At 52.0% G+C, this 133,042-nt stretch overlaps 12 protein-coding genes and 2 long non-coding RNA genes across 29 annotated transcripts in view; 6 read left to right on the top strand and 8 right to left on the bottom strand.

Annotated features, from left to right (window-relative positions):
• Nucleotides 1-26,002, top strand: part of LOC111928732 (fibronectin type-III domain-containing protein 3a-like) — a 38,891-nt gene extending 12,889 nt beyond the window's left edge. For both annotated transcript variants that reach the window (XM_086850400.1, XM_086850401.1), the window contains exons 3-27: nt 3,062-3,197; nt 6,326-6,401; nt 7,264-7,340; nt 8,850-9,087; nt 9,982-10,254; nt 11,151-11,206; nt 12,302-12,456; nt 12,717-12,776; nt 13,856-13,994; nt 14,806-14,859; nt 15,537-15,658; nt 15,748-15,922; nt 16,363-16,449; nt 16,778-16,916; nt 17,418-17,486; nt 17,782-17,900; nt 18,003-18,108; nt 18,674-18,849; nt 19,321-19,434; nt 19,957-20,106; nt 20,428-20,708; nt 21,184-21,396; nt 21,913-22,079; nt 22,777-22,898; nt 23,520-26,002. In XM_086850400.1, coding sequence (XP_086706526.1) covers nt 3,102-3,197; nt 6,326-6,401; nt 7,264-7,340; nt 8,850-9,087; nt 9,982-10,254; nt 11,151-11,206; nt 12,302-12,456; nt 12,717-12,776; nt 13,856-13,994; nt 14,806-14,859; nt 15,537-15,658; nt 15,748-15,922; nt 16,363-16,449; nt 16,778-16,916; nt 17,418-17,486; nt 17,782-17,900; nt 18,003-18,108; nt 18,674-18,849; nt 19,321-19,434; nt 19,957-20,106; nt 20,428-20,708; nt 21,184-21,396; nt 21,913-22,079; nt 22,777-22,898; nt 23,520-23,837 — 3,582 coding nt within the window. In that variant the 5' untranslated portion in view covers nt 3,062-3,101 and the 3' untranslated portion in view covers nt 23,838-26,002. The remainder of the gene's footprint in view (nt 1-3,061; nt 3,198-6,325; nt 6,402-7,263; nt 7,341-8,849; nt 9,088-9,981; nt 10,255-11,150; nt 11,207-12,301; nt 12,457-12,716; nt 12,777-13,855; nt 13,995-14,805; nt 14,860-15,536; nt 15,659-15,747; nt 15,923-16,362; nt 16,450-16,777; nt 16,917-17,417; nt 17,487-17,781; nt 17,901-18,002; nt 18,109-18,673; nt 18,850-19,320; nt 19,435-19,956; nt 20,107-20,427; nt 20,709-21,183; nt 21,397-21,912; nt 22,080-22,776; nt 22,899-23,519) is intronic.
• On the bottom strand, nt 25,362-29,147 carry LOC147650586 (uncharacterized). Its single transcript, XR_015276398.1, has 2 exons — nt 28,530-29,147; nt 25,362-28,091 (listed from the first exon to the last, which is right to left on the bottom strand). It is a non-coding gene; the product is annotated as an uncharacterized LOC147650586 (long non-coding RNA).
• TAF9B (TATA-box binding protein associated factor 9b) lies at nt 28,239-33,064 on the top strand. Of its 2 annotated transcripts, XR_015276391.1 has the most exons (8): nt 28,239-29,171; nt 29,259-29,340; nt 29,862-29,998; nt 30,536-30,670; nt 31,307-31,388; nt 31,962-32,075; nt 32,541-32,801; nt 32,872-33,064. XR_015276391.1 is itself a non-coding variant. In XM_023925945.2 (7 exons), exons 1-7 carry the CDS (start codon nt 29,121-29,123, stop codon nt 32,699-32,701), a joined length of 762 nt encoding a protein of 253 aa, XP_023781713.1. In that variant the 5' UTR covers nt 28,239-29,120; the 3' UTR covers nt 32,702-33,064. The 2 variants fall into 2 exon arrangements, 1 of the variants encoding a protein (XP_023781713.1); XM_023925945.2 differs by having other exon boundaries at nt 32,541-33,064.
• Nucleotides 33,065-37,517: 4,453 nt separating this feature from the next.
• Nucleotides 37,518-55,178, bottom strand: KIF4A (kinesin family member 4A). 4 transcript variants are annotated; one of them, XR_015276388.1, is made up of 31 exons: nt 54,953-55,178; nt 54,554-54,683; nt 54,363-54,477; nt 53,489-53,679; nt 53,161-53,250; nt 52,403-52,569; nt 52,131-52,225; nt 51,827-51,946; nt 50,621-50,796; nt 50,090-50,151; nt 49,291-49,426; nt 48,779-48,837; nt 48,505-48,610; nt 47,803-47,868; nt 47,333-47,518; nt 46,853-46,956; nt 46,476-46,620; nt 45,913-46,023; nt 45,392-45,475; nt 44,586-44,699; nt 44,233-44,388; nt 43,575-43,669; nt 43,023-43,152; nt 42,115-42,285; nt 41,666-41,773; nt 41,414-41,491; nt 41,229-41,330; nt 40,408-40,557; nt 39,541-39,657; nt 38,759-39,350; nt 37,518-38,244 (listed from the first exon to the last, which is right to left on the bottom strand). XR_015276388.1 is itself a non-coding variant. In XM_023925946.2 (31 exons), the coding sequence occupies exons 2-31, from the start codon at nt 54,674-54,676 to the stop codon at nt 38,059-38,061; spliced, it is 3,666 nt and encodes a 1,221-aa protein (XP_023781714.2). In that variant the 5' UTR covers nt 54,677-54,683; nt 54,953-55,178; the 3' UTR covers nt 37,518-38,058. The 4 variants fall into 4 exon arrangements, 2 of the variants coding, with proteins under 2 accessions (XP_023781714.2, XP_086706525.1); XM_023925946.2 differs by having other exon boundaries at nt 38,759-38,881; XR_015276389.1 differs by lacking the exon at nt 54,953-55,178 and having other exon boundaries at nt 54,554-54,949.
• On the top strand, nt 55,158-57,921 carry PDZD11 (PDZ domain containing 11). Of its 2 annotated transcripts, XM_086850435.1 has the most exons (6): nt 55,158-55,386; nt 55,500-55,583; nt 55,993-56,049; nt 56,289-56,387; nt 56,473-56,533; nt 57,176-57,921. In XM_086850435.1, exons 1-6 carry the CDS (start codon nt 55,300-55,302, stop codon nt 57,208-57,210), a joined length of 423 nt encoding a protein of 140 aa, XP_086706561.1. In that variant the 5' UTR covers nt 55,158-55,299; the 3' UTR covers nt 57,211-57,921. The 2 variants fall into 2 exon arrangements, with proteins under 2 accessions (XP_086706561.1, XP_086706562.1); XM_086850436.1 differs by lacking the exon at nt 55,500-55,583 and having other exon boundaries at nt 55,234-55,386.
• A 1,651-nt stretch (nt 57,922-59,572) lies between these two features.
• Nucleotides 59,573-76,808, bottom strand: LOC111928591 (ras-related protein Rab-6A). Of its 2 annotated transcripts, XM_086850434.1 has the most exons (9): nt 76,375-76,808; nt 74,884-74,942; nt 73,186-73,239; nt 70,978-71,077; nt 68,069-68,174; nt 67,682-67,793; nt 64,818-64,911; nt 62,400-62,466; nt 59,573-61,597 (listed from the first exon to the last, which is right to left on the bottom strand). In XM_086850434.1, exons 2-9 carry the CDS (start codon nt 74,907-74,909, stop codon nt 61,533-61,535), a joined length of 624 nt encoding a protein of 207 aa, XP_086706560.1. In that variant the 5' UTR covers nt 74,910-74,942; nt 76,375-76,808; the 3' UTR covers nt 59,573-61,532. The 2 variants fall into 2 exon arrangements, with proteins under 2 accessions (XP_086706560.1, XP_086706559.1); XM_086850433.1 differs by lacking the exon at nt 70,978-71,077 and having other exon boundaries at nt 76,375-76,661.
• Nucleotides 76,809-76,948: 140 nt separating this feature from the next.
• Nucleotides 76,949-77,810, top strand: LOC111928593 (uncharacterized). Its single transcript, XR_002864205.2, has 2 exons — nt 76,949-77,023; nt 77,390-77,810. It is a non-coding gene; the product is annotated as an uncharacterized LOC111928593 (long non-coding RNA).
• ARR3 (arrestin 3) lies at nt 77,012-87,247 on the bottom strand. 8 transcript variants are annotated; one of them, XM_086850409.1, is made up of 16 exons: nt 84,654-84,739; nt 83,381-83,430; nt 82,944-82,974; nt 82,578-82,638; nt 82,187-82,231; nt 81,705-81,904; nt 81,536-81,595; nt 81,222-81,289; nt 80,795-80,930; nt 80,633-80,717; nt 80,453-80,525; nt 79,839-79,976; nt 79,344-79,427; nt 79,059-79,082; nt 78,922-78,981; nt 77,193-77,469 (listed from the first exon to the last, which is right to left on the bottom strand). In XM_086850409.1, exons 2-16 carry the CDS (start codon nt 83,395-83,397, stop codon nt 77,370-77,372), a joined length of 1,182 nt encoding a protein of 393 aa, XP_086706535.1. In that variant the 5' UTR covers nt 83,398-83,430; nt 84,654-84,739; the 3' UTR covers nt 77,193-77,369. The 8 variants fall into 8 exon arrangements, with proteins under 8 accessions (XP_086706532.1, XP_086706534.1, XP_086706533.1 ...); XM_086850406.1 differs by lacking the exon at nt 79,059-79,082 and having other exon boundaries at nt 77,012-77,469; nt 78,929-79,011; nt 84,654-87,247; XM_086850408.1 differs by lacking the exon at nt 79,059-79,082 and having other exon boundaries at nt 77,012-77,469; nt 78,922-79,011.
• Nucleotides 87,248-88,308: 1,061 nt separating this feature from the next.
• LOC111928734 (phosphatidylinositol 3,4,5-trisphosphate 5-phosphatase 2-like) lies at nt 88,309-97,047 on the top strand. Its single transcript, XM_086850403.1, has 26 exons — nt 88,309-88,604; nt 88,759-89,168; nt 90,142-90,205; nt 90,790-90,922; nt 91,001-91,118; nt 91,195-91,332; nt 91,466-91,553; nt 91,675-91,761; nt 91,885-91,992; nt 92,081-92,195; nt 92,369-92,475; nt 92,670-92,772; nt 93,171-93,367; nt 93,629-93,746; nt 93,855-93,951; nt 94,114-94,252; nt 94,330-94,429; nt 94,710-94,798; nt 94,881-94,962; nt 95,052-95,141; nt 95,224-95,340; nt 95,415-95,503; nt 95,662-95,749; nt 95,939-96,094; nt 96,203-96,284; nt 96,363-97,047. The coding sequence occupies exons 2-26, from the start codon at nt 89,032-89,034 to the stop codon at nt 96,892-96,894; spliced, it is 3,174 nt and encodes a 1,057-aa protein (XP_086706529.1). The 5' UTR covers nt 88,309-88,604; nt 88,759-89,031; the 3' UTR covers nt 96,895-97,047.
• An 874-nt stretch (nt 97,048-97,921) lies between these two features.
• P2RY4 (pyrimidinergic receptor P2Y4) lies at nt 97,922-102,709 on the top strand. Its single transcript, XM_023925955.2, has 2 exons — nt 97,922-98,025; nt 101,467-102,709. The coding sequence occupies exon 2, from the start codon at nt 101,483-101,485 to the stop codon at nt 102,608-102,610; it is 1,128 nt and encodes a 375-aa protein (XP_023781723.2). The 5' UTR covers nt 97,922-98,025; nt 101,467-101,482; the 3' UTR covers nt 102,611-102,709.
• Nucleotides 102,710-104,277: 1,568 nt separating this feature from the next.
• On the bottom strand, nt 104,278-109,218 carry LOC111928595 (diacylglycerol O-acyltransferase 2-like). The gene is made up of 8 exons (XM_023925956.2): nt 109,111-109,218; nt 107,127-107,255; nt 106,946-107,053; nt 106,630-106,700; nt 106,346-106,550; nt 104,962-105,136; nt 104,671-104,870; nt 104,278-104,561 (listed from the first exon to the last, which is right to left on the bottom strand). The coding sequence occupies exons 1-8, from the start codon at nt 109,148-109,150 to the stop codon at nt 104,407-104,409; spliced, it is 1,083 nt and encodes a 360-aa protein (XP_023781724.1). The 5' UTR covers nt 109,151-109,218; the 3' UTR covers nt 104,278-104,406.
• Nucleotides 109,219-110,469: 1,251 nt separating this feature from the next.
• On the bottom strand, nt 110,470-115,444 carry IGBP1 (immunoglobulin binding protein 1). 2 transcript variants are annotated; one of them, XM_023925958.2, is made up of 6 exons: nt 115,162-115,444; nt 114,339-114,638; nt 112,997-113,192; nt 112,052-112,137; nt 111,315-111,418; nt 110,470-110,984 (listed from the first exon to the last, which is right to left on the bottom strand). In XM_023925958.2, exons 1-6 carry the CDS (start codon nt 115,350-115,352, stop codon nt 110,836-110,838), a joined length of 1,026 nt encoding a protein of 341 aa, XP_023781726.2. In that variant the 5' UTR covers nt 115,353-115,444; the 3' UTR covers nt 110,470-110,835. The 2 variants fall into 2 exon arrangements, with proteins under 2 accessions (XP_023781726.2, XP_086706551.1); XM_086850425.1 differs by having other exon boundaries at nt 110,470-110,981; nt 115,162-115,370.
• A 3,790-nt stretch (nt 115,445-119,234) lies between these two features.
• Nucleotides 119,235-123,135, bottom strand: LOC111928735 (protein Wnt-11b-like). Its single transcript, XM_086850421.1, has 5 exons — nt 123,000-123,135; nt 122,691-122,911; nt 122,029-122,306; nt 121,018-121,310; nt 119,235-120,304 (listed from the first exon to the last, which is right to left on the bottom strand). Exons 1-5 carry the CDS (start codon nt 123,068-123,070, stop codon nt 120,130-120,132), a joined length of 1,038 nt encoding a protein of 345 aa, XP_086706547.1. The 5' UTR covers nt 123,071-123,135; the 3' UTR covers nt 119,235-120,129.
• Nucleotides 123,136-129,731: 6,596 nt separating this feature from the next.
• On the bottom strand, nt 129,732-132,788 carry LOC111928597 (transforming growth factor beta activator LRRC32-like). Its single transcript, XM_023925960.2, has 2 exons — nt 132,266-132,788; nt 129,732-131,754 (listed from the first exon to the last, which is right to left on the bottom strand). The coding sequence occupies exons 1-2, from the start codon at nt 132,368-132,370 to the stop codon at nt 129,808-129,810; spliced, it is 2,052 nt and encodes a 683-aa protein (XP_023781728.2). The 5' UTR covers nt 132,371-132,788; the 3' UTR covers nt 129,732-129,807.
• Nucleotides 132,789-133,042: the final 254 nt, after the last annotated feature.

The following is a 133,042-nucleotide window of genomic DNA, read 5'->3' as shown; positions in this document are numbered from 1 at the left end:
AGGGACAGGATGAGAGGAATGGCTTCCCACTGACAGGATGAGATGGGATATTGGGAAGGAATTCCTGTCTGTGAGGGTGGCAGGGCCCTGGCACAGTGTGCCCAGAGAAGTTGTGTCAGCCCCTGGATCCCTGGAAGTGTCCAGGGCTGGGTTGAATGGGATAGGGGCTAGGGGAGGGTGTCTCTGCCCATGGCAGCGGGTGGCACTGGATGGGCTTTAAGGTCCCTTTTAACCCAAGCCATGCTGGATTCCCTGGTGCCTGTGTGTAGGAGTGTGGGTGGAGGTGGGTTCAGAATCCCAGAATCTCCTCTCTGCACCATCCTCCACCTTTCCCTCAGGAGCAGCCTTGCCCTGCAGGGAGGGCCGAGCAGGACTGGATTCCCTGCTCCAGCCCCACCGTGGGAGGGTGTTGGGAAATGGCTTTTCAAGATAGAGCTCTGTCTTTGTTTTGTTTTGCAGGAAATTGTGCTGAGTATGTAATAACTTTTTAGGAATTCTCTTTTTATTTACCCAGGTACCACCTACTTCCTCAAGTGGAATGGAGACTTTGGGGAGGTGAATCTGTGGATATATTTCCCTGGAAAACTTTTACCTGTTGAAGTGGGGAGGGGTTGAGTCCCACATTCATTGACCGTGTTCCCTTGGAGGGCAGGGTGTTTTTGTTGCTCTTATCAGTGTTTTCAAGGAATGAAACAGTGCTCAAAACCCAAAATAACTTGTTTTTTTCCAATTTGTCAGGACGTCCCTCTTTATCATCAGTATTCTGCCACTTGCAGCCACCCCAGCCCAGCTGCACAGGGAAATCTCAACATTCTGATCCAGATGAAACTGCCCCAAACCTCTTCAGATGTTTTTGTTCCTGTCAATACTTCTGTTTTCTCTGACCATATGGCCATTGCTTCTAAGGCACAAAATTGGCTATTTTTGGAGTTTTATCATTAACAGTTTAAACTAAATTATTTCCTGATACTCCAAATATTAAATTCTTCCTCATAGAAATGAAATTACAACACTAAGCAAGCAGAAAATGTGTGGAGGTGTCCATGTAAATTAAATCCTCTGTTTAATTAGAAGATGAAGGGTTCTAAAAACCCTGGGGATGTTTGGGCTCTGCTCTATATTTTGTCTTAAAGAGAGAATTAAATTCAGCCAAGGCAGGGGATGAGCAGAGAAACTCTGAAAGTTTATTTAAAGTTGCAGAAGATGAGCAGAAAAACTCTGAAGCTTTATTTGAAGTTGCAGAGGATAATCGGAGAAACTCTGAACCTTTATTTAAAGTTGCAGGTGCCTTTGGGCCCTGTTTCAGAACATGTTTTTCTGCAGCTGCTTGTGAATTTCAATACAGATGGAGTTGCCTTTTGGTAAAGGGGTTTCCCCTTTATTTTAAGTACTAATTTCTGTTTTCTTTGAGATTCAAGAATTCCATATGCATATATAAAATAAAGAATTTTCGTATTTCCTATGTACAGTGAATTCCTGTTATAGTTCTTAAGGCTTAGATCCAACCTCAAAAAATGGGAGAGGTGTAGAGGAAGAAACCTTTTTCTGAATTTTACTGTTCCAGGCAGGGGTTTTTAAGTGGAAGAATTAAAATTTGCGTCCTTGGCAGATTCTTGGCAAATTCCAAACCTGACAAAAAGGAGATTATTTTATTCAGGAAATAAATACCATACTAAGGCAGTTCAGTGTATTTATTAAGTGTTTTTTAGGCCAAACCTGATGCAAATTTGATCTTTGAGGTCCTGTCCAGCCCTTGCACCTTGCAGTGATGTTTGGCTTCTTAAAATTGTTACTGGAGCAGCCCTGGAAAAGAATTTCCTTGTGAAAGGAGCTGGGTTTTGGCAAGTCCTGAGGAGTTTGTTGTGCTGCATTTTGTGGCTGTGTGATTGTATCTCTGATTTTGAGATGCTTTTGCAAAGGAGGAATGGGGGTTTTATCAGTGGATTCCACCAGCTCCTTTGCCTTGTCTTGATAACAAAGGAAAATCTCTGAAATCTCAGCTTTCTTACAGATTTTTCTGTTCAAAACAAGTTAAACCCAGAATAAATTATATTAATTATATGATATTTCTCCTACTCTTGCTAATCTGCTGGAAATGCAGTCCCACAGGTACAGAATTAATCAGTTTTCATCTTCTTTTCTTCCCCAAATATTACCCTTTCTGTGCTGCTTGTGGAGAACTGAGGAAGGATCTGACACTTTCAAGCAGTCTGACTTGGTTCATGCACAAATTTAGGGGGCTGTTTTGTGGTTTGCTTTTTATTTTTAAGGAATTGAACCCTCCTAACCACATTTTGCCGTCTGGTTTATGGGAGGCAATGGGAAAGGAGAAGGAAGTGTCAGCATTTCCTGTATCCTGTTATCTTGTGCTTTTTATGGATGTTGGATTAACTATACACTGAAAATTCCCTACCACAGGGAGCTTGCTGCTTGACTCGCTCTAATAACTATAATTAATTTGCATCATGTGTATTTTGACTGGCTCTAATTACAGATTATTCCTTGGAAGCCCCCGACTCTGCAACACTTTTCCATTCACATTTCCCCGTGGTTCTCAAGTCAAAAATTTTGGGACAAGGAGGGATTTTGTGTTGTCTTAAGCTTTGTTTGCAACCTGGCAGATTTTGTACTGGAGAAATTGCACTGTTTGGGGTTTTTTTTGGTCATCACTGAAATCTAAATGTGGTATGTGCATTATTTAGCCTGAAGCTTGGGGTCTGGACTGGAAGCAGTGTAGGAATTTGAAGTGCAAGTTTAGGAATAAATTGCTGTATAAATGTATAAATTCCTCTACTGTGTAATTGCTGCACTGAGGTACCAATTCTAGCACTCGTGGCTGAATATTCCTGATAATTAAAGCGGAGAATTTTGGGGAAAGGACATTTATTTCTTACATAAAAGGAGTTAAAAGTGAAAAACAGGATAATACTGGACTGTTTGGGTGCACTGGGAATATTCTGAGTTGACAGGGCCCCACAAGCTGAGTTTGTCAAACAAACAGAGAATGATTTTAGGAAGGGGGAGCTGGATCTGACCTCATCCCTGTTTTTTCTTGGAGCAGGTGGTTGAGGTGAGCAGGTGTCCATGAATGATCCCAAGAAATGATGGCTGACCAGCCGCCCCCTCTGGAAGCCACACCTCTGCTGAATGAAGTGCCACTTCTACCTCACATGGTCAACGGGGACAGCATCCAGCAGGCAAGTCAGCCCTGAACTGGGAGCACTGGGAACCACTGGGATGCTGGCTCCTCAAAAACCCTGCAGCTCTGCCACTGTTCTGCAGAACTGGGGGAGGATGTGGTTGTGAGCACTGACGTCAGGAGTTAAACAGAAGTGCAAATGGAAAGAGGAAAAAATCATTCAGCTCCTGGCCAGGGGACAGGTGTCAAAAAAGGGCTTTAAAATGGAGTTGCAGACTCCAAAAATCATAGGAAAAATTAGGGGGTTAATAAAGGTTTAGGAACTCCTGTGAAGTAATAAATAAAGATTAGCAAGGGATTGCAGAGGAAATCTATTACAGGAAAATGAAAGGAAAGACCTTGGCTTCCTGGTTTTAAGTGTCTTCATTAATAATTACAGTGCAGTGGTGAAACCTGAGTGTATTTAGTTGAAACTTTAGAGCTTTATTGGACACAACCTTTCAGAAGTGCCTGGTAGGATTAGAAATACAGGTAAAAGTGACAGCAGAATAATTCTGAAGCCCAAGTGTGAGTAAATTGTCAGTAAATGGGAATGTAGTGTTCAGCAGAAAGAGCTGAGTGCATTATACTACAAATACTGTGAGCTCTTCCCATCCTTTGAGGTCTGGTGGGTCATAAATGCTGAAAGTTTAGATGAAATCACCTTTAATTTGTCATTGTTGCAGATAAGAAGGAGAATCTTCTGTTGAAGATTGAGAATCAACTGTTGTCTCAGTTGTCTGCTTGGAAAAATGAGCTGTATTAAAGAAAAAGTCTTTTTCCCCTTTCTGCCTCAGACCCTGGAGGTGGAAGTACAGTGAGTGTGTCTGGAAATGAGCAAAGTCTCCAAGATATTTTTGAAGTTGTGACAGTAGAAGGTGAAATTTCAGCCCTGCCCAGCTGAGAGGTGGTTCAGGTTTCATGAGGAAAAGAGATCAAGTAGATTTAATTGGCCCCTTTCCCCAGAGCTGTGTGTGTGGGACATGGAGGTGACAGTCACTGACATTTTTGAGACCTAGAGGAGACTGTGCAATCAGGTGAGATTAAAGAAAAAAGGGGAAATAATAGAGTTGTATTGTGGAGATGCATTTGAAGAGCAGATTTGAAGTTAAAATAGAATATTTTAGAGAGAGGCTCAACTTAGAATCTTTATTAATGCAGAGGAATTTTATTTGTTTCCAGCAATCAAACCTGTGTGTTTGGCCAATTCCAGTTAATCCATTAGTTCCATTTCACTCAAAGCAAAAGTTGGAAATTTTCTGAAAGGCTTTCTGGATCCAAAAGTGTGTGAAAGAGGGATAAAACCAGAGCTGTGGCTGAGCAGTTTTGGCTGTGCTGGTGCCACCAGCCCTGGAGAGGCGCTCAGGACACCTGGAGGCATTGGCAGCTCCTGGGCTCAGCAGTCCCCATATCTCACTTGGCTCAACAATACTCCAGCTTCCTGGAAATTTTTCTTGTTGGAAGGTGGCTGGGACTGCATTTGCTTCATTAATTCCAGTGAGTCACTGCTCTAAGACATGGCCTGTGCATTCCTGGAATTCCAGGCTCCCAACTGCTGCTGCAGCCCTGTGATTGCAGCACTCGGATCCTTCCCTCAGTTTTCCTGAGCTGGTTCTGAGAGCTGCAGTTCATGGAAGCCTGTTCTGAAGTTGTGCCACCCTCAGAAGCTCTGAATCTCTCAAAACCATCCCTTTCTTGCCTCTGAGTTTCGCCCTCCAAGATGAGCCTTTTCCTGAGGTCAATCCCTGCCTCTGGAGTCCTGGATCCACAGCAAATCTTTTTCCTGTTTCTTGTGCACTGGTAAATCCCCAGCCCATTATTGTCAGTTTTTGTTAAACAATTAACACCACTTCTCTCCCTTTACCCCAAGAAATTTATTAGCATTGAAGTCATACATTCACTTGCATTCTGAAGGACAAATCTGCATAAATTTCATTATTAATGCAAATTATGCCACTTCTAAAGGCATTCTCTGCCATCTCTCCCTCTCCTAGTAATAAATATTACTGAGTGCCTAAATGGCCTTTTCAGAGATTTTGGTGCTTCACTTTTATCCAGAAACAAGCCATCCACCCAAAGTAATATTCTCCTGTACAAGGAGCATCAATTCTCCCCTACAAGGGAGGTCATGAAAAATAAAATCAAAGATTAATACACCAATATGCAGAAGCTGCAAAACCAGTGTTAAAATAGCATTTATCATTTATCCTTGGAGTCTGTAGTGATGAGAGCAGTGAAACTGGTGCCTGGGGTGTTCAGGGAGTTCCAGCACTGGAAATGTAACAGCTCAGAAAAATTCAATCATTAATGTCATGTGTAGCTCATTTTACCAGGAATTAAATGACCAGGTGATTCCTTCTGGTCCCATCTACCTGCTACAAATGTCACTCCATGAACAGTGCAAAAATACTTTATAAAAATGGAATGGAAGATAATGATACTGATTTTCACAGCTGCTTTAACAAATACATTTTATTTCAATTTTTACATCAGCACCAGCTGTCACTAGGGTGGAATTTTAATTGTGCACCTGCAGTTCTTACCTGGCCAAACCCCACTTTTATTAAAGGATTAGCTGTAGAATATCATAGATGTTGCAGTAAAGTGAAGCTGCCAAAATTCCCCTGAGGCTGGGGCAGGATGAGGGGATGGTTTGGGATCCCAGCAGTGCCTGGGGAGTGATCCTGGCCCAGCTCCACTTGGATTTGTGTGCAGGAGGACATGGCCACGTCCTAAGGGACCTGCAGTGTGTCACTTGTCACTGGGGCTTGGATTCCTTCACAGGGAAAACACACCTGGGCTCTCAGAAGCTGCAGGGAAAAGCCTGGAATGCAATGTGAATCTCAGGTCGTTATTGCCTCAGTAAAAGCAGAAGAAGCAGTGTGAAATTTGAAATTAAAAGCTTATTTCCTGTGTATCAGGTGATGCACTTTTGGGAGTAACCATATTAAAAATACAAGGATTTTATGTCAAAGTAGGAAGAAATGTTTTCATTCTACCTATCATTCTAACCATTTTCCTTTATGCCTCCAAGGTTGCCAAAGCTCTGTTGTTGTTTGTCTCTAAAGAAAAGGGGTTTTTCCCCCAGAAAATTTCTAAAATTTAAAAAGCCCCCAACCTCTCTCTTTTGTGTTTTGTTTCCTGCAGGTGATTCTTGTCCAGGTAAACCCAGGTGAAACATTTACAATTACAACTGAAGATGGACACATTCAGTGCATTCAAGGTAAAAAGAAAGCTCAAGTCCTGAATCCAAATAGTTTTGTTCTAGGGTTATTCCACTGGGTTTTTTCTGGGATATCAGATGCATTTCCTGCACTGGAATAAATCAGATTTTTCAGTTTGTATCCAAGCACAAGTGAGGCAGCACTGGGAAGCTGCCAGGATTCCCTGCATCCTGCAGAATTTAATTTCCAAAAGATGTGTTTGCAGTGATCCTTGACTAAGTGCCTTCCCAGGATCTTTACACATCATTTCTATGGCATTTAATCCATAATAATTTAAAGAACTTTAACAGGCACTGGGACCTCCCTGTGCTGTGAGGTGGGGGAATCATTGCTCCACTCTGTGCCTGCAAATTCCTTTTTTCCTTCTGGGTAAGTGACAGAAAATCCAAGCCAGGGCAAAATATCTCCTGTAAGTCAAGTTGAATTTATCAGTATTTCCATTTTTGGAGTATTTGTTACCATTTTACATGTTAATTATATAAAATATGTCCATTCTGATTCCATTTCATCAAATGCCCTACAGGAATAATTCCTTTGAGCTTAACATAAAAAAATAATGTATTTAAAATTTTATTTAAAGTTCCTACATCAGCTTTATCCCAACACCTGCATTTGCCATCATGAATATAGACTTTTAGCTGTCACAAATTAAGAGCTAAAATTTTTTATACATATTTTTGTGCAATTGAAAAGACACTGTTGGCCCAAGCGTGGTGTTTGGGATAAAGCTAATAATCAAACAGAGAATGGGATGCAATTCCTGATGTTTCAGGCTCCAGGGTGAGTTCCCACCTTTGGAAAAAGTTGTCTCCAGATGGGAAAAGCCTTGGTTGTTAAAAAGTGGCCCCTTGTCCTCGCCAGGTCCAGCACACGTCCCTATGATGTCACCAAACGGTTCCATGCCGCCGATTTTTGTGCCTCCCGGTTACGTATCTCAGGTACATTTATTTCTCCTCCTCTTGCAGTGTGGTTTTTTGGGGAAAAACTAATAATATTTTTATTATTTATTGGTGATTTTAGCCGTGAAAAAACCTAATTTTTCCATTGAACTTACCAACTGTTTCACTTTATTGTGGTTTCTGTCCTCTCTCAGTAATGTCTGATCCTGTTTCCAGGATTTTTTTAATCCTACTCCCAGCAGTTAAAGATACTTTTAATCACAAGGGCAGCTCTGAATTGACTGTCTGAGCTCCATGAACAGGATCCACATGTTTATTTTTCATCAGTCCTGTTTGCAGGGTGAAGCTGGGTCATGTGAACAGTCCCAACTGGCTGCAGGTTTTCTATTTTAATACAAAAAATTATCTGAGTTTTCAGTGCCCCTGTCTTTACCAGCCCTGATCTCCTGAAATTCCAGCACTGCTGGAGCAGAGTGTGCAGAGTGTGGTGGTGATGCAAACACCGATTCCAGTGATTGTTTGGGAAATGAGCAGGGCTCTGGGCTTTTCCAGCTTTGCTTTCCAACTCCCATGGATTTTCCACTCCTGGGTGTTGTTCAGGTCAGACCTGCGTGTTGTTACCAGAGATACTCCCAGTTCCCAGTTTGATTTATTTCTAAATTAATGCGTTTTAAAATGAAATAATTAAAACCAAATGTGGGAACGGAGCTCGTGTTGTAGTAATGTTGAAAATCAGGAGTGTTGTGAGTAGGTTTGAAACCTGTGAGTTCTTGGGTTCTCCAGGCAGTTACTTTTTGCACACAGCTGCATTTTGGGCTTCTTCTGCTCTTCAGCCCTGCAGACCTTGAGGAAAGATTCCCCCAGATAATTTCTGATCCCTGTGAAATGGATCCCTCAGTGCAAACAGTGGGCAAAGCCCTGGCAGCGCTGAGCTGCTCAGCCTGAAAACCACATTTATTTGTTCTGTGTTTGCTGTCACCTGAAACCAGCAGGGTTGGGTTGTTTTCCCTTGGTTGTTGTGACAGGGATTGACAAGTTGGAAAGCAGCTCTAAATCAGAGCTTGAGTTACCTGGACTGTTCTTGTTAGATGAGGTGATAACTTTGTGTTCCCAGTGTCTGGAGCAGCCCAGGGCTGGTTCTCTTGGATTCTGCCAAAGTGGAGTGAAATAATTCAGGAGTGAATAGGTTGTGGACTCCCGTCCCTGGAAGTGTTCCAGGACAGGCTTGGATGGGGCCTGGAGCAGCCTGTTCTGTGGAAGGTGTTCCTGCCTATGGCAGGGCTGGGATGAGATGAAGTTTAAGATCTTTTCCTACCTAAACCGTCCTGGGATTTTGTGATTGTTCAGCACTTTGGTGTGACTGACTGCCTCAAACTCCCCTTTATCCCAGCAGTACCTTCCTGGTTTCCTTGGAATCCAGCCTGGTGTACAAACCCCTGCCTGTCAGATGCTGGGTGTGACCCAGAGCAGGGAAATTCCTTGTTAAATGTACAATATTTGATGGGATTGTCTCTGGACTCACGGTTGTTTTCTCCCGTTTCCCGGCAGGTGGTGGAAGAGAACGGGGTTCGGCGAGTGGTGGTGGTGCCCCACTCGGGGGAATTCCATCCTTCCATGCATCCCCCTCCTCCTCCCCCTCCTCCCCATGTACCCCATTACATGCACCACCCCCATGCCCTGCTGCCACCCCCCCCTCACCCCGTGTTCCCCGCCGTGCCCGGCACAGGAGAGCTCCCACCTCAGTTCATGCACCAGCCCCCGCCACCACACGTGTTCCAGGAGCAAGGTGAGAGCCTGGGAATGCCCCAGATCCCGGCAGGGACAGCTGGCCCTGCCTCCCCACTCATTCCCAGGGGTTCTGCTGTTAACTTAGAGCACCCCTGTGGGTCAGGTACTCACCATGTGCAAAGTTTGATTGTGTATCCTCTGAATTTTCTGTTGGAATTCTCTGTTTTCGAGGAATTATGCAAATTTTTACCTAAGAAATGTTGTATTTCCCTTTCATCCCTGTTGGGTTTTTAACTCCTTTCCCTAAAACTCTGCCCACTGAGTTTTGTCACAGCCTTGACATGAGGATTATTGAAAATGAACTTAATTTGATACATGATTTTTTTATTTTTTTTTTTTAGTCCAAATATGACTAAAAAGTGAAAAAATCCCCTAAAAAATGTCATTATCTATAGTGGAGGGTGACATGCAGACCCACTCTAAAAACTGGATGAAGCAATAAATCAGTGAAGGACAAGGGTTATGTTGAATTAAACCAAGATCAAATCCTTATTTTATAATCAAGACTTAAAATAGAAGTTATACTTAATAAAACCATTCATTGTCTCTCAAGAATAAATTGGTAATTACATATTTTGGCTCACTCTAGGGTAAAACAGCATTCAGGCTGTGTTGGAAAAATTCAGTTTGGGTTCTAAATTTGCTTAATTTTTTTAAAATGTGCCTATAGCAGGGAAGAAAGGCAGCTGTAAAGCAGGATCTGGGGCAGCTGAGAGGAGAAAGAAATTCAGTTTAAAAAGACCCCAAAACTCCAATATCCCTGCACTCCCAGACTGACAGAGCACATGGAAGTTCCAGGTTTTAGCTAGGTTTTAGTGATTTTTCCAGCTTGTAGATTCAGGTGTCAAATGAATTATTCAGAATAATGAAATCACTTCTCCCTTCTTTGCAGAACCTCGTTCCCATGGAAGGACAAACTTCATCCAGAGGGACGAGAGGAGTCTCAAAATGCAGGAACACCTCAAGAAGAGGCTAAAGGACAGACAAGCCAGTGGTCACACCAACAATAAACTGAACAGCCCTCCCTCATCACCACATAAAGTCCTTAATTCTTCCAATGCCACAATTCCCAATGGGAATGGCAAGGGCCAGCAAGGGGCAGTTGGAGCACTAAAGCAGAAGCAGATAGGAAAAACAAAGGGCACTCCAGAGGCTGAGATGGGAGGTAGGTGGCATGGACTGGGGAAATCTCAATTATTTTCTTATTTTCTATAAATTCATTGCAAAACAGGTTCTGAAAAAGCTGAATTTATAAATTTGTTTGGCTGTTCAGGATTAGAGGAAGCCTGAAGTCCATTATGGTTAGATTTTTTTTTTTCTCTAGGAATCATTGGAATATCAAGTTTTTTCATTTGGTATTTATCAAAGAAGGTCTTCAGGAAGATTTAATCTTAAACCTTTTTACTTCCCTGCCATTTCTAACCCAGGAAAGATCAATATTCTGATCTTGAATATCTGAGGGTGACCCATAGTTACTTCTAGAACTTCTGGTGTCAGTGTTTGTGGTACTTTTTAGTTAGCCAGGAGTCACTTAAACCTTCAAGAAATATGAAAACTTGAGCAGTTGTAGAAGCTGTTGTTTAATTAGTTGAAATTTCAGCTTTTTAATACCTCATGATTACTAAAAACCTTGTGCAGTGTCATTGTCATTGCATTGCTTTGAGACAGTGTCAGGCTTCTTCCAAACTTGGGAATGTTTTGCCATAGAAATTCCTGGAAAACACATAAGGCAAAGATAAGATCTTATTGTCATTTTTTTTAACACCTCTCATTTTTGGAGGACTGTTTTTATGTTGTCAAAGAAAACCTATTTCTGCTCCATTAGGAAAAGATCCCCTTTGTGCAGGATGTACTAAAAGGGTTTTTGTACCACTGTTGGTTTTGGATAGTTGGTGTTTCTGCCCCTCACGCAGCCAAAACAAACAGGGGAAATGAACTTTGCACAATAAGAACTATTGTTCAAGTCCTGTTGAGGCCAACTCCATCTCGTGGTGGCCTTTTGGTAACAGCCTGGGTTTGCTCCCAGGCTTTGGGATAATCTGGTTTGTGTTTAAATTGCAGAATCTGACACAGAATCCAGGAAATGTGATACTCACTTGAGCATTGGCAAGCCAGTCGTAAGTATTAGCCTTAAAATCCCATTATTTTCTGGGCCTGTGCTTCCTATAAAATAACGTGTGTTTTATCAATCCCTTTTTCTTCGTTCTTAATGGTTTGGTTTTTTTAATAGAGAAGGTAAATACAGTTTAGTTGTCAGAGTTTATAGCTGGGAAAGGGCAACCATGCTGGAAATTCACTATTTCTGAGTGTGCCAGCCCGTAATCCCAGAATATTCCACTGTTGCAGTTTTCCAGGGTATGTGAGGGCTTTACCTTGCAAACCAGGGGCCTGCTAAACTCTTGGAAGTTTGTCTACTCTTGGAACCATTCTCTACTCAGCAGAGAGGATTTAGGAGTGTTGAGGATAAAATTTACACCAACAGATCCTCTTCTGATGTTCTATTGAGAAACTGGAGCAAATATTTGAGTATTTAGAGACTTGCTTAGGAAGGTGGAGTCTGGTGAGGGTAATTAAAATGTCTGTGTTTGATCTTGAGCAAGTTTAATGAGCTCTTCTCTGCATTATCCACACAGCAAACAGGGGTTGTGTTCCTTTGCACCGGCTTTTGAGGGGTTTTTTGGTCCTTTAGTACTTTTTCCCTGCTGCTTCTGACATCTGTGCTTTGAGCTACCACAGGGCTGTGTTGCCTTGGGCAGAGAGAATTTGGAGTGTGGGAATTAAGCAGCAAAAAAAAAAATCAGACAAGAAATTTTGAGTTTTGCAGACAAAGCCTGTGCTGTCCTTAGGATCAGTGGTTGAATATTGTGTGAGGGAGCTGTCAGAAAATGAGATGTCTGTGCCTAATCTGATCCGGGGTCCTGCCCAAGACTCCCCACTTAAACATTTGCTCCAAATGAGTGATGGAAACATTGATGCAGGAATTTTCTCTTCCTGCCCCATTGTGGTGTTGGTTTGGTGTTGGAATGGAAAGACTTTAGAAATGAAAAGAGGAAGTCGTTGCAATCCAAAGAATGCCTCTGTATTCCCACTCCAAAGGGAAACAATTCCTCCAGTGAGGAGCTTCCTAGGCCAATTAGCGACGCCATGTTATTGACTAATTAACCTTTTCTTGCAGAAAGCAAACTTACTTGCATTATTTATGCTTTTAATAGGTTTCTGATATACAAGCAAGATCAGCCGTTCTGTCCTGGAATCTCCCAGTTAGTTCACAGAATGGAGAGAGCCATAGTCATAGTCCAGCAGCATTTACATTTGAAGTAGCAATATCCAACAGTGGTAAAAATGGAAAATTTAAATCTGTCTATGTGTAAGTTTAGTTTCTTCCTTTAAGCACAATGTTTAAACCATTAACCAATCAGCAATCTCTCTATCAGGAGCTGTTTGTTGACTTGCAGACCTTCCTACTTCACATGAAATAAATTTTAAGTAATGTCACTAAAGAGTTATACATGGACAGTGGGAAACTTAAATGTGCACTACGTGGTTTTGCTTTTCAATGAGCTTTGAGCCCTGAGGTTTAAGGAAGAGCTGTAACTCTGCTTTCTGTTTGTTTTTGCCTTTTCACAGTGGGGAAGAATTAACAATTACACTTCCTGATCTCAGACCAGCCACTGATTATCATGCCAGGTATGCTGCTGGGAAGGAAATAATGCTTTGGGGAATGTGGGAATTCCAGGATTCTTGTGGCTTCATGGAAAAGGGGTGATACAAATAATTAAGGAATACTCTGAAAAAACACCATGCTGTGGACATTGGGTTTGCTATCTAAATTCCCACTTCTCTTCTAATTTCATTAAAATACCACCTCATTTTCTTCCCTACCACCTTCTCTGTCTCATATTTCTCAGTTACAAACTTTAAATGATTCTCTGCTGGTATTTTTTTAGAACAGCACTCTGTAGATTGTTGTAGGCTGAAGTCAGTGGTAAATGAGATAATTTAGTTTTTGAATTGGATCTGAAAGTCTGAGTTGTCAGCTTGATTTCCAGAGATGCTTGTCTGACCTGCAGCAGTGCAAACAGGGAAGTGGGAATGGGCTGGAATGGGCAGTGGGATGGGATGATCAGGAGTAAAGGATCCTGACTGGAGGTGTTGGGCTGGCCAGGAAGAGAGCAGCTGGTGAAGCAATCCAGGGGAGCACTGGGAAGAGCCATACTCAGTGCTGGGGCACTGGAGCAGATGAGACCAAGGATTTCCCTGGAGCAAAGTCCTGCTTTGAAGCTGTGGAGGAGTTCTGAGTGTGGGAAATGCTGGGCCCAGCTCCACCTGCACAGTGGGTTATGTTTTCCACAGAAAGAGGCAGGGCTGCTGAAAACATGAAACAATTCCTGTGAAAATTGTGATTTTTATGATTTAGCCTGTTTAGTGCCCATCCCCCTGCACAAGTGTCGGCTGTGTTTGAATTTTAAGGTGTTTCTAGCAAAAGGCTCATTTCCAGTCAGGTATCCTGTTCATCTGAGAGCACCTGCCATAGTTTTCATCCCCTATCCCACAGGTATTTCAGCACTAAATATCTCCACTGTGACAGAGAGTAATGGCAGAGTAAATGAAGGGTGAGAAATGGGGGTGTGGGGTCAGCAGGTGAACCTCTCTGACCCCCCACCCTGCAGCCACTGCTTGGGATGAAATCCCTGAAGCTGCCAGCTCTTCCTTTCAGTTTGCAGGTGCCAGTGCAACAGCCACATCATTAATTACCCTTTGTTTAGAGTTTCAGCTACCAGCAGTTCCATCAAAGAAACCATTTCAGAACTGGTGAGCTTCACTACAGAGAGTTGTGAGCCAGACTGTCCAGCTGCCCCAAAACTGATTAACAGAACCAAAAACAGCCTGAGCTTGCAGTGGAAGGTAAGAACCAAACCTGGGGCTGAGTGAAGGGGAGCAGAGCGCTCTGCTGGATTCCTGTGTTTAAATTAGCTTTTTCAACATGTGCTCTAAGTGTTGCCTTTTAAGTTGCTCAGTGAAGATTGATAATAAAATAATAATTTCCTTTCTCTTCTTTTTCAATGTTTGCTGAGTTTCTTACCTGCAGCTTTGGTGTGACAGAGTTGGTGGCAGGGCTCTTCTCTTCTGAACTGGCAGAGAGGAAAAAAGGAATTTTGATTTATATAATCTTGCCTTGAGTTCTGGATGATAGATAAGACTTAATGTTTTATTCTGACCCATTCAGACTAAATTTCTTTGGATGGTTGTACAGATTCTCATTTTTAATCTGATTTGTGAATATAACCAGTATCTGTGAAGGTTTATTGGTAGCTCTGTTTGCTTGGTTTTTGGTGTTTTTCTTAGGACCATGTTGAAAAATGGTTCCAGCTAAATGACTTTAGTGAAATTTTTTTGTAGAATCTGTGCTTATAAGATGAAGAAGTTCCCATTTCATGTGTCAGATGTTGCTTGTGTGAACTTTTTGATTGCACAGGCAGGTGGTGAGCACACAGTATAAGGCACAAGGAAAAGAGCTCTAAGAATATAATTTGCTTCATTTATAAAATAAAACTGTTTTTAAGTTCTTACTCTAAACTATCAGACCTAAAAGAAGCAGCACAGCAGCCTTGTATTAAAAGGCAGTTGGAGTTTAATATTCAATGTGTAATATTTATAAAACACATTTACAACCACTTGATTTTAACTCTTTTTTTCATTGTTTCTTTATTTTCAGTCCTCAAATGACAATGGTTCCAAAATAACTAATTTTCTTTTAGAATGGGATGAGGTAAGAGCTTTTCTAGTACCAAAAAAAAACCCATAATGACATCTGTAGAGCAATTACACTTAAAAATACCCTTTGCTTAGGTACAGCTGCTATTTTGGTACAACTGTCCTGACAATTTTAAAGGAACAAATGATCAGTGGGAGGGGACAGTGTAAAACTGCCTCATTTGTCATCCAGAGCATCAGTAATTCCTGTGTTCTCATGGAAATGCATGAGCATTTGGCATCTTTGGGTCATGTTACAAATGTCCCTCAGCTCTTGAGCTCATCTTGCTGAGATGTAATGCAAAGGGATAAAAAACTTCCAGAATGTGTTTTGTTTTCAGCTCAGTGGTTTATCACCATTTTGTCTAATCCACAGTACCAAAAGTAATCAGATATCTCAATCCTAATGTGATTTATTACTGAGACTTCCCAGAGTGACCATCAGCAGACTCAGGATGACCATGATGCATTAAATTCTGCATTCTTGAGGCTCACCAATTTCTTTTTTAATTACTGTTAAATGAGTGAAATGACATTTCTCGTGGAAGGTGTCCCTGCCAGTGGAACGAGATGAGCTTTAATGTCTCTCCCAACCCAAAACAGTCTGAGATTCTGGGATTTAGGAAGATGTAGAGTGAGGAGGGTGACCTTGGCAGGAATCAGGGTGTGACTCTGGATCTCCCTGTGTTCCAGGGGAAGAATGGCCCCTTCAAGGAATGTTACTACGGACACCTGAAGCAGTACAAGCTCACCAAGCTCGCTCCCTCCACAAGATACTCCCTCAGACTGGCTGCTAAAAATGACATTGGAATGAGGTAAGCAGGAGCCCAGGGACACCAAAGGATGGATTTCCCCCTGGATTCCATCAGCTGCTGCTCACCCTTCTTCAAAATCTCCTCCCCAGTGGGTTCAGTGAGACGGTGACGTTCGGCACAGCCGGGGTGGTGCCGCCAGCCCCGGCACCGCCCGCGCTGCTGGAAGCAGGAGTGACCTGGATGGCCCTGGGATGGAGCCCTCCTGCAGGAGGGGCCTTGGATGACTCCCTCACCTACAGCCTGGACATGGAAGAAGAAGGTTCTGTAAGTGTTGGGCTTTGTGTGGCAACTTCCTTTTATAGTGCTGAAATAAAAATGAACTTTTTTTTTACCTTCCGATAAATGGTTGGCAAGTATTGCATGGAGCTCATGTCAGAGAGAGAAAGTATTGCATGGAACTCATGTCAGAGAGAGAAAACATTGCATGGAATTCATGCCACAGAGTATTGCATGGAACTCATGTCAGAGAGAGGAAACTTGGCGTGGAATTCATGCCACAAGGTATTGCATGGAATTCATGGCACAGGGATCAAATATTGCATGGAGCTCATGATACAGTTGAAGTATTGTGTGTAATTCATGGCAGAGATAAAGTATTGTGTGTGATTCATGGCACAGCAGTGAAGTTTGAGATTACAAAAATGTGATTTACTCACCTTAAAAGTCAGTGACTCTGCTCATCCTTATTTTCCCCTCCTTGCCAGGGCTATGGATTCCAGCCCCAGTACAATGGAGATGAGCTCTCATGCACTTTAAGAAACCTGAGGAGGAGTACATCCTATAAGTTCAGGGTTTGTACCATAGTTTGTTCCTAATTTCATGTGCTTTCCTGGCTTTGGCATTTTCCAGCAAATTTTTCAGCTTTGTATGGAGACAGCAGGAATTCACCTGTTGTCCCAACAATTATCTGTTGTTAGAGCAGGTTTGGTGAAATAATAATACAAATCAGATTTTTTGTACCAGCTAATTTTGGTGTAAATGGTTGTCTTTATTTTGGTTGGGTTTTTAATAGAAGGGTTTTTTTTAATCATCAGCATGTTTAATCCTCATGTATTATCAACATATTTTACTGTCATTAAATAAACCATATATCTTCTATTCTGTTCCCTCCTCCAACAGCTCTTTGCCTACAACAGTGAAGGAAAAAGCAGTCCCAGTGAGGTGGTGGAGCACAGCACCAAGCCTGACAGACCTGGAGCTCCGAGTAAACCTGTTGTAAAGGGCAAGATCCATCCCCACAGTGTGAGAGTCACGTGGGGTAGGTGCCTTGGGGTGTTCCAGTGCTGCTGGGGTGTGGACAGCCTCTCTCTGATTAAATGAGGGGGAACTCAGGCTGATTATTTATCTGCAGGTATTGTTGTTGCAGGAGAAACACTCAACATTACCCAAAAATGGTTTATTCTGGGGCTGTGGTACCACATTGGTGTTGTTCATTCATTTTTCAGAAGCAGTGACTGCTGTCATAATACCCTCTGGGTTTACTCTGATGTTTAAATAATTCTTCTGTTCACTTAAAAAATAAGAGCTGATACCTGAAATTGGGAGTGTTTTCCCAGTTACTCTTCCTGACACAATCATGATTAATAATAGGAGGAAAATTGCTCTGAAAAACATATTATGAATAATTAAGTGCACTGGTTTCTCTTGCTAGTTGACTTTTCTGTTTGAATGAATATGAATATGTTCACTGGAAAAGCTGATAACAAAATAATGCCTTGATAATAAATCTTCTGTAACTTAAGGTGTTAATTTCTTTCAGAACCCCCCAAGGATAATGGAGGATCAGACATTTATAAATACTTCTTGGAAATCTCTGAGGCATCAGTTGGTAAGGAATCACCTTTGTGTACCAATACAGTACTCAGTCTCCATCCCTGGAGGTATTTAATTCACATTTAGATGTGGAACATGGTTTAGACTTGGATTTTGGAGATGTTTTCCAACTTAAATAATGCTTTACTCCAGCAGTCACTTCTGATTTCACACGTGTGTGTTGTGTTGTACATGTTCTCTGTATAATTAATAATTTCAAATTTATTCTCTGGTTTGACTGCCTTAATAATTGTGTGAGAGAATTTTCAGGTGAGAATTTTGAAAGGGTAAAGTGCTTTTCCTTTCCTCAGGAGCGAGGTGGGAGCCCATTTACAGCGGAGCCCAGCGGGAACACGTCTGTGACCACCTCAGGCCTGGCACCTCCTACAGACTCCGGGTGTCCTGTGCCAGTAAAGGTGGGGAGAGCCAGGTGAGCAGCAGGAGGGGAAAGGTGCTTCTGGAAACCATTTCTCTTCATGTTTTAGCAAAATGCTTTGTGTCTGTGCTCTGCAATGATCTGTGTCCCTGGCAGGCCTCTGATGTCACGACTGTCACGACGGCGGCCGTTCCCCCTGGGCCCTGTCCTGCCCCAGCCCTGGTGGGCAAAGCCAAGCCCAAGGAAATCACTTTGCAGTGGGGTAAGCACCTGAGTTGCAGTAAAACACTGCTCTGATGTCAATCATCCAAATCAAAAATCTAGAGAACTCTTCGGGTGAAAAAAAAGTAAAAATAAAAATACAGAGATGCTGCCCATGACCTTAGGGTTTTTCTTAAAACCCTAAACTTGGGCTGGGGTTTTCGGTTTGTTTTGTGGGAGTTTTTTTAAGAAGATCAGAGCTTTTTCCCACCTCTGGTAGGGTGATACAGCGAGATTTAAGCAGACATAAATATTTTCCAGTAAGAAAGCTTCCTGTCTGCCCATGACTGACACCTGCTTGGCAATTTAAAAATCAACTCTTGTTTTCTTGCTGTTATCAGCAAAGGAGATAAGCAAAAATTGATGAAGATAACACTGTTTTGTGAAGAAAACAGAAAAAATACATGAAAAAACCCTGATGAAGGCCATCTTAAAGTAATTATCAGTACCTGGGGGGGAAAAGCAAGCTTCATGAAGTGTTTCTGCTCATATACATGACAAGAGCCTGCCCTAACTTGGGGAATTTAGAAATTAATAGGAAAATCCAATCTCTTTTTGTTTGCCAGGCCCCCCAGCTGTGGATGGAGGCTCTGAGATCACAGAGTATCTCCTGGAGATGGCCAGCTCGGAGCAGGAGGAGCGCAGGGTGGTTTATCAGGGCCCAGCAGCTGAGTTTGGAGTGACCAACCTGCTCCCAGGGAGAACCTACAGCTTCTGGCTCCGGGCAGGGAACAAAGTCGGGGTAACCACTGCACTCACCACATCTCACTGATTCACACAAGGGACAGCAGAGATGGTGCTGAGGGGATTTTGTAGCCTGTGTGGTGTGAACCTGTTGTTTGTGCCTTTGGAGATGCTGGGTGGGTTACCCCGAGCTCAGGCTCTACAGATGTTGTGTGGAGAGGGGCCTGTGCCAGCTGTGCCAGCTTGGGAAAAGTGTGGGATAAGCGTTGGTGGCATAAAAGTCTTTGTGAAACAGTCCCCAGCTGCTGCTGGAAGGCAGAGCCTGCCTGGGGGAGAGAGGAGTTACAAAACCCTGGGAGGAGCTGAGGTGTGGGAACAGGGGCCAAGTACCTGCAAGGAATCTGAAACTGAGCCCTGAACTCTGCTGTTTACTTCCCTGTCAAGTTAAAAATTGTTTGTTTGCTTCACTTGCTCATCACTTCTTGCCCTGGTGCTGTTGCTGTGTTCATACTGGGTTGTTTTCCTGCAGTTTGGCCCCCACTCTGAGAAGGCAGAGCTTTGCACTGCTCCAGGACCCCCTGAGCAGTGCTGCAAACCCCTGATAACCTGCAAAAGTGCAACTTGTGCTGTGATTTCGTGGGAGGTAGGTGTTGATGGCTTCCAGTACCACCCAAATTAGTGTTTGGCTTTTAAAATTGTAGTGACACATTTATGATATGGAGAAATTAGAGAAATAGGATGTGTAGAGGTGGAATATTTTAATATTTTATGCCCATTTCTTTATATATATCTGTGTTGGATTTGTAAACTTTGGGAGTTATTAATTACAGTTTTAACTGGACAAATTGGGTGGCATTTAATCCTCCTCATGGTGTGGTAATTAATATATAGTGAACTGAGTGGTAAGAGATTGTGGGTCAGTCAAAATTCTGGTGTGAACTGTGGTAGTGTTACAGCCACATGTCACCTTTTAACTTAAAATTCCTTGGAAGAGACCTAAGGTTTCAACCCCAGTCCTTCCAAAGGTTGGATTTGGTGATCTTGGAGGTGTTTTCCAACCTTTTCTGTGACTCTCACCCAGTGTCTCAGTGTAACAGAGCTCCCCCCTGGGTTCTGGGGGTGTGTAAGTGCAAGAGCTGAGCAGAATTTCTCCCTCACCTCACAGAGCCCGGTGTGCAACGGAGCAGAAATCACCGAGTACAGGCTGGACTGGGGCCAGGTGGAGGGGTCCATGCACATCATCTACACTGGCCCCTGCCAGAGCTATGAGGTCAAGGGGCTCATACCTGCAACCACCTATTACTGCAGAGTCCAGGTAGGAAAAGCCTTTTGGTGCCACTGAGCACTTGCAGTTTGGGGAGAAACTCCAGCTAGAGAGGAATAAAGTCATGTGCTGTCACCTGCTCATGCAGTAGAGAAGGTAATTGGGAAAAACACTTCCCTTATCCCCCAGTCCCTCCTCATTCCCTGAATCTGGAAAAGTTTAAATGCAGTGTGCTGTGAAATGCCAGATGCTTTGCCCTGTTGACAAATTATTCAGGTGATTTTCCACTCTCTCCCATGTTGCTTTTAAGAACACTCAGGAGGCTGTGAGAGCCGTGAACAGAGTTGGTAACTCCTGTGTGGTGTCTTTCAGGCTGTGAACGTGGCTGGGGCGGGGCTGTTTGGGGACACGGGCATGGTGACCACGCCTCCATCAGTGCCCGCAGCCGTGGCCGTGCTCCACTTACTTGAAGAGGATCAGATGGAAATTTCCCCTCCTTTCTCCACGTGCCTTGCAATCCAGTGGGAAGAGCCCTGCTGCCACGGGGCAGAGATCACAGGGTACAACATCGAGTATGGGGAGAAGCAGCTGGTCACTGTGGGGAGAAACACGACCCATGTCCTTGAGAATCTGCTGCCTGACACCCTGTACAGGTAAGAATTATTCTGAAATCACATTTGTAGGATTTAAAAGTCCTTTGAGGGTAGTGCTTTAAATTTTTAGAGCAATTTTTCATGCAGCTTACAGACTGGCTAATTCACTCTGCAGCTCCAAAAAGACACTCCTAAAATTGTCGTATCCAGACTAAGCATGATGTTGGCAGGAGTGAGGTCGTGGTTGGTGTTAAGGTTCATATTCTGTCTCAAAGCCAAGACTTTAAGGTTCCTGGGTTTAGAATTTTTCTCTGGGATGCTCAGGTGTGTGGCCAGAAGAAGATGGACAGGTAAGAGCAGAGCAGAGGTTCCTGTTACCTCAGTCTTGGTTAAGCTTGGAAAGCTGAGTTCAGATTTAATTTCTAACTGTATCTTAATTGTTTTACTGTTTGGAGTTATACTCTGTACCCCTTTTAACTCTTGCTTTGTTACCCAGCACTTTCCTGACCATGTGGCTGTTGTCTCCCATTCCCAGGATCAGGATACAGGCCATCAACAGCTTTGGAGTTGGTCCTTTCAGTCATTCCATGAAAGCCAAAACCAAACCACTACCTCCTGACCCTCCCCACCTGGAATGTGTGGTCTTCAGCTACCAGAGCCTTAAACTGAAATGGGGAGAAGGGCCCAGCAGAGCTTTAATTCCCAACCCTACTCAGTTCAATCTGCAGATGGAGGACAGGTTTGGCAGGTGAGACCATTAAGGATCTTGTGGTTTTACATGTCAAGTTTTTTAAGGTGTTTTATGTTATTCTCTGTTCTGTTTGCACCACTGAGTCATTTGGGCATCCCAGAGTTTGCCCTTTGGAAGTTTTGCATCTCATCTTTCAACCAGAAATGCTGTCAAAGACTTGCACTTGTGCTGCTTGTAAACAGTACATACAATTTAAAGAATAAATACCTTAGCACTGTCCTGTGCTGGCAGGGTTATTTCTGGACATTCAAAACAAAGTCTGGTCTGCATATAAGAAACAGGGGTTGGCCAGCTGTTCTTTAAATGGAAATTTCAATTTATTTTGGATATTCAAGGGTTGTTCTCTTGATTCAGAGGAGTTGGGCCCTGCAGCCTCAGTGGGAAGAGGCCTGGGACACCCGGAATGCAGCATCACTTCTTTGTCCTTAACTCAAATCCGAGTGTTTCAGGTCTGACACTGCCCTACACGTTGGTGATTGCTGGGTAACCCTGTGTGTGTTCTGTGTCCCCCAGGTTTGTGACAGTCTATAATGGTCCCTGTCACACCTACAAGGTGCAGAGGCTCAGCGAATCCACCACGTACCATTTCCGCATCCAGGCGTACAACGATGCTGGGGAAGGAGCCTTCTCGGAGGTTTGTGCTTTCACCACCACCAAGTCTCCACCTGCACCTCTCAAAGGTGAGCAGGCACTGCCCTGGCAACTGCTGCAAGCCACTGATGGGTAGGATTGAATCCTACAACTGACCCTTAGCCAGTCTTTGCAGGGACAGAGACACAAACTCGCTCTGAGGGGCTTTGTCTGGGTGTGAAAAAGGCTCTTTTTGTTGTCATCACCTCCTGCACTGCAGCTCTTCCATCCCTGAACTGAGCATTACCACCTTGGCTCAGCTGGAAAGGCATTTTGCAGGGTTATCTATCGAAGTTACAGCAGAGTGTAGGCGAGTGAGGGCACAGTTAATTCCTCTGACCTTCACTTTTTAACATGGGTGTGAAAGGTCATCTTTGAAGTCACTGTGAAGGTCAGAGTGCTGAGTGCCTGAAGCAAAATTAATTAACTGAACCATAGTTGGAACATCATTTCAGCTCTGCACATAGACAGAAATGCTGGGTTCTGTAGTGACTTGAAAGTGCTGCTCCTCTTTACAAACATGGGCTCATCCTGGCAGCTCAAAAAGACCAACAAGTGTAACCTACACCTGACAATGATCATTTTTTAAGCTCATGTCATCAAAGAGAATAAAAAGAAAGAAACAAATCTGAATTGCTTTAATTGCTGAATTGCATTGGAATGAGTTGCCTCTAGGCATGACAGCTGTACATTTGTAGAGACCATTGTTCTTTTTCTAAAACACCAACAAATCACTCTATTTTCCAGCACCCAAAGTGATTCAGCTGGAAGAAAACACTTTGGAAATCACATGGGAGCCTCTACAGCCGATGAAAGGAGATTCCATTGTTTACATCCTTCAACTTGCTGCTGGCAGAGAGTTTGATCAGGTACCTTTAATGCAGCACTGGGAATGTGAGGGATTTTTACTGGGAAAAATTATTACCAAAAAAAAGATGTGGATATTTCTTGTGGAAAGGTATCCCTGCCCAAGGCAGAGGGTGGAATGAGATGGGCTTTAAGGTCCCTTCTGACCCAAACTATGCTGTGATTCTATGATTTGAAGGCTAAATTTTGTTTGGGGAGGTGACAGGTGACTGACGTCTCATTTCAGAAAGTGTGGAGTGGGTGGGCACTGGTTTGTCCTGTTCCCCCAACAATTCCTTTGGCTCTTGATTCTTAATCCTGATGGTCTGTGGTGCCACTGCCTCAGCTAATCAGAGAGTCTGCTTTGGTGGAGGAGCTTTAAGGAAGAAAATGCAGGATGATTTTTTTTTTTCTCCTTTCTGAGCCTCCCAGCCCAGGTGAGGCCTCAGTGTGGGGTGTGGCAGGAAATTCAATGAATCGTGAATTATCCAGAGATCTAAGCTGGGATTTTATGAAACTGGGGAGAGGAGGGCAGCTCCAGGCTGTGCCCAGCACTGCACACACCCCTGGAGCAGGACAGGCACTTGCAGGTGCTGCTGCTGAGCGAGGTGCTCCTGACTGAAGTGGCTCCTGTCTCCTGCCAGGTGTACAAGGGCCCCGAGCCGTGCTTCCGGCTGCCGGCCGCGCAGACGAACTGTGAGTACCGCGCGCGCGTCTGCGCCGGCCGCCAGTGCCACGACCTGCCGGGCTGCCCGGAGCTCTACGGCCCCTACAGCCCCAGCAGCGTGTTCTGCTGCCAGCGCCGGGAGCCGGGCCCTGCCGCAGCCCCGGCCGGCGCCGAGCTGGCGCAGAGCGGCAAGCGGCTGCACGAGGAGCGCGTCATCGCCGTCGTGCTGCTCTGCGGCTTCGCCGTGGTCGCCATCCTCTTCGCCGTGGTCATCCAGTACTTCGTCATCAAGTAGGGCAGAGCTGGCCCCGCTCAGCTGTCTGTACAGAGCTCTCTGGGGTATTTATGGGTAGTTCAATGAAATCCTAGCTGGGAACCCCTCGCTCCGTGCGTTCCCGCTCCTGCTGCTGGGGCTGGCTCGGCAGATCCTTACCAAATGCTGGACACTGATTTCCTGTAGAAAGGGTGATCCTGGGGCCTCTGCAATCAGGGTGAGCTGTTAGAGAACAGCAATCAGCTGCCTTACGGTGCACACTGGGGGGGTGTGCACGCTCCTCCTCTCTCCCCATCCCAGCCAGTTGGAGAGGGAAGGCATTGCTAGAACAGTCCTTTCCCAGCACCACCAGAGCAGCGGGAGGCGATGGCTGTTCCATCAGGTTTTGCTGTAGTTTGATATCCATGAAATCCAGCAGCACAAGTGCTTGAGCTTAGAGCAGAACTGCAGAGCCTACTAGAGCATACCACATTTACTAGACTGTAGAAGGAAAGCAGAATATTGACTTAGTGATATTACTACTTTACAGTTATTTTAATACTTGGGATTCAGTAATAATCATTTCAAGTGTTGGAGTAGAGGGTGCCAGGGTTTTTTAGGGTTTTAATCCAAACCAATGCCAGCAGGACGCGGCGCTCGGCCGGGATGCCCAGGAAAGGCTCTGCCCGGAATGTTCCTGCTGTCCTGAGCAGCTTTGGCCCAATCCACATTTCACTCTCAGTGCCTGAGAGAAAAGTAATTCCCTGTGCAGCGTGCTCAGAACAGCACAGGAGTTGTCTTTAAGGAGAAAGAGTGCATTTATGATAAATGTTACACTATTTGGCTCAAACTGAGCAAATGTTTTTGTACTATTATTAACCTAAAAAATAAAAGTTCAGCCTGCTTTGGGTGCCCTTCTAACTTAACCCCAACGAGCAAATTGTACGTGAGAGAACTCTTTTTAGCTAACGTTTATACAATGTTTTAAACTTGCTATCCCAGTGGTAGCAGCTTCACATTCCATGGTTTTCCTGTTAGGAATGTTCAGCCTGCTATGAACTTGTCTGAAACTCGTCCTGGTCGGCTGGGGGATATTTTTGTGGACACTGTGCACTACATTTGACTGTTGTGTTCCATCTGCTTGTGAATCCCTGAGGAGGAGCCTGACAGCTCCTGGCTCCATTAGATCAAAGCTTTTGAAAGCTGGAATTCACAAATTTCCAAGGTTTCAGGATGGGTCTTGCCAACAGCATTTGGAACATGCCACAGAATAGTAGATTTAGGGTATTTTGCAAAGTCTGTGGCTCCACTTTGGCCATCTGAGCGATGCACTTGTGGGTGGGAGGGTGGATGTGACAGAGCTACAGGCGATGTGTTTCCAGTAATTAATTAATCACTTTTAAGGGTCTTTCTCCTACAGCAGTTGAGGAATAACGTTGTGTTAGAGTTTGAGGCATTGTGTTGTATTTCAGATGTGGAAAACCTAAATTATGACCTAGTATCACTTAATCCTCTTCACAGTAGATTGATGGTGCAATCTGAAATTAATCTTTTCAAAACATACTCTTCATTTTTGTACTCTATTTATTTTGATTAAAAGTCCTGGAAAGAAACAAAAATGTATGTTTGAATGTATTGTTCTACTTGTAGCAGAACTTTAAGTTAATCATTTATTATATCATAGAAATCTCTCCCTGCAGTGTCAGAGTTTTATACAGATATTAGTCTCTAGTTTGCAGAAGAGTTTACAATCTGTCTTTATTTTCCTCATAGTCTCCCTTTAGCAGATAAACTGCCTGCAGCAAATCTCCGTTGCCAAAGGGTTCTTTCTTAACTCCTTAGAACCAGCTTGTAGAGGTTTATTTGGCAATAATAATCCTGAAACTAGGATGGCAGAGTAAATACTAACAGGTCACCACTGCTAAAAAATGAAATCGAATCCTTTTGTAGTTGCCACAAAATGCTCATATTTCCAGAAAATATCCAGGATTTATACTGCAATACAGATTTTCCATCAGCTGTTGTCCATTCCAGAAGGATGTACCCTCGTGGCATTAATGTATTTTAGGCATCTTCAGTTTTCTTGTGTTGTCATTTTTGAGGTATCTCAAACGTATGTTAAAGCTGCCATGCATTGTATTACTAAATTGTAACTATCAAATAGATAATATATTTAATACAGCCAATAAATAATACAGATGTATTCAGATTTGACTCTGAGCTCCTGTGCTTCTGTGGGATTTGGTCTCACTTGTGTCATGTGTAATTTAAGGGAAGGGAACGCGCTCAGTTGTCATCAAGAGCTGAATTTACTCGGGACCCTTGGAATGTCACTTCCATTTCTCCTCACTCTGCAGGAAGATCCTGCAGTTCCCAGGTGAGGTAAAGCAGTTCTTTGATACTGAAAATTGAATCATTTGGGGCTGATTACAAATTTTCCATCATTTTGTGTTGACTCACGGCCTTTCCCCCTTGAGCTCTTCCCCAGCATTTGCTGCTGAGTGTGGAATTTCTCCTGACGGTGCCCTAATGATCTGATGAAGGTAAGATGGGAAAGGCTTTCTTTGACCTTCATTCCCAAAGAGACAGCTGGACATGTAGCCTGGATAAACGTAGCACTTCAGGGATGAGGAGCTGGAAGACCCTGGGGTGGAGGAGGCAAGGGGAGTAGGGGCCAGTGAGGGAATCCTAAAGGAACGCTCTGGGAAGCTGGAAGCACAGGGCCAAAGGGAGCAGGGACGCCCAGAAGCAGGATGTGTCCTGCCAGTCCTCAGAATTCCTCCAGAACCTGGGAATGGGGCTCTAGCAGAAGTGAGACAGGTATCATCTATAAAACAAACCTCCTCCCCCTCCTTGGAGCTCTGTGCAGTTCTGCTCCCAAGGACTACTCAAAAGCCAGAGTTCTGTGGAGCCAAATAGTGTGGGATTGGTGCTGGAAAGGTCAGAGCTGAGCACAGGCACTGCATTGTCCAGAAAATCCCAGATCTGACGTTAGGGAGATTCCTGCTGCCCTTTCCAAGAGGCAGAAACTCTGGCTGGGGTTGTTCTTGCAGATTTGGACACCTCCCAACAAGAAAGGCTGTCCTTGTGCCAGGGCTCTGCATGGCTGCGCCCTGAACACTTCAACAATTCCTGTCTGGGAAGGAATTCCCAGTGAAATTTCATAGAATCGTGGAATGGGTTGGTTCGAGACAGACCTTAAAGCTCATCTTGTTCTCTGTCAGACAGGAACACCTTCCCCTATCCCAGGCTGCACCAAATCCCATCCATCCTGGCCTTGAACACTTCCAGGGATTTAAAATTTATGGCATTTAAATCCTGCACCCTGAGCAGAGCCGCGTGCCCAGGCTCTGCTCCTGATTTCTCCAACAGATGATTCCCAGCTGGCCAGCAGCTGCCTGGGATGAATGACCCACGGCAGACGGAGGAGTCGGCGCTGGGCCAGGACATGCCATGACCCCATTTCCTGTTTTCTGACGCTGAAAACAGCCCCAGTGTCTGAGCAGAGGGGAAGGGTGGCTGCTCTTCCATTGGGTCAGCGCGTGGTGCCCATGGAATGTGTCTTTCTGCATTTATCCTGGAGAAAAGGAGGCTCAGGAGGGATCTTCTGGCTCTGCACAAGTCCCTGACAGGACGGGACAGCCGGGGGGGATCAGGCTCTGCTCCCAGGGAACAGGGACAGGAGGAGAGGGAACGGCCTCAAGCTGTGCCAGGGTGGGTCAGGTTGGACATCAGCAGGAATTTCTCCATGGAAAAGGTTCTTAAACATCGGAACTGCCCAGAGAGATGTTGGAGTCCCCATCCCTGGAGGTGTCCAGGGAAGGACTGGATGTGGCTCTCAGTGACAAGGTGGACATCAGGCACACCTTGGACTCGATGGCCTTGGAGGGCTTTTCCAACCTCATTGATCCCGTGATTCCCAGCACGGCTGTGCCCCACAGGACTGTGTGTGGGGAGAAGCATCCATGGCCAAGAAGGCTTTTATGGCTCTGGGGACAGGTGGCTGTCCTGTGGGATTTGGCTCTGCCTGTCTTCTGCTGCTCTCCTCGCAGAAATCCTGCAGGTAGCTCCTGGTTGTGCTTCCCAGTGTGGAAAGTCACCTGTGGGCAGGTGGAGAAGGTGGCACGGGGGGCAGAAGAGTCATGCACTGGGTTTAGGGATAAATCCTGAGTCCCATGGAAGTGCAAACCATCGTTTTCTTTCCTGCCTCGGGAATAAATTGTGTGACAGCCCACAGCTCCATGTGCCAAGTTCCAGCCCAATCCCAGCCTGTGGAGGAGCTCCTCTTCCTGTTTCCTAAAGCAAGGAGAAAGAAAAGTAGATTTTGTTTCTTGTCTAAGGTCAGTGTCTGGAATCCCTCCTCCCTCCTCCTCCCAGGATGTTTTTGTGTGACACCCTCTGACTCATAGAAGTCAAATGACTTGGCCTCAGAGCTGCCTCAGTACAGGATTCTGGCACAGGAATCCTTGTGCTGGCTGAGGGCTTTCCAGCTGCTCCAGGCGCTGCTGGAGCCGTGGGCTGCTCCTGTTCCCCAGGCTGATCCCAGGGCAGGGTTGGGATGTGTTTCCATCCAGGTTGGCTGATCCAGGTGCTGAATGCCTCCCTGGCTGTGGATGGGGAGCTCCAGAGCTGCTGCTGGAATGTTCCACAGGGCGGATCAGAGGGAGCAGCTCTGGTTTCTCCATGTCTGAGGAACTGGGATGGGAATCCCTGGCACATCCTCTTCCTTCACACCTGGCTGCACCGGGCCATCCCGGGTTATAACAGCACATTGCAACAGCTTCAGGAACGGTGCTGATCGCCTGCCTGACAAAATCACAACAAAACTTTATTTTTAGTTCTGTTTTGCCTCAGAAAGTGAGAAACTGACAAAACGCATATGGAATGTGCTCTAAATGTCTTCCAAATCCAGTCAGCTGCCATGAAAACAAGCTTTAGAAAGCTTTTAAATTTGCTTCCAAAGTGGAACCTTTTATTTTCAGAACAGTGGGAGCACACTGTCATTTTTAGTTAATCCTGGGATTGCTGGCAATTTAAAAAGTGGCTTCAGAGCTGTTAATGCAATAACAAAACATCCCCTCCTGCATCACCACAGGGCAGATGGGGAGCACTGAGCTGTCTACAGCAGGGGGAGTGGGAAAACAGTCACTTGAATCCAGCATATTTGGTCTGTGCATCCGTTGGCCTATATGAATATTTATAGTAAAATGAATTTCTGTCTGCCAGGCCGCGTCTCCATGGCAACCCCGTTAGGCCGCGTCTCCATGGCAACACCGCCCTCCCGGCCGCCGTAGCCGCGCCCCTTGTGTCACATGACCGGAAACTATGGAGGCGGCCAAGATGGCGTCTCCCAAGAGCGCCCCTAAAGACGCGCAGGTACCGCGGGGTCCGGGGGGATCCGGGCGGGACCGGGGACTGCCGAGGGGCTCCGGGGACTGAGCGATGCCTGTGTCCCCCCCGCAGGTGATGGCGCAGATCCTCAAAGACATGGGAATCACGGAGTACGAGCCGCGTGTCATCAACCAGATGCTGGAGTTCGCCTACAGTAAGCGGGGCCGGGCGGGAAGAGCTCAGGGAAGTCCCGGGTGGAGCAGGGAAGTGTTGTGTGGAGCAGGGAAGCGTTGTGTGGAGCAGGGAAGTGTTGTCTGGAGCAGGGAAGTGTTGTCTGGAGCAGGGAAGCACTCTCTGAATCCGTGCTTCCGCGGAGGCTCCTCTGTCAGACTCGGCGACTGTGGAGATCTTTTCCAGCTGTAATTCTGTGATTCTTTAAAAGTAATCACAGAATCAGAAATCCCAGGATGGTTTGGGCAGGGACACCTTCCACTCTCCCAGGTTGCTCCAAGCCCTGTCCAGCCTGGCCTGGGGCACTTCCAGGGATCCAGGGACAGCCACAGCTTCCCTGGGCACCCTGTGCCAGGGCCCGACAGGGAGGAATTCCTTCCCATTGTCCCATCCCTCTGGCAGTTTGAGCCGTATCTGGAGGCCACAGAATTTTCAGTGCCACCTGGGTGAGATCAGGGAGCATTTCACTTAGCCCAGCCTCAGCCCAGAGCCTGTTTCCCCCAGGATACGTGACCACCATCCTGGAGGACGCCAAGATCTACTCGAGCCACGCCAAGAAGTCGAGCGTGGACGCAGACGACGTGCGCCTGGCAATCCAGTGCCGCACTGACCAGTCCTTCACATCGCCCCCGCCCCGCGACGTGAGTACAGCCATGGGGCTGGGACACGGGGGTGGGGCTGGGACACAGGGATGGGGCTGGGACGCCGGGGTGGCCCTGGGACATGGGGGTGAGGCTGGGACATGGGGATGGCACCAGGACACGGGGATATCAGCAGGACAGACGGATGTCTACAGGACACAGGGATGTCTGCAGGGTACAGGGCTGTCCCGAGGATACAGGGATATCACCAGGATGTCCCCAGGACACGGGGATGTCCCCAGGACACAGGGCTGTCCCCAGGACACAGGGCTGTCCCTAGGACACAGGGCTGTCCCCAGGACGCAGGGCTGTCCCCAGGACACAGGGATGTGGCAGGGACGTGGAGATGTCCCCAGGGCACAGGGCTGTCCCCAGGATGTGGGGCTGTCCCCAGGACACGGGGCTGTCCCCAGGACACAGGGATGTGGCAGGGACGTGGGGCTGTCCCCAGGACGTGGGGCTGTCCCCAGGACACGGGGCTGTCCCCAGGGCACAGGGATGTGGCAGGGACACAGGGATGTGGCCGTGTCTCTGCAGTTCCTGCTGGACATCGCCCGGCAGAAGAACCAGACTCCGCTGCCGCTGATCAAGCCGTACTCGGGCCCGCGGCTGCCGCCCGACAGGTACTGCCTGACCGCCCCCAACTACCGCCTCAAATCCCTGCAGAAGAAGGTAAGGATTGCTCAGGGATTGGGGATTCACCCCTGGGGGGTTGGGAGCGGTGTTAAATTGCATTTTTCCACACCTCTGAAAGGTGTGTGGGAATTTTGGCGTCTGTGTCAGCTCGGAGATCTCCAGGCTGGATTTGCCAGTTGTTGTTGGTCGATTTTAAATGGAAATTTTAAAATATGGGAAAATTTAAAGTGTGGGAGTATTGCAGTGTTAAAGAAATACTGCAAAATCCCAGAACCACTGAAGCTGGAAAAGCCCTCCTGGATCATCAAATCCAACCTGTGCCTGATCCCCAGCAGAGCACTGAGTGCCATGTCCAGTCATTCCCTGGACACCTCCAGGGATGGGGACTCAAACGCCTCCCTGGGCAGCCCCTTCCAATGCCTGACCACCCTTTTCCAGGAAGAAATTCCTCCTGCTGTCCAGGGGGAACTGTCAGGTTTAATGTCAGGTTGTCAGAAGCACAAGTCAGGCTTTGGTGTAGATGTTAAAGAGTATTTTTTACTTCCACCTCAGTTGTTTCTGCTTTAGAGGGAAAATATTTCCTTTGCTAGGAAGCCCTGGATGCTTCAGCAGTGGGGGGACTTTCCTGTTTATTCCAGGCCATTCCCTGATTCCCTGCTTCTCTCCCCACAGGTCTCATCCACAGCAGGGAGAATCACAGTCCCTCGCCTGAGCGTGGGCGCCGTGAGCAGCAGGCCCAGCACTCCCACTTTGGGTAGGAAACAGCTCCACAGGGGATTCCCACCTTTATTTTAGGAAGGAAAAATAAAGAAGAATAATTTTAAACACTTTTCAGTCCCTGAGGGAATGTCAGGGACTGCTTGACCTTATATTGACAGCATCAGAAAGTTAATTTAAGAAATTAATCTTTATTATTACAATAACATTTAGATGTAAATGCATTACAGATGTTCTGAATTTGTGATAAATTCTTTATGTAAGGGACTATTTAAGGACTTTACTTAAATTTAAGGTTGTTTTCCTCAATGTCAGTATGATGCTGAATTAAATAGCACTGGGAAAGATCCATTTTTAAAAGGATTTTAAAATTTAGAGCTGTGCCCTAAAAATTAGTGTGTTAATAGTCTGGAATTCTGTGGGGCTGGGGTAAATGTGGGAAAATGAGCAAATGTGCCGCTCTGCCTGGAAATCTGACTCCTTATATCTGCTGTCCTTGTGTTCCTGTGCATTCCCACTGTGTCTAAGGACAGGTTCCGCTTGGGAGGGAGTTTTAGGAGTGTTTCTGGATTTATTTTGATGTATTTTGATGGGGTTGTGTTGAATCCAGGCACCCCCTCAGCCCAGACCGTGTCGGTGTCGGCCAAGGTGGGAGCGCCGGTGTCGCTGGCGGGGCAGCGCTTCACTGTCCAGATCCCGTCCTCACAGCCCGCTGGGAAGTCAGGTATTCCTGGGATTCCTGGGATGGGAACAGGGATAACCACACAGCCACAGGGTGCTTGGGTTGGGAGGGAAAAGCTCATCCAGTCCCACCCCCTGCTGTGGATAGAGGCACGTTCCATGCTGCTCCAAGCTGGCCTGGAACACTTGCGGGGATGGGGCAGCCACAGCTGCTCTGGCCAAGATGATGTGGGAATTTCTTCCCCTCCCCTCATTCCAGGAATTTCCAGTGTTAATTCCCATTCCCAGCACAGCAGTGACAGCCAGAACATCACCATCCTGGGGAGCTCCCTCCCACCCTGGCTCCTGTTTCCCTCTCCCCTTTGTGTCCTCAGCCCCCCCAGCATTTCCCCATCCTCCTCTCGGGATGATCCCCCCAGAACGTTCTGGCAGCACGGCGCTTTACGAGCCCGGAATAACGCGGGGATTGCTCCAAGCTTTCAGTGAACCTTTTCCATGATTCCCACAGCCACTCCCACCACTCCCACGGTGCAGAACGTCCTGATCAACCCATCCCTCATCGGCCCCAAGAACATCCTGATCACCACCAACATGGTCCCGCCCGGCGCCGCCGACCCCAACCCGCTCAAGAGGAAGCACGAGGACGACGACGACTACGACGCCTTGTGAGGGCCCCAGCCCTTCCCATGGGATCCATGGAGCCATTCCCGTGGGATTCATGGAGCCATTCCCACGGGATTCATGGAGCCATTCCCACGGGATTCATGGAGCCATTCCCACGGGATCCATGGAGCCATTCCCACGGGATCCATGGAGCCATTCCCGCGGGATTCATGGAGCCATTCCCGTGGGATCCATGGAGCCATTCCTGTGGGATCCATGGAGCCATTCCCGTGGGATCCATGGAGCCATTCCCATGGGATTCATGGAGCCATTCCTGTGGGATTCACACGGACTCCGGAGGGTGGGAATGGGTGGGAAGGCCCCGTTTGGGCCTCGGGAGTGTGGAAATAAAGAGGAGAGTGTTTGTAACCCGGCCTTGGTGTCTTGTGCACACACCTGGGGGAGGGGGCAGGGGCTTTTCTATATAATTTCAATATTTTTAATTTATATTTTTATAATTTTTATATTCACTTATATATAATTTTATATACAAACACATATATATATGGTATACATATATTGTTTTTATATATGTGTGTTTCATATCTATATATATGTGTTATATATTTATCACACACACACAGATGTCATTGCCTTGCACCCTCAAAACTCCCACTTTTTTAATCTATATCCATTTATCTATACACATACATAGATATTTATATATTTACATATTCACATGCACACATTTATAAAATATATAGAATATAGTGTACAGAGTAGATAATTATGCATGCACAGAAACATTTCATATATAAATTCTATTTTATATTATGTACATATTCTAAAATACACATACATATAATGCTATATAATATAAAGCACGTAATTATATAATATATATAAATATCTTTTGCATGTAACATCTATATCATATACAAACAAAATATGTAGAGTATAGTGTAAGTATATGGAGAATATACACTAGTTAGGCATGCACAGAACTTTATTTTATATATATTGTATATATTATTTATTATATTATTATATAATATATATTATATTATACTATATTATATGGTATGTCATAATGTGTTCATTATGTAGTACACAATCATGTAAAGCATATACATATATTTTAAATAATATAATTAATTGACATATTTTTGCAAAATATATATTGCAATACAAAATATAAAATACATAGAATATGGATTAAGTATATAGAGAATATACAGCAGTTAATTATGCATGCAAACACTTCATATATATTATATATGTTGTATATATGTATCAATCATGTACAGTTATATAATAATACACTGTATAAGGTAAAGCATATAATTAATGTATTTTATATCCAAACATATATCAATATATTATAAAGATAAATATATGAAACACGTAGAAATATATATCCATATATAATAAATATATATATAAATATATATAACACACAGAAATATATATAGTAATACATATAAGTAGATATATAATAATACATGTAATATATATCAATAACTTTTATATATAATACATAATACCATCATATAAACACCTTTTATATATAATATCCCTGTGCACTTGTATTATACACCCACCTGTGTGTGATTTCCTACATTTTCTATTTCTATAGGTCCCTGTGTTTACAGTCTCAGCCTCTCTCCCACAACGATGTTTAATATACTAGAAATATAGAAATATATTATTGACCCACATAATTATAATAATTATTATTATAATTATTATATCATATATTATGTATGGTTATATATAATGATATATTATTATTCTATATAATAATAGAATATATAATATATAATTAAATATATAATAATGTTATATAATGAATATATTGCATATTACAAATTAATATAGAATAGAATAGAATAGAATAGAATAGAATAGAATAGAATAGAATAGAATAGAATAGAATAGAATAGAATAGAATAGAATAGAATAGAATAGAATATATATTATTATAATTATTTGCCCTACAAACAATGTGGGAGTTTTTATTTGCCCACCCCCACGCTCTCACATCCCCAGTTCTCACAAACACTCTTCATATTTATTTATTTCTTTATAAGCAGAACTCTATGATGCCTCTCCTGTTAAACATCTAAAATATTTTATATTTCTGTCTATAAGCGGCCACATGACTCATTTCCATTTATAACAACACTTCCCTGTCTGTAATTGGTGCTTTATTTTTAATTTTTAATTTTAAATTTTATTTTTATATTTTTATTTTTATTTTTAATTTTATTTTTTTATATTTATTTTTTTATTTTTATTTATTGGTACCAGCACCATTCCCAAGCTGCTTTGGGACATTAATTTAATTAATTTAATTAATTGTTCCATATAGAACCAACCCTCCCAGTCTGGTTTCTGCACAGCCCAGGCTCACACCTTGTGCTGATCTTCCAGAGGATAAAATACATAAATGGATCTTTCTGTGTAATATAATATATAATATATAATATATAATATATAATATATAATATATAATATATAATATATAATATATAATATATAATATATAATATATAATATATAGTATATAGTATATAATATATATATATTATGTATAATACAGAAATACAATAAATATATAAATATAAATAAATTAAAAATATTTTCTATTATTTAATTATAAAATATATAAATCAATGTAGATATAATAAATACAAATATAAATAAATATAATAATATATAAATATAATACGTATATAAATATAATAAATATATATTAATAAGTATAAATAGGTTTTATATTGTTAATAATGATATAATTATATAAATAATTATAATGACTATAAACGTATAATAAATCTAATAAAGCTATAAATATATATGTTTTATACTAGGTATTGTATACTCTATAATATAGACATGAAAGAATTTATAATATACAATATTATAATATAATATAATATAATATAATATAATATAATATAATATAATATAATATAATATATATACATAAATATATATATTTTTATACCTATAACATACATAATTATAGATATATATATGGATATAACATATAACTAGGTACCATATATATTTAATTTTTATTATATGGATATGACTCACATAATATTTATATACATAAGTATAGAAATATATATTACAATATTTATTTAAATAGAGTGTTAAAATATTAACATAATACTAAATCTGACATTAAATATATTATACAGAAATATATTTAGATATAGAAATATAATAGGTACATAAACATTTTTTATACACATGTAGAGAATATAGTTAATTATGCATACAGATAAACACTTTTTCTTACATATATACTTTTCAAATATGAATTTATATAATATAAATTTATATTTTACCAATATATATAAATATTTAATATAAATATTTGCATATTTTTTTACAATTTAATATTTATAATATTAAGTATTAAAATATATACACATAAAACTGTTGGATGCTCTCTCACACATCCACAGTTTAAAAATAATAATATATAGAAATACATTTTTACACACATTTGTGTTACTGCCTACTGCTGGCAGGTACAAATGTACATATATGGGTTATAATGTAATATATATAATATATTTTATATATTTATATATACATACAATATATATTTTATATATATGTTTTATATGATATTATAAAATTAATAGAATAAGATAAAGGAATTTAAAACAATAGATATAAGACAGAATTATAGAATATTGTTTAGAATTAGGTATTATTTTCTGTGTATTTTATTCCAGGCTGGAGTTGTTGGGGTGTCCTGTGCAGGGCCAGGAGCTGCATCCAAGGTCCTGGTGGGTCCTGTCAGGAGATTCCCTGGCTCTGCTCCAGGTCCTGGAAGTGTCCCAGTGCCAGCAGCCCCTGGGGCAGAGCTGGGGCCAGGGCAGCCCTGCTGTCCCCTCTGTCCTGTCTCTGCTGCCACTTCTGTCCTGCCCCTGGTGCCACCTCTCTCCTGTTCCTGCTGTCCCCTCTGTCCTGTCCCTGCTGTCCCCTCTGTCCTGTCCCAGTCCCAGGGGCTGCTCCCTCCTCCCGCAGGACAATCTCCCCTCAGCCCCTGGCATTGTCCCCAAGCCTTTGTGCTGTGTCTGTTCTTCAGCACCAAACTCCTGACTCAGGGTTGAGCCTGAAGGATGGGCTGTGGGATGGGATGGGTTGGGATGTGGGATGGGCTGTGGGATGGCATTTGGGATGGGGTGGCATTTGGGATGGGACAATCTTCTATTAGGGCACAAATCCTCAGAATTTCCAAGCTTGTTTGAATCACTTGGAAATATTTTATAGCTCTCAGGGCCTTTATTGACCTGGAAAGCAGGGAGAGGACTGAAGTCCAGGGTGAGGGGGGATTTTGGGAAGGAATTCTTCCCTGTGAGGATGGCCAGGCCCTGGCACAGAGAAGCTGTGTCTGCCCCATTCCTGGAACAGGCCTGCTTAGATGGGGTTTGGAGCAACCTGGGACAGTGGAAGTGGATGATCCTTATGACCCAACACAAAAACATTCCTGGGATTCCCTAAATTGGCAAAGCCCTCAGGCAACACGTAAATAAAGAGGATTCTCAGGTCAGGGATACTACAGCCCCAATCCCACATCCCTGTGCAGATCCCCAGGGAAGGGCTGGGTCAACACCATTGGCAGTAGAAGAAAAATAAATTGAACAAAAATTCCATTTATCACCTTTCCTTCCTGCTGAGACTCAACTTAGGGCTGAGGGCAAGGAAAAGCAGCAGGAGCTTGTCTGGGGTGCCTGGACACAAAGACCTGAGCAGGTCCCAGTAGCAGCAACTCCTGGATTGGTTTTAAGACCAAGTTTAAGCCCAGGGGAGGCTGGGGGGGGTGTGTTGTGCAAAATAATTCCAGCTCCAAGCCAGGTTTCTTTAGTAATTCCTTTATTAAAACTGCAAACCAGAGTTAAAATTCCTACATTATTCACATAGGTCAAGGTTCTAGTTCATTGACTAAGGACAGTCCAGCGGCCAAAGGGGCCAGGAAGCCTGACCACTTCAGAGCTGCTGATTTAAGACTTCAGCCAGGCCCTTTTCACTCCATGGATCTCCCAGGGCAGCTGGAAAAGTTCCTTCAGGCTCCGTGGGAAAAAGCAGGAGCAGATCTCCGGTGCAAAGGCGAAGTTCTTTCAAGATTACAGGTGAAACTGTACCCAGCGTTCACAGCTCAGCAGGAGGGAGGGAGCTGGGAACACCCACCTGGAAAATCACCTCCATTCACACCAGGAATTCCAGAGGAAAGATTCTTACCCTTCCCCTAGCCCAACACACAAATATTTACAGACACAACCAGCAAGAAGCAGAGTTTGACTCCCTTGCTGAGGGCAGGAGCTGCTGCTCCAGCAGGAGAATCCAACTCCCTCTAACATCACCAGGAATGTGGCCTAAAGGGATGGGAAAGCTCCAGGTCAGTTAAACTCCTCCTTGATGGGGGTGCAGCCTGAGAAGAAGCTGATGTTGCTGCTCAACATCCTTTTCTTCTTCTTCCCAAAGGGGTTCTGGTTCTCCCGGGACTCCTCATCCCTCCCAAGCAGGGAGGTGGCAGTGCTGGGAATCTTCAGGAGCACCTCCTGCTCTGTGAGGTCCTGCAGGACCTGTGGGAAAGCAAGGGACAGTCTTTGGCTTAGTCACTGCTGGAGTGACCCACCAGAGGCAGCAGGACACTGAGAGCCAGCCCAACCTCAAGAGTTGCTTTTTTTACTCAAGTTTGGAAAAAGACAATTTTTTTGACAAAATACCAAGAGGCAGCAGGAAGAGGCAGCAGTTGGAATAGTGGGTTCCCATGGGAAAAGGGAATTTGTTCAGCTGAGGTGAAGTGAGATGTGCCAGGTCAGAGAGCACAACAGCTCTCCCAGTTTGAACACAGACAGATGTGATTTTACCCTGCAAGCTCCTCACTTCCCCCCTCTCCTTGCTGACGGTGCTGCAGGAAAACATGGCAAGCCTGTGGCATCATTCCAGTGTGTGGAAACTTAGGAATTCAGCACACTGTGAACTTCCACACAAGCTGCCTGGAGCTCTGCAGCGTTTTCCAGCAGCAGCTTCTCCTCTGGGGTGATTTCCCTCCAAGATTCCTCATCCAGCAGCTCTGCTCTCCCCTGGGAATACCTTAGTGGTTGGGGTGACACACACGGGCTGGAAGAAGCTCTCTGCTGCTTTCACCTCCGTGGGATCTTCCAGCTTCAAGGACCCTTCCAAGTCCCTTTTGTGCTCCTCACATGTTGTGGTTTCCTGAGGGGCAGCAGAGGGTGAAGCTCTTGCAGAAATCCATCCCTTCCCTTCCCACCACAGCCCCCTGCTCTCCAGCTGGGAAGCTTCCCACAGCACAGGATGCTGCAGCTCAGGCTAGGCCTCCATAAAATAGACAATAATTAAAGTACTATGGGATGTCCCTGCTCCACATCTCTGAGAGCCAAGAGCAAAATTCCCACTAGGAACATCTTCCTCAATGAAGATCAGTTTCTCAGGGATCTTCCTGCTGCTACAACCCCCTCCCCAAACCGTCCCTTCCATTCTTAAAAAGAAATCCGGGAATGAGTCAAGGTTTTGTGTTGTCTGAAGCCAAAGATACAGCTTTAATTTACTGAGTCCAAAAGGCAAATTGAAATTATTTGTCCTCAGATTTGTGGATGAGAAGTGGGAACATGAAAATCTCTGCTGTGAATCTCCAAATGTCTGTGCCGAAAGGCAGAGCCTGGTCCTGCAGTGGAAAATTGTCCTCAGTTACCAGAGAGGCACTAATTAGTGACATTCCCAGAGTTTCAGCAAAATGCACGTGCTCTGCCTGGACAAACTATGCTTGTGGGGGAATTATCCCTTCATCCAGCTTTGCTCCTGCCCAAATCCAGGCCCTGCAGCCCCTGTGGCCCCCCAGAGCCAGCAGCACTCACCAGGCCCCGGTCCCTGTTCCTGCAGGTGGCCGGGGAGCAGCTGCAGCCATCGGTGCATCCCAGCTTCTGCTTCCTGCAGCCACACTGCCTGTTCCCACAGCGGCCCTTGCACGAGCACTGAGGAGGGAAGAGGGATCCAATGGCCAGGATGCTCCTGGAATGCTCCAGGTCCTGCCAAGCTGTGCCATCTCAAGGACAGGGACATCCCCAAGCTGCCCCTTGTCACGTTTTGCTGCCAGTCCTACATCCCAGAATCATTTTCTTCCTAATATCCAGAATAAAATCCTTCCACCTACAGATCATCTACAGGATAAATACCTTCAGTTATTCAGTGCCTGAACTGAGGTTATGCCAAAGGATCTCAGTTTCTGTGCCTGCTTCCACAGAGTCCCCACCCCAAAAGCCTCAGAATTTTCTGAGCCAGAGGCTGAAGCTCCAGACTGACACAGCTGGAAGCTGAGGCTCTGTCAGGACTGGAAGCTGCAGATTCCCAAAACAGGGATCCACAACAGGCCATCCCTTTTTTCGGTTTTAGTGGGTTTTTTTTTCCCTAAAATTGACTCCCTGGATGGATCTGGCTGCTGCTGGGCTGTTCCTGAAGCAGATGCCAGCTCAGGCATGGGCAGGAGGACAAAACATGGGAGAAGGTGACTGGGACAGGGAAAACCTATCCAGGAAGGTGTTGGTGACTGCAGACAACCTTTGCTGTGTCTGTGGGAAGGTCCCAAATATCCCCAGGAACCCAAAGAACCAATTGCTGCCCCTTTGAGAACAGTGAGACACCACACCTCACAGCTGCATACCCAATCCCTGGACACAGCAAGTGATTCCCCAACAGACCCTGGATCAAAGGCAGCTGGATCTTACCCCTGTGAGGGTTTTCCTTGTTCCTCTGCCTGCTTTCCCAGGAAGCCAGTCAGAATCCTCCCCTTCCCCAGAGTCAGAGAGCAGCTCCTCCACATCCACCTCGGGGCTGCGTGCTCGGGGCTTGGCCGTCGTCTGCCGGCGGTTCTTGGGCTGCAACACAGGAGCACGGGGGGTTAGGCCACAAAAAAATCACACAGATTGTATTTTATTAATGGTTATTATAATTTAACAAGGTTTTATTATGTTTTATTAAGATTTTCAGGGTACTTCACAGCCAAGAAGGTTGTGGGGTGAGGGAGGGGAAAGAAAAGAACCAATTGGCAGGATTAAAAATCCAATCAACTTAAGCAATTACTGACAAATCCTCAGAAGTCTGAGTTGTTGTCAAATCACATGACGAAAAACAAGCGTCACACTCCTGTCCCAAGAGTTTTAAATAAATCTCCTCCTCCCAGCACTAAGATTTGGCTCTTTGCAAAGCAGCAAAGTTTGCTGTGACACACGTGCCTTGCTCCATAATTTTACAGACTGGGAATGCTCCAGAAAAACAATCTGGATTGTGAAGGAGGATACAGAGTCAGAACTACAATGAGGAAATAGGTTTGGGGATTTGTTTGCCTATTTTTTTTAATCAAAAAACTAATGGAAGTTATTTTAGTCTTCTAGAAAGGACTGAAGGGGTCACTTCAATGAGAACTTCAATGAGTAGAACAAGTGCCTGCTAAAAGCAGCTCAGGAGAAAGGAAAAATTCACATTATCAAGAGTCAAGGTTAACTTTGGCAAAGAATTCAGGTGCAACACAAAGAGTGCAGCCTCTTACTTTAGGTGGAACATAATCAAAAGAAGAGTCTGGAGACTCAGGTGGCCTTTGCTGGATGTGCCGGAGCTTCTGGCCACTGGCAATTTGGAGGAGCAGCAGTTTCTGTCAAAAGGGACAAGAATTAGAGCTGCAAAATCCCTTAAACCCAACTGCCACGAGGCTCTGGTGTCTGCACAAGGCTCTACCTGTTTCAGAGTGTCATTTTCCCGGAGGAGCTCCTGGTTCTTCTCACAGATCTCCCTCATTTTTTCCAGCTCTTCCTCCTGTTTGCAGAACAAGAGGAAATTTGTTTTGTTGGAGATAAATAAGAGAAAATCCCCCAGGGTTATTGCAGCCTGCACAGCCACCACTCTGTGCAGGTTTCTGCAGAGGGAACACACAATCCTTCTCTTGATTCCAGGTATCCCAAAGGATCCCACCCTCCCCAGCCCCTGCACCTGGAACCGGAGTCGCTCCTGCAGTTGTTTCTCCTGCTCGTTCAGGGAATCTTCCAATCTCTTCTCTGCTGCTTCTTTCTGCTGGAATTGGCTGAGCAGGTACAGAACCTAAAACCAAGTTGTAATAAATAAGGGTGAATTCCTGAAAAGAGCATTTGACATCGAAGTCCAGGCTCTGGGAAATTTCCTGCCACTTCCAGCACAATTCCACCCTGATCTACTTGAAAAGTGATCTTGTGCTCAGGTGTAACCTCCTCATTTAGAGCAGGAGGAAAGTTACTGAATAAATCAATTTGCATAGGATAAATACAGAGATCTCTTCGGCTTTTAATGAACTGTCTGCACAAATCCAACAAAATTTGAGTTGATATTCAGCACCAGCTTCATTTCGGCACATCCCCTTTTGCCTTTCTGATCAGACTCCAAGATTTCCATGAGCTGTGATTCACCTTTTCCTGGTGTTGCTGTTCCTGCACCAAAATCTGATTTTGGAACTCTGCCTCCAGCTCTGCTGTGTGGTTTCTCTCTTCCATCAGCATCTTCTGCACGTCAGAGCAGCTGGCCTGGCTCTGCTCCAGGTTGCTCTGCAGTTTGCTCTCCTGCACTTTGGAGGAGACCAGCTGGAAAACAAGAGCAAGTGATGGCTTGGGACAGGGATTCCCTGCTGGGACAGGGATTCCCTGCTGGGACAGGGATTCCCTGCTGGGACAGGGACTGCAGTGTGGAGGGGAAGCATCCCTGTAAATTCCAACCACCCCAGGAACTGAACCAGCCCACAAGCACCAAGGAAACCAGGAGAGATTCAGAGCCAGACACTTTGGAGGTGCAAACCAGGGAGTTGAGGGTCTTGTTCACAGTTCTGAATTCACCTCCCTTCAGGCAACACCGAGAGTATTTTCCTTTTCACCCTTTTCCTTTGATTTCCAAGCACCAGGGAGCAACAGGTAATTGTGTCCTTCAGTTGCTCTTTCCCTGATCCCACAATATCCCAATTTCTCTTTTTCCTATCTCAACACCAACTCCACGGCTTCCCCTGACCTCAGCCAGCACTGTCCTTGTTCCCCTGCTTGTTCAGGAAGTATTTTAGATACTTTTTCTTCTCTTCCACTCTTGAAATTTGTCTTTTCCCTTTCCCATGCAAGCATTTAGCTGGTCTCATCTATTCCACTTCCCTGTTTTTCAGATTTCACTCCCCAGTACAGATTACTTTAATCCAAACTTGAGAAGGGAATAAATAAACCTCATCCACTACAGGAGGGCTCCACTCAAAATTCCTTTGGTCACTTCCTTTTATTTGTGGCTAAGCAGATTTAGAGCCTTTATTTTCAGGGATAAAAGAGGAAAATCCAGGGTTTACCTCTCCCAGGAGATACTTCAGAGCACATTTGGCCTCCAGGATTGTGGCAATGCTGTCCCAGCGCTGCTTGGCCCGATCTCCATTGTCTGCATCCAGGAGTTTCTGCTGCAGATCTGCTATCTGAGCACTCCTGGGGAAGAATCCACGGGTTTGGGGTTACAGCACAGGAGAAAACCAAGGCTGGCTTCTGGGCTAATGTTACTGTTCCCAGAATATTAAGTAAAATAGTATAAATTGAGATTTTTGCTGCCCAGTAGAGCACCTGGAGCCTGCACTGCTCCCCTGGGGAGTTTTGCCTCCACTCCACATTCCCAAATAGAAATGGAGGTTTTTACCCCCAGAGGTGCTCACTAACAGCTAAAAAAACCCACTCTGAGTATTTTTCCCACATTTCAGAAAAATTCCAGCCAGGAAAACCCAGACCTTTCCCTCACCATTGCTAGTGTCATTCTGTGTGTTTCACATCCTCTTCCACCTCCCAGAGAGTTGGGATGGAAATGAGGGAAAAGGCAGAGGTGAGGCTGTGTGAGGAGCTCTGTGGCAGTGCCTTACCTGAGCTCCATCTCTGTCTGCAGGCTCTCAATCTGCTTGGAGACCGAGAGATCCGTGTAGGGAGCCTGCAGGTCAGCCAGGCAGTACGTGCGCCTCTGCAGTCACAGCACACGGATCCAGGGCAGGAACAGGGCAGAAAATCACACAGTTAGAGATATTCCAGCTAGAAAAGCCTCCAGGCATCTCCCCACAGCTCCAGTTCCATTGTTCCTTCCCCAAAGCCTTTGCTAAGGGGAGTGAGCCACTCGCATCCCTCAGAATCCCTGAGGGTGGAAAAGATCTCCCAGAGCATCGAGTCCAATCATTCCCCCAACACTGATGGGTCCCCCATGACCCCAGATGCCACATCCACACGTTTTTTGGACACTTCCAGGGATGGTTGATTCCACCATTTCCCTGAGCAGCCCCTTCCAAAGCCTCATTTGCCCTTTCAGGGTAAAAACTTTCCCAAATTCCATTAAGAAACAAAACAAGCTCCTTCAGCACTTCTTGTCCCTGACATGTCAGAGGATAAAAATACTAATCCTTTCTCCCAGAAAGGATGGGATCCATCCCCATCTTCTGAGGGAACAGCTCAAGCAGGAGTGAGAATTAATGAAATCCAGTATTGCTGAACAGACAGAGGAGTGGGGTGTGAGAAGGGGAATTTCCCTCTTACCCGGAGCTTTGGAGGGGGATTTTCCCCAGCATCTTTCTTCTCTTTCAGCTGAAGGAGCTCCTTTGCCAGGATTTTCCTGTCCTCCAGCAGGTCTGCCAGGTGTCTTCGAGCTTCCTCAGTGCTGACAAGTACCTCAACTTCATTTGCAAGCCAGCTCTGGGAAAATAACCCCCAAAACCCAGTGGTTGAGCTCAGCTCCAGGACTGAACCCTCTGTGAGGGCATTTCAGAGAAACTGAATAATCCCATTGCAATTCCCTGCTCCTCCTGCTGTGCTCCAGACAGCAAGGCCAGCAGCACCCACCCCAAATCCCAGTTTGCCCAGTGCTGGGATGCAGAAATGCTGTTACCCACTTTGACTCGAGCAGCAATTCCTTCCATGCCCCGATTTTGGGTCTCCTTCCGTTTATCCGCCACCTCCTTCTGCTTCTGCAGGGCATCCTTGAGGCGTTTGTTGGCAGCTGCTGCCTGGAAAAGATTCCACAAGGAGCTGAACAGGGACTGGAAATCACCTGCTACAGCTGGAAACATCAGGGATTCCCAGCCCAGGGCAAACACTGGGGCAGTGACAGCACAAGGTTAATAAATCTCAAGTTTTTCTGGTTTAACTCAAAAAAAAACCCTGCCCTTGTTTTATTTCTTTTGCTGCCATTCCTCCTTTAAAGAGAAGCTCCTTTTAGGCCTGAAGGTAAACGAAAACACCCAAAATGAGGTGTTGAAGATGCATTTCTTCTACAAAGCTGTCCTGAAAGGATTTTGAACTGCAACCTTGTAGATCTACCACCCAAACTCACTTCCCACTTCCTGCCTTGGGCATCTGCATGGATTTGCCACAGGGACCTGGGACTCGGAGTCATTTGGCCTTTAAGGAGCAAATTTAACTGGAATTCCTCAAAGGCTACAAGGCAAAAAGGGGGATTTCTCTGCAGAGAGAAAAGCTTTTCTTTCCAGTCTCTGAATTTCCTTTAAGGAACAAATTTAACTAGGATCCCTCAAGGGCCCCAAGGCAGAAATGGGGATTTCTCTGCAGAGGAAAAAGCTTTTCTTTCCAGCCTCTAAACTTCCTTTCAGTTTATCTGTGTATCCTGTTCCTTCCTCCAGCCCCACTTGGCAGACTTTAGGGATTGGTTGGCAATTTCCAGGGGATTGTGGCTCCTCACCTCCTCTGTTTTGCGCCGGAGGACATTGGCCTGCTTCTGGAAATCCCTCTCCAGCTTGAGGAGCTCGTACTGTCTCTTACGGTCCTGTGAGGAAAAACAGCTGGAAAAGTCACATTTTCCATGACAAAGGAAAGGCTGCAGCCCCAAAATTCCAGCCTGAGCATCCCAAGGCAGGAATTGCTGTGAGACCAAACTCCAGGTGTTTGCTGGCCATTGCACAAGCAGCTGGATTTTATTGATCTGCAGATCCAACATTCCTTTGGAAGTTTAAAAACCTCCTATGCTGAGGCCAAACCCTAAAATCATTCAAATACTGACAATTCTTGCTTTCTGCTTTAGAGCAGAGTCACAGCCGTGGCAAGAGCTTGAAGATCCCCAGCCACAAACAAGTCCAAGTGGTGAAAAGTGGCAGCCACATGAGCCAAGCTTCTCTTCAAAGCATTCCCAGACATTTCCGAGTTAGAGAAACCTTGCAGCAGCCCTTTGGAGGTAGGAACAGTGTGAGGGGCTTGTTTGCTCACCTTTTCCTTCAGCTGGATCACTTCCTTGTCCTTCTGCTGCTTCCACTGCCTGAATTTCTCAGTGTCTTCCTTCATCTGACGCATCAGCTGCACCCTTTGCTGCTTCATTTCCTGAAAAACACCAGTGGCTGGAAGAATTATCCAGGATTTACATCCCAGTGAGCTTCAACCTCCATTCCCCCCCCTGTGCCTGCCAGGTGTGGGGAGTGGCAGGTGGGAAATCTTAATGTGCTCCCACTCAGGACTCTCTCAAAGTGCTAAAAAAACAGGGACTTTTTTTTTTTAGGCACAAAGGGAAGACCAGCCCAGGTACAATTTAGGGAAATCAAAGAGGAATCAAATTATTTGACTGAGGCAATATATTAGAAGTACCAGAAGATACTTTGGATTTATTTTCCTCCCAAATCTCAGTAGTCATCTGCCTGTTGTGGTCATGTAGCCAAAGGAATCTTGCCTAAATCTGCTATTTTCAGTCTGACTAAACAGAAACAGATTCCTGTTTGGGATTTCTGGGATTCCTGCTTTGCCCACCCTGGCTCAGGTCAGAGGTGCCTGTTGGTTACCCTGATCTCCTGGTTCAGTTTGGACACCGTGCGCTCCGTGGATTCCTTCAGCTTCAAGAGCTTGGATTGCTCATTCAGCTTCTTCTTGAGCTCAGTCATTTGTGCTTCCAGCTCCTGGAGCCTTTTCCTGCGCCGCTCGCTCAGCCTGGAGAGAAACAACAACAAATCCTCTCCAGCTTCAGAGACACCTCATGAGAAATGTCACCTCTGTCACCTTTGCTGCTGCTGAAAGCCCACAGGAAGCTTCTCTGCAGCTCCTGGCACATTAAAGTGATATTTTTGCATCAAAAAAGAGCTTTTACAGATCATGGAAGTGCAAGACATTGGATTTTGAGACACATTAACCACCCCCAGAGCTGCAGGCAGAGCTCTCTTACTTGGCCTGGTTGATGTCCTTCTTTGCCATGTGCAGAGCAAGGACCAATTCCTCCTTTTCCTTTTGCAAATTGCTGACCTCCAATTCCAGATCCTTGATGTTGGTCTAGAAAGGACAAGAAGAATAAACCTCCAAATAAAAACCTTGGGAAGACACCCTGAGGCAAAGCTTTAAGAGAGAGAAACCTTGAAAAACCCCATTCCTTCGCAGCAGGCTGCTCAACCACCTCACCTCAGAGCAGTGTGGGGTCACAGGGCTGGCCCAGCACACTCTGGAGCTTTGGTGGGCACAGAGTCACTGGGGCCACGTCCTGACTGGATCATCCCAGAGATGGGAGATCCCAGCACAAGAGGGAAAATTGCCCAAGGGAGCAGGGACCCAGCTTAAGGAATAGACCCACAACAGGATCCTGAGAACAGAATCTTCCTTCCCCAGCAGGAATTGGGGAAAACAAACTGACCAAGGAGGATTTCAGCTTTACCTGGTACTGGGACTGGATGGGCCCCAGCTGGGTATCATTTTCAGACATTTTTTTGGCCAGGGCCTCTTTCAGAGTCAGGGCTTTGTTGAGCTCCAGCAGCTCCCTGGAGAGCTGTGCCTGGCGCAGGGCGTGCTGGGTGCTGAAGTCGTTGGAGGCTCTCTTGGATTCCTGGCCCACTTCTGCTTCCTGCAGGAGACACAGCCATGAGGAGAGGCCATTCCAGAGCTCCTGAATTACATGATCTCTGTTTCTACAGAGCACTTCAAATTAATTTTTACTTAAAAAAAACAGATATGCAGAAATGAGAACAGGTTCTTGACTTTGAGCACATTGAGTTTAAATCAGCACAGACAAAAGTGACGATTTATCAAGTATTTGGGTTAAAAAATTAGCAGGAGGGAGCAGACAAAAGTGATGAGGAGGTAGAAGCATGCTCCAGTGAGGTGTGCACTGCTGAGCCCCTCACTTACCCCTGGGGAATCCTGTTCAGAGTTTGACAGCTCTGCAGAAGCTTCTGAGGTGGCAGCATTTTCACTCTGGTGGACAGAGAGAAGAAAATGGGGGTGAAAAGGGAAATAGGAAATAAAATAAAGGAAGTAACGGTCTGTTGGCACATTATGGCAAAGCACAACGTGATTCTCCTCTGGAACCTCTCTGGAAAGAGGAGACCATCATCCCTCCTCCTCAAGGAATGTGAGGAAACTCCTCCTTGTCTAGTTGGAAAAGTTATTCCTTGAAATCTTCCCTGAACTCCAGCACCGGAGAGAAGAGGGAAGAAGAGAACAGAGGAATGTCCAGTGAAGGAGAACTGAAATTCCTCCATTAGATAAAAGTCTGGAAGATTCTATTTAACTATTTGAGGTCCCTGCAATTTATATTGTCCATAAAAAATCACCAAGTATAGAACACTCCATCCAATTTAGGGACTGTAAATCCATGCCAAGCTCCAGTATCAGGTTTTTTCATGTAGATTCCTCCTTTGACCCCACCCCCAGGAGCAGCACAAGTGGCCTTTCTGCAGCATTAAAGCACAACAGGACAGTTTTGAAGTGGATCTCAAGAGTCATTACACACTTTTAATTCCTGGGCTCCTTGAGGGAAGTTGTTGGAGTGGAATCCCAGATTTCCTCAATAAATTGACACAACCCACCCCTCCCTGGGCTCAGCCTTACCTGCAGCTCAGCCAGCACCTGCTGCAGGTTCCGGATCACCTCCACATTTTCCTTTAATTCCTCATCTTCCACAGTCTCCACCAGCTTCTGCAGATCCAACTTGCACCTGGAAACACAGGAACAAGTCCATGGCAAGTGAAGAACAACTTTCCCCACTCAACCTCTGAATTAATTCTGGATGAACAAACCCCAGCTGATGGGATCCAGTTTATCCCACTGCAAACACTGAATTCCCAAGGACATTATCCCAGGAGAAGGGTGTGGGGACACTTACACAGCGTGGTGCTGGAGCTGCTCTAGTTTTGCATTCATCTTCTCATTTTCTTGCTCTGTCTAAAAGAAATTAGAATTATATTCAATTGCAGAGGAATCCAGGAATCAGCTGATTAATTTGCAGCAAAAAATTGGCAGCGTGAAAATCAAAGATTTCACTGAAAGGTCCTTCATGGTCAGGGGCACCAGTCTGGATTTCACAGCATTTTTTCATGGAGGGACACTGCAGCAAGCAAGGAAAAAAGCAGAGTGGGGAAGGCAACACAAGTGTGCAAGTTCTATTTAAAATATTAAAATAAAATATTTGAAGTATGAAAAAGCTGAAAGATTCAAGTCTCCCGTTTCCAAAAAGAAACTAAAGGCCGACAGATTCTGGCAGGTTTTTGGTTCTGACTGATTTGGAATCGATGTGAACGGAACATTTAAGAGAGATTCTAAGTATGTCATAAATAAAAGAGCTGCTGTTGAGTCATTCCCAGCAATTTAGAGCTCTCCTGGGATAACTGAACATACCAGGATGATCCTCTCCAGCATCTGTGCTGTTTGCCCAGCAGCCTCACTCAGCCCCTGGCTCAGCTTCTGGTTCTCCTCCTGCAGGGATTGGTTCTTCTCCATCAGGGATTGGAGGCTCTCTGAGGGGGCCAAGCCACTGCAACAGCAAGGGGCAGGTGGGTGTGAGTTTGGACTTTGGGACAGCAATGAAGTCACCTCCAAAATTATTATTGTTCCCTAAATAATTTACAATAAATAGCCCAGAATGGTTTGGGAGGGAAGGATCTTAAAGCTCATCCAACCCCTCCCCTGCCATGGGCAGGGACACCTTCCACAGACCAGGCTGCTCCAGGTTTTCTCCAAGCCTTGGACAATTCCAGAATGCAGGAAAAACCTCCAAACAGAGGTTGTGAACTCATGTACTTGGTTTTGAAACATCCCCAGAACACACCACCTGCACAATCCAACTCTGTCCCAGCTTTTGTGCTTGTAAGGATAATGGAGGTGGAGCTGCCCCACATTCAGGGGTAGAGGGGTGAGGAGAACAGGGATGGATGGGACACAGTGACAGCAATTTATTCAGGAGGTGTTTCTTGGTTCCTTTTTTACTTCCAGCAACAGATTTTTGCATTCACAAGGTGTTTGCTACAAAACTAAATATCCCAGGGAACCCCAGTAAGGATAACAAAAAAAGAGAGGGGAAAAAGCAACCAATTTGTTCTCCCCTCACTCCACAGCACTGCCCAGAGCTAAGGAGATCAGACACTTCTCTGGAGTGTGATAAATACACACCCATAGGACATTAAATAACAGATCTTACTTGAGAGCCACTGGCAGGGTCCCTCCATGGGCCTGGAGCAGCAACACCTGGAGCTGCTGGACCTACAAAGACAAATAATTATTGTTTGTTAAGGTAGCAGCTCCATGGATCCTTGGTCTTCCTGCCTCCCCTGCTCCATAATTCCCCTTTTACCACTGCCTGTGGAAAGGAGTGGTGTTGTTAGAGTATTTCAAGCCATTTACTCCTCAAATAAAAGGTTCTTCATTTCCCTCTGGGATCACCCCAGGGAAAACTCTTCCCTTCCCACCAAGCTGGGCACAGATTGATGTCAGGAAGGCACCAAACCATCTCTGCATTTCTAATTGTGCTTCTAGCTCGCCAGGCAAGGATTTGTTGGGTGGAAGGGAAATTGAAACCACACCAAGAATTCCAAGAAATTCCCACATACCCCCTTTCCCAGCCACCTCCAGAGGTGGATCAACACACATTAAGGATGTTTTGCAATTTTTGTGAGGTTGTGCCTTCCCTTGGGGTTTGCTGAGCTCAGAACCTGAGGGGATCCCCCAGTACCTGCTGCTTCAGCTGGTGCAGCTCAGCTGCCTGGGGGTCCACGTTGACAATGGGTTTGTTTTTGATCTTCCTGGCCCTGTCAGCATAACGCAGAGTGTTCAGGGTCTCCTCCAGGTTGGAATCTGCTGGGCTCACACAGGCGATCATCAGCGTGTGGCTGTTCCCACCCAGGGAGTCTGGGAAGGAAAACAAACAATGTCAAAGCTGTCAGAGCAAGGATGACAGTGAAATGTCATCATTCAAGGGATCTAACCCCATGAGCACATCCCCAAAATGCAGATTAAACAGCTGGATTTTGGTTCCACTCGTTACTTTCTCTTCTGCCCACTCAGTTTTGTATTAAAATGGATTTTTGAAAGCCAAAGTCAAGCTTTTAAACCAAAGATTTCAGCCCAGAAGCCCCAGTTGTTGCCTTAATAAATTATTTCTTTATGCCATTTCTGGCTTGGTTCTTTCAGGTTTGCCCCTCCCTTCTCAATAACAAGACCTCCATGAATATCCACAATTTTCTCCACTTTAAGGAATTATTGGCTAAGAACAGATCACAAAGCTGCATGGAACTTCATCCTTTGATTTCATTCAAATTAGCTCCTTAAAGCTACTGAACAGAAAAAGAAAAGGGCCCCAAATCCAGCCCAATCCAGGTTTTAATGAGGAACTTTCAGACATGGAAAATACTGAAGAGCTTTTGCACCAAATTATGTAATTACCATAAAAATGCCAGTAATTTCATTACTAAAGCTGTGCCCAAATTAAAGGGTAGCTTAAATAAAACACATTAAAAGACAAATCCCAGCTATTGAAAAATAAAGACCAGATATTCAGACTAAGAAAACAAATCCCAGGGAAGGCACAGACAGCTGGAGCTTCGTTCTGGCTGTGACATCACCCAGGGAGTTGCTATAATTAAGGTACAATAATAGATCTCTTCCCCCAGATTTCTCTTCTTCCTTCTCTCCACCAAAAATATGCCCTGAATTTGTCTTGTTTCTTCCTGCCACACAAAATGCAGGAGAGCAGGACTCGTTTTGAGTTCATCTCACTGCATTTACAACCCAAAATAAGAGTGCAGGAGAGGCCTGGCTTCAGTGAGGAATTAAACAAATGAATCCCTTTGCAGCAGCAGCTCTGAGCTGTGGGGTTTTCTCCTGCTTTGTTATTTAAAAAGCACCTGTAAGTTTAGGCTTTGTCATCATCTTCTCTCACCTTGCAGCAGCCTGGTCAGCTTAGAGTCTCTGTAAGGGACGAATCCTCCCTTTTTATTGTCATCTCCCAGAGCACTGATGACATTCCCCAGGCACAGGAGGCCTCTGTTGATGCTGATTCCTGCAGACAAAGCTCCCAGTGAGCACAGCCACCTCAACAGCTCCAAACTCCTCATTTCCCACCCTTAATAAAACTTTAACATGGTTAAAAAAGCAGGTTAAAGGATTAAAGAAGTGCTTTGCTCTTTTATTAATTCCCAAGTGAGAAGAAAAAACCCAAACTCCACCAGTCCCAGCCCACAGACCTTCTCTGAGTCTGTCTCCCTCAGCTTTGGTCTTCTTTTGTCTCTCAGAGCCAGCAAGATCCACCAGGTGTAGCTTGCAATGAAAACTGCAATTCCTAGGGCAGAAAGAAACTGCTTTACTCTCCCAGGTAAACTTCCAGGTGGAAAAGGAGCAGCCAAGGAGCTGAAAATGCAGAGAGCCAAAACCTGAACTGCTTTGAGAAGCACAGCTCAGGACCAGGATGAGGAAATTTTGGGAAAGTAACTCTCATCAGCTGCACAACGACACTCACTTGTCATTTTTCTTCTTCTGTTCAATGCAGATGGTGAAGATGGCATGGGATCTGGAAGACTGGGAATTCATGGCCGTGGATCCCACAGTTCTGGAGTTGTTCCCCTGCTCCAGGCAGGACACGGTCTCTTGGGCACAGGTGACATTTCTTTCTGTCAACCCCACAATCTGTAGCCAGGAAGGAAACACTGTTTATCCTCTTGCTTCCTCTTAGTCCCACCTGGGATCAGGAAAATCCCCCTGCACCTCAGACTGTGCCAGCCCCATTCCCAAGAATCAGTGTCACCTCCAGCCAGGGGCCTGGAATAGAAACTCCCAGAAAAAAATGGTTCTGAATTTCACTTCAGGAATGTGGAATCACATCACCTGTTCCTAAACACCCTCCAAGTTCCTCTGCCTGCTCCAGGGCCAGCTGGGCTCCGGGATGGAGATGGAGCTCCTCAGGGCAACAGGGACAAACCCATGGATATCCCAGGCCAAGCTGGGAGCTGATAGCTGTGCCAGTCACAGGAAGGGGCTGAGGGGGAGGGGATTCGTGTGAATAAAGTATTGGAGAGGCACAAACCAGAGAGGGGATGAGCAGGAAGGACTGGATGTGCTCCTTGGCAAGCTGTGCATTCCCTGAGCTCCCATCCACCCAGATCTCTCTGTGCTGCTCCCAACACATGGATGAGCCCCATCCCACTGCTTTAGGGATGACTGAAAATTCCACTTAAACCCCTTCAGTGCCCAGCCCTGCCCACACCCAGCAGGGCAGACCTTGATGCCTTCCTTGGGATCCTCCCGGATGCTGATCTGGGAACGTTCTCGGGAGGGACACAGCAGGTCCAGGATGTCCTCGTTGTAAACCTGGAAGCGGCAGAGGAGCAGCTCAAAGTTACCAGCCAAAGAAAGGGGCTGAAATTAGGGCTAATTTTACATCACATTTTACTCATTTCACCTTCAGAGAAAGACATCTTGGACCACAAAGGACTGGCAAAACCTCCTGGAGTCTTATGGGTTGACGTTAGCAATATCTATTACCTGAAGGAGGTGATCTCAAAGCTCCCTTTATTCCTAACTTGATATAAAAACACCAAACCTTTACCTCCAGATAAGAAACTTTGAGGACGAAGTCCCAATCCTGCCTTTGCTGTTTTTCCTCAAAGAGCAGCTTGATGACCCTGGGGATGACCCCCACGCTGGGCTCATGCTCCTGGGTGGCAGTGTAGGTGCCTCCCATGGAATAGGTTTTCCCTGACCCCGTCTGTCCGTAGGCCAAGACGGTGGCATTGTATCCTGAGGGAACAAAGGGCACCAGGGTGAGTCACGTGGGGACAGAAAGCTGCATTTTTCAAAGTCATCCTCCCAGAAAATCATGAGTTTACACCAGCTTTAGGCATAGATCACAGTCAGAAACATTGAAAAAGAAAAAAAGAAAGGGCAATGAAAACACCACAAAGCACAAAATAAAATTATTATTTCTTTTTAAAGACTGGACGTTTTATTAGAGCTAAATAGAAACACAGCAGAAATTCTCTGCCATCCCAGCTCCACTGCAGCATCCTAGAACAGGATGTTTATGAATTCATTGTGTTATTCTTAAAGAGGAGGGGACTTTTTATAAGGGCCTGGAGTGACAGGACAAGGAGGGGATGGCTTCCCATTGCCAGAGGAATATTGGGAAGGAATTGTTCCCTGTGAAGGTGGGCAGGCCCTGGCACAGGGTGCCCAGAGCAGCTGTGGCTGCCCCTGGATCCCTGGAAGTGTCCAAGGCCAGGCTGGACAGGGCTTGGAGCAGCCTGGGATAGGGGAAGGCGTCCCTGCCCATGGCAGGGGTGGCACTGGATGGGCTTTAATGTCCCTTTTAACCCAAACTCTTCTGGTGTTCCACGAAAACTGCCTGACACAGCAGCCTCAGAGAACACACCCCGCTCGTTCTGTGGAGAGCAGGCTCCGAAGGGACAAGATCTGCGACAAACCTTTGAAGATGCCTCGGACCAGAGGCGACACCGCTGTGTTGAAAACCTCCTCCTGCTCCACGGACGGGTCGAACACGTAGTCGTAGGTGAAGGCCTTGTCATTGCCCACCACGACCTGCGGAGGAGAGGCACGGGACAGCGCTGGTAACCGCGCCCGGGCCGCGGGACCCCCGGAGCCCCCCGCGCCTCACCTGCGGCTCCCCGGGCACGAAGGACAGGCACATACGGCAGCCCTCGCTGGTCTCCTTGGGCACCAGCGGCCGGCAGCGCAGCGCCACACGCACCGGGATGCCCTTCTCGTCCTCCCGCACCATAGCCGGCCTGCGGACACGAGCGCCGTGAGGCGAGCCGGGACACGGGAGCGGGGATGAGCGGGAGCCGCTGCGGCCCTGCCCGGGACGGGAGTGCAAGGCGGGGTGGAGCGGGGGTGAAGCGGCCTTAGTGGGGCTCTGGGATGGAGCGGGGGTGAAGCGGCCCTGCCGGGGCTCTGGGATGGAGCGGAAGCCCCGGGCTGGGTGTGGGGTCGGAGCGGGGGCGGAGCGGGCCCGGCCTGGCCCTGCCCGGTGTCTCTGGGCGGCCGCGGGACTGACCTGGAACCGCCGCTGCTCGTTCCAATGGCGGCGCCGCAACGGTCACGATTCAAACCGGGCCGCGCGCGGCCGCGGCCAATCACCGAGCGGTACGTCAGGCGGGGCAGGGTCAAGACCAATCGCAGGGCCGGCCGTCACCGGGAGGCGGAGTTGCAGCCAATCGCAGAGCGGTGCGTCGGGTGGGGGCGGAGTCAACCGTGGGTGGGGGTGGGACAGCGCGAGGGGTGGGGAGGAACCAATCGCGTGCGGGTGCGTCAGGCGGGGGGCGGGGCGAGGGGCGGGGCGCGGCCAATCACAGCGCGGTGCGTCGCGCGCGGGGCGCGTCCCGGCGGCGGCGGAGCGGCAGCATGGAGGGCCGGGTTCCCTACGACGACTTCCCGGTGGTTTTCCTGCCGCCCTACGAGAGCCCGCCCGCCTGGGTCCCGCCGCACGAGGTCAGCCCGGGATGGGGGGAGCGGGGGGACGGCCCGGGGGCGGCGGCCGCGGGGCCTCGCCGGGCGGGGGAGCCCGGCCCGGGCCCGGCTGAGCCGCCGCGCGTCCCCCGCAGCGCGTTTATCACCCCGACTACAACAACGAGCTCACGCAGTTCCTGCCCCGAACCATCGTCCTCAAGAAGCCGCCCGGGGCGCAGGTGAGGCGGGCGGCGCTGCCTGGGCGCGGTGTCGCGTTCCCAGAGCGTTTCCTGGCCAGAAAGGCGCTGGCATTGCGAGATTCCCGACTGGCAGCGTCCTGGCACAGGGAACTGCGGTGACAGGCGTGGGGCGGGCAGGGTGGCCGATCCCGGGGCGGTGGGTAAGGGCAGGGGTTGTTCCCCATGTGGTATTTTGGGATGTGGAGCTGCTGGAGGGTGGGAGCGGGGTATTCCCGGTGGCAGGAATTTGGAGAGAGGGCCTTGGATTCTCCGGGAGACAGAGCAGGGAGGAGGGTCCTGGGGAAGTGGAAGGAACCTGGACAGGGTGAAGAGTCCTGGGGAATGGAAAGAGAACTGGGCCAAGGGAAGAGTCCTGGTGACTGCATCTCCATGCTGGTTTTTCCAACAGCTGGGCTTCAACATCCGGGGAGGAAAAGCCTCGCAGCTGGGAATCTTCATCTCCAAGGTGTGTCCGTCCCTGTGCCATTCCCTGTGCCGGTGGGAGCAGCTGAGCCGGCTGGGTGTGCAGGGAGGCTCTGGCTGCCTCACACCCCCTGAGCTCGGGGCTGGGATCTGCCACAAAGTCCTCAGAACATGCTGCACCACTCCCTGATCTCTTCCCAGCCCCTGGAATTGCTCTCTGGGGCAGTGTGGGAGGGGAGCTGTGGGAGATCCGCTGCTGCCATCCCTGCTCTCCCTTCCCAGGTGATTCCCGACTCGGATGCTCACAGGGCCGGGCTGCAGGAGGGAGACCAGGTGCTCTCAGTGAACGATGTGGATTTCCAGGACATTGAGCACAGCAAGGTGAGCGCTGGGGTGGGGAATCCACCTCCTTCCAGCCTCCCAGCTCAGCATAGAACCCGTGGAATGCTCTTCCCTTGTTTTCCAGGCAGTGGAGATCCTGAAGACAGCGCGGGAGATCACCATGCGCGTCCGGTACTTCCCCTACAGTAAGTGCCCAGTCCTGGAACGCTCCTTGGGAAGCAAACTTCCATAAATCCCTGCCTGTTCCACCCGAGTTTAGCTGCCCAAGGTCACTGACTGTTGATTTGGGATCAGGCACCACGTCAGGATAATGAGGCTTCATCTGCCCTTGTAGGAAAACTCAGAGAGCAAGAAGGTGGTGGAATAGTTGGGGAATGGAAAACTTAATTTAGAGCTCATAAATTTCAGCTAATTATCCTTGAATAACATAGGAACATGATCTGGCACAAGTAGATATCCTACCACTGGTGGATATCCCTCCCTAAGGATGTTTGAATTGCGAGTGAAGGACTGGGTTAACTCCCAGTTTCTGCTTCTGCACCCATAAAGTTCCAAGATTTAAGGGATAAAAAAAGGAGGAAGTCGAGCCAAACAAGGATTCTTCATAAAATAGAAAGTGGCCATTAAGAAGAAAAGAAAAAAAAGGAGTAGGGAAGGAGGGGATTTAAAACAAATAATTTTGGCCTAAAATCACTTGAAATGACTGGTGGGGGGTGCACTTTTAAAGCCAGAGGGTCTCAAACAGTGCCTCCACTTGGAAATGTGTGTTTTCCTGAATATTTTGGGCAATTCTCCCTGGCCATCCTCTCTTTGTCCCTCCCTCCCAGATTACCAGCGGCAGAAGGAGCGGACAGTTCACTAACGGGGAGCTTCATCCTGCCAAAACCTCTCCACTCCTTTTTCCCCAATGTCTGAGATGACTCCTCACGTTTCAGCTTTCACTGGAGGCACTGCTGTCCTGCACAGCTCTTTCCCACGTGGAGAGATGCCAAAGGGCTCATTTGGCTGGAAGATGGATGGGGATTGAGGCTGTGCTCCTGGGAATGGGTGTTGGGAAAAGCTGGTGTGAAGTGGATTCTGGGGGGCAGCCGCTCCAGCAGGATCCAAATTTTAGCAAGACTTAAATTAGGTGAGTTCTGGGTTGGTTCTGGATCCCTTGATCCTGGATCCCTGGTTGTTGAGCATTCCTGAGCAGAGCATGGAATTGTCCTCCAGGAAATCCACCTGTTCCACTCTCTTGTGCCATGGAATTCTTTCCTTCTCCTCTGTCCCACCTCTGCTCTGCATTGCTGGGTTTGCTGGGAACTCCAGGAGGAAAATCCAGCCCCAGTCTGTGCACAGATGTGGCTGCTTGTGGCTCTTTGCTGATAAAACCCCACATTATAGGGCTGGGATGTTTGGAAATGTTAATTACCAAGGAAACATGTTAATTATCAGCAAATCCAGGGGCAAATGCCTGGTGAGATCATGTTGTAATGGCTTCAGGACAGCCCTGGCTCTGGCCTTCTCTTCCTTGTGGTGTTTTCCACTTTTTCTGTAAAAACAATCAATAAATCAAGTACAGCAGCCTGAATTCAGCTTATTCCCACTCAGGAAGTCTGTGTGGAGGTTGGGATGTACCCACCACGAGCACCATTCCAACAAAATGCTGGGACAAGGCTCAGCTCCAGTCACCCTTGCAGCCTACATGAGAAAATTTGGGATCTGCAGCTGTTTCAGGGGCTTTTTCCACTGGCTCTCCTGGAAACCAGCTCCTGGTTAACCTGGAGTATTCCAGCACTGCCAGGAAGGAGCAAGGCAGGATTTTGGCTGTGGTGGCGCCAGCACAACTCCAGGAGCAGGGCAGGACACTGAGCCAGGAAAAGACACTGGAAAAGAGATTTTCATTCAGAATTTAAAATTAGCTTTTCCACCTGGGGAATGAACATTCTGGAAGCCCCTGCAACACCGTGGGAAGGGGAAGGAGACCTCTTTTATCACTTCTCTGGTCTCACACTGGTTTCCCAGAATCTCTGTGTTCCACAGGGAAAGAGGAGCTCTCTCCACAGGGAGCTGCAGGTACAATTCCATTTGAATTTGTCCCTCCTGCTTCAGAGCATTCCCTGGCAGGAGCTCCAGGAAGGTCTCACCTGCCCTGGGCAGTTCCTCCCAGGGAATGACTCAGGTGTTTTCCTGCTGACCTGGCTGACAGGAAAGAGTGCATTCTTTCCCAAGGCACGTTCACGTCTTGGGTATGTTAATTAGCGAAGAATTAAGGCCACCAGAGTCCATTTCATCTCCAGAACTTGAGCAGTTACTGATTCCTGGTGGGAAAACAACAGCTCCAGCAACACTGGATTTTTTTAGTGACTGACAAAACTGAGCTGAAAGGCACCAATTTATAAAACCATGGAATGGTTTGGGTGGGAAGGACCTTAAGGATCATCCAAGGGCAGGGACACCTCTCACTATCCCAGGTTTCTCCAAGCCCTGTCCAAGCTGGCCTTGGACACTTGCAGGGATGGAGGGAGCACTGCCAGGGGTTCAGGCTGCAGGGAAGCAGCACTGGCAGAGGTCCTGCAGGTCCTTCTGGAGCAGCAGGATCAGTCCCAGGTGTGTTGCAGGGAAGGGCTCACCTGAGGGCTCCTGGAGCTGTGTGCTCCTGGCTCCATTCAGAGTCATGATTGGATCCACAGGGTCCTGTTGTTATCCCAAAATAGGGATTGTCCCTCCCAAGGTTTGGTAACATCCTCCAGGGCTGAAATCATTGACGCATGTCCAGCTCTAACCCTCAGTGAGGCAATTCCACCCACAAATCACCTGGACATCACTTCCAGCTCATTGGCTGCTCAGTTTTCTGGATTAAATCTCTTTTTTTGCTGATTAGGCTTGAAAGTAACAAAGATCAAACATCAAAGACTTCTTGAGAAAATTGTTACATAGTCCACATATTGCAACAATGTCAGCAAAGTCCTTTCTCCTCCTCTGTCCTTCCCTCTCCTCCCTCTTTCTCTTCTGTCCCTCCTGCTCCATTCTTCCTCCTTCCTCTGTCCTTCCCTTCTCTATTCCTCCACCTCTACTCTTCCTCCTGTCCTTCCTCATTCATCCTTCCTCCTTCTCCGTCCCTCATACTCCTCCTCCATCATTCCTCTGTTCCTCCTTTCCTCCTCCCTCCCTACTCAGGGCAGGAATGTCACGCCTCGGAGCAAACCCCCCCAGCCCGGTGTGGCAGCAGGAGAGCGCAGTGTTGGTGAAATAACTTTATTTATTTAGTGATACACTGTGGCTGTGTCACACAGTCCTTACTCAGAGTTACAGTCACACTTACTCGCTACAGCTACAAGACAGCAGGGCCGGACACACGGCAGGAACACATCCAGAAAAACAGTGGGAAGGGAACTATTGGATTCCACTAATTACCCCCCGCCCCGTAATTGGGGTCTCCCCCCTCCCGCCCCGGTCCGTGACTCGAACAACACGAAGGGACAGCAGAGCTGCCTGTGAAGAGGGACAGCAACACCTGTTCTACAGACACGGACACCGACACCAGCAATTCCCACAAAGGGCTATGTACAGGGAATGGGAGCAGCTTCCCGAGGGGCGGGCAGTGGGGAGTCACATCCCAGCTTCCTCCTGCAGCCAGCTCGCCTGGAGGGGAAGGGACTCTGGGGACCTCGGTGACCTGCTGCCAGGCCAGGGCTGTCCCCTCCTGCCCTCAGGTGCACACACGGTGGCAGGGACTGAGGGACACCCTGCCAGGGGAGGGGAGGGAGTGTCACTGACCCCCCCACCGTGGTCACACTGTGTCCTACCACAGCACCCTCCGTGTCACACTGGCCCAGGTGGGGAAAGGATAGTGGAATTCTCCTCTCTGCCAACTGACAGACCAACTTTTTTGGACCCAAAACCCCAGGAAATCTCTGAAAAGCTCTGAATTAATTCAAAACCAGGGGGAAAGGAGGCAGTTCCCAACCTCCAAGGTTGGCCAGTGACACCAGAATTCCCTTCAGCAGTGTTCAATCCTCCAATCCTCCACCCACTGGGACAGGAATTCCCTGCCACTGCTCCCCTCAGCTTTGGCAAAGGTTAAAATTCCCCCAGGAGTTAAATTGCTGCTGGTCCCACCCCAGAGCTCTGATCCAAGGGCAGAGGCAATGGGAATGATTCCATCAAGCAGCAACCTGGGAATGAGAGTGGAATGTTGCCCTTCCCTCTGCTGTGGCTCTCCTACTCCGCATGAAGCAGCTGCTGTGATGAGGAACAGGAGAATGGAGATCAGGGAAAGAGCCTGAGGAGCATCCATGACTCCCAGGACAGGTATTGTCCCTGCAGTGATGGATTCCAGGTCACTGTTTCCTTCCAGAATCCCTGAGGATCTCTCCCCACCCAGCCTTGGGCTGCAAAGTCTCTGTTCCCTCCTCCTCCCCCACGTCTGCAGCCAACACTCACCAACATCCTCTGGATGGGAAGAGATTCCAGCTGAGGGGAGCAGGCTCTGGGATGTCCCTGCCACACAAACAGGAGCAACAAGGCCAAAGCTCTCAGAGTTTGGGGCTTTCCAGGGCCCTGTGCGACACAAAGGGCAAAACTGGGAAGTTGTGAGCAAGAGTTAGCCAGGATCATCCACAGAAAGGAGAAACCAGGGAGCTCGTGGGGTGTGTGCCCTGTGGGAAGCAAAGCCTGGGAACAGGGAACCTGCAGAGTCCAAAAAGGCAAGTCCAAGTGACTGGTTTAAGTTTAAGGAGCAGCCTTTTACCAGAGGAAGTGGGGATGCAGGACTGGAGAGGGCAGGGGGAGGATGCAAGGCAGGAGGGAAGGTGGAGAACCCACCCCCCAAAGCTTCATTTTTGTCTTCCCTAACTCGGCAGCTTTTCCATGGCATTCACAAGATACATCTGAGCAGGGAGGCTCGAGGTGGGAACAGGGGGAGAAAGGGAGGAAGAGAGAGAGAAAGAGAGAGGGAGAGAGTGTGAAGGGCACCGCGGTGCCAAAGTGCAACAACATAAAAAAATAAACTCAAAAGACAGGACACTCATTCTGCACTCAGGGCTCAAACCATGCAGTGAGAGGGGCGGCCGGGGCTGCTCCCCACCAGTACACAGGGATTCGCTCGCTTAGGAATGGTTTTCCAGCCCCAGAGGGGTGGTGATGAGCGGGATGTTCTCCGGGAGCCCGGCCGGGCGGGGGTGCTGCTGGCAGGGGCTGTTAGCAGGAGCACCCGCTCTCCGTGACTGGCTGCTCGGGAGGCTTCTCTAGTTTGATGTCAATCACTGCAGGGACAGTCAAGGAATCACCTAAAACAGGAGCTGGAAGAGCTGTTTGGTGTCTCTCCGTGGCCTGCCTGCACAGGGTAACTGCAAAGCCAGGGACATGGTGAGACCTGTCAGAGATTGATAAATAAAGTAACAAGTGCTGGTGTTTTAAAGCTGTGGAAATTCCGGCCTCAGTTTGAGTGGAGAAGCAAAACTTGTGCTGGCCATGAGTTGTGTACATTTATATCTGGCCCACAAACAGAGTCATACAATCCCAGCATGGCTTGGGTTGGAGGGGACCTTAAAGACCACCCCCTGCCATGGCAGGAACACCTTCCACTATCCCAGGTTGCTCCAAGCCCTGTACAACCCGGCCTTGGGCACTTCCAGGGATCCAGGGGCAGCCCCAGCTTCTCTGGGCACCCTGTGCCAGGGCCTCCCCACCCTCACAGGGAAGGATTCCCTCCCAGCATCCCATCTAACCCTGCCCTCTGGCAGTGGGGAGCCATTCCCCCTTGTCTTGTCACTCCAAGAATTTATAAATATTCACATTTTTTTCAAGCTTCTTCAGGTCCTGGAGGCCCAAATTATGTTATCCCAAAGCTTCTCTTCTCCAGCTTGAACAATCCCAATTCTCCCAACCTTTCCTCATTGCATTGCTGCTCCATCCCCCAGCTCACACTCCAACACCTCCCTGCCCTGTTCCAGCCACATCCCTGCAAAAGCCCAGTAAGGCCCCTCCCCACAATGTGCCGAAGAAAGTCAGCAAGCCCAACTTAACACCAGATAATTGCCCAATTCCATGGGAAAACAAGGATACTGTCTTCTTTGCTCTTCTCTGGTGTGCTGTCCATCCCAGGTAAGGCAGCAGCCACACGGCGGAAAAGCTGGAAAGCAGCGAGAGAGAAGCTCAAGGCTTTCAGAAAAAAGTTCCTGTTAAAAACATTGTTTTACAGCAGGACTCGGAGTCTGAGTTGTACAAACTCAGCTAAGTGGTATTTTAGCAGGTATTTTAGCAGGCAGAGCAATGATCAAAAATGCCATGAGAATTTCATGTAAGAAATTTAACAGGTTTTAAAGAACTTTTATGAAAGAACTTACTCTATGCCTACAAAAATACCAGTTTTATTTTACCTGTTCCTTCTTGAAGAGAACATGGAATTAACTAGTAACTTGTTCCAGGGATTCATGGAACTCCCTCCTGCACTCACTAAACAACATTTACTACATCCAGCCTCTGCTTGTGCACACAGGGTGCACATCTGGGGATTTCTGATCACTCAGCTGGCACTGAATACTCCTCTGTGGAATAAATGAGCTTTCAGAGCCCAGCCTGAAACTTTTCCTGTTTTTTTGATTCTGCTGCATTTCTTCTGCACTTCTTTTCACTCCTGGATTTCTCAGCTTCTCTGAGCTGAGCTCTTTCAGAATACTCCTTCATGGGGAGTTCCATTTATCTCAGTTCTCTGGGTCAGGAAGAAAACTCTAAAGTTTGTTAGAATTTTGTTTCTCGTGTTTATTAGGATGTTATCACAAAACTTGGCAGGTCTTTTCAGACTTTCCTGCACAAGTTCAAATTACTACAACTTGGCACACTTTGGGTTTTGGTGGCACAAAATGGCTTTGAACCACGCCACCGTCTCATCTTTATATTTGTTTTTATATTATTAACTATAGACATGGGTATTGTTTTTATATATTAACAAATAAGTTTTCTATATCTACTTATGTAACTAAAACTGCAATTAACTTTCAACCAATTCCTCTTTGTGCTCCTAAAAACTGCAGAATCATGGAGAAGGAAGAAGGAAAGCTAAAAACAACACTTTTTTTACTTCCATCTTTTTACTCCATGTATTAAACACTCTAAAATCTGTATTTTTCACTTCAGTGACATATTAAACATTCCACTACTTTCTACTTATTTTTTTGTAAATCCTGGTTTACCCAGGGATATTTGGAAGCCTTTCTGTCAGTGACAAATAGGATTAATACTTTTTTGGAGAATAGGACAAACAGAGAAATGTCTCCCCATTTCTGGATTCCTACACAGCCCTTCAGGTCAGTCCTGCTGCCAAACAGCCATTCCTCAGCAGAAGTGCTGGCTCCAGGGAGCTGCAGTTACACTGGGAAGGATGTGATGGAGCTGGGAAGGGCACTGATATCCCCAGAAAACCCAGAAAATGGATTTGCATCATTCCTCAGTCAGTGTTTGGAGCTCACCCTGCTGCCCTCCCACAGTGCAGACACTGCCAGGCTGCTCAGCTCTGCTGCATCAAACACCAGAGCTCATTTCCCTCCCAGCAGCTCCTCAGCCACCCCTCCAAAGGGTGCTCCTTGTGAAAACAAGGTCCCAGTGAGGTGCTGGAGTTTGCAGCCTTCAAATTCCAGCTCTTCCCAGCTCTCTGGGCAAAGAAGGCAACACCAGTCAAAATCAAACATTAAATTAGTGAGTTCAATCCAGAACTGCCACAAAAACCGAGCCCAAAGCTTCCTAATCTCCCTGTGAAGTTGTACCCAGCTGCTGGTGTGCAGCAAACTCCTGAGGATGTTTCCCAATTTCCTCCAGAGCTCACAGCTCCCTATTCCAAGCCCTGTCACATCCAGAACGATCCCTGAACCTGTGAAAAGGGGAATCACAAGCAAAAGGCCAAGGGCACAAGCAGAAATCTGAGAAATTCTGCATAAAACAAAAATTTAAAGGTTATTTTGCTGTTTGGTTGAGCAAACACTGGCACCTGGACAGCCCCCATCCTTTGAGATACTTCAAACTCCTGCTCTGAGCAGGAGGGTTGGAAGGGCTGACTTCCAGAGATCCCTTCCAACCTCAATTCCCCTAAAATATTTCAAGATTCTCTGGCTGGCAAACAGAAAGAGGAGCTTCTACTCCAGTGCATCAGCAGAAACAATTCTCCCCACTGATGTCAGCAGTGATTTCAGCAAACAGTGCACTGACTGTGAAGCAAACCAAACCAAATTCCAGCTGACTGGCTGCACAAAACAATGATTTTTTTTCCCTTTCCCATCCCTCAGCACATTCTGGAGTGAGTTCTCCTTTGTTTCGAGGTTTAGCTTTGACAGGGAATCATTGACTCAACAGGAAAGAAGCTTGTACTACATAAACCAAGAAACATCTCAGGGGCTGGCATTAAACATGAGGAAATTCCTGCAGGATCATAAACGCAGCCTGGAGCAGACCCAGAACAGATTCCTGGCTGAGAACACAACCTGGATGTACCTGTTTCACATTGTAGCCAGTCTTTGCACTGGTCTCAATGAACATCACATTCAGCTCTTTGGCTCTCTGTTCCCCTTCCTCTGTGGTGATTTGCCTGCACAAAGGTGGAAAAGAAACACAAGGAACAGAAGGAAGAGTTAGGGATGGCTGGGAGAGAGTTGCTGCTCCCTTTCCTGAGCTCACCTCAGGACCCTCGAGGTTTCACCACCCCCAGGTCTTTCAGCTTGGAGTGAAACCACCTCAGGGGAGCTCCCCAAGGAACACCTGGAGTTGTGGCAGATAAGCAGCACAGGATGAAGCTTTTGCAGAACATCTGAGCTTCATCCACAGCATTCCAGGAAGGAAAAACCCCCACACCCAGACAGGGAGTTTCCCAAATCTAACAGAGGGCATGATGTGAGATGACACAGAGACTCCAGAAAAGCTCCAGCAGCAGGGACAGTGCTTGGGGACAAGCACCTGGAATTGCCCCTCTGAGCACCTCCCTGTGTCCCATGAAGTCCTGCTTTAGCGCTGATTTCAACACACAGCACATCCAGCTCTTGAGCTTCTCTCTCACCCTCCTCTACAGAAACCTGTCTCCAGTAATGAGAACAAATCACAAAGCAGAAAAACCAAACCGAAGCAAGAGTCCAAAAATGAGAGAAAGAAAACTTCAGGGAGAAAAAAACTAAAAAAAAACACAACAAAAAAACCAGCCAGCAACTGAAGCAACATTGAGTGGAATGAAAAACTTACCAGGCTGCACTGAACAGGAACAGGGCTATTTTTAGTGCTGCTTTTTTCCCTCACAACTTGCCTCATCCCTCGTTTTTATCAGAGGATGAATGGCTTCCCTGTATTCTGCCTCAAAAAATGTCACCTTTGTGACACCAGAGGTGGCTTTGTCCAACCCTACAGGCCCAGAATTTCAACCTCAGACAAATCCAGCTTCCTTTGAAAAGAAAGGCAAGGCAGCTCCTGTTACTGACACCTGGATATTGCCTTTCCCATCATTCCAAATTCCAGCCCCCACCAGGACTACTGTCACATTCAGCTCCCAAAATAAGAATTTCCAGTGCTGCATGAACTTCAGCTGTAGCTGCTTCAAACAATTTTCTGGTGTTTTTAATTCTTCCAGCAGTGCTGGGCCAGCTGTTGTGCACCATCAGGAAATACTCCAAGGCTGAAATGATCCAACAGGGCTTTCTAGTTTCACATGAAACTGGATTTTGAGAGGAATTAGAAATGCCAGGTTATTGAATCAGGGAACTGCAGTTATTCCCAGCTCCCAGGAGAGGCTCAGTGGCCAAAATCCAGACCTGGCTCAGGGACATCTTGGATTTTTCTTTTGTGAACAATTTCAGGGACAGACTGTGAGTTCATCACACATGGAATTTTTAAGCAAAATGAACTGTACATATTTCTACTGTGTTCCTGCAGCTCTGAGCACCAAGTTTTAGGAATATTTCTAAAGAGCAAGGCACAGGACACCTCAAAATGCTTCTCAGTGAAGTGGGAAAAGCCAAGTAGAATTATTCCTGCTGGGCATAAAAACTAAAAACCTGCAGCCAGGGAAAACAGCCAGGGATGTTGGGACACAAAACCACCAGAATCACAGGAGAAAATCCACATCACAACACATCCTGAAGGAATGCTCAACTGAAGGAATGAGTAAAGCAGGGGTAAGAACTTAAAATGTGGGAATGCCCCACAATGGAACACTCAGATCACTGTGCCCATCATCCCAAGAAACAGAGTGAACAATGGTATTCAAATAAAAGCCAAGATTTTGCTGAGGAAACTGTAATTTCATCGATAAATTGTTCTCCTTCGATCAGGAATATCTTGTTAACAGCCAAAGGACAAGGATTTGATGTTTATAGGCTTTATTTTGCTGTGAGATCCAGGTGTTACCTTCCTGAGATGACTTTTTTTTGCATCACATCAAAATCCCCCACGTTTTCAACCCCTCACACATGCCCTGACACCCAAAGCCCACATTTCTGGTGTGTGTGTGAGGATGGTTCAGTTGGAGGGGCTGGAACTGCCTGGTTCACTCCATCCTCCCTTTGCCAACTGCTCCTGGCACCACCCATTAAAATAAAAACCTTCCCTTATCTACACTGCTGCTGATACCTTCCTAAGGAACAAAAATCTCTGAAAATATCCAACAAAATTATTGTTAAATCAACAATCCAGAGAAGGATCTGAAATAGGAATGCAAAGTAAAGCCTGTGCTCTTCTAAGAACCCATTCCATCGGTTATTTTGGTTGATGTGCTGTAGAATTGAAAGTTTTAAAGTGAAATGTTTTATGGCACCTCCCAAAACATAAAGTCTGTGTCATTTTAGGAGTCTAATTAAATTTTTGGGTCTCTCTTTGGGGGAAGTTTGGGTTTTGCTGATCTGGTTTCCTTTCAAACATCCACAAACTCAGAGTGTGTTATGTATGACATGAAATTTACACTCAGAGAAATTCAAACTTTTAGATCAATCCTACAAAAGTTCATGCTGCATCTTAACAAGGAGAAACTGTGCCATGAAATTCCAGCTGCATGTGCAGAGAGAGTGAGGGAAATTGGTGGAAAATAATGAAAATCAGCTGATTTCCTTGCTTTTACACGCAGCTTTCAGCCTTTACCTCAGTGTGAAAAGGAAAATAAGGCAAAATACCCCACTGTGAAAATGGGGTAGAGCCACTTAAGCAATTTTTTTAAACTATTTGTTGGCTAGCAAAGGGAATAACTTTTGTTGAAACCAGAAATGAGATTTCCCGACAAGCAAACGATGCAGTGTTTAAAACCAAGCCTTGTTTTAAGCCCAGCCTGGCCTCAGTCCTTGGTGGCTCCAAGCAGGGCAGCAGGGCCCAGTTTCCCCCGTTACCTCTTGTCTGCCAGGTCGGTTTTGTTCCCCACCAACATGATGATGACATCGCTGCCTCGCTCTGTCCTGACATCATCGATCCACTTGGAGGTTTGCTGGAAAGAATTCAAGTCTGCAGGGAAGAATGAAATAGCAATGCTGAGGATAAAACTCCTTTATGACAGGGAAAATGCTTCACTCGTACTTAGGTGCTTCTCCAAACCTCCCCACCCCACATTAATTATTTCCTGCCCAGACAGAAAAACAAGGAAGGGGGGGAAACATTTCTGATTTTAATGATGTTTCTGCAGAACTTGTGGTTGTAACTTCTCAGTTCTGCTGGTGTGGGGTGTTTCACAGGACACAGCAGAGCACCAGTCCCCTGTGCTGTCAGCAGCCCCCACTCACTTGTGATGTCATAGACCACGACGGCGATGGTGGAGTCGCGGATGTAGCTGGGGATGAGGCTGCGGAACCGCTCCTGCCCCGCCGTGTCCCAGAGCTGCAGCCGGACCTGCTGGGGCCAGCCCGGCCCACCAGGGAGAGGAGAGAGAGCAGGAAAACCCTTTAGGGAAAAGGCCACTTCCACACCAAACTGCAGCAGCTGAGGTGACCTCGTCATCTGGCCCCAAATCCAACCACAGCAAAGCTGCTTCCTGGATCTGTTTGTAAAGTGATTTAATTCCCGCCTTCGCTCACCCAGAGATCCTGCTATTCCCAAACATCTCTAGGATTTGGCTCCCACCTCATTACTGGGGGTAGCCAACAGTGCAGCACTGATCTCCCAGGATTATGGATGGGATCTCCACAGGACTCATAGCCTGGAGCATCTCTGATCAAAGCTTTTGGGGCAATTCCCACAGGAAAGACACCAGGCAGGAAAACAGAATCCAACCTCCAGCATGGAGCATCCATGTGATGGCAGTGGGGATTTCCATGTGATACTGAAGCAATGACTCCTTAAATTCCAGCAGAAATGAAAGCAAATGTTACACACTGCAGGGTTCAGGTGGTGCACAGGACATTGGGTTCTCCCTTCCAGAGCAGAACAGGAATCACAAAAATGCTGGTCCAGAGTTTCACCCCAAACACAAACTGTTATTATTATATATTGTATATTATTATATATTGTATATTATTATACTTGACAGCTCCAAGGTCTGGGACCTGCCTGGCTGAACCAGCACTGCTCAAAAAATTCCCCAAACAAAAAGCTTCCAACCCTGGGAGTGCCTCCTTTTCCTTTGTCCCACAGTGCCTGAAAACAGGATTGCTCCCCATTCCCAACAGTTTTATGGAGTGGTTCCCAGTTTAGAGCCACAAATAATCCCCCGCAGGGAGGCAGAGCACTGGTTAATGAGGAAGCTCATCAAGAAAAAAGCAGCTTCCTCAGGACCAATCATTGCTTGTTTAGAAGAGGAAGAGAAGCTGATAAAGCACAGGGCTGCAGTCAGATTCAAAACAACATCTTATCTACATCAGGGAATGTCGAGCTGATGCCCTGGGGCTTAAGGAAGATTAGGGTTTATAGTTAAAGCAATTAGCTCTTGCTTCATTTTGAAGGCAGACTTGATTACAGGAGCAGAAGTCAGGGCTCTTCTCTATCCCAGGAAACTCAAGGTGACAAACTGGGAGCACCTGGGCAGTGTCACAGTAGAGAACAGCTCCTGGACTCCCCAAGCTTCCACACCTTCCCTGGACAGTGCTGTTACACTGGAATATTCACCATGAACGTTCACCCAGGTGGTGACTGAACCACCCCAAACCTTCAGACTCACAGGCAAAAGGCAACTGGAGGAAGCACCACAGAGCTGGCCTAGCCAATTTGTTTAATTTATTAAATTTGTTTAATTTGTGATTAATAATGAAATAATTAATTTGTAAAGGTCTCCAGTACTTTTACAAATAGAACAGGTACCACACTGAACACCTGTGAAGTGACCCAGGTCTACTGTGTTTCTGCAAGTCCAGGTTTGTGTGCACCCATTTTAGAAGGGAAAATGCAAATAACCACTGTGGGACACCAGGAATGAGCCCAGCTTCCCCTAGGAACAACCTTCAGGAGGGGAAGGGATCCTTTATGGATCTCTCCACCTGCATTTTGGGATGTCCAGCGTATCAACAATAACTGAACAATTTCATTGTGTCCCCAGAAGTACCTGAGCATGTCCCTACAACACAAGAGAACTTTAAACCTCTCAGTCACCAAGAACAGCGAAAAAATGAAATTATCTGCAAACATCAGCCCGTTGCTGAAGAATGATGAGATCAGCTGTCACTTAATTTCTTCTGACATGGCTGGGAGCTGTTAAGAACAGCCTGGACTAGCAAAATGTTTCCAGCTGCCTGGATAAACAGCATTCTGTCCTGTACAGTGGGAAAAATGATGTCAAGCTGTGCATCCTGCCCCGCTGCCTCAGCCAGGAGAATCCCCAGCACAGGCACACCTGCACATCTCTGTGCTCCCCAGACAGGCCAGTTTGACATCATTTGCACCAAACCAGGATTTCCCCCAGCATTCTCTCCAGGACTAGGAGAAATACCAGGAAATTATTTGCCCTGAATAGTGAGGATAAATCATAACCTATTATTTGTTAAGCACTTCAGCCTAGCAGAGTAAAACAAACGCCTGGTCCTCACTCTAAACTTGTTTGTAACAGAATAAAGCTGGGCCAGAGCTTTTCCACCTGTGCTGTTTTCTTTAGTGAAAATTATATAAATCCTCATACTGTAGATTAACAAAACCCCCACCAGATCAAGCGGAATCAATAACGAGTTAAAATGAAATAATTCTCTTCACAACTTCCTATCTTGTATTAAAACATTCATGTCAAGAATTACAGAGAATTTCCCTCTAAGCTTGTTTGCTCTTTAGAAATTGTGGTTGTTGCATGTCTCCTCTTTCAAAAGCTCTCTCGTGAGTCTTCAGGTCTCTTTTCCAACAAAATGGGAATCTTGATTCCTCCTAAGTCACTCCACAGCTTCTGTTTTAAAGGGTCTTGTCTTGTTTTACCTACTCTGACAACCCTCCCTTGCTTTGGCACCTGAAGCTGTTACTTGTATAACCTCTCTCTTTACCCAGAAATTAAAAAGAAAAAATCATTTTGAAGTTAGAAAAACAAAAAAACAAAACAGAAAAACAGTAAAGCTTTCCAAAGGCTACCAACAACCAGCACAGACACAGGAATTCCCAATCCCTGCCAACACCCACAGGTGGCTGATGGGCTATTTTAGCTCTTTTTGGTACCACCACCACTTGCAGAGTACAGATATTTATTAAAGGCAAGGTCCCTGCAGACCCTGGGCTCGATACCTACTTGTGATGTCAAAGACAATGAGAGCCACAGCAGAGTCACGGATGGAGCTGGGAATGAGGAATCTCTCCTGGCCGGCTGTGTCCCACAGCTGCAGCCTAATCTGGGAAATGGAAAAGTGTAGGGGAAGGGGAAGGGGAACAGCAGGAAAATGGAGAACAAAACCAAAACTCAAGTGAAATCAAAATAAATAAATAAAAATAAGTTGCAAAGCAAAACTAAGGCAACAAAAGGAAAGTTCAAATGGAACAGAAACATGAAAAGAGGCAGCGACACTTCCCGAGGTTTGGGAACATCCCTCCCTCCACACACCCGGGAATATCTCACACATGCCAACACCAGAAACCAGGAGAGCCCTAAATCCCTCCTCATGGCACCAGCTAACAAGGGAAATGCACAGCCAGGCCTCAGGGATCCTGCCAGAACAGCCACACAAGCAGCTGGCCAGATGTGGGACTCCTGACCGTAAGAAGCACCTCAGCCTGGCCTGGATGATCCCACTGGAAAACCAGAGGTGTGGAACCCCCAACAGCAGCCACCCTCCAGGCTGGCTTCTCCTGCACTGCAATCCAACAAGGCTGGAAGGTATGGACACACAGAGAAGGAAGAACTGCTCAGTCAGTCAGGAACGAGGGCAACTGGCACATGGATGTGGCTCCTGACAGCCAGGACTGAGGATGAGGCTTCTGGTGGCTCCAGCTCACCTAATGCCACACATCCCAGTGGTGGGAATGTCACACAGCTGCCCTTCCTGGGAGATGGTTTTAAAGAACCAAATTCCACATGTATTTCATGGAATTCCAGAATGGTTTGGGTTGGATGGGATCTTAACACTCATTTCATCCCCACCATGGGTAAGGACATCTTCCACTGGACCAGGATGCTCCAATCCCTGTCCAGCCTGGCCTTGGACACTTCCAGGGATGAGGATCCCTTCTGCTGGCTTGTCCAGGCCATGAGCTGAGTAATGGAGCACAATACAATTTCAGGATACATTTTTTGCTGTATCAAATCCACCAAAGCACACATCCCAGCTGGAGGCTCAGCATTCCTCATTTCCAGACCAGAAATCAAAGCCTATTGCAAAATCCAGCATTAACCACATCTAAGAAACTATTGCAGTGTCTGAATTTTCCCAGCTTGTTTGCTTGTATTTGTCCTTCCTCTTATCTACACTCCACACCTCTTTGTGGAACGGTCTTTATTTGAACAGGCTTTATGAGCTCTGTGGACCACTTACATAATCAGGAAAACTCCCAGCATTCCAACATTGGGAGGAAAATGGGGTTTTCTGGATAGCAGGGCAGCAGGTGAATGACATCCTGACTTACACAACCATGAGAAACCCACATCACTCTAACAGCACACAGGCATCCACAGGTGTCAAGCAGCATTCCCAGGATCTTTGCCTTAAATAAAGGTTAAGGAAGGGCTTTTCTAAGAGGGAATCATTGGTAAAATTTGGGCCACTGGTAAAATGGCAGAGAAACTCTCAGGAAACTCAGCACACACACTGGGAAGAGAATTCTTTGGAAGCAGCAGGCCCAAAGCTCCACACAGGGAGCTCCCGGCTCCCCACAGCTCTATCACACTCCTCACATAGCAGCAAAATGGGAAAAAGGCAAATAATGGCAAAACATGAGTAAATCCATAAATACTGAGAGGAAATCCAGGAGAAGGGAGTGAGAGGTCTCTGTGCAAACAGGAATCTCATGCAGGCTAAATCCCAAATTGCTTTATTGCAGTAGGTTAGAGCTGCATTACCACAGGAGCTTCCTAGGAGGAGGAACGAGGTCTAATCACGGAGGACTTCAAGACTTGGAACATCACCTCTTTGGCTTTTTACTGGCTTCAGGAACTGCACTGGATGAGCCATGTGGGTCCTTCCCAGCTCAGAATATTCTGTGGTACCTGAGGTCTGCTCAGCCCTTTTCATCCTGACAATCCCAGAGGCAGAGCTGCAAATTCAGGGAGCAAACTGCACCTAAAGCAGCTCCACACAACGCAGCACATTCCCTGGGATGTGGCCATTATCCAGCCCCAATTTTCCATGGAAGACTTTGACTTCCTGAGAGAGGTATCAGATCTTGTACCAGTGATGAGATTCAACCAAGGATGGCTCTCTGGAGGCTGCTGGGGGATTCCAGCAGCTGCTGGAGGAAGGGCCAGGGGGAAGAGCCCTCCCAGCCACCCCACCCCTGCCCCACTCACCGTGCGGTCCTCCAGGTACATTGTTTTGGACAGGAAATCAATTCCAATGGTTGCCTGGAAAGAGGAGAAGCATTAAGGAGCTGTGAGTCGCCTTCCAGCATCCCCCTTCTGCACAAACTCTCAGAAATGTTCACAAACTTGTTATGAAGCTGGTGAAGTGATTTGCCTTCAACTGAGGTGATAAAAACAAAGCAATCTGTGGATCTGCACCAGCTCCATTTCACAGCATTCTTCAACACCTCTCAGCTCCACAAGAACCTCTGAGTCTAGATTTTAACCTCAGATATTCCTCCATCTCCACAGATTCTATCTGAGCTGGCAGCTCCTTCTGGCCAGCTGCAATTCAGTCTGGTAAGAATTAATTTGTTAGAAATACCCCAAAGGTAGAACACATGAGACCTATAAAATATGGGCAAATGAAAGCTAAAAAGCTGTGTTTATCCAGGCCTTTCCACTTCAGAATGTGCTTCCCTTGCAGTGACATTCAGCAGCTTCATTTCCCAGGCAGGTCTGCATCCACTCCCATTCCCATTCCTACAGCAATTCCAGCACAAAGGCATTTAAAATAATGCACTAAGTCAGGTACACTCCCAGGCACTTCAATCAAGGAGCTGTCCCAGCCCATCAGAATCCCAGGAAAGAGGAGAGAGCTCCTGATGCAAGAGATTTGAGTGTTTTAGGCAAATTATCCCCACTCTTAACACAAACAGCTGAATGTGTACCACTGGCTAAGTGGCAAAGTGCAACACAGTCAGTTTTGGGAGGGAGAATTTATTTCTGGGAGGTCTATTCTCCAACCAGGTCATGATTTCTAACAACTACAAAAAGAAATAAATAAATCCATGAGAGCATCTTACAAGAGTCAAGAAAAGAAAGGAAGCACAGGAGAAGAAAAACCACAGGAAGCACAAGAGGATCCCATTCCAGTGAGTGACTTGTCCTCGACTTCAAATCACCCCAATCTAAACCAGTAACTCTTCCAGGCTGAATTAAAAGATAAAGCCCTAATCTCATCTGCTTTACAGATATTTGATATTCCCATGAAATACCTCTGAGTGCCTTTGATGCAATTAATTCTTCCCCAAACCTTCAGGCCTCTTACACATCTTCTGCTTTTCATCTGCAGCCTCTTCATCCCCACCCCCCTCTTTGCCTGCCAAGACTTCCTTGGCTTTTCCTATCTTTAGTCCTTTAGTCAAAAAATAGTAATAAAAAAATTGAGAGACAAAATATACCAAGCTGACTTCTGGCAGATCCATCTACACACTCCAGACTCAACTATTCCAACTGAAATGGAAGCTCTAAAGATAACAGAGACTAAGAATGTCAGAAGATGTTGGGTTTTTATTCATTTCTCCATTTCCTGAGGCTCCCATATTCATCACCAGAAATCCTGACCATCATCTTCCCATCATAAAACAATGCTCTCCCCATTTTCCTCAAGGCTTTTCACAGGCTCTATCCCACATCCAAAGGGGATCTAAGCCTTGCTGCCTTTCTGGACACTGCACTTCCTGACATCACACTGGATGCTTTGATTTAATCATGAAGCTTCATCTCACAGCACATTTTAACCTCTTATCAGATCTTGAAGTGGCATCTCATGGAGATACGGACTCACAGCAATCTATCTGAACAGCAGAGCATACATTTATCCAAAAATACATATTTAAAAAGCAAATAAATAGTATCACATACCTGGTAAGTATTGTCAAAACTGTCATACATAAACCTGGTGATCAGGGAGGTCTTCCCAACTACAAGAGAAGAGAAAAATTACTTTCAAGCAGCAGTGGGAAAAAAAAATTAGCACTGCTTTGGGAGTGGCACTGATCTGACAGCAGCTGCCAATCTCAGGCCATTCCAGCTACACCTTCCTGGGAAACAGCCAGCTGGAAATTTCAGTCCCAAAATGACAGAGGCAGATCAATCTCTGCAGGTCCAAAATGAATCATGGTGATAACCTGGCTCTCAAATCAGGTGTGTTGATAACAAAGACCTGGTTGTTTGCTTTGGGCAAGCAATAAATCTGCTTTGTTACCCTGTTCTGCTCCTTATGTAATCCCCAAGTCTGGGACATAAACATCAAAACAAAGCAGTTGATATCCCAGATGCTGTTCTGCTGCCGCTGGCTGCGTGGAAAAGCAACATTCCACACTCCCATCCTTCCTCCCTAACAAGATTCTAGATACAGAGCAAACTCTGGTGGTTTGTTTCAAAACTTTAAATTTACATCTCCAAATATCATCAAGAGAAAGTGCAGAACTGACAAGAAGTGAAAAACAAAGATAAAGCTCTAATTCTTGATCAGAAAGCTGAGAAAAATTTAAGGGACACAGATAGAAGAGGAAAGATTAATAAATTGCCTAAAAAAGTTGCAAAATTATGAACATTGGAGAGGGTTAAAAACAGATTGGAAAAATGTCTATCAGCAGCTATGTCAATCCTGCATTGGAAAGGCTGGGAAATTAGAAAACTTCTGGAAATCCCTCCAAGACCTCCAGTTCCGGGCTCGAGGAGAAGGCGAGGAGCGACAACCCCGCGATTGTTTGGGTGGGAAGGGACCTTAAAGCACATCCAGTTCCACCCCTGTCGTGGGCAGGGACACCTTCCACAGCCCAGGTGGCTCCAAGCCCCATCCACCGGGCCCTGGGCACTCCCAGCGAGACCACACCACGATTCCAAGGAAAACACACAACTCATCCGTCTATTCCCAGGGAAGGAGCACAAAAGGGAAGCCCTTTGAGGCAAAACAAAACCCCCGCGGCTGTGAGGGAGGGAGGCCGCGGCCTGGGGGGCAGCGCAGCCGCCGGGAGCCCCCGCAGCTCTGGGGCCGCCTCCCCGCACCGGGCGCACTGCGGGCCCGGGAGGGCGGAACGGAGCCCAGGCCGAGGGGAAGGGCTGGCAACGGAGCCCCGGCCGAAGGGGAGGGCTGGGAACGGAGCCCCGGCCGAAGGGAAGGGCTGGGAACGGAGCCCCGGCCGAAGGGAAGGGCTGGGAACGGAGCCCCGGGCCCCGCCCGCGGAGGCCTCAGGCCGGGCCGCCCCACCCCGGGCCCGGCGGGCCCCGCCAGGCCCGAACCGCGTCCCCACCCCGGGCACAGCGCGGCCTCGGCCCCGCACGGCCCCGGGCGCTGCCCCCGCCCCGCCGGCCCCTCCCGGTTCCGCCCGGGCCCGGCCCGGCGCTCACCGCTCTGCTCGCCCAGGAAGACGAGCTTGAACTTCCTGAGCGGGTTCCCGAAGTCGCCGCCGCTGCCGGGCGCGGACATGGCGGCGCGGGGGGGCCGAGCGGGAGCCGTGATGGGGACAAGGAGACAGCGCCGAGCGCCCCGGTACCACCGCCCCGCGCGTCACCTCCGCCGCGTCACGGCCGGCCCGCCCCGCGGGGAGGCGCGTTGCCACGGCCACGGGAGGAGGGGACGCCACCATGGCAACGGCGAGGGCGGGGGCCGTGCTGCCGGGGAGGGCGGTTGCTATGGCGACGGGAGAGGGTTGCCACGGTGATGGGGAGGGCGGTTGCCGTGGCGACAGGGCGGCCTCCGGGGCGAGGATGCTGCGGCTTGTAGCGGGGTGTGCCCGGGCTGTAGCGGGACGCACCCGGCTGTAGCTTGGCTGGAGCCCTCTGGAGCGGGGGTGGTTGCAGCAGAATGGGTCTGGCTGTACCAGGGGTGGGTGTACTGGGATTGGACCCAGCTGTAGCAGGATGCATCCAGCCGTATCTTGGCTGGGCCCGGCCGGGACTGGCTGCACCAGGTCCTGCATCACCTCATGCCCTCCTGCACAAAGGCACCGCCTGCTCCCCTCCCCAGCACAACACGGAGCCTGCACCGGGCCACCGGGTGGGTTTATTGGTATCAATGTCACAGAGCTGTGCACAGCACGGGCAGGTGACAGCCACGCTGGTGATGCACTTGGCTGGGGCCATCACACCTGCCCTGTCCTTGTCCTGGCACCCATGGGAACAGGGAGCACCGTGGGGCTTTCCAGCGTGTCGGTCCCAGGAGGAGCTGCAACAGCTCTCACCACCACTAGCAGGGCTTGGAGTAGGTGCCAGGAGCCTGGGGAGGAGGGGGGACCTATGGGGAGCGTGAGGGGCTGAGAGGCTGTGCCAGGTGTGGGAGGTGTGGGACAGTGGGGACACTACAGGTGGCTGCGTCCCAAACTGGGGCGTGGGGGGCCGGCAGCTTAGCTCTCCTCTTTTTCAGGCTCCTCCTTCTCATCTTCATCATCCTTCTCTCCCTTGAGCTTCTGGCGAGCAAATTCCTCGATGACAATGTCCTCCTCACTGGAAGGGAGAGCAGAGCACAGTGAGGCCACAGGAGGAGGGGAAATCCCTGCTGAGCCCAAACCCTGCTCCAAATGGGGACAGAGCAGTGGTCACCCCATCCCTGTCACCCCACTCAGAACACTGCACACAAACCCAGGCCCCACCAAGGACCTGGGCCTGCAGCTTCTGGTGGCTTTTTACACAATATTTTGCATTTCCAAGGGAAAACAAGGAAAGGAAAACAAAGAGCTGGGTTACCTCCTTGAGAAAGGCGGGCAGTGAGTGACAGCAAGGGAGAGCACAAAGTGAAAAGTAGGGGAGAAAACAGTAAAAAAGAGTCAGCAAAAGAGATTCCAAAAGCTTGTGAATGTGAAATGATTTGGAAAAACCTACATGGGGCCATGGTGGGTACAGACCAAGAGATTTCCTCTTTGGAAGTTAAAATGTTCTCACTGAGCTGGGAAAGGGATGGTGTGAATGGGATAAGTGTGAAAGCCTGGAGCTACAGCCTGGTTTTCCATGCCCCAAATCCCAGTGCCCACATCATGTTGCAGGGTGTAACCAGCCACAAAACCTTTGGCAGGGCCATGGCTGTCAGGAATGGATTTGGCACTGGGAAGCAGCCCCAGCTGTGGCTTCAGCTGGGATAAGCTGATTTGGGAGGAGAAGAGGCCTCTGGTGCTGGGGAATGTGCAGGGGCCAGGGATGTGACTTCCAGCAGCCCAGGGATCTCTGTGCAGGGACTAAGACCATGGAGACATTTTGTCCAGTGATGGCACTTGTGGCTGGATGATACTGACAGATGCTTCTTAGGGACAGGGTGAGGCCTGGGCTTGCAGCTGCTGTGGCTGCAGCAAGGGGAGCTGTCAAATAAGCCCTGGAAGTTTGCAGAACACATCCCAGTCCCAGGATTTGATCTTTCCTGCTACCTCTGGGAGTGGCTGCTGTGACACAGACTCAGAGCTTTGACACCTGGGTGGTTTAATCCATGGATGTGACCTCGAGCTGGGATGTCACATCCATCTGTGACGTATCTATGTGGTTTGTGTGTTAGAGGGAACATCTCTTTACCTTGGCTTAGCTGTATTCCAGTGTTAAGCACAGGGAGAAAGGGATGGGGAGAGAAAAGATGTGCAGGTTAATACAGAAAGGACATTTCACTGAGAGCTCTCCTCAATGCTTGAGGGCATTTTTCTGGAAAGAGGGACAGTGGGAATGGTGCTATGGGGAGGATATCTCCCACACTGCTCCAGGACACAGCAGAGGTGCAGCACAGCTGGACAGCTGTGCCCATCCCATGGGAAAACTGCTCCCACCCTGCTCCAGGACAGCTGGACAGCTGTGCCCATCCCACAGAGGGCAGAGCAGGACCCTTGGCACTGGGGCAGCTGCAGCAGAGTTGTTTTCACCAGCTCCCCCCTGAACCAGAAGTGCCTCTTCCCCACTGATTTTCGGCAGCATCCCACACACAACTCACAGTCATCAGGCTTTGGGTGCATGAGGATGACGGGCATCTCCACCCCAACATCACTGGAATGAAAAGCAGCTCTGTCAAGGATCCTGCCCAGCACAGCCCCACGCTCAGCCCCACAGGCAGCTCCCCTTACCTGGCAGTGAGATCCCCCAGGATGCTGTGGCAGCAGGAGAGAAGGGACAGAAATGAGCCAAGGCAGAGGAGGGGAGGTGTTAGACTGTGCTTTATACTGAGGTGGAAGTTGGTTGATAATAGGGATGGTGGGGTGAGGGTCAGAGAGCAGCCCAGTGACCCCAGGGGAGCAGGGCAGGGAAGAGGAGGCCCATGGTGTGAGTGCCCTCTCATTTCCCCGGGGTACAGAATCCCCCAGCACAGCCTGAGCTGATGATCCCCAATTCCCATGCCCACAGAGCCTCACCCTCCTCGAGACACCACCAGGTTGACCTTCACTTTGTAGGACACCAGGATGCCCAGCACCTCCTTGTCCATGCCAGGTCTCAGGCTAGGAAAAAGGCAGAGGGGGACAGTGAGAGGGCAGTGCTGCCTGCAGACCCCATCCACTCCCTCCATGGCAGTTCCCAGGGTTTATCTGTGTCCTGCAACATGTGGGATGCACTGGGTTTAGCAGGAGAGGAAAACAGAAGGGAGGGGAGAGCACTTGGGTGAAGCCACACAGGAGCTTCTGGAGGCCTCTTCCAAGACAAGGCCCAGCCCTGCAGAGGGATCCAGGAGCTTTGGACAACAAAGCTACATCTCTCCTACGGGATGGAGATGTGGGTCTGTGACAATGTCACAAAATCCCTACATTTTCCAGCAGGACGGGGTGGGCTCAGGGGCCCTTGGTGGGAGCCCAGAGCATCCTGAGCAGGGAGAAGTGGAGGAAGGTGTGGTGGGGAGCAGGGGGAGCTCCTACATGGTGGTGGAGGCCAGGTTGGTGTCCTCATGCTTGAGTTTGCCATCGAGAGCGAGGCCTCGCTTCTGGCGGTTAGATGAGAGCAGGGGGGTCACTGAGTACGTTTTGGTGAAGGTGGAATTGGCAGCCACAGTCTCACTGGAAGGGTGGGAGAGAAGAGGTCAGAGCCAGCCCCAGCCTGGGGGTGCCCAGCATCACTGCAGGTACCTGTGCAGGGCCAGCCCTCCCCATGCAGCTGCTGGGCCATTTCCTCCTTTCGTTCCCTCCTCTCTTTCCCCTCTATAACCACTTCTTTTTTTCTCCCTCCCGCCTTTGCTCCCTCCCTGCTCGTTCAGTGGGGCAGAGGCTGTGTCTGGCCTCAAAAATGCAAAGTGAGGAGATGAAGAAGCCTGGGAGCAGCTGTGCACCTTCCCCAGGGACCTTCCCAGCCACCTCTGGCTTGTGCTGGTGGGGACTTGTCCACGGCCTTCCCTGTCCTCTGCACCTGATTTTTGCTGCTTGGTGTAAAACTGTCACATCCTCTCTCCCCATCACTCTCTCATCCTCCTCCTCTTCCTCATTTCTCTTTCTCCCTCTCAGAAATGCCACATCACCTCCAGCCCTTTGTCCCTTACTTGATCTCCTCGCTGCACACAGTCTTCGTGTATTTATCCAGGGAATACAGGACCACGTCTGTGATCTGATCCACTGGGGACAGACAAGGGGGAGCCGTGTTGGTGACATGGCAGAGGCTCATGGTCCCCATATCTGGCAGTGATGACTGCTGGGACATGTCCCTTCTGCCCCTCTCTCACCTGAGATCTTAATTTTTTTCACAACCTTGTTGGTGGTGTTGTTGATGTTGACGGTCACATTGATGGGGTCTCCGTGGTAGTAGATCTGCAATGGGAAAAGGCTCGGTGATGTGACCAGAAATCCTGGTCCCCGTCCCTGGAGGGGACAGTGTCCCTGCTGACCTCCTTGTCCAGGGAAGCTTCGAGGTGCAGAGGTTTGTCTGACATCATGAACTGCCGGGTGGTCTCGGCTCTCGGGGCCGGCCCCGTCTGCGCCGGGGCGAACTGGACCTTGCGGATGATGAGGCGCACGGAGTTCCTGTGGGGGCAGAGGTGACACCCCCAGTGTCCCCCACAGCATCAACACGGCCTTCAAGGGGTCACAGGGATTCTTTGGGGACACCACAGTGTCTCCAGCCAAAGGGTGAACATTTCAGCTGGCTCTTAGGTTGTGACACAGGGACCACTGCCCCAATTTTGGGCAGAGTTCCCCATCCACACACAGGCTGACAGAAGGTCCTCAACCTGACTCCTAAGCTGGTCACCCCAAAAAGATCCTGTGGTTTAGTTTTAGGGCCAAAAAGGGGGGAAAAGGATCCCCTGAAAATACCTCTTGTGAATTTTCTCCTCCAGATTTTCAGCACAAAATCCTTTGACCTCAAAGTCCACACCACAGGCCTGGAGGAAGACAAATGGTCACTGAGCAGGAGGGGCTCAGAGCTGCCTGACCTTTAGGTTCCTTTTCTTCCTTCCTTCCTTCCCCCACTGCATTCCCAGAGATCCTAGTGCTGACTCCAGCCGTCCTCCCTTCCCACCCCTCACCCCATGGGCCATGAGAATCAATTCTCAATTTTAGCACCCCACAACTCAACCCCCTACCATGGAGGACAGTCCAGAGGACACAGGTTGGAGACAGCAGCTCACCTTTCCCACATCATCTGGCCCTGGCTGGAGGGTGATGGAGCAGGGCAGGTTGGTGGCAATCTGGGCAGAGCAGGGAAAGAGAGAAAAAGGGGAATAAAGGGCATGTTCAGAGCTGAGCCCTGGTGACACCATGGAGCTGTGTGGCCGGGAGGGGCTGAGCACGCCCTACCTCGAAGGTAAAGGGATAGGCGTTCTCCCCAAGCTTCTTCATCAGCTTCTCCTGCAGAGGAGTGAGGGTTTTGGGGGCCTGGTCCGGCACAGGAGGGTACAGCTGGGTGGTCAGCACGTAGATGTCCTTCCTGAAGGTCAGGCCGATCACGTCGAGGTCATCGCGGCCGTAGCGGAAGGCGCAGGTCAGCGTCACATACACTGAGCCAGGCAGGAGAGGGACAACGGGAGGGGTGGGAGGTAGGGGAGGCACAAGGGGTGAAGAAAGATGCAATTTCAAAAACTCTTCAGCAGAAATGAGACTTCTCAGGACCTCAACACTAAATATAAACAGGATCCCTCACGTCCTTTGCTGCTGTGGCCCCGACAGACAGTGAGTGTAGGTGACACGGGGCAGCTTTAACCTGAGCACAGTCCCAGGTTGCTGCTGAGCTTTGAGCTGGTTCCACCCCCTCCCCTCATGCTGTATTTCTGTATCAATACCTTTCCTGTCCTTTAGGTACTCAGGGTCGATCAGGCAGACACCATCTGCAAACAAGCAAAAGAAGGACCGGTGAGCTCAGCTGCCTGTGGAAGATGTTTGCTAAAACACAGCTTTTTAAACCCAAATAATCCACTGACTGAGAGGAGCTGCTGCCAAGGAGGATGTGATGCCTCCTCCAGTGTCTCTACCAGCAGTGTGGCTGGATTGTTTTGCAAAGGGACTTTGCCCCTTTCCCCACTATTTTTCCTAAGTATATTTGCAGGAAAACAAGGCATTTGCTCCTCCAGAGCTGCTCCTCCCGCTCTGCCAGCGGCCCACAACACTGGGACTGGTATCCCCAGCTTCTCCTGCCTGTGCTTCCCCCTCAGTGCTGGGCACAGCCCCACTCACCTACAGATTCCACTGAATCCACATTATCCACATAGTCTCTCTTCCCCAGGTAGAGGGAGAGCTGGAAGCAGCACACGGGGAAAGGGAGGAAAGAAGCAAGTTAATGTTTGCCATTGAATTGGCCCAAATTTCGAAGCCCTGAGTTGTGTCGTGGGGTTTGTCACCAGGCTGGACCAGAATTACCCTTAAGGGGTCATATCAGGGTGTTTTTTAATTTCTGTTTTGAAAAGCCAGTCCTGCAGTGGCATGGTGGCAGGTCCAGGAATCAATCAGATTTCAAAGGGAAGGCAGACCCAGCCCAGAGGGATCCCAGCACAGCCCAAACCTTGGGCTGGCCACACCACGGGACAGGGCACAGAGACTCACCTTGCTGTTGGGGCTGGTCTTCTTGAAAACCCTGTGGAGAAAGCAGAGATGGATGCTCAGGATCACCTTGGACAGGGCTGGATGGGAGATGATGGGCTGCCCTACAAATGCAGTGCATCACCAAGATCTACGCCAGAGCGTCCTGCCCCCAGGGAATTCCATGTCCTGCAGATTCAGGGCCAAATCCACCCTGTGTGGCTACCCCAGATGTGCTCCTGAGCTCAGGGTGACCATGGAGGAGTGAGTGGATTTTGTGTCTTAAGGGCAAGTGAGAAGGACCAGCACAGAGCTCCGTGACAGCTCCATGGGAGCTCACGTTCCAGCTCCTGGGAGCAGCAGCTGAGTTGAGCTGGGGTCTCACTTTCCCACTCTGCTCCTGCCCTGCAGTGCCCTGCTTCATCTCAGTTCCAGATAAATAAATCAATAAAGATACTTACTTTGATCCCTCTGCCATTTTAAGTCAGTGCAGGAATCTCCAGGTGGAAATCTGTGGGGTGAAACAGGGAAAGTGCTGGATGAGGTGCTGGGAAAGAGACAACCCCAGCCATGGCCACCATCCAACATCCTGCACATCCCAACCAACTGCAGAGCCCTCAGGATATGGCACTGCCGCTTTTGCAGAGCTCAGGAGCTCCAGGTTTGGCTTTGGGGTGGCACATGGGAGCTGAGCCAGCTCCTTGTTCCCAGCCAAAAAGGTGATGAAGTGGGAGAGAGAAAGGGGGAGAATGAAAATGCTCCAGAAAAGAGTAAGCATGGGGTGATTACCAATGGAACAGGTTCAAGGCCAGGAAAGGCAAGAAAATGAACAAAAGACCTTACAGAGTCTCAATTTTAATAGTTTTTCCTGTCTGCTGGAAATTAGCTGTCGCAACTCAGTGGTAGGAATGGGCTTGTTTTGTCTTGTCACTCACAGGATGATGAGGAAAACACAGGGAGAAAGGTCAGGGGAAACTCAACTGCCCCATGGAAAGAGGGGTCTCAGGACACAGGGTCCTTCCCTCCCCATCCTTTTATGCTGGGAGCGGGGCTGGAGCTGCCCAGCCCTGCCCAAGCTCTACTGGCTCGAGCCTGTGTCCAGAAGGAACCTGTAAAGATCCCACTGATCACCAGCTGATTCTCCGGGATATTAAATGGGATGAGCTCAGCCTCTTAGGGATAGACAGCTCTGACATGAGCACAGCTTAAGCCCAGGCAGGATTTTAAGCCCCAGGGGCACGTGGACAGAGTTGCCTTTGAACACAACCTCAGGGATGTTGGTGAGAGAGAGGAAATGGCCATGGGGGTGAGGGGGTGATTCTCTTCCCCACAGGAAGATGAGTGCCAAGATCAGGATCTTTGAGGCCCTTGGGTGCTGTGGGATGAGAAGTTTGGGAATCCTCTCAGGGTGAGAAGATGCAAAGGGAGTGGGAGCAGAGTTTGGCTCTCTCCAGATTGCAGGAATTGGGGATGAGGCAATGAAAGGTGGAGGGGAGAAGAGCTGAACTCCTGCTCAAAGCCCCAAAGAGGAGACTCAGACCCTCCCTGGCTTGGCCCATCTGTCCCACGCCACTACCCGACCCCTCTGCTGCTGGAATTCTTTGTGTCCACATTTTCCCCATTTTTTGTCTGCAAACCACCCTCCTTCCAGCCACAACCCAGCACCAGTGTCCCTGCCCTTTTTTCCAAACCCTCAGAACCCTGCAGCCCTGGCAGGGCCCTGGCAGCGCTCACCTGGCAGGTGGATGGACAGACAGATGTTCTCCTCTTCCTCTCCCAGCACGTCCCAGTGCCACCCTGTCACTACGGGCTGCTCCCAGTCCTGCAGCTTCTTATATCCCCCCTGGCTGTCCCTCCCCTGGCATCTGATCTCGCCCACTCAGCCTCGGCGGGGCTGCAGGGGGTGTGTGTCTGTGGGAGTGCTCCAGGGAGAGGGACTTGCGGGAAGAATCCTATTAGTTGATTAATTGGGGAGACGCTTCATGAGTAAGAGTGGGCTATAAATAAATCTCTTGCTGGAGCCCTGGGAAAGCAGCTTAGAGGGATTGGCAAAGTGGGCTTAGGAGCAAGGTGATGGTAATTGAGGTGGAAGCTCTGCTCCTGGTGGGAAGGGGTGTGGATTCCCACAGGGTCTCTCTGCTGCTGCTCCCATGGCAAGGGGAGATGGGCTGGGCCTGGGGTTGGATGGAGATGGCAGAGAAGGAGGGACCAGCCTGGAGCTCTCCCTCACCTTCCTGGCTGGATAACAGAAGGATGGAGGCACAAGCAGCTTCCTGCATGGCCAACATGCCCATGTGGTTGGTCACCTAGAAGTGACCTGCCATGGCCCAGGGCACACAGGACACCTTCTTTGTGGGGACACTGCTGTGCAAGATGATGAGGTGAGGGCAGGATTCACCCTCCCTGAACCATGAGGGAAAGAGCAGCCACCCCTAGGGGTGGGACACAGAGCTGCCATTGTCCCCAGCACAGCCTGCTCAGCCCAGCATCATTTCATAACTCCCAGGCTGGCTTCGCCTGACCCAATTAGTGCATCATTAACTCCAGGTCTGCTGCAGCAAAGAGAAGACTGTGGAAAGCCCAAAGTGGCTCTACCTTATGGCTGCCAGGCAAGCAGAATTCCCACTGCAACATTGTCCCAGCCACAGCTGTTGAGTGGGAAACCCTCCTGTGGGAATGGCTGTGGGGCTGGGTCTAGGGATGGGGCACAAGGACAGCCCAGGGCAGCAACAAACTGCTCCAGCAAGGCCCCACTCATCCTCCTCACCCACACCATCACCCAAGACCTTCCTTTGCGGCTGCACTTTGGTTCTGACTCAACCTCCAGAGCTGAGCACTGGGATCAGGATACCCCTGGAGGGGCTGTGCCTCCTCCCAGGACCCTGCATCATCTCAACAACATTTATCATCTGGGTACCAATTCCTCCCAAACACAGCTCACCCGTTCCCCACTGGGAGCTGCCATGCCATGCCATGCCATGCCCAGCAGCCCCACTGCCAGGGCTTTAGCTGCCAGCACACGTTCCCTGGGGCCAGGACTTGTGATCTCTTTAATTGCACACAGGAGAGCAGCTTAGGTTCCAGATTAACGGGCGCTATTTCTGCCACAGTCAGGGGGACACGTGAACTGTGACCTTCACACTGGCAGGTGAAAGAGGAGGAGGAGGAGGAGGAGGGAGTTGGACACTTGGACACCCTCAGCCTGGCCAGGCCCCCCAGCACTGTGCCCGGGGCACTTAATCCTGAGCTTTGTTTGTGGCTCTTCTTACGGTCTTAATGAGTGCCCTGTGCCTGGGGCCACTCACTGGCACTGCAGGGTCTGCACAGTGTGGTGAGGCAGAGAGCAGGGCTCATCATGGGTCCCTCCAGCTCAGCCTAATCCCAGCTGGGTGGGTTCAACCTTGTTCAAGTTGGGGGGCAGATTATTCCCCTCCCTAAAACAGTGGGGAGATGGACAGAGCCCACATCCCTTCCCACACTCACACTGTGCTCCAGTGCTTGTCCAAGCCAAGCACCGGGGAAAGGAAGCAGAGTTCAAAATAATAGGGAAATGAAAGAAACCTTCTTCCTTTTTACATCTGTAATGAATGGCCAGAGGTTCCTCTCATCCCACCATCCCTCCAGGTACAAGCAGTGTGTGAAGCACTGCTCAAACATCCGCTTCCAGAGGGGCAGGACACTGCTGGATATGAGGCTGGTGGAGCATGGTGGGGCCTGGCTTCATCCCTGTCTCAGTGGACAGTGCCCTGGAGCATCCTGCCTTCGCAGGGAAGGGCCATGGTGCTTCCTGCACCCACGGGCTCTGGGGGGAGCCTTGCTGCAGCCAGACCCCCCAGCAGTCTGGCCCCTGTGAGCCCACGTTGCCTTCCCAACCTCACCTGTGCCCAGGTGCCAGCAGAGCTCCCAGGTGCTGGCACGGTCCCAGCTCTGCCTCTGGCACTGCACACCACAGCCACCTTACATAAACAGAGCAGGCCCTGCTGATTTCCCAAAGCCCCTCAGAGCTCCAGGTCTTCCTCCCCTGATCCGGATTAAGCGGCATGGATGGCATTAATCGGGAGACAGGCACCTCCACGCCTGCCAGGAATTACTGCCGTGCTGTTAAGTAACGGGAGGGAGCAGCCCTGGTGGGCCCGGGGCTCCGGCAGGATGGGGGTCTCCAGCCCCACACAAACCTGCCACCCCTGTGTCCCCACGGCAGGGGCTGGGCAGAGCTGCACCCGCTGCTGTGTGATCAGAACACCAGCCCAAAATCAGCCGGGTGGCCCAGCCTCTCACCGGCCCGGCCGCGGGTTCCTCCCGCGGCTCTCCAGGAGGAAGGCTCGCACGGGGTTTTGGCACATCTCTGCTGGAGGGCCGGGGCACGAGGTGGGGGGAGCAGCCCCCCAGCGTCAGCCCAGGGCTGCAGGGATGTGCATTGGTGCCAAAGGTGGGGAACACGCCAGGAGCGTGGCTCGGGACAGCGCTCCATCCTCATCCTCCTCCAGCAGGAATCTGCTTCTCCATCTATCCCCTGAGAAGCCCTGAAGCTGCCAGACACTTGGACAGCAGACGGTGGCTGCTGCTCATCTGTAATTAATTGCTGCTAATCACCCTGGCAGCTCGAGCTGTGTGGGCTCACTGCCTTCCGGCCACGAGGAGCAAAAAAACCTCTGGAGCTGCGGTTCTGTCCGAACCCTGCCCTGCTGAGAGAAGTCTCCCTCCTTCCCGACCCCTTCCCGGGAGTCCCTGAACCCAGATTCCCTCCCGCCGGCAGGCAGGGCGCACACAGGTGTGGTGACACCAGTGTCACTGTGCCCGCCGTGGCTCCGGCTCCCTGTGCCAAGGGCAGAGCTCGGCCCCAACGCGGGCAGCAGGTCCCCAGGAGCGGGCAGTTCTGCCCAAACATATTTCAGGGGCTTTCTGCCATCCTACATGTTACCGCTGAAGATGAATAGATCACACGGACACAGGTGGAGGTGTGGTGCAAGAAAGAGCAGAGTTTATTTTCCCTCCCAGGATTTATAGGCTTCTGACCATGGCCAGGGATTGGATGGTCAGGATAACACTTTCTCACTGCACTGGCCATGAGAGATGCTCATCACAAGACGTGTAACAGAAGGAATGTACACATATCTATGTTTACAGTTACTGTCCTGGGAAAGTCTTTAGAAAACCATGTCAGCAAGCTCAGAAGCTGAGTTTTCAGGGCGACACCTGCACCACTGGCAGCGCCTTCTCGCAGGGTTCTGCCCATCCCGCATTGCCGAGGGGGATGCGGAGGGGGCAGGTGGGGGCAGAGCGCGCTGCGGGAGTGTCCCCGCTGTCCCCGCTGTCCCCGCTGTCCCCGCTGTCCCCGCTGTCCCCGCCGTGCCGAGCCCCGGTGGCGGGGCTGGAGGAGGAGCGAGGAGGCCGCTGCCGGGGCTGGGGAGAGCGGGGCACGGAAGGAGGAAGAGGAGCGAGCGCGGTGGCAGCACAGCAGCAGCGGGCGGGGGGAGCCGGTCCGAGGGTCAGAACCGAGGGCACCGCGGTCGGTGGGCACTGCGTGACCCCGAGCTGCCGCCCCCATGGGCAGCCTGACCCACCGGGGCAAGCCCAGCAGCATCACGGCTCCTCTGCCGCTCGGCTGAGCCCCAAAAGCTCAGCTCGCTGCCCACAGCAGCCCACAAGAGCCACGGGAGCCCCGCACGGAGTCTGTGAGGGACGGTGAGTGTGTCGGGTGAGGCCGGACCCCTGAGTGCCACCAGCATGGCCTGTCCTCGCCGTGCACCGCCGCAGGATGGTGGCCCAGGGCCACTTTTCCTGTGATCCCCCCGATAGGAGAGATGCTCTCGCTGATCTGTCCCCGTGTTCCCTGCAGGCTGATTATCCGAACCCCCAGCCTCCAGCAGCTGCCCCCCGGTGGTTTTGTCACGCTGCCTGGCCGCAGGGTCCCCCGTCCCTCGGTGTCCCCCACCATCACCTCGGTGGCTCCCTGTCACCCGCCGGGACCTGCAGCCAGCACCACGCTCGGGTACCGGGGGCCCGGTGTCCCCACGCCACTCCCTCCTTCCCCCGCCCCAGCAGCCCCCGTGAGCGCCACAGCCCCTGCTGAGCTGGATGTGCCGCCGGGACGGGGACACGGCTCGGCAGGATGGCGGCAGCAGGGTGGTACCACCGCGACATCAGCCAGGTGGTGGCCGAGGAGCTGCTGGCCAAGGCTGGGCGGGACGGCTCCTTCCTGGTGCGGGACAGCGAGTCCGTGAAGGGGGCGTTTGCCCTGTGCCTCCTGTGAGTCCCTGCCCTGCCTCTGCCTCTCCCCTGCTCCTGTCTCCTGCCCCTTGCCTGCCCCGCTCTGTGCCTCTCCCTGCTCCAGGCACTGCCAAAACCTCATGGAAGAGCCTTCTGCAGGGATGCGAGCGGGGTGAGCGGGGTGGCAGCTCCCTGGCGCCGGGATTTGGAGTGATCCCCCTGATCAGGGAAGTGGAGGGGGGTCCTTGGGAGCAGGATGAAGGCTGGGCCCACAGCTCTGCCCATCACCATGGCTGCTGAATGGATAACCCCAAATCCAGGGCCCACTGAGCTGTTTTGGGCTGCCTGCTGGGCTTTGCACATCTCCTGTGCTGGGGCTTTGGGGCTATGGTCCCCAGCATGGGGCCTCTTGCCATGCCCACACCTGGAACCAGGTGTGCAGACCCTGAGAGCACGGCTGCCTGCACCCTTCCTGCTGCTCTGCACCTTTCCTGCTCTGCACCCTTCCTTCTCTGCACCTTTCCTGCTCTGCACCCTTCCTGCTGCTCTGCACCCTTCCTGCCTGCTTGTCACACATCTGTGTGGGCAGATTTGGCAGGATGCACCCCCTTTCCTTCACTGGCCTGGCCCTTTGTGTGGGACAAATCACAAATTTGAGCTCTGGGGGTGCGGAGCATGAGCCAGAATCCAGGCACAGGATGATAGCACGGGCAGGGATGTGCAGTGGCCCCACAGGCAGCATGGCAAAGGCTCTGTCTGACCAAAATCCACGGTGCTGTGGGTACCCCAGTGAGAGCTGGTGGAGTCATGGCTGCCCCATGCTGTTTGAAAGCAGGGGCACACTGCACATCCTCCCACAGACCCCGAGCTGAGGGTGATGATTTATTTCTAGAAATGCTCCCTCAGTTCCTCTCTCTGCAGAGGACGTGGGGTGTTTGTCTCAGGGCTGGGCCCCCAGCGCTGCCACGGTGTCCTGGGCAGCGGAACGGGGCCCCTCACCTGCTGTCTCCAGGTTCCAGAGACACGTCTACACCTACCGCATCCTCCCCGATGACGAGGGGCTGCTCTCCGTGCAGGTGGGTGCAGGGGGTGCACCCCCTGCCCTGGGCGGTGCCTCGGGGCTGGGTGTGGGCAGGATGCAGCTGTGCAGGGCCCGGGGTGCTCATCCCCCTCCCCGGTGAGGTGGCATCAGCCTGCGGTTTGTTCTCTGCATGAGCTGCAGGATGTAGGCGCCCTGCAGCCCCTCCAGCTCGGGGCCCTCCCTCAGCACAACTGCATCCTGACACTGTCCCCTCCTGCCACCGCAGCCTGTCACAGCCTGGCCACACAGAGCCAGCCCCATGGTCCCCACGAGGTCTGTCCTGCCCTCACTTCCATGTCCCCTCAGGGTTTCTCCCGGTACCCAGCTCTCTGCAGCTGCCCTTTCTGCCCCCTAAAAAGATCATCCTGGGTGTCCACAGGGAGAATCCCTGTCTGCTGAAGGAGGCTGATGTCTCTCCATGCTCCTCCACGCTCCCCACCCCATGGGTTTGGTGTCCAGCTGGCCCTTCCAACTCACCACGGGCACATTTTGAGGGACAGTCTCACTGGACACAGCAGGCTGGGGCTGCCCTGGCAGAGGAGGGGATGTGATGGTGCTTCCGCTGCTCTGCCTCCCCAGACCATCCAGGGCATCCAAACCAAGTGTTTCCTCAGCCTCCCCGAGCTGATCGGTGCCTACCAGCACCCCAACAACGGGCTGGTGACCTCGCTGCTGCACCCCGTGCACCGGCCGAGGCCGGCCGAGGACTCGGGTGAGCCGGGGAGGGGCCGGGGGCTGTGCCGGGCGGGGAGCGGGGAGGGTCCGGCTGAGCTGCTGACTCTCCCCGCAGACGGGGAGGATGCCCGAGGCTGGGGGCACACGGTGCCGTGTCCCGGCGCTCCTCCCTCCAGCCGGAGCCACATCCCGCAGCAGCTGCACCAGAGGCTGCAGGAGCAGGTCCGCAGCAGGTAACGCACCCCTGCCCGCCCCGGGCGATGGGATGGCCACAGCCGGGGGGGATCTTTATGTCCACCCCTCTCCCAGCCCGGCCAGTGACTTCATGGGCTTCATGGCCGAGTACCTGACCCAGCACGTGCAGGACCTGGAGGCTCTGTGCCACGGGCCCCCGCAGCTGCGGCACCTCAGCACCGCGCTCGCCACTGCCTGCCGGGCGCTGCACAGGTCAGAGGCTGGAGCGGGGCCACCGCCCGCGGCCACCCACCTCGTCCCCGTCCCCTTTCGGTGGCTGAGTGTCGCGTCAAGGCACGGGAAACGCCCACAGCGCCCCTCGCCCGCTCTCTCTCTTCCCCTGCAGTGAGATCGACTTCACGCTGGCGGGTCTGGAGACCCTGGCCAGGGTGTTCGACCCCCCTGCGTCCCCTCGCAGCCCGGCCAGGGAGCAGGTGAGTGCCCCCACAGCCCCCAGGGACCTCCACATCTTGTGGTGCAGCCTCGACCCACAGCGAGCAATCCGCCAGCCCAGTGCCACCGTGCTGCTCCGAAATCATCCATCCTCCCCTCCAGGGTTTCCTGAGCAGCGATTCAGACCTGGAGCTGCTCCTCAACAAGATCTCCACTGTCAACCACCTCCTGTCTTCGCTGGAGAAGAAGGTGCCTGACCCATGGTGCAGGGAGAGGCACAGCTCCCCCTCCCCATAATTAACCCCTCTGTCAAGACAAGCTCCACTGGCAGCACAGCCAGGGCTCCCAGCACGCTGCCCGTCTCTCTGGCAGGTGCTGAAGTCGCTGCAGGAGACGGTGACAAGGCACAACCTGGCACTGCCCAGCGTGGCTTTGGCCCCCCTGCCAGCTGCCAGGCCCTTGGCCGTGCAGAACTTCGAGGTGAGGCTGGGGACACGGAGGGACCCCGGTGTCACTGCTGGGCAGGGCAGGTGTGGGGACAACTGCAGAGCCACGTCCCTGCGTGCAGGTGAAGGTGGGGAAGTCCCAGCGTGCGGGCCTGACGGTGGATGTGGAGTCGGGGACAGTGACCATCACCAAGCGGGGCAGCGGCTCCCCGGAGGAGGTGATCCCGCAGGATAAAAGTAAGGGGCTGCTGCTCCTGCTGGCTGCCTGTGGGATTCTTTGGGTCTGGAGGGTTCCCTGCCATGGGCCTGATGCCACGGGGATGGGCCACATGCCCTGTCACACCCCAGCCCCTGTCCCACACTGCCCTGTGGTGGGAGGTGGGGGGCCACCGTTGACCCACATCATTCAGTCCTGCAGCTGATCAAGTACCAGAGCGTGCAGAGCAAGGTGAGGCTGGTGTGTGCCCGTGAGAACCAGAAGAGCCTGAGCAGGGATTTCATCTTCCCCAGTGCACGGGTGAGTGGCACCGGCCGTGCCCACGGTGTTTCCAGGGGGAATACGGGGCCCTTGGGAGTATGGGAAGCAGCAAATTTGTGGTCTCAGGACTGAGATCACCCCTGAAAGCTAGCTCCTACACCTGGGGGTGATGTCCACCTGATCCCGGGGTGCTGTGCCCCACATCTCTCTAAGACACCCTCACCACCCTGCAGAAGAGAGAGGCTTTTTGCCAGCTGCTGCAGCTGATGAAGATCCAGCATTCCAACCTGGATGAGCCTGAGATCATCTCGGTGTATGTTGGGACGTGGAACATGGGTAAGGGGCCAGGAGAAGGTGGCCTTGTCCTGGGAGGTTGTTGTGGCTCTTTGTGAGCCTGGCTGGGTTTTAGGAGATGTCTCAGGAAACCTCAGCTCTGAGCTGGCTGTCAGTTTGAGGAAGAGGCTGGAGATGACCTCAGTCTGGCTGCCATGGGCTGTATCCATCTAGTCGTGATCCACTCCCTTGGAGGGTGTTGGGGAGGCAGAGGAACAGGGATATCAGCAGAGTTCTGGGCTGTAAATCCCAGCAGCAGTCTGGGATGCACACAGCAGATCCGTGGGGCTGGCACACTGCTTCCCGCCCGCGGCAGCTCCTGGAGACAGCAGGGCCTGTGCTGGAGAGGAGCTGGGGAGTCTGGCACGTCCCCTCCATGTGACCTGTGTCCCTGCCTGCAGGCAGCACACCTCCACCCCGCTCCCTGGCCTCCTGGCTGACCTCGAGGGGCTTGGGGCGCACGCAGGATGAGACCACGGCCTGCATCCCCCACGACATCTACGTCATCGGCACCCAGGAGAACTCCCTGGGCGACCGCGAGTGGGTCGAGTTCCTCTGCGCCTCCCTCAAGAGCCTCATGGCCATCGACTACAGAGTGGTAACGGGGGGCACAGCCAGGCCCCCGACAGGCCTGGGGGGCTGGGTACCAGCAGCCATCGCCCCACGGCTCCTACCCCAACCCCCAGGTCCTTCCCACACCCCAAATCAGCCCAGGGAACATCCCATGCCCCACAGGGACTCCATGAGTGCCGACCCCAGGAGTCAGGGATGGGTTGCTGACCTACCTGCATGTCCAGCCCCATCCTCCATGGCCGTGGGGCAGGATGGGGGCCCAGGCTCACTCCCTGCCCCACCACAGGTGGCCCTGCAGTGCCTGTGGAGCATCAAGATCGTAGTGCTGGTGAAGCCGGAGCACCAGCGGCGCATCAGCCACATCCACACCTCCAGCGTGAAAACCGGGATTGCCAACACGCTGGGTAGGGAGGGGATGGGGCAGGGAGATGACCTCGAGGGAGGGGACAGCCTGAGGGCCAGGACAGGACCTCTGGGCTCCCCCAGAGCTCAGTGGTGGCACATCCCTGCAGGGAACAAGGGTGCTGTGGGCGTCTCCTTCCTTTTCAACGGGACCTCCTTTGGCTTTGTCAACTGCCACCTGGCCTCTGGCAGCGAGAAGACCCACAGGTGATGCAGGGATGGGGAGGATGGGGCTGCCACGGGGCAGGTGGGTGTCTCAGGGGGCTGGAGGAGCCCTGAGGGGCTGTGGGACTACCCCTGTCCCCAGCTGGCAGGAGCAGAATGAGTGTGAGGTGTCCCCCTCATATGGTGCTGCTGTCCCCGCTGCAGGCGAAACCAGAACTACAGTGACATCCTGCACTCCCTGGCCCTGGGGGACAAACGGCTGGGGGGCTTCGACCTCACCCTGCGCTTCACCCACCTCTTCTGGTTCGGGGACCTCAACTACCGCCTGGACATGGATGTGCAGGTGGGAGCCTGAGGGGCCAGGCTGGGGACAGCGGGGGGAGAGGAGCCCCGGCGGTCATTGTCCCTTCCCTGGCACAGGACATTCTCACCCACATAGTCAAGAAGGAATTTCAAGCTCTCCTGGCTGTTGACCAGCTCAACCTGGAGCGGGAGAAGAACAAGGTGTTCCTGCGATTCAGTGAGTGTGGGGACAAGGGCACTGCTCCTCTTGTTGACACAGCGGTGCCAGGGTCCCCATGGCCCTCCCCTGTGTCACCCCCAGCTCTTGGGGGGGCCCTCTCCTGGCACAGCCCTGCACAAAGTGCCCAGAGCCTGGGGTGCCTTGGCATGCGCAGGGCCAGCTGTGGCCAGGCATGGCTGTGCCAGCCATCGGTGTGAGCCTCCCGTGGGGACCATGATACCCCATGGGGACAGGCAGGGACCGTGTCCCACGTGCCACTGGCATGTCCTGATTCCAGGTGAGGGTGACATCTCCTTCCCTCCCACGTACCGCTACGAGCGGGGCACCCGGGACACCTACGTGTGGCAGAAGTCCAAGCCCACGGGGGTGAGTTCCAGAGGCTTCCCTCCAAGCAGGACACTCTGGGGACAGGGAAAGCCACTGAACCAGCTGCTTTCCCTGTTTCTAGATGCGGATCAATGTCCCCTCGTGGTGTGACCGCATCCTGTGGAAGTCACACCCGGAGACCCATGTGGTCTGTAACTCCTACGGTGAGTGAGACCCTGGGGACAGAGCAGCCAGGGGTGGCCAGGACCCCAGAGCTTGGGGACCATCCACAGCTGCCCCTCCTGCCACCCAGGCTGCACTGATGACATCTTGACCAGTGACCACTCGCCTGTCTTTGCCACCTTTGAGGTGGGAGTGACATCGCAGTTTGTGCCCAAGGAGGGTAAGGATTGGGGTCTGTCACCCCTAGAGTCAGGTTTGGGGTGAGCCCTGGCACACCCTAACCTGCCAGGACCTTCCTACAGCTCCCGGCTCCAGCCCCGAGGCGCTGGCCTGCATCGAGTGGGAGAGCATTGAGGTGATCCTGAAAACCACCAGCCGCAGCAAGTGCTACATCGAGTTCCACTCCTACTGCCTGGAGGGTGAGGGGTGCTGGAGGGGGGCTCTGGGGGTGACCTAACATGGCTGGAGCTGTGTGTCCCTCTGTCCCCGCCAGAGGTGCAGCGGAGCGAGGAGAACACCTCCCAGAACTGTGACATCCCTGGGTTCCTCAAGCTGCTCTGGTCCTCCAAACATCTGCCTGTGGTGCGCAGCCCTGGAGCATCCTCATCCCCATCCCTGCCCCTGGCTCTGTACCCTGAGCCCCAAGGGGAGCTGGAGCTGTCACCACCCCCCAGGACAGAGTCCCCCTGTGCCCCCTACCCCGTGGCAGCCCCCCCGAGCCCCCCCCTCTCTGTGCACAGCTGAACCCCATCCTGCCCGACCTGGAGTACCTGGGGGACCAGCACCTGCTCCTCAGCATCAAGGGCGTGGAGAGCTGTGAGTCCTACGGTACGTGGTGTTGGTGACACCGGGGCCACCACGGCGGCATGGGGGTGCCAGGCGCAGCCCCCCAGGTTACAGCCTGCTGGCTGTGAGGTTGGTAGCTGGAGCTTGGCACCCACCGTGCTCCGGGCGCTGCTGCTCCCGGGGGGCTCCCGTGTCCCCCGAGCCCCGGGGCTGCTGACGCTGTGCCCGCAGGCGAGTGCTGCCTCGCCCTGAGGTCAGCGATCGGCACCACGGCGCAGCAGTTCGAGACATTCCTGTTCCACCGTGGCGAGGAGACGGGCTCGGTGCGCGGCCGGATGCGGGTCCGGGTCCCCCGGGGCCGGTGCGGCACCCGCGGGAGGCTCTACGGTAACGGCGGCGCACGCAGCCCCTCCCGGTGCCCTCGGGGACATCCTGGGCCACGTTGCCCTCTGGTCCCCGGCCGTGGGCTGAGGCCAGACCTCGCTGCCTTCGCAGAGTGGATCAGCTTTGAGGAGGAGGATGCTGAGCAGGCGGCAGAGCCCCCGATGTGCCCCAAGCTACCCCCGCAGCGCCTCAGGTAGCCCCGGTGGGCCGAGCGGTGCCGGAGCCCCGGAGCGGGGGGATGCTGAGCCCTTTCCCTCTCTGTGCTTGGCAGGAGCCGTCCCCGCAGCCTCCCGGAGCCGGCCACCGGCTACACCAACCCCGCTTACTTCATCTTCGAGGGGGTGCCCAACGCGTGTCCCCCGGCCCCCGGAGGAGCCCCCAAGAAGCAGGCAGAGCGCCCGGCCGGGGGCCAGCCGTGCCGGAGCCCCGCTGGAGCGCGGGTCCCGCTGCCCTCGGAGGAGGAGCCGTGCTGTGGCCGGCCCCGCTGTGGGCCACCGAGCCCTTCCCGTGGGCACGCACTCAGCCCCTCCAGAGCCGGCCACCACAGGAGACCCAAGTCGGCCGTCCTGACGAGGGACGCGGTGGGGCTGGGCGACTTCTCGCTGTACGGGGCCACTCAGCTGGACCAGGTGTCACCGCAGAGCAGGGGGGACGGACTGCGCCAGAGCCACCACGTCCTGGAGCCGCCACCGCTGCCCTGCAGGGACGCGCCGAGGCCACTCGGGAAGCGGGGAGCGCTCGATGCTTCGGCCCTGGAGGCTCAGCCTCCTCCGCCCGCCGAGCCGCAGCCTGCCAGGATGTAGCGACAGCCAGCCCTGTGCACCCTGGTGCCCTCGGCAGCTGCTCCCTCCTGCTCAGCCGCTGTTCCCGGAGGGATTTCCCTTCAGCCCAGCTCCCGAGGCCGCTGCGCTGGCTCCCTTTGCTGTCACTGTCCAGAATAAAGTGTCAGCCCAGCGCGCGTGTTTCCGCACCTGGTTCTGTGAAAGGACAAGGAGAAAAAGAGCCAGGCGGGGAAAACACCGGCTCCCGGTGTCCTGATGCTCCAAAGTGTTGTCCCCCACCTCTCCCCGTTCCATGGGAAACCTGCGCACCCCAGCCCTCGAGGCTGCCCTTGCAGCTGCCGGGTGTCTCAGCCCTTGACCCCCTCGCTCTGCTCTGCCTAGCACAGGGAGCGGGCTCCCCAAAAAACCCCGATCCCGCAGTGTCCCGGCTGCGCGACACTGCGTGTTCCCGGTTTTGGGAACACGATGCCCGGGCTGGCCTCAAGGTGGCAGTGGCCACCTTTGTCCTCAGGATCGCCCCGCAGGGCTGGGGTCACCGCGGGACCCCGGCACCCACCGGGCAGGGGGGGCTGCCCGGGGGCGGGAGAGGGGCCACGGGCCCCAGGGGTGGGGGCTGTGAACCTCTTGGCTGAGGGACTGTGATCCCCTGAGTGAGGGGCCGCGGTCCCCATGGGCAGGGGGACACAAGCCAGGGGTGAGGGACTATGGACCTGGTGGTTGAGTGACCATGGTCCCCATGGGTGGAGAGATGTGGTGGCCATGGGCGGGGGGACACGGTGCCCATGGGTGAGGGGCTATGCCCTGGTGGTTGAGGGGCCATGGTGCCCCTGGGGAAAGGGCTGTGACCCCATGGGAGAGGCCGCTGTGCCCCATGTCCGGGGGCTGCAGGTGGCCCAAAGGCTGCGAGGGCAACAGAGGGATGGGAGCTCAGTGGGGCTGAGCCCTGCGACAGCTCCTGCCTCCGCCTCCGCCCGCCTCCAGCCCTGCCTTCCCTGGGCACTTTGTTCCCGGTCCCGGGGAGCGGGAGCGGGCACACTGAGCACGGCAGGGCACGGCCAGGGCCGCCCGCAGCCCCCCGGCATGGCCCCGTCCCGAGAGGGGAACAGGCTCTCCCCGTGGGGGCCCCACTCCTGAGAGCTCCCAGGTGTGCAGGTGAGCTGGGGCAGCCCCTGTTTGGTGACAGCTGGGACAGCCCTGCCATGGTCACACAGTCCCAGCTGGGCTCCGGGGTGAGGGGCAGAGGTGGGATCCGCAGGGCTGGATGGGTGCAGGGTGGGGTCCAGCCACTTCTCACTGTCCCTCCTCCACCCCAATTCCCTCTGGACATCCTCCTCTCTAACATGCCACCTCCTCCTCTGTCACTGAGGCCTTCATGCTTCTTAGTGTGGCCCCCTCCTCTCCTTCATCCTCCTCTCCTTCATCCTCCTCTCCATCCCCCAAATCTCCATCTCCTTGTGGGCTGAAGCTGCTCTGCTGCTGCCGTGGCTCAGCCTGACACTGTGGGCTCCTGCCTGTTCCCAACGAGGTGAGGGACAGGGACAGCCCAGCAAGGGTGGAAGGGAACCCTCACCCCCACCCTGCCCGGGGTCACCTCGGGGCAGGGGATGGGGTGGACAGCAAGGGAAACACACAGCCCCACTTGTGTCCCTGGGGAGGTGTCCCGGCAGAGCATGCCTTGGCTGCTCTTCCAGGCGAAGGGAAGGATTGGAATTAGGTCACATCCCCTTGTGCCGGGGCTTTGGCTGCACCAGCCACGTGGGGATTAGGGACAAGGGTCCTTCTGCAGGATGTTTTGCATAATTCTCCTTGTTTTGCAATTTCCAAGGGCTTAGGCAAGGAGAAAAGCCCTGTTTTTCCCATGTTCCAGCAGCAGCCAGTCCCAGGCTCACCCATCCCTTGGCAGCTGCTCCAAAATCTGCTCTCACCGCCCCTCTCCGAGCTCCTGTCTGCTGCTCCATGATCCCAACACCACGATTCCCATCCTGTCCCACCAGCAGGCCTTTGGCTCCAGAGCAGAATCTGCTCTGGTGTTGTCCCACTCCTTCATTTTACTGGAGCCTTTCCAACACCTCCATGAATCCCCAGGGCTGGGGGAACCCTCAGATCCCACCAGGACTGGTGCTGTCAGCAGGACCAAAGGACAGTTCTGGCTTGGGCACATCTGCAGGACCAGGAGCCAGGGAAAAGCTGCCAATCTGGTGGCCAAGAACATCACGTGCCTTCAACGTGTGTCCCCTGCCCCTTGCCACTGGCCCATGGCTATTGCTGCATTTTCCAGGGCCCCTTGCTGCTTCCTAGAGAAAACCAGAGGCCATTCGAAAGGCACCAGCCCTGGGGGATGTGCCTGCCATGGGCAAGGGATTCTGCAGCATTCCTTGTACATCCTCAAAACGGGCAGAACAAGAGCATCACCTCTTTCGGCGTCCCCTTCCCTCTCCCTGCTCCACATCCTTTCCCAGCAGCCCCTTCCATCTCCTGCTCCAACAATCAGTGCCAACTCCTGGCTCACACCTCAATCTCTCCTCAAAAGCCCATGGCCAAGGATAGTTTTGCTAGGAATGTCAGCAAGGAATAGGAGTGGGGCTGGTGGTGATGTGCCCTCAGGCTAGACCGATGTGATTCAGTAATTTCAATCACTGATTTTGGTTGTGACGATGCTGAGGAAGCAAGAATCCTGTTAAAATATAACTTGCCAAATGTCATCTTCTGCATTTCTATATTTCGGTGGTTATCCTCAAAGGAATGTGCTTGGGAATGGTTAAATCCCACTGCTGACTGTGCTCAGGCTGTATCAGCTGCCAGAAGCCAGGTGCCTGTGCTCTCCTCTGAGCAGTCCACAGCTGCTCAGGACTTTTCCTTATTCATGTTTCACACTTGATTATTAACTTTTTTTTACTGTCTTCCTCATATCTTAATTGGTTGGTGACCTGTGTCATGCACACTGATTTTGGACAGTGAACCTGCGGCAGCTCTGCTCTGGGCTCAGGGCTTTGTGCTCCTTCACACTCGGAGTTTGATTCAGTTCAGGAAACTGAATCTCCTGCTCCCTCATGTCCTCAGCAGCTTGGGGACACGTGGCTGCTGGGCCAGGACCACCACTGGCACCTCGCTCGCAAGCTCAGGCTTTCCTATTGCCTGATTTCCCTCCTGGTTCTGGGAAAACAATCCAAGTTCTCCCCACTGTTAATGTTTGATCAGGACCTGCCTGTTGCTCTCTGAACTCATCCCTGCAATAAAGGCGGGAGCTGTGGCGGGCCAGGAGCCGCAGGGTGTTGGATGTGGGCCCGGAGCTCAGCCCGCAACTCAAACAGAGCCCTGGGAGCATGGCTGGAGGGGCCCCCGCTGTCCCATCTGCCTGTGAGTCATTTATGGGCATCTCTGTCAACCTCAGGTGTCTCTCCAGGCAGGGCGTGGCAGGGATGATCCCACAGATACACCCTATGAGATATTCCTGCTGGGAGAAGCCTGCACATCCTCAGGGCAAAGAGAAACAGGAGGGGGATGATAAGGGAGCCAAGGGATGAAGAAGGCCGAGAGGATGTGTCCTTCCACCTTGTAGCACCAGCTCCAGCTAATGTTCATCCCTGAGCCCCAAGTCCTCCCCTGTCCTGGTGCCCATCACCTCCTGGGTGAGCTCTGGACAAAAGGAATTGGAGATGTTCCCGCATTCCCTTCATCAAACACGGCTTTGGCTACACCCTCATCTCCACCAGCAGCACAGCAGCTCCTGCTCCTGGGTTACTTATCCAAGCGTCCATCCTCCTTTGACCATTTCACCAGGGGTGGTGGTGGTGGGTGACCCTCACTGGTCCTTTGCTGGACACCATGGTGGTGGCAGACCCTTCCTTTTCCCTCGAGACAAGAGTTCTGAACGTTGACAGTTTGTCCTCATGCCAACTTCCCACAGATCCCAGCCTTTGATCCTAGCACGGCACAGGAGGGAACGTCCTGCCCACCTTCTGAACTTGAGCTGGGACTTGGTTCTGGCAGCTCTTCTCCACAGGGCTTAGCTCATCCCTTCCCCGTGGACAACTCCCGGCAGCCAGCGGCTCCTCGCTGTCTGGGGACACTCTCTCCCAAAGGCTGCTGTAACAGCCCCCTCAGGACTTCTCTGGGCCACACCACTCCCCTAGACGAGCCTTTCTTCTCCTCCCAAATTTCTTCTCCCAAGGAGCCCTCTGGGAGCAGCAGAATTGTCAGGATGGTGCCAATTAGGCTGAGGCAGCTTCCAAGAGGCTGCTCCGGCCCCAGCTGGGGGCTGCTGGAGCTCATCAAGGTCTTGTTGTTCGGAGGCCGTGGGGCTCTGTCCCCAATGTGGGGCTCTGTCCGCTGCCATCGCTGCGCCGGCTCAAAGGGGTGATTAATGGGTAATTAAGGGGTGATTAATGGGTGTCAGTGCAGGGGCTGCGGAAGGGAGGCTACCCCCAGCTCCCCACAGGCCCGAACGCACGAGTTGAGAAAAACCAGAGAACCATCAAAGTGGCCGGAGCTCCTGGAGGGGGAGAAAATCTGGCAGCTTTGGCTCCCGTCCACGCTTTGTGCCTGACAGTGGCCGGGATCAGTGACTAGTGTGCTTTTATGAACTGCTCCTAGGTCTGGCTGGCACAACATGGCCACTCCAGTGAGGATGTTCCCAGTTTCCCTGTGGACACTGACGCCCGCTCCCTGGCCAGGAGGGAACACCACCACAGAAGCACCCGAGGCAAAGTGTGTCTTCGACGAAGAGTTCAAGTTCATCCTGCTGCCCGTCTCCTACGGCATCGTCTTTGTGGTGGGGCTGCCCCTCAACTCCTGGGCCCTGTGGATGTTCATCTCCAGGATGAGGCCCTGGAACGCCACCACCACCTACATGGTCAACCTGGCCCTCTCGGACACGCTCTACGTCCTGTCTCTGCCCACCCTGGTCTATTATTACGCTGACCGCAACAATTGGCCCTTCGGGACAGGGCTTTGCAAGTTCGTGCGCTTCCTCTTCTACGCCAACCTCTACAGCAGCATCCTCTTCCTCACGTGCATCAGCGTGCACCGCTACATGGGCATCTGCCACCCCATCCGCTCCCTCAAGTGGGTCAAGACCAAGCACGCCCGCATCATCTGCGTGGCCGCCTGGCTCGTGGTCACCATCTGCCTCATCCCCAACCTCATCTTCGTCACCACCAGCTCCAAGGGCAACATCACCCTGTGCCACGACACCACCAAGCCTGAGGAGTTCGACCACTATGTGCACTACAGCTCCTCCATCATGGCCCTGCTCTTCGGGGTGCCCTTCCTGGTCATCGTCGTGTGCTACTGCCTGATGGCCAAGCGGCTCTGCAAGTCCAGCTTCTCCAGCCCCGGCCTCCGGATGCCCTCCTACAAGAGGCGCTCCATCAAGATGATCATCGTGGTGCTCGCCGTCTTTGCCATCTGCTTCGTGCCCTTCCACATCACCCGCACCCTCTACTACACCTCCCGCTACTTCCAGGCCGACTGCCGGACCCTCAACATCATCAACTTCACCTACAAGATCACGCGGCCCCTGGCCAGCATCAACAGCTGCCTCGATCCCATCCTGTACTTCATGGCTGGGGACAAGTACCGGGGCTGGCTGCGCCGCGGGGCCGCCCAGCGCCTCCGGCCCATGCCCACGCTGGACCTGGCCCTGGTGTCACCCTTCACAGACAATGGCACGGATGGCAGCCACGCGGCCAGCGTCACCCGAGGCACCGGGACCGCGCGCAGCGGAGGCGGGTGCTGAGGGCGTTCTGGAGCCTCAGCCCAGGGCTCTGGGAGCTGCAGCCTCTCAGGGCTCCCTGTGGGCGCTCTCAAGTCCCCAGAGCTGAGCTGTCTCTGCCCAGCCCTGCAGGGCTGAGGGCTGGAGGCCACAGGTTGGTCCCAGCCCTGCCCTGGAGGCCGTGGGAGGAGGGTGCTGGTGCTGGTCAGGGCAGGAGAGCCACGGGGCACTCATGGGAATGGGAAGGACACTGAGGAGGCTCTTTTGGGGCAGCAGGCTGGTGCTCCATCCCTGGCACTCCTGCGGACACATGGGGCTGACAAGTCACTAAAGAGAAGGGACACTGGTGCCTCCCTGGGCACAGCTCTTCCAGATGGCTCAGTGGTGACATGTGGGGACCAGACTGAACCTGGGGACAGAGCCCACGCTGGGTGGGTTCTCAGAGATGTCCCTATCACACTGCTGGCCTTGGCAGAGGGGGAGTGACATGGCCTGGGGCACTTGCTGCCCACCACCCCAAATAAAGCCCCTTCTCTCTACACACAGGCCTGTTTCTCCCTGCAGCATAAGGAAGAAGGACAAGACAATCACTCTCACCCCAGAGAAAATCCACTGGGGCAGGTCTGGAGGGACGAGCCGGAGCTCCCGTGGTGACAGGAAGGTTCTTGGGAATTTCCCTTTGTGGGTGTTTGCTCCTCAAATGTTTACCCAGCCCTTTTGTTTGACCAAGTGCCTGCGCAGAGCAGTGCCCTGAGATTGCTATCAGTACTGTTGACTCTCCCACACCAGCCTGGCAGGGATGGGACAGGGACAGGGCTGTCCCCACTCCAAAAGCCCCGGGAGGGGCTGTCCCCATCACTTCTTGCAAGTCCTGCTGAAGAAAGGGGCACCCAGAGCATCACTGGGGTGTCACACCCCAGCCACTGCACCAGTCACACACAGCCAAGTCCCACAGGAGCTGCCCAGGGAAAGGAGAGGGCCCCAGGGATGGCTCATCCCAGCCCCACATCCCTGTCCTACCCAGACAGACCCTCACTCACCACTGAGCTGAGAGCAGGAGACCTCCCTCCTGAGCCCAGTTAAACCAGTAAGAGCTGCCCCTCACCTCCCATCTTATCCAACATGGCCCATGTGCACCTGGGAGCTGCTTGGCTGCACATGAGTGGTGCAAGGGCCCTGCCACACACTGCCCCAGTTGGAGATGGGAATGCCTGGGGGGGTGGTGACACTGGGTGAAAAGGGTACTCACATGGGCAGGGCAGGGGTACTGCCACGGTGCTGCCAATCCCAACCTCCGGAACACACACAGACAGGCGTTAGGAGGTTGGAAATCTGTATTGGGTGTGGAGATGGCAGGAAAGGCTCATCTGGGGCCACATGGTCCTGGCTCAGGCCACATCCACAGGTGGCCAAGTCCAGGAGTATCCCCCTTCCACCCCAGGGTGGGCTGTCCCCCCAGGCTGGTCCCTCTTGTCATCGGGATGCCACCCCAAAAACCCCATGTCAATCCCTCGTTCCCATGACATCCCTCCCTCAGCTTGTGGTGACCTGGTTATCCCAGGGGGACCGTGCCCGTTGGTGGCCCCAGCCCCACACCAGCCCCTTGCAGGGGACAGCTGTGTCACCACAGCCCCTCCAGAGCCCTCGCAAGGGGGAGCCTTTCCCAATCTTCCCCTCGCTTCCCCTTCTCCTCCCCCTCAGGTCGGAGGAACAGAAGGCCAGAGTGGGGACTGTCCCCCGCATGTCCCCCGTGCCAGGCTGGCTGGAATTCCCCCTGCAAGAGCCCTCATGAGCCAGGACGGGGCCGGTGCCGGTGGCACTCAGAGGATGTGCAGCTCGTCTGACTCGGACATCCCATACTTGGTCTTGTTCTCATTGAAGAGCTTGAGCAGGGCACGGATGTAGAGCTCGTGGTACCGGTCCACCAGCTCCCGGCTCGGGTTCTCCACCTTGGGCACGGCCACCGGCTCCCCCACTGCGGGCAGGGGACGGGGTCAGGGTGCTGGTAACGCGCTGGGCTCGCTGGGGACACAGCCCAGGAGTGTCCCCTTACCCCCCTGGGGACCCCCAGCCCCTCTGCTCACCCACGGTGGTGATGGGTCTGGCGTAGGGCAGGAAGCCGCGGGAGCGGCAGGAGAGGCCGCGGCCGTAGAAGAGGCAGGGAGCGAAGCCAATCATCTTCTGGAAGCGCCGCTGGATGCTCCTCATCCAGCTGCCCTCCTCAAAGACCACCTGGCGGAAGAGGTCGTTCTCCCCAAAGGAGAAGGAGGGGACGAGGAAGGCCCTGGGGAGGGGACACGGTGGGTGGTGACGGGGCGCTGGGGACCGCCGGGACCCGCGGGGGTGGCAGTGCTGCTGACCCAGCCGTGACCCACCCGTGCCGCAGGGCCATGCGGACGAAGCCTTTGCGGTTCTTGAGGATGAGCGTGGTGACACCGGGCCGGCAGGACAGCGACTCGGCCGCGCCGCCGATGACGATGGCCACCGCGTTGCCGGTGCCCTTCTGGGACAGCAGGTACCCGATGGCTCGGCGGGTCACCGGGAACAGCCCTGCGGCGGGACGGAGCACCGGGGATGTGGCGCTGCAGTGCCCGGGCACCCGACAGGGACCGCAGAGGGTCCCCTCGAGCGATGGCACCTGCTGGGACCAGGGCAGGGACAGTGCAAGGGCTCCCTCTGCTGCGGGAGGGCAGCGGGCAGGAGGTGGGAGAGGAACGGGGAGGGAGCGAGGAGGGCGGGCTGGGGGCAGAGAGGGCAGAGGGTACAGGCAGGGGGCAGGCAAGGAGCGGGCAGGGGGTAGGAGCGGTACAGACAGGGGTTAGGAATGGTACAGACAGGGTGTAGGAGCGGTACAGACAGGGTGTAGGAGCGGTACAGACGGGGTGTAGGAGCGGTACAGACAGGGTGTAGGAACAGTACAGACAGGGTGTAGGAGCGGTACAGAGAGGGTGTAGGAGCGGTACAGGGTGTAGGAGCGGTACAGGGTGTTGGAGCGGTACAGAGAGGGTGTTGGAGCGGTACAGACAGGGTGTTGGAGCGGTACAGAGAGGGTGTTGGAGCGGTACAGACAGGGTGTAGGAGTGGTACAGGGTGTAGGAGCGGTACAGAAGGGTGTAGGAGCGGTACAGGGTGTAGGAGCAGTACAGACAGGGTGTAGGAGCGGTACAGGGTGTAGGAGCAGTACAGACAGGGTGTAGGAGCGGTACAGGGTGTAGGAGCGGTACAGAGGGTGTAGGAGCGGTACAGGGTGTTGGAGCGGTACAGAGAGGGTGTTGGAGCGGTACAGACAGGGTGTTGGAGCGGTACAGAGAGGGTGTTGGAGCGGTACAGACAGGGTGTAGGAGTGGTACAGACAGGGTGTAGGAGCGGTACAGGGTGTAGGAGCGGTACAGACAGGGTGTAGGAGCGGTACAGACAGGGTGTAGGAGCGGTACAGAGAGGGTGTAGGAGCGGTACAGAAGGGTGTAGGAGCAGTACAGACAGGGTGTAGGAGCGGTACAGGGTGTAGGAGCGGTACAGACAGGGTGTAGGAGCGGTACAGGGTGTAGGAGCGGTACAGACGGGGTGTAGGCAAGAAGCGGGCAGGGTGCGAGCAAGGTGAAGGTGCAGCTCAGGCGAGGTGCAGATAAGGTGCGAGGTGAAGCCGTGGCTCAGGAACAACGCAAGCAGAGCAGCATCCCTGCCCTGCCTGTTGCCGGGAGCACCATCCCTTAGGGGGATCAGGGCCCTCCCGAGCCGGGCGGGGCAGGCACCGCTCACCCCCGCTCATCAGGTACTCCCGAAACACGGGCAGGCGGAAGTTTCCGGCCAGCGTGGTGAGGAAGGAGCGGATGCCCGGGAAGAGCTCCTCGAAGCCCGTGGAGCCCGTGATGAAGTTGCAGAAGGCGCCCACGCAGAGGATGCCGTGGGGGTGCGAGCCGATGATGTAGTTGTGGCGGGGGGACAGGTCGTGCGTCTTCACCAGCTGCGGGGACAAAAGGAGTCACGGGAACGTGACGGTGACACCTCCTTTTGGGTGGTCGTACCCCGTCCCGGCGCCGTACCTTCACCGGGAAATAATCCCGAAAGTGCTTCCACACGGTCCATCGCCGCAGGCACGGCAGCCTCCTGCCACCTGCAAAGCCGGGAGGAGCCGGCTTGGAACCCCAGCCCAGCCCAGTGGGCAGCAGCATCCGAGGGAACCGCTCCCCGAGGAGCCTCTGCATCCCTCCTCCCACCGCGCTGCTGATGGTGGGGGACTGGAGGGAAGGAGCAAGGGGGATGTGGTGCTCCCCACATTCTGGGAGGGACCTGGGGAAAGGGGGAGCCCACCCCCATTCTGCTGCAAAGCCGGAGGAAGCGGGGACACGGCCACCACACCTTTCTCCGGCGTGTCCCAGTCGAAGATGATCCAGGCCAGGTAGAGCACGGGGATGAGCCAGAGGCTGGTGAACAGCAGGTAGGTGAGGAGCAGGAGGCTGACGGTTCCTGCGGGAGCCGGGCAGGGGGTGAGCGGGTGTGTGGCCCCCCCCGGGACCCCCACAGCCCCCTGCTCACTCACCCAGCAGCAGGAAGCTGAGCACCCACTGCAGCACGGCCAGGAGCTGGAGCGCGGAGCGAACGTCGCGCTGCGAGGGCCAGGGCACGGCCAGCAGCGTCCTCAGGGCAGTCTGGATGCTGGCCCGGCTGCCTGCGGGGACAGGGACACGGAGAGGGGGACACGGAGAGGGGGACACGGAGAGGGGGACACGGAGAGGGGGACATGGAGAGGGGGACACGGAGAGGGGGACACGGAGAGGGGGACATGGAGAGGGCGACACGGAGGAAGGGACACGGAGAGGGGGACAGGGAGAGGGGGACACGGAGAGGGGGACATGGAGAGGGGGACATGGAGAGGGGGACATGGAGAGGGCGACACGGAGAAGGGGACATGGAGAGGGGGACACGGAGAGGGGGACACGGAGAGGGGGACAGGGAGAGGGGGACACGGAGAGGGGGACAGGGAGAGGGGGACACGGAGAGGGGGACACGGAGAAGGGGACACGGAGAAGGGGACATGGAGGAAGGGGACATGGAGAGGGGGACATGGAGAAGGGGGACATGGAGGAAGGGGACATGGAGAGAGGGACACGGCCCTCGCCCAGAACAGCACGGCTCCGGGCTGCCGGGGGACACCCAGGGGCACCGGCGGGAGGTGGGATGGGAAGGATGAGCAGCTGGCGAGGAGGGATGGGATGTGGGGGGTGGAATGAAGGATGCTCATCCCCAGGAAGCTCTGGACCATGCCAGGAGGTGGCCCTGGGAAATCAGGGCTGTCCCCGGAGCAGGAAGCTCCTGGGCACTGTCAAGCCCAAAAGCCCCGTGCGCCAGTGGCACATCCTGTTCCACACCCATTTCCCAAAGGCCAGGACCGTTCTCGTGCCCGCCTCGGCGTGCTCAGGCTCACAGGGGATTTGGGGATTCCTCAGCCGGCACAGCAGAGCGGCACCACCCCCAGCAAGTGCCAAGGCCAGCAGCAAGGCCGAGCCAGGGTGGCCGGGGGTGGCAGTCCCGCTCTGTCCCTACAGGGACACACCCCTGGCAGTGCCGCCACTCCACTCCCCCTGCCACCCCTTCCCTCCAGCCGATCTTGGTGAACCATTAACCTCCCCGGGCTGGGAGCCAGGATCCAAACTCCAAGCCTGGCCCCATCCCTGCTCCCCAAAATGGGCATGAGGTGCCAGCCCTGCCAGCTCCTGGCCAAAGGTCCCCACACTGAGACCACCCCAGAGAGCCACCCCAGTGTCACAAAAGCCTTATTTTCTCGGCAAAATCTGCATGTTGGGCAGAGAGATGATCAGGGATACACAGGAGCAGCCTGTGGTTCCCCAAGCCAGGAACCCCCAGGTCAGAGCAGAACCACCAGCCCCTGGTTCAGGAAGCTGGTGGAGATTCGGTTCTTTCAGCTCAATCCTAACAGGAGTGGGACAAGTGGAATAAATTAAACACTGGAGCCATCTCTGGCCCATGGGGGATTTTTCCATTAGGGATTTTTTGTCCTTTTCTCCCATGCAGCATGCTGGGCTCTGAGTGATCCTTTCAACCCACCACACATCCCCAAAATCCCAACCACCTGCAGAACCCAGACCCTTCTTTTTCCCAGGGAAGACACAGAGCTCCTCCCAGCAAACTTCTGCCCACTGAGCAGTTGCTTTTTAACATCATTTTCCTAGCTCCTCTTCCACAATCCCCATTAATATCCACACCACAGACACAGAGAACCCCCTAGGGTTGTGCTGTCGGCCCCATCCACAGCAACAGGAACCTCTGCAAATCCAACATTTGGAATTTGCAGGAATATCTTGTGTGTAACATTCCCAAATGTCGTGCAAAATTCAATCCCTGTGGAGCAACTGTGTGTTTTACTGTGGAGTTATCCTCACATTGCTCCCAACACCCCCTTTCTCCTCAGCGCTCCCAAGCAAGCAGACAACAGTGACAACCACCAGCTCCTCACGTTGCTGGAGAACCAGGAACCACCCCAACCCATTTTGGGAATCTCTTACCACTGAGATTCTGGGAGCAGGCTGCTATGATGGTTTTCATGGTGGCAGGAGCCCCGTGGTGCCGAGGGTGGAAAGGTGAGTTTGGCAATCAGAGGGCGCTGGGCTGTGTGACCAGAGGCTATAACCAGGTGACCAGAGGGACACCAGCCCTGCTGAGGGGAGGGAACCTGCTCCAGCTGGAATTAGGAGCATGGAGAGGAACTGGTGATCCCTGGAAGGGTCACACAGAGTGTGAGGAGCTGTGGCCATGCTGGGAGGTTGCTGCTCCTAGGAAAGTCCTGGCTGCCGGTGCTGGTGGATGAATTCCTCTGGGAATGGTTCTGCTGCATTCCCCTGGGAATGGTACCGTCCATGCTGGGGGAATGTCACAAACACTGCCATGTGACAGCCCCAGAGCCACCCAAAAATATCATCCTGAAGCTCCACGGCCACCAGACCATTCCTGCCGCTCCCAGCCTCGGGATGGACACTCTGCCTCCTGCCCAGGATGCCTGGAGCGCTGTCAGGAGAGGTTTGAGGGGAAAAAATAACGAGAAAGGGAAATAGGAGCAGCAGAGAGTCAGCACTGAGGTGGGGCCTCAGGCCAACAGCCCAAGAACAGAGAGAATCCACAGGGAATAAATCCCTGAAGCCACTCCTCAGGATCCAGCTGTCCAGAGACACTCCTAGGAAGTGCTGGCTACCATCAGTGTAGGAAAGGGATAAACACACTTGCAGGATTGTGGTGGGAAAGTAGGAAACGTTCCTGGGAGATCTGGAACCCAAAAACCCCTCCTGTGAATTGTAGGGACTCAGTACCTGAGAGGAAGGACCACAGTCCCTGCAAGCTTCCTGGGTGTGGATCAATTCTGAGAACAGGGATTGCTGCATGGAAAACACCTCAACTCCTGCAGCCCAGCTGTGCCCAAATCCTGCTATTAGGAAGGAAAACCACCAAACTTCTACAGAATCCCACTGTCCCAGGGAAAGGAAGCATTGTGCAGGTGACACTGCTCCAGGTAACACAGTGTCAGCTATGCCTTGCTTTTCCATCCCAGTGTTTTACCAGGTTTGGAACAAATCCCTCCACAGCTACCAGCCCACACTGGGCACTTCCAGAGCTTCCAGCTGTGACTCCTCACCTTCCTGCACACATCTGATGTGCCAGCTCAGTGCCAGGTGTGTCCTCCCTCATTCAGGAATGGTGCCGGGGGGATTCAGAGTTTTCCCTGTTTCAGGGATTGTTCTGGAGTTTCAAAGCACACTGACTACTTTGTCTTGGAATATGGCACCATTTGTCCCCTGTGGGCTCCATGAGAGTGTCTGGGGTTCACCCCCTGGAAAAACTCGGGATGAAGAGCAAGAGAATTTCACAGCAAGAACCAGGCAGCACAAAGAGAATTTATTTTGCTTAAAATAGAGAGGAAAAAAAAAAATAAATATATCCACCCACAATACAAAGAGCAGTTTCCAAATCCATGGAGCTCCCCTTGGAGCTCTGCTTGGAAGGGCACACACAGGGAGCCTGACCCACACGGAACTGTCCCTCAGAGCTCTGGGGCACCCCCCAACACGACCAGTGCCCCCAGTCTGACATGGAATGCGAAGGGGTCACGTGTCCTCCTGCCATCCTGTCCCCTGTCCATCCAGGGAATTCCCAGATGCTCCACCTATGTACACTGTATTCCCGCCTCCCTCTCCAGGTTGTTCTCCCAGGATCTCCAGGCCCTGCCGGCAGCCAGAGCATCAGCCCATGTTGTGCCTGTTGCCGTAGCCCCGGGGGTGTGTGTCCTTCCAGTCGTCCCAGTCCCGAGCTTTCTGAAGAGCTTCCTCATCATCCTTCTCCTCCTCTGTCTCCTGCTGCTGCTTCTGTAACTCCTCATCACTTGCACCTGCTGGAGGGGAGGGACAGGGAGGAGATCCAGGTTCTCCAAAGTCCTGCTGGGCTTGCCAGACAGCAGGAGTGGGAACCTTGGAATGGGCTGGGTTGGAAGGGATCTTCAAACCCATCCAGTGCCACCAGGGACACCTCCTGCTATCCCAGGTTGTTCCAAGCCCTGTCCAAGCTGGCCTTGGACAGGCCAAGCATAATCTAACCCAGTTGTTTTCCTAATAAAGCTTAGATTCTTCCATAGTTGGGGGTGTTCCATACCCTGCACACATCCCTGTTCACCCATCCTCTCAAGAGGCTTCCCAAATCCCCTGCTCCCATCTCTGTTCCATACCTGGAACCCTGTGTGCGGAGGACACGACTCCCTGTCTCCGGCGCTGCTCGTACCAGTCATCCACAGTCATGGTGGGCAGCCCGGGATAGCCAGCTCCAAACACCCTGCAGTGGGACAAAACCAGCCAAAACCAGGCAATGACATCCCCTGGAACGAGCAGGAACACAGGCAAGAGGCACAGGGCCATTCCATGATCCAATCTGTGCTAAGGATATAAGGATGTCACAAGGAAGGCTTTGGGGTGACCCAATTGTGGCCCTCCTGTGCCCAAGGGAAAGATAGAGATGGCCTGGAGTGGCAGGACACAGGGAATGGCTTCCCACTGCCAGAAGGCAGGGATGGATGGGATATTGGGAAGGAATTCTCCCCTGTGAGGATTGTGAGCCCTGGCACAGGGTGCCCAGAGAAGCTGTGGCTGCCCCTGGATCCCTGGAAGTGCCCAAGGCCAGGTTGGACAGGGCCTGGAGTAACCTGGGATAGGGGAAGGTGGCCCCAGGACATTCCTGGAAGCAGATACATTGAAAGCTCAGCATAAATCATGCCCCAAGCATGACAGGAAATCTGGTTTCTATCCCATTCTGTCCTTAAGGTGCCAAAATACCTGCACAGATTTCAGGGTGCCACAAACTCAAGTGCAGACATGAAGGCACCACCTGGATTTCTGCACTTGATGCAGTATTTTAGGCTTGACATGAGAGCACTGCCCCAAAGTGTGGTTGGATCATCCCAATCCCTACCTGGCCTGAGCAGCATCCCGGGTGAGGATGAAGGGTTTCATCGGAATTCTGGCTGACCGGGAAGGGCCACGGGGACCTGCTGAAGCCTGGGGATGCAAACAACAGTCACCAAGGCATTGAGGGGATGAGAATTCCCCCTCTGCTTCCCATCCTGAAGTTATTAAAAGTCTTGTAGAGGAGAAACACCTCAGCTGTCAGAGCAACCCCCCAGGATGGAGAATCCAGGCCTGAATTTGGTTTAAATCAGGAATTGCAGCTGTGCAATCACTTCCTGTGCCTCTGTGCCACCTGCTGGGGTCAAAGCAGAGCTGCCTGGGCTGAGCTCAGAGCAGAGCAGGAGATGTTTCTTGTTCCAGTGGAACATTCTGAACCCTTCATTCCATGGCATCTCCAGATCACCTCAGAGGATCTGAGTCCTGCAGTGCCAAAAAATTACCCCCCCAAACCAGCCCTGCCAGGAGGCTGTGCCAGCACATCAGGAGCTGCTGTTCCCAGCAGACATGCCAGGTCACAGAAATCCTGGACACAATGTTCTGCACGGGGATTGCAGGGCTGTGGGAAATGTTCTGTCATTCCAAATGGGCTGATAACACCTGGACATGCTGCAGACCAGGAGTGGAGGCTTGACAGAAAACAAAAGGGTCTTATTTTAATTTCCAAATCCAATTGTTCTTCAGAAATAGGGATCTGCAGAAAAGCCTTGCACAGTCCAGTTCAGCTCCCATATTCAAAGCTCCAGCATTCCACAGGCTGGGACTGTGGGGAAGGTATAGCAGCAGAGCCCAATCCAAAACTCAGAATGGAGAAAAGCCCATCAGCTCATGCTGTGATTTGGCTCAATTCCAACTGGGAAGTCACTGAATAAAAATCTGCCACTGAATTCCTCTGGAACTCATCCCCTCATGCCCATCCCACAGCACCTGGATCCCAGGAGAGCTCCCTCACCTGCCTGGCTGCATCCCTGCTCCTCAGGATCACCAGCTCCTGGTCAATGCTCTCAACCTCCTCCAGGCTGGTGCCGATCCATTTCTGGATCTGGAGGATGTAAAACTCCCGGATCTGATCCTCATCCGCTGTCCCGCTCTCCACAAAGCTGCTCATGGAGGCCAATTTGTTCTCCAGCTCCTTCTTCTGTTTGTATCTGGCTCAAACACAGCAAAATCAGATCATGGAATCATTTTTCTCCAGCCCAGCCTAGCCCTGGGATCGTTACCACCCTTTGTAAGAGGTCCAACCAAATTTCATGGAAGTTGTGCTGGTTCCTGTTGGAATTTCAGCCTCTCCTGTGTGTTAAAAGCAGCTGTAAAATTACACTTAATTCAGAGAGACCTCAATGATTTTATTCTCCTCCTAAATATTGAGGAATTCTTGGAAATTGAAGCTGTCCTGGTAAAATTAGGCGAGACTGGAAACATCAGTCTCCTGGAGAAAGCAGGACTGAGAAAATCAATGGAATGGCTGGTTTGAGTTGATTCCGTGTCACACAAACAGAATAAAATGCTCTTCCAACTTCTCAGGTTGGTTTTGCGCGTGTGGGTGTTTTTCAAAATGTAATTTTGGCTTTTTGGACTTTTTGACCTATTCAGGAATTAAAGGGAAGAACTCCCTATATAATAAACTTCCAGGGTAAATTTATCTTTACTTTTTCAGGAATTAGTTATTAAAGGGGAAACTACTCCTATAAAAAGCTTCCAAACTAAATCCTTGTGTCCTCCTTCCCTGAGTTACTGTCATCTGAAGAATGAACAGTAAGAGCCAACCTTTGGGAGCTGAGAGAACAAGGAGCATGAAAGAGTAATTAAAAAAAAAAAGCCCTTCCCAATTAGAATATAAATCATATTTTTCTATGCTTTTCTACACAATTTAAGCAAGCCCAGCCCAGTTTGGACCTTTCAGCTCTGCCACAATGATAAATACAGTGGCCAAAATCCCAACCAGAGCACCAAAGGCACCAACCACCTTTTTTTCAAGCTCTAATGAACCCACTGGTAGGAAACTTCCAGTTTGGAAGTCTTTATGGTGCCAGCAGTGATTAAAGAACTAATTGTAAGATTAATTATGAAAGATTAAAGAGCTTATTTTAAGTTTTTGAGCAGTTTTTCCTCAGAGACCAGAAACTGGAGACACAAATGCCCCTCCCTAGCCCCACCCATTAAACAGCGAGCTGCATCTCTTAAAATGAGCATTTTATGGTCAAATTATTACAACGCCCAGGGAAGCTCTTCCCTGTCCAACCCTGCACTGCCTCAGGCTCCCGCTCCTCCCAGAGTGACTCCCAAAGCTGCACCTTTCGATTTTGGCTGTCCTGCTCACGGCCATGGCCACCAGGTTGGGCTGGGCGGGGTCCCTGGGGGCCGAGGGGCTCCCGGTTTCCTCCTCGCTGGAGATGCCGGGGGGCAGCTGGAAAGATCCCAGCCCGTAGTTCCTGCAGAGCTTGAGGAAGCGCAGGAAGTGCTCCCGGGCACTCTCCAGGTGCTCCCTTCTCCTGCTCAGGTCCACCTGCTTCAGCGTCAGGGCTCCCAGCAGCGCCGGCAGCAGCATGTACTTCAGGTCGGCTGAGGCCACTTCCTCCAGCTCCTCGTTCTCGCTGCGAGGGAGAGAGCAGGGAGTCAGGGAACGGAATGGAGATGGGAAAGGGGGTAGAGTCATCCTGTGAGAGGCAGCTGAGGGAGCTGGGAAAGGGGCTCAGAGAAAAGGAGGCTCCGAGGGACCTTCTGGCTCTGCACAGGTCCCTGACAGGAGGGGACAGCCGGGGGGGATCGGGCTCTGCTCGCAGGGAACAGGGACAGGAGGAGAGGGAACGGCCTCAGGCTGTGCCAGGATGGGCTCAGGTTGGACATCAGCAGGAATTTCTCCATGGAAAGGGCGGTCACGCATTGGAAGGGGCTGCCCAGGGAGGTGCTGGAGTCTCCACCCCTGGAGTATCCAAGGAACGCCCAAACGTGGCACTCAGTGCTCTGGGCTGGGTGACAAGGTGGGCATCGATCACAGGTGGGACTCGATGGTCTCGGAATCTTGTCCAACCTCAGTGATTCTATCCCGCTCCCGCCTCACCTCTGCCCTACCCGGGGACCCTCCCCTGTCCCCTCAGACGCGTCCCCTCCGCTCACCTGAACAGCTCCAGCTGCGCCACCATGGCCGTCGCCCGCTGCAGCGCGTCCAGCCCCTGCCGCACCTTGTCCTGCACGGCCGGGGCTCCCGAGGAGGGCTCGGTGCTGGCCTCCAGCTCGTCCCAGAGCCGCCGTCCCAACGCCAGCAACTCCGCCAGCCGGGGGCCACTCGCGCCCGTCTCCGCCATCATGGGCCGGGAACGGCGCTGACACCACTTCCGGCGCGGTCGGGGGCGACCGTACCCGTCTCGGCCGCCATCTGGGGAAGGTCACCGCCATAGCCACGACATGGGGCGACACCTTGGGGAGGTCACGGCTAGAACTCCAGCGGGCGCCATCTTGGGGAGGGTACAGGCATAGCCGGGGCGCGGGAGCCGCCATGCTGGTGAGGGCAGGCTGAGGGACAGCGGCCCCGGTGGGCGCCGTGATGGCCCCGCGCTCTTCCCGCGCCCATTAAGCTCCCCGAAACCCCCGGGACGAGCAGGAGCTGAGGGCAGGAGCGGCTCGGCGAGACCGGGGGAGCTCAGAAGCCTCCAGTGCCCTCACACTTTTCCCTGCCAGGTCCTGCCTGGCGCACCGGCCCGCACGGGTCCTGTCAGGGAGAGCAGGAATGGAGTGTGAGGAATTGGAAAAAAATTAGATTAATTAGATAAATTGGCAGAAGACATCTGTTATCCCGCTGTATAAAAGGGGTACACGGTGAAGATCCTCAATAGCTCAGTACTGGATGTCAATAAATATCAATTTATTTAAGCACAGCACCTTCCTATTCTTCTCTGGTTTTTCTATATTACAAGTGGAACATGTGACTTTTCTCTTTTTTTTTTTTTTTTTTTTTTCCTTACCCCCCCCCCCCCCCCTTTTATTTATTTCACTCCTAAAATCTCTAAAATTCAACCAGGAATCAGGCAGTTTAGGCTTAAATCTCTGCTTTTAGGAGCAGGTTATTTCCCTTAGAAATACAGGTGAGTGACCTGGCTGTGAGCAAAGTATGGATGTAGCAACCACTACTACTGCTCATTACTCCTGAGTAATTCTAACTCAGCCCCTGAGGATGACTCAGTTTATGATTTATTCTGTTTGTTTTCCTCTTGCCTATGTCAGATTGTGCAATGAATTGTTACTCACAGAGCCCGGGTGTGCTGTGGGTCCTCAAAACCTGTCTGGCCCCAGGTCTGATGGGATATTCCCATATATCCAGATATTCCCAGCAGGATGGCAGCCCCGGGGTGGTTGATGGCCACGTCAGTGTCTGCTCTGCAGAGGAGAGAGTCCCCAGGCTCCCTTCCTGCTGGAATGGCTGCCCAGCCTGGGAGAAATCAAACCCTTCCCTTGGGGATGTGGAGGCCCTGGAATGGATTTCCCAGAGAAGCTGTGGCTGCTCCATCCCTGGAAGTGTCCAAGGCCAGGTTGGACAGGGTTTGGAGCAGCTTGGGATAGAGGAAGGTGTCCCTGCCCATGGCAGAGGATGGAACAAGTTGGGCTTTAAGGTCCCTCCTACCAAACCATCCAAGAATTCCATGATTCCAAGGGATGGAGAGCTGCTTTCCCTCCGAGCCCCCCACAGCCCTGCCAGAGCTGACCTTCCAGCTACACCCCAAATTCCTCAGGCTGCAGCTGGTTCCCCCTCAGATCTTACGGCTCTTACTCACCCCTGTTTGTCCCTTTCCCTCAGCTGAAGATCCCCACACGGACAATCCCTGTTTTTGTTTGTCATCCTTCGAGCACCATGACACTGCTGAACACCCCAGGAATAAAGGAGAACAGAGAGGGAAGGGTTTTTCCTTAAATACAGGCGTTTACTCATGTGTGTGTCTTGTGGTGTGAGGGTGCATGGACCAACCATCCCAAAGGTCACAGCAACATCCCCCAAATACTCCCAGCAGCGCAGGCTGGACAGGGCTTGGAGCATCCTGGGGTAGGAGAAGGTTCCCTGCTCATGCCAGGAGGTGGAACTGGATGAGCTGTAAGGTCTCTTCAACCCACAGCATTCCAGGATTCCCTGATTCTGTGAGATGTCCATCCACAGCTGAGCCCCATCCTGGGCTTTCTCCTCCTTCTGGCTCAGCTCTGGGAGCAGCACAAGGAAAAGCAGGTGCAGGTCCTGATCCACTTTCCAGTGGGAGCTGTGCAGAAGAAACGTCCCAACATATCCTTAACACAGAGCCATCCTTCCTCCAAAATGTTTAATTACCAACCCTTGCTCGTATTACCCTCCTGGAATGAGTTATGCAGCATCCCTCAATGAATAAGGAAATAAAAGGGAAAATAAATAAATCAATGTTTTAACAGCAAAATCAAAAGAATCCATGAAAATCACTAGCCTTTCTCCAGACTTTATTGTTTGCACAAGTTTGACCAGCAACAAATAACCGCGTTCACACCAACGTTACTCCCTTAAAACCCCTGGGGACAAACACGGGGATCATTCCCACTGCATCCATCCTCTGGCTCCCGGTTCCTGGGGGATGCTCCCAGCCCTGCAGGTCTCACATCCCTGCCAATTCCAGGTGTGGGTCCGGATTCCAGCAGCTCCCTCTGGGAGCGTTGTCACAGAGCTGTCACCCCCTGCCAGCCTGACCCTTTGCACTCTCCAGCTAATTCCGGCGCCTTCCCGTTTCCCGCAGGATTCCGGCAGCACGGGGACCCCTCCAGCTCTTCCCTGCCGGGCTTGGAGTCAAGGAGGGAGAGGAGGAGTGGATTCTGCATATTCAGCACTTGACCCTGCCTCGTCCCAGGCAGAAATTCCAACGGGACCTCTCTAGCAGCGATGCCGACAGCTCCCCTGGGCATTCCTTGCCATTGTGGCTCCTCTCCTCTCCCTCAGGCGATGCGTGTTTGTAGTTACCAAATGCAAATCACATTTCCCACCCTCCTGGCTGGAGTTCTCACTCCACAAGATCCTTCCCGGGTTTTTTTTCCTCTCACCAGCTGGTTTTGCAATGCAGGCGGAGTTCGCAGCCCCTGCCGGTGTCACCTCCCTGTGATCTGGGATGCGCCGGGAGGTGGATGGAGGGAGGGCATTGAAGCAATCCTAATTTAGTACCTGCGGCCCTCCGGACTCAGAAACTGCGGCTGTTTTGCAGCCTGGCAGCTGAAACTCCTTCTTCTGAGGAATGCCGGGCTCTGACCCTAATTGCATTTTAAAAGGAAAACTCGAGATAGCTTTTGGCCTTGGGCAGCTGCGGTTTTCCAGGCGCTCCTGGAAGGGAGATGGCAGCAGGCAGAGCCAGTCGATGGCACATCAACAACTGATAACGAGAGTTAACTCCCTCCTGGCACTCCCCGAGCGCAACTTCCAGCCCGGGCATCCTCTCCAGCCACCTCTGATTCCTCCCCTGCCCTCACAGAAACCTGGAGCACATTAAGGCGAGGGGATGTTTTACGAGAAAAACTCGTGAATTGATTCCGTGACCCAGCAGAGACCATTAAAAATGATGGAATGGATATGGAAATGAGTAATCGTCCAGCTGGGCTCGGGCTGAGCGTGGCCAGCTCCAGTCAATGGGAACCGAAAATAAAGCGGAGCTGCTGGAGCCTTCAGGCACTGCTGGAGCTGCAGGAATCCACCCGAGGATTCCCATCCCATTTACCTGTCCTCCTGATGCTGTCGAGTCTCTCCAGCACCTGTTTGGACTCATCCTTTCCCTCCAAAGGCTGCTGCAGCAGAGATCTCATCCCATCCAAGCTCTTGGCCAGATTCCCTGCTAAAGGAAATGTGGGAGACCCCATCCCTGGCTCCCAACCCCTTGCTGTTCACACCCTTGGCTCAGCCAGCCCACATTCCCAAGGATCAGAAAATAACCCTGGACTGCCACAGTTTCCAGCACCAGCCCTGAATCCCAGGCAGCCAGAGACCTGAGGAACCAGGGGATAAAACAGCAGCAGAGGAAGGCAGGGATCTGTAATTAAAGGCAAATCTGGGCCAGTGAGAAGCAGAAAGAGTTGAAATTGAGCTGGTCCTCAGATGTGTGAAAGGAAAAGTGTGGACATGGGGCTTTATGGACAGAAGGTTCTCCTTACAGCCTCTTTCTCCAGGACCTGGAGGAAAGATTGTGCTAGAAAACAAGGCACAGAGAGTAAAAACATTTATTTAAAAACACACACCAGAATCCCCCTTACAGGAAGTACAGAAATTAAAGGTTATTTCTTGCTTCCCCAAGGCTCTGGAGCTGTGTCCCCTCTCCAGGCCAGAATTCCAACACACCTGGGTGGAAGGAATGGGCTGAAGTCCTCAGTGGGCCAGGAGGAGGGGCAGGAGGGACAAGCCATGAGAATTTCAGTATTGAATGGGCTCCCACCCCTGGCATGGGGACAGAAGGTGCCATGGCTGGGTTGTGAACACACGGTCAGGGGTGGCTTTGCCAGGCTGCCCAGTTTTGGCAGCCCCCAGCAGCTCTGCTGTCCCTGGTGTCTCTGCCATCAACGAGAGCAGCAGCATCTCCATGCAAATGGTCTCCACTGGGATGCTGCCAAGGGCCCTGGAGCAGTGTTTTCCCCTGAGGAGGAGCATCCTGGATGAGCCCACAGTAGAATCCTGCTCCCAAAGGAGCTGCCTGTGACCCCTCACCCGAAGCAGCAGCGTTTCATCCCTGCAGCCTTCTCCCAGTGGATAACTCTACCCCTTCCATCCATCACTCCCGGCTTTCAGGCTGCTGTCAGAATCCTCCTGCAAAGGGACAATGGCAGCCCAGGGTCCCCATTCTCCCTGGAGAAAGGGGCCTGTGGAATCATCAAGGGCTTTTCCCAGATGGAGACAAAGGGCTGGCCACTGACCAGCTGCAGGAGGGCAGCTCTTTGTCCTGCCATGAGGTCTGGGTTGGAAAGGACTTCCCAAAATCTCTCAGTCTGAGGCTCTCCATGAGAGACCAGGCTTCCTGCACAGCCTCCTCCTTGCTGGGGGCATCCCTTGGGATGGGCTCCTGGTGTCCAGCCATGCCTGGTGGGTGCCAGCACGGCTTCTCCTCCTTATTTGCAGACGTGTCTGTGCAGGCTGCGCCGGCAGCGCCTGCACACCACGGAGCAGCACCAGCGGTAGCGGCAGTGGCAGCGCTCCTGCACCTCCTCCGTGTAGGTGTTGTAGCCACGGCCACAGCACAGCAGGTCACAGCTGTCACTGCCCGCAGAGCTCCTGTTGCATGGCCTGTGGAGAGATGGGGGAGCTGGGGACCCGCCCTCCCAGGCCCTGGCCTCTCCCGGAGGTCAGAGATGATCACGATGCTCAGAGCAGGGTCATGGAATCATGGAACGGCTGGGTCGGAAGGGACCTTAAAGATCATCCTGTGCCACTCCCTGCCGGGGGCAGGGACACCTTCCACAGGTCCAGGCTGCTTCAAACCCCATCCAGCCCGGCCTTAAACACTTCCAGGGATGTGTCCATTCCACAACTTCTCTGGGCACCCTGTGCCAGGCCCTCCCCACCCTCCCAGGGAAGAATTCCTTCCCAATATCCCATCTAGCCCCATTAGTGGGAAGCCATTCCCCCTTGTCCTGTCCCATCCCTTGTCCCAAGTCCCTCTCCAGCTCTCCTGGAGCCCCTTCAGGCTCTGGAGGGGGCTCTGAGATCTCCCTGGAGCCTCCTTTTCTCCAGGTGAGCACCCCCAGCTCTCCCAGCCTGGCCCAGAGCAGAGAGGCTCCAGCCCTCAGAGCAGCTCTGTGGCCAGACATGGCCTTGTTGAACAATGCCTGTCTCGTGCTGGGGGCCTGACCTGGGTGCAGCAGAGCAGGTGGGGTCTCACAAGACAGGGATTCAGGGATGTGCTGCAAGCTCACCCCAGCCCATCCACATCAGCTTCCCAGGACACTGAAACCCAGCGGTACAGGCACTCCTGGAATCAGAGGATGAGCTCTTCCTACCTGTCCTGTGTCCCCAGAGAACCCAGCTGGGGGTTTGGGGTGCAGTAGTCAGGAGAGTTGATGAGATAAACCAGATCCATCTCTGTCACTGGCCTGGCATCCTCTTCCTTGGGGATCAGCTGCTTCCTGGGCCCCACGAGCCGATGGGTCACCTTGAGGGCTGCCAGGTACCTGGATTTGAGGTCAGAGGCGATTTCACCCAGGTCTGGCAGCCCTTTCCAGCAGGTCTTCACTGAGCAGGAGCCTGAAACCCCGTGGCATTTACACCTGGTATCCAGGGAGTCACTGAGCACCTGCAGAGCACAGGGAAACAGCTGAGTTTGCTCTCTCCTGGTACCACCCCAGGGACTGACTCCCAAGGGCACCCGTGGGATGTCTCAGGGGAGCTCAGAGCTGGATATAATGTGGAAATCAGGGGCTCAGCCCTGCTTCAATCCCTTCTGATAAGAACCTGATCCTTGGGGACCTTCCCAGGGGAGCTGGCAGAGGGGCTGGAGGCTTCCCAAGCCTCACTTGGAGAACAGGAGTGGATGGAAACTGGAAGACTGGATGGGCTGGGGAGCCCAGCCAGAGTGGGGCAGGACAAGCCCTGTTTCCAGTGAGAAGGGTGGAAAGAAGCACGGGGAGTAGTGGTGTGAAATATCAGATAACTGGGAGCGCTGGTGTGAGGTGTCAGAAGTGCTGGTTGTGGAAGGGGTATGGGATGGCTGGGGGTGGGCAGCGGTGTGTGTGTGTGTGTGTGTGTGTGCTCACACACTTTTTAACCATTTTGTTGCCTCCTCATGTTCAGGACATCCCAAAAACCTGGCTGGCGCCTGCTGCCTTAAATGAGGGACCTCTGCCTCTGCTGCGAGGGGTGCCGGGCTCCGTCTATCCCAGGGGGCTCAGACCCACTGTGTGCCCCACTGCAGAGTCCCAGCGGGCTCACACACCCCATCCCAGACCTCAGCAGCCCCGGTGGGCTCCGCATCCCCCATGCCAGCCTGCAGAGCCCGGGGGTCCCGCACGCACCGCCCGTCCCACGGCTCCGTTGTGCCGGTTGACGGCCCTGAGCCCGGGCGTGCCGCCGGTGCCGGCTCTGCCGGAGCCCCCGCTGAAGGCGGCCCCGAGCTGGAGGCCGTGGCTCAGGTTGTCGCCGCAGCCGCCCCAGCGGGAGCCGGGCACGGGGGGCTCGGAGGGGCCGGGGCCGCAGGAGCACAGCGGGAGCTCTCCGGAGGAGCAGGAGCGGGCGATGCCCTGGGCCACGGCCGCCGCTGCCAGGGCGTGCACGAAGGCGGCTTCCCGTGTTCCTGCGGAGAAAACAGAGATATTTCCTTCCTCCCTGCCCAGCCGGGCTCTCCTCTGGCACATCTCACCGCTCGAGGAGTTTTTATTTCGTCTTGCAGCCGGACGAACCCAAAGCCTCTCAAGTTTTGCTTTTTAACCCGTGCTCCCTGTATCAACCTGCCCCTATCCCCACCTCTTCCCCCCTTTCTTTGGAGCCTCTGGCAGCTGTTTGAAATGGAACTTAGTGTCTGTCACCTCCCCCAGGTGGAGCTTGCGCAGGATTAGCACCACGTAAAGGCAGGATATTTACCCCAAAACAGAAACCCAGGGCAGAGGAGACCCCGGCAGCCCGGGATGCTCCCGGGGCAGAGCGGCAGCAGCGGCTCTGCGGGAGGAGCATCCCTTACCTGTGAGCAGCTCGGGGCCGAAGCTGGGGGCGCCCCGGATGGAGGAGCAGTTCCACCTCATGTCTGCAAAGCTCTGCTGGCACAGCTCCTGCGTCCGGCGGGCAGCCCGGACGATGCTGGGCATCACCTCCAGGTGCCGGCGGCACAGCTGAAGCTGCTCCGGCAGCAGCAGCCGGCAGTGCTGGCTCTCGTTCCAGGCCACCCCGCTGTCTGCCAGCCCGCTGTGGGGAGAGCTGGGGTCACCGGGGGGGCCACGGCGCCCCGAGGGACCGCCAAGAGGGGCTCTGGAGGGAGAGGTTCCCTACTCACAGCCACTGGATGGCTGCGGAGAGGCCCAGCTGGCACAGCAGCGCGGTGGCAGCGGCGGTGGGGCGGCCCATGGCCGGGAATGGGGCTGGGATGGGGCTGGGACAGGGACTGGGATGGGGCTGGGACAGGGACTGGGATGGGGCTGGGACCGCTCGGCCCCACCACCCCTTTTATAGCAGCGGTGGTGGCGGGTCCTGCCCCCCGGCGAGGGGAACAAAGGCGGTTTCGGTGCCATTCACAGGGTTAGGGACAAGGAGGGGCTGGAGGGAGGTCCAGCTGTCATTAGCAGTGACCGTCCCCAAACGGCGCCCGGGAGGGGGTTGAGGGATGAGCCGCTTCCCCCAGCACTGCCAAGGCCACCACTGCCCATGTCCCCACAGTGCCACATTCACGTGGATTTTAAATCCCTGCAGGGATGTGACTCCACCACTGCCGCCCTTTCCATGAGAAATTTTCCCTAATATCCAATTAAATCTCCCCTGGCATAGCTGGAGGCCGTGTCCTCCTGTCCTGTCCCTTGTCCCCAGAGCCCACCCCCGGCTGCACCCTCCTTTAGGGTCAGCACAGGCTCGTAATTTCTCTTTTTTTTTTTTTTTCTTGTTTTCTTTACAAAAGAATTGAAAAAGCACATTTTCCTTGACCCAGAAGAGTGCAGATCCCTGAGCTGGCACAGGCACCAGCCCCGAAGTGCCAGCAGGGGCTGCCCAAGGTGCCGTGGCAGGGCACCAGGGCTGGTCACAAGATGCATTTCTCGGGATCTCTCCCTCCTACAAGTCCAAAACCAAAAGTGCTGCTGGGAGCCCGTGAGGAACCAGGTAGGCCGGGATTTTCCCACGCTGGGAAGTGACATTTGACACAAGCCCAGCTGACCCCAGGTTTCTGGAAAGGGTCACAGGTTGAAACCCACTTTTTAGGCTTTCACTTTCTCCCTGGCTGTGCCACTTCCCCTCTCTCTGGAAGGTGCTTTTCCTTGACAGAACCAAGCTGGGGGTTGCTTGTCATCCCCCTGTGACCTCTCACCTTGACAGGACGTGCCTGGATGGTTGAGCTTTGTCTCCTCGTGACCTTCCTTTGATTTGGGATCACACACAATAAAACCAGGACACACGGCTCGAGTCTCCTTGCCAAACGATTCCCTCGGGATGCAAAGGGGGAGGAAGGGTCCCAGGCCACTCCTGAATCCCAAGCAGTTACCAGGGGATTGGTTAAAGGGCAGAGAGGAAAGGAGGAGTGCAGGGATAACCCAAGTCTGTATTCCCTAAACACCAAAGCTGGTGTTTTGGATTCTGTCCCTTGTGTCTTCCAGCTAAACTCCTCCTCAGGGTGTGGATGGTGTCTTGTTTTGGGACCTGGAGGATCTCCAGGGGGTTGCCAGGACAATGCTGGGGTTGGATGGCAGCTGGGAAGGCACCTGAGTTCCCAGGGGGGTCCTAAGGGTCAGGAAAAGGTGCTGGAGGGCAGGAATGCAGAGGAACCACTCCAGGATGGGCTGGCAGGAGAGAATTCCCTTCAAAGGTGATGGGAGCTGTGATCAGCACCAGGACAGGGGGCTGAGTCCCACCCCATCCCTTCCTTTGGGATGGGAATTCACCCTGGGAACTGGGCAAGGGAAGCAGGGCCAGCACAGGGAACTGTGCACCGATGTCACAGGCTGCCACCTCCCACCAGAGGTATTTTTACCAACCCCTCTTCACAGGAAAGTCTTGCAACAACTGAGTAGCAGGAAAAACACAAACCTTTCCTTTTAAAGCAAAGCCAGCCCTCCTTTGAACGTCAATTCCTCTTTTTAGCTCAATCCTTGGAACAACCGGAGGGTGAGTGCTAAAAATACCCCTTCCTTCCCCTTCCAAGCTGGGCTGGCCCTGAGGGAAGGAGCGAGGCAGGAGGGGATTCCCAGCCCAGGAGAGGCTTCCCTTCCCCAGCTGGGGCTTCACTGGCAGCGGGGAGACCAAAGGAGCCTGGAGAACATCGGGAAAGGTCCGTCCCCCCTGCCTGGTGTCCGTCACACAGGGAGGGGACAGCTCCAGGAGGGGCTAAAGGGGCAGAGCTGGGGTTGGGTCAGAGCTCCTGGGATGAGGCTTTAGTGGAGGAACAGCAAAGAGTTGTCCTGGAGGGCCAAAGGTTGGTGTCCCTCGCTCCTGGGACTCAGACAGGGGCCAAAGCAAACACCTGTGAGTGGTTTGTGACCCGTGTGAGCACACGGAGTCCCCATGCACTGGCCCAGCTCCCAATGGCCTCTGACTCCCAGGCTCAGGAGTGGCAGATCCAGGGACCTTCCTGGGGTTTCCCTGCCATCAAAGTGTCCCCTCAGGCCCCGCTGGCCCCGGTTCCCCACCCCACTCTCACCTACTGACCGGCCCTGCGAGGAGCCACATCCCTTTGGGGCTGTGCCAGTGTGGTGACAGTGACACAGGGGCTGGTGGCACACGGTCGTGTGGCACTGGTGTTCCTGCTCCTCGCACAGCCCAGGGGCTGGGGATGAGATTCCTGCTGCTGGTGGACACTGGGAGCATCCCGTCCCCTCTAGAGGCTGGGGACAGCGGGACGGTCACCCCGGGTGGCAGGAGCCCTTCCTGCCACGGAGCTCAGGGAAACCATCCTCTTCCTCTTCCCAGAGAGCACCGGGTGGGGGTGGCAGGGACCTGATCCTGCAGAGCCACCTGCCAGTGTCACCCGTCCCCACAGCGTCCCAAATCTGGGAGCGGGGACAGCGGATCCGCATCGGCGGTGAGGACACGACACGGGGTGACGCTTCCCCCTGTGCCCCTGGCCCGTCCAGGCAGCCCTGGCACAGCTGGCACAGCTGGCAGGGAGGATCCAGCTGCAGAACATGTGGCAGCATCTGTCCCCCCCAGCCGGGGAGGTGACGCTGCAGAGGCTCTGCAAGGCAGCGGGGACCTGGGGTGACATGTTCCACATCCACCACACCCCGAGATGGAGATCCCAGCCCGGCCACGGCCCCTGCAGAGGAGCAAAAGTGGCATGAACGACACGCCCGGGCTGGGAAGAGCTGCCAGGGGAGCTGTGCCAGTCACGGAGCCGTGGCAGGAAGGGATAATGGGAAGCAGCCCGAAGGATGGGAGAGACACAGGGCGGTGTCCTGGAGGTGCCACCAGCCTCTTGTCCCATCCCAAAGCCACAGAGAAAGCGCCACATTCACCAGGAGCACATCCCAGGCAGCCAGAACACGGCACGAGGACGTGCCTCCACGAGATCAAAAGGATTTGGGAATGGGCACTGCAGCAATATCAGGGAAAATAAAAGAAATGGTACCTCCAGCAGCCCTCTGGAAGGGGATTTATCTTCAGCTGGGTGAAAGGACTCATTATCTTATCAGGACTGGGGAGATTTAGGTTAATTTAGGCTCTGTCTGAGCACAGAGGAGGAGAAACGCTCTCCTCGCCTCGTTCTGCCCGGCTGGGGTGGCCTGAGGAGAGGGATCTGCCAGGCACTTCCCTGGATATCCTTCAGCTCCTGCAGCAGATGAAGCTCTGGACCATGAAAAAAAGGGGGAAAAAAAGAAAAAAAAAACCAGAAGAAAAAGGGGAAAAGAAAAACTGCTGTAATTGAAGTGAGTTGAGGGAAGGTAATTTCCACCTGGGTTAGTGAAACAGCTCGGTGGAAATTTTTGATAAAAATCTACTCTTCTTTGAAAATGCAGATCCAGGGAAATGTGAAGGCTTTCCACTGGAAAGAATGAGTTTCGCTGGATTTCTCAACCAGTTCTCTAGAAAATTTGTCAATGGTCACAACATTTTAATCACTGCTGCTTTTTTTGTCAGACCAAAATTTACACTCCTGCCGCCTTCCAGCCTGACATGAAAATGCAACATTTTTGGCATCGCCGCTTTATTTGTTCAAAATTTTAATATTCTACAGATCTTTTGCCCTCCTTCTGGATCAAGAAAGCACTGGAGATGCCAAGACACGCCTGGGATAGGGAAACCATTTCCCCTAAAGCACGGGAAGCTCCGGATGAGGAGCAGTGCAGAACTCAGAACAGACTCTGGGTTTCTCTTGGCCTCGTGCTGGTTTTGGGGGCACAAACGTGGTTTGGTGACATCCCACTGTCCCCTGGGCCAGCACAGGCTCACCCCATGTCCTGCTCCTGGCACTGGATGAAGGGGACATTGCTCTTGGATCCAATCCTTGGCAAATCCACCAGAGCACAACCTGAAATCTCATTTTTCTCTGAGTCATCCCGGACATCAGCAATGGTGATAACCCAACGCCATTGCCCTGGCTCATTTTCCACACCTTCACAGCCTCCCCTTAGCCTGGGAAGTTCTCTCTCTCCCCCCTTCCCCTGGGCTTTACAGAATCCTTAGGGTTGGAAAAACCCTCTGAGATCCAGTCCTGTTATTTGGGAGCTTTTCCTGTGGGTTAAAACCAGCCCCAGGATTCTCCCTGCCCTCTTTTTAATGCATTTTCCAGCAGATGCTTCAATCCCCAGAGAAACTTCAGGACCAGCAGCCGCTGTCCCCAAGTGCCACTGCCCTGAAGGGGTCAACCCCTGCCAGCTGCTGCTCCGCGGGGACACGACACTGGATAAACAGGGCTGGGGACACTCAGGATGCCCGAGGCAGCGCCTGGCACCGGCTGCCGGCAGCACATGGTGTCCCTGAGCGGGCGGTGGTACGTGGTGTCCCCGCCCGGCCCCAGTGTCCCCGCCCGGCCCCAGCTCCCAGCTCCAGGGGAGGAAGATGCTGCTGGGAGCAGCAGCACAAAGCCAGGACATCTCCCGGGGCCACGAGTGGGAAGCACAGCCTGGGAAGGGGTTAAACGAGGAGCAGAGGCAGCAAAAATGAACCAGAAACACCCAGTGAAGGCACTCGGGGACCTGAAGGGTCCCTGCAATGTCACCGAGCGCTGGGGCAGGAGGCTGGCACGGCATCGGGGCTGAGCTCACCCACCTGGGAAAGCAAATCCCTGCCCCAGGGACAGTCTGAACTCACCTGTGGACACCGGGAAAAGCAAATCCCTGCCCCAGGGACAGTCTGAACTCACCTGTGGACACCGGGAAAAGCAAATCCCTGCCCCAGGGACAGTCTGAACTCACCCTTGGACACCGGGAAAAGCAAATCCCTGCCCCAGGGACAGTCTGAACTCACCTGTGGACACCGGGAAAGCAAATCCCTGCCCCAGGGACAGTCTGAACTCACCTGTGGACACCGGGAAAAGCAAATCCCTGCCCCAGGGAGCTCAGGTGTCACCCAAGCACAGGGGACAGTGCTGGGGAGAAGCCCCAGGTGGGCACAGCAGCTCCTGGGACACTCCATGGCCAGAGCCCGGCTCCCCAGGGACAGCAGCTGGGGACAGCGCTGGGGATGGAGCTGGGAAGCAGCGGGATGGGAGAGGACAAGGCTTGTGGTGGCTGTGGCTGGGGGTCATAACCTGAGGGGGACAGGAGCTCCAAGGGGAAGGGGGTGTGTGGGAGCAGGAGATCCAGCAAACAGCAGCCCAGGAGGGGGAGGCTGGGTTTCCTCCTGTCCCCAGGGTCCTACAGGGTGGTGACACACAGTGACAGGCGCCCCTGCCACAGCCACTCACTGTGGCAGGGCTCTGCATCAGAGGGAAACTGAGGCAGGGGTGGAAATGTGGAGGCCACCAAATTCACCAGGGGTCCTAGAGCTCTATTCCCAGTGCAGGAAGCTGAAGCCCTGACATATTTTACACCAAAAATGCCCTTTTTGCTTCCCAGTAAAACCATGATAAGCTTGAAAGGGGAAAAAAAAAAAAAAAAAAGGAAGAAAATGAAGCAATTGGGATTTTAAGTAACTTCCAAGCCCTTTTGTTCCCACAGCCCCAGCCCACCAGGTGTGTGGAGGTGACTGGGCCTAGCTGGGGACTTCCAAGGTTGAACCAAATGGATGTGAAACATTTAAGGTTTCACTGCAGCTTCAGTTTTATACTTCCTGGAGCTGGCCCAGCCCATCAGGTGCTCCCACTCTGCCCTGGGAAGCTGGACAGGTCACTCAAGGGAGAGATGGACACCGCCACACAGAGACAATCCCACTCAACACCTCCTCCTGCTGCCTTCCCGAGCTGGGGTCTGAGCCCCAGGATCACCCCTGGCTTTGGGGGGTGCTCAGAGGGTGCCAAACCCCTCCAGGACCATGACTTGGGCAGCATTTCCCTCGTGCTGGGACCAGCTGTCTCTGCCACCCTCACCTCAGGGGTCCTGGCACTGCAGGTGGGACACCTTGTGCCAGCCAGGGACAGCACAGACCCCCACTTCTCCCATTCCCACCATCCCAGTGGGTGAAGACAGGGTGGAACTTCTCCCAGCATCCGCAGCAAGGAAGGGCACAGAGAGGTGGGCACAGTCCCACAGAAACCCCCTCCCCACCCCGGCACTGCCAGCCACCCCCAAGCACCGTTCCCATTCCCTCCTGCTTCTCCCTGGATTTGGGAATGCTTCAGGAGAGCTATTAAACCTTCTTAAAGGAGCTGCTGGGCAAGCTGGGAAACACCCAGGTGGCCCCAAAAGAGACAATTCCCATCCAGCTGAGTGTGACCTGGAGGAAGGGGGGTGCTCAATGCAGCCAGCCCAGGGCTTGGTTTCCAAATGATGGAAATGTGTGATGGCACCCCAAATTCCATGTTTAACTTCTGGCAGGGATCAGAGAGGATGTGGGAATCTCGTTTCAGGAGAAGGGGAGGTGGCTCAGAGCCCAGCACCCACCACGCTCCTGTCACTGGGTTCACAAATCACACAGGTACCAGGGAGACCTAAACCACAATAATATTATTAATATTAATATTATTAATAATAATTAGAGTTCTGACCGATGGCTGCAGGTCTGGGCTACACTTGGGTGATGCTGTCAGCTGGCCTCTCCTCAGCTGGCCCCTTTCCTTTGGGATGGGGCTGGAAGACTCCCACCCTGTTGCTCCCAAGCCCCGAACATCCCGGAGCCTTCCGTCCTTTCCTCAGGAGGCAGAAAGCCCAGGCAGTGAGGAGGGAAAGGCTCATCAGGGCCACGAGCAGAGCCAGGGAGGCAGCACCCTCGGGCTGGGGACAGATCCAGTGGGGAGTGTTGGTGATCCTGGCCGAGATGTTCCGGCCGTGCTCCTGGAAGACACAGCGGGCTTGGGGCAGGTCCGGCACGGCCACGCCGGCCGCACGCAGCGTGTCCAGCCAGCCCAGAGAGCAGCAGCTCCAGGGGTTCCCAGCCACCAACACTGCCCTCAGGCTGTGGGACCAGCTCCCAGCTGTTCCCAAGCTCTGCAGTTGGTTATTCTGAATGTCCAGGCTCTCCAGCGGGGAGCAGGAGAGCCCCGTGGGCAGCAGGCTCAGGTGGTTGCCCGACAGGTCCAGCACTCGGAGAGTGCCCAGGCAGGGCAGCGCTGCTTGGCCCTCGTCCATCTGGTTGTCCCTCAGAGAGAGCTCCTGCAGGGACAGCTCCAACCCCCCCAGTGCTCCCATGGGCATGGACAAGTCCCTGTTTCCAGACAGGTCCAGGGAGAGCAGCGGGGTCCGGTTGAAGGCGTGGGGCTGCAGCCTGGAGATGTTGTTCTTGGACAGGCTCAGGTGCTTCAGGTGAGGTACGTTGTAGAAGGGGGTGCAGGTGTCTCCGGGGGCTGACGTGTGAGAATCCCCTCCCAAATCCCTTCCCTGGTCACTCCCCTGGCTTTCACAGGGCTGGAGGCTGTTGGAGCTCAGATCCATGGATTCCAGGTGAGGCAGGGAACTGAAGAACCAGCGTGGCAGCACACGGAGGGCGTTGCTTTGGAGATCCAGCCAGCGCACGGACAGCTCCATGCCATTGGAGGCAGACTCCCTGGCCACGTCCTGGAGACAGTTCCTTGCCAGGCTGAGGCTGTGCAGGGAGCCCAGGCTTTGGAAGAAGGAAAATGGGAACAGCTCCAGGCGGTTATTGCTGAGATCCAGGTCAGCCACGTGTGTCAGAGCGGCCACGGGACGCACGGTCCTGTTGAACCTCTGCATCTCCTTGTAGAGCAGGACAAACTCCCTGGGATGGGCTGAGCCTGGGAGCAGGGAAGAAATGAGGTTGTTGGAAAGGTTTAAGTGTGTGAGATCATGGGCTCTGGGGAGCTCTGGGAAAGAGAGGAGTCTGTTATGGCTCAAGTCAAGCACTCGGAGCAGGTAGGGCTCCGCTCCCTCCTCCTCAGAGGAGAAGAGCTCCAGGGCGTTGAGGCTGAGGTTTAAAACTCGCAGCTGCGTGAGGCTGAAGCCAGAGACACAGTGGAGGGAATTCAAAGCCAAGTTCAGCACCTCCAGCTCTTCCAGAGGCTCAAAAGCTCCCTCCTGGATCTCCATGATGTAGTTGTTGCTGAGGTCGAGCTGGCGCAGCAGCGGCGAGTTCCGGAAGGTCCCTGCCAGCAGCTTGGTCATCGTGTTCCCAGAGAGATCCAGCACCCGCAGGCTGGTGAGGTTGCTGATGTACCAGCTGGCCATGTGGCTCTCCAGGTTATTCACAGACAGGTCCAGGACCTCTATATTCCTGAGCAGATGGAAAGCTTCCCCGTTAGCCAGGTAATTCCGGTCCAGGCGGTTCGATCCCAGGAGGAGCGAGCGCAGCCGAGGCAGCTGAGCCAGGGCGGTGGCTGATACAGCTTCCAGCTGGTTGAAGCACACATCCAGGTACTCCAGCTGCCCAAATCCTGGCATGTTGCTGCCTGACAGGGTTTGGATGAAGTTGTTGGAGAGTTCAAGGTACTTAATTCCTTGGCCAAGCTCCTTGGGAAATTTCCGCAGGCCAACTCCTTTGCAAGACGCTTTCGTGGGGCTCTGTGGAGAGACAGGAGAGGTGTGAATGGGGAGGAGGAGGCTACAACCATAGCTCCAGGCAAGCCAGCTGCTGTCCAAGATGGGCATGAGAAGTGGGAATGCACACTGCTCCCCCTTCCCAAGCCCAGCTGGTCCAGAGCATCCCTGTTTAGGCAGAGGAAGGGGCGCTGTGTAGGCTCCAGCTCTCCCCTCGCTCATGTTTCCTCTGGAGTTGAGAACCTGGATGGGGAGCAGCTGATTTCTTTCTGGGGTGACAGAAACCTGCTGTTCCCCATCCAAGCCTCACTGGAATCCCTGCACTCCCTCCTCGGAGCAGCTGGATGCCAGGGACCACCTCACAGGAGACCAGCTCCAAGGCAGGAGAACAGAGGAAAAGCTGGGAGAGTTAAAGAGGAGTCTGGAGGGAGGTGAGAGCCACAGGGAGGAGATCCAGATCCAGAGGGATGCTGGCAGCCCCAGCCACGCTGCTGGAGCCATCCCAGCCCAGGTGCTCCTTGGAAAACAGCCTTACCTGCTGGCACAGCGGGGAGCTGGGCCTCGTCTCCGGGCTAGCCCGGGCTCTGAGGATGGACGGGAGCAGCCAGAGCAGGAAACATCCCCGAGCAGCCCAGAGCATGTTGGGCTGCGGGCGCTGCCAGCCCCGTCCCGCTCCTGCGGCGTCGCTGGCAGGCTGGGCAGGAGCCAGGCTCTGTATAAATAGGCTTCAGGATGGGATGGGGGAAGGAGATAAGGCATGTGGGTGTTCGTAGCTACGGAAGTGGGAAAAGAAAGACATCAGCTCGCAGAGGGGGAAAAACGGCACAAAGCCACAGGGAAGGGAAAGAGAAACGGCAGGATGGGGAGGAGGGGGCTCAGGTGACCGGCTGGACCCGCTGTGACATCAAACGCCCCGAGGCAGAGGTGGCTCGTAGGAAAGCTGAGAGGCTTTGGGGGAGTTTCCCTGTGCCAGGGACAGGATGTGCCAGCTCCCGGGACACCAGGGGCAGCTGGTGATGGCTCTGCAGCCATCCTGAGCCAGGGACAGCTCCTGGCACACCCCGGCAGTGACATTCCCTCCCCAGCCAGACCCGGAGCTGTGCCCCACCCACAGGGATCTTGTTTTGTGGTGGCATCTCCGTGTCCCTGTGCCACCTAGTGCTGACATACTCCTTGGGGACACTCCCCTCATGCTTCACGGGGCACGGGCACTCTCTAAAATGCACAGTTTTGGTGTTTTTTTGTATTTTTTTTGTTGGTTTTTTTTTTTGTTTTGTTTTTTTTTTGTTTTTTCTGGCTCAGTGTGGCCAAT

The sequence above is a fragment of the Cyanistes caeruleus genome, chromosome 14 (assembly GCF_971803275.1).
Source record: "Cyanistes caeruleus chromosome 14, bCyaCae1.hap1.1, whole genome shotgun sequence".
Taxonomy (NCBI): Eukaryota; Metazoa; Chordata; class Aves; order Passeriformes; family Paridae; genus Cyanistes; species Cyanistes caeruleus.
Note: the sequence above shows the minus strand (reverse complement) of the source record. Positions and strands in the feature narration are given on the sequence as shown.

What these genes read in the sequence shown, in the direction of transcription:
- LOC111928735 (XM_086850421.1), bottom strand. Translation starts at nt 123,070, where the DNA reads ATGGGCCGCCCCACCGCCGCTGCCACCGCGCTGCTGTGCCAGCTGGGC. An exon ending in CGGCCCCGAGCTGCTCACAG is followed by an intron (nt 122,307 to 122,690) that starts GTAAGGGATGCT and finishes TTTTCTCCGCAG; the next exon opens with GAACACGGGAAGCCGCCTTC. An exon ending in ACGGAGCCGTGGGACGGGCG is followed by an intron (nt 121,311 to 122,028) that starts GTGCGTGCGGGA and finishes TGTGCTCTGCAG; the next exon opens with GTGCTCAGTGACTCCCTGGA.
- P2RY4 (XM_023925955.2), top strand. Translation starts at nt 101,483, where the DNA reads ATGGCCACTCCAGTGAGGATGTTCCCAGTTTCCCTGTGGACACTGACG.
- TAF9B (XM_023925945.2), top strand. Translation starts at nt 29,121, where the DNA reads ATGGAGGCGGCCAAGATGGCGTCTCCCAAGAGCGCCCCTAAAGACGCG. An exon ending in CATCGCCCCCGCCCCGCGAC is followed by an intron (nt 29,999 to 30,535) that starts GTGAGTACAGCC and finishes GTGTCTCTGCAG; the next exon opens with TTCCTGCTGGACATCGCCCG. An exon ending in TCAAATCCCTGCAGAAGAAG is followed by an intron (nt 30,671 to 31,306) that starts GTAAGGATTGCT and finishes CTCTCCCCACAG; the next exon opens with GTCTCATCCACAGCAGGGAG.
- LOC111928597 (XM_023925960.2), bottom strand. Translation starts at nt 132,370, where the DNA reads ATGCTCTGGGCTGCTCGGGGATGTTTCCTGCTCTGGCTGCTCCCGTCC. An exon ending in GCTCCCCGCTGTGCCAGCAG is followed by an intron (nt 131,755 to 132,265) that starts GTAAGGCTGTTT and finishes GTCTCTCCACAG; the next exon opens with AGCCCCACGAAAGCGTCTTG.
- IGBP1 (XM_023925958.2), bottom strand. Translation starts at nt 115,352, where the DNA reads ATGATGGCGGAGACGGGCGCGAGTGGCCCCCGGCTGGCGGAGTTGCTG. An exon ending in AGGACAGCCAAAATCGAAAG is followed by an intron (nt 113,193 to 114,338) that starts GTGCAGCTTTGG and finishes TGTTTGAGCCAG; the next exon opens with ATACAAACAGAAGAAGGAGC. An exon ending in CTCCGCACACAGGGTTCCAG is followed by an intron (nt 110,985 to 111,314) that starts GTATGGAACAGA and finishes CCTCCCCTCCAG; the next exon opens with CAGGTGCAAGTGATGAGGAG.
- PDZD11 (XM_086850435.1), top strand. Translation starts at nt 55,300, where the DNA reads ATGGAGGGCCGGGTTCCCTACGACGACTTCCCGGTGGTTTTCCTGCCG. An exon ending in CCTGGGTCCCGCCGCACGAG is followed by an intron (nt 55,387 to 55,499) that starts GTCAGCCCGGGA and finishes CGTCCCCCGCAG; the next exon opens with CGCGTTTATCACCCCGACTA. An exon ending in AGAAGCCGCCCGGGGCGCAG is followed by an intron (nt 55,584 to 55,992) that starts GTGAGGCGGGCG and finishes TTTTTCCAACAG; the next exon opens with CTGGGCTTCAACATCCGGGG.
- LOC111928734 (XM_086850403.1), top strand. Translation starts at nt 89,032, where the DNA reads ATGGCGGCAGCAGGGTGGTACCACCGCGACATCAGCCAGGTGGTGGCC. An exon ending in GGCAGCGAGAAGACCCACAG is followed by an intron (nt 93,952 to 94,113) that starts GTGATGCAGGGA and finishes TCCCCGCTGCAG; the next exon opens with GCGAAACCAGAACTACAGTG. An exon ending in GGAGAGCTGTGAGTCCTACG is followed by an intron (nt 95,750 to 95,938) that starts GTACGTGGTGTT and finishes CTGTGCCCGCAG; the next exon opens with GCGAGTGCTGCCTCGCCCTG.
- LOC111928595 (XM_023925956.2), bottom strand. Translation starts at nt 109,150, where the DNA reads ATGAAAACCATCATAGCAGCCTGCTCCCAGAATCTCAGTG. An exon ending in GGAGTACCTGATGAGCGGGG is followed by an intron (nt 105,137 to 106,345) that starts GTGAGCGGTGCC and finishes GTCCCGCCGCAG; the next exon opens with GGCTGTTCCCGGTGACCCGC. An exon ending in CGCATGGCCCTGCGGCACGG is followed by an intron (nt 104,871 to 104,961) that starts GTGGGTCACGGC and finishes TCCCCTCCCCAG; the next exon opens with GGCCTTCCTCGTCCCCTCCT.
- LOC111928591 (XM_086850433.1), bottom strand. Translation starts at nt 76,453, where the DNA reads ATGTCCGCGCCCGGCAGCGGCGGCGACTTCGGGAACCCGCTCAGGAAG. An exon ending in CTTCCTGGGCGAGCAGAGCG is followed by an intron (nt 74,943 to 76,374) that starts GTGAGCGCCGGG and finishes CTTCTCTTGTAG; the next exon opens with TTGGGAAGACCTCCCTGATC. An exon ending in AGAGAAGAGCAAAGAAGACA is followed by an intron (nt 61,598 to 62,399) that starts GTATCCTTGTTT and finishes CTGTCCCTGCAG; the next exon opens with TGATTGACATCAAACTAGAG.
- ARR3 (XM_086850404.1), bottom strand. An exon ending in CTGGTGGTGTCTCGAGGAGG is followed by an intron (nt 79,083 to 79,343) that starts GTGAGGCTCTGT and finishes CTGCTGCCACAG; the next exon opens with CATCCTGGGGGATCTCACTG. An exon ending in CTGGGGGATCTCACTGCCAG is followed by an intron (nt 78,982 to 79,058) that starts GTAAGGGGAGCT and finishes TTTTCATTCCAG; the next exon opens with TGATGTTGGGGTGGAGATGC.
- KIF4A (XM_023925946.2), bottom strand. Translation starts at nt 54,676, where the DNA reads ATGGTGCGGGAGGACGAGAAGGGCATCCCGGTGCGTGTGGCGCTGCGC. An exon ending in CAGCTCCAGCACCACGCTGT is followed by an intron (nt 48,611 to 48,778) that starts GTAAGTGTCCCC and finishes CTGTGTTTCCAG; the next exon opens with GTGCAAGTTGGATCTGCAGA. An exon ending in GAATTGCTGCTCGAGTCAAA is followed by an intron (nt 44,389 to 44,585) that starts GTGGGTAACAGC and finishes TTATTTTCCCAG; the next exon opens with AGCTGGCTTGCAAATGAAGT.